This window comes from Heloderma suspectum, chromosome 5 (assembly GCF_057233095.1).
Source record: "Heloderma suspectum isolate Gila_16-S chromosome 5, 16-S_ref, whole genome shotgun sequence".
Lineage (NCBI taxonomy): Eukaryota > Metazoa > Chordata > Lepidosauria > Squamata > Helodermatidae > Heloderma > Heloderma suspectum.
The window spans coordinates 100,139,778-100,283,956 of record NC_139462.1 but is presented as its reverse complement, the minus strand read 5'-3'; the positions used below and the strand labels follow the sequence as shown (position 1 = coordinate 100,283,956).

Sequence of the window (144,179 nt, the reverse complement as noted above, 5' to 3'; positions counted from 1 at the left end):
TGCCATGGCCACTTGGGCCTCCAGCGACACTGATGGATCTAGGAGTACCCCCAGACTACAAACCTGATATTTCAGAGGAATGCAGCCCCATCAGGAACAGGCAATGAGCCTATCTCCCAGACTTGGGAACCACTCACCCACACAGCTTCTGTCTTGCCAGGATTCAGTTTCAGTTTATTGGCCCTCATCCAGCCCATTAAAGAGTTTAGCCACTGATCCAGGACTTGCACACCCTCTCCTGATTCAGATGTCACAGGGAGATATTGCTGTGTGCCATCAGCATACAAATCCTCTAATGACCACTCCCAGTGGCTTCATATAGATGTTAAACAACATTGGGGACAAGATGGTGCCCTGCAGAACCCCATAACTCAATTTCCAAGGAATCATCATCCAATGTTACTCTCTGAAATTGGCCCCGCAAGTAGGACCAGAACCTACCTGTGCCTCTGGTGCCTCTGATGCCTATCCCACGGAGTTGATCCAGGAGGGATACTATGGTCAACTGTATCAAAAGCTGAAGATTGATTGAGCAGAATTAAGAGGGTTGCACTCTCCCTGTCCCTCTCTCAGTAAAGGTCATCCATCAGGGTGACCAAGGCTGATTTCAGTCCCATAACCAGGAAGAAACCCAGACAGGCATGGGTCCAAATAATCAGTATCCTCTAAGAGTGCCTGCAGTTGTTCTGCCATGACCTTCTCTAGTACCTTCCCTAAGAAAGGGGTATTTGTGACTGGGCAGTAGTTGTCTAATACCATTGCGTCCAGAGTGGGCTTCTTCAGGAGTGGTCACACTTTGTTGTTGTTGTTGTTGTTCAGTCGTTCAGTCGTGTCCGACTCTTCGTGACCCCATGGACCATAGCACGCCAGGCCTTCCTGTCCTGCGCTCTCTCCCGGAGCGTGCTCAAGTTCATATTCATTGAATTGGTGATGCTATCTAGCCATCTCATCCTCTGCCGTCCCCTTCTCCTTTGGCCTTCAGTCTTTCCCAGCATCAGGGTCTTTTCCAGGGAGTTTTCTCTTCGCATTAGGTGGCCAAAATATTGGAGCTTCAGCTTCATTATCTGTCCTTCCAATGAGCACTCAGGGTTGATTTCCTTTAGGATGGACTGATTTGACCTCCTTGCAGTCCAGGGCACTCGTAAGAGTCTTCTCCAGCACCACAGTTTGAAAGCATCAATTCTTCGGCGCTCAGCCTTCCTTATAGTCCAGCTCTCACAGCCATACATTACTACTGGGAAAACCATAGCTTTGATTAGACGGACCTTTGTCGGCAAGGTGATGTCTCTGCTTCTTACTATGCTGTCTAGGTTGGCCATAGCTTTCCTCCCAAGGAGCAAGCGTCTTTTAATTTCATGGCTACAGTCACCGTCTGCGGTGATCTTGGAGCCCAAGAAAGTAAAATCTGTCACTGCTTCCATTTCTTCCCCTTCTATATGCCAGGAAGTGATGGGGCCAGATGCCATGATCTTCGTTTTTTTAATGTTGAGTTTCAAAAAAGCTTTTGCACTCTCCTCTTTCACCCTCAACAAGAGGCTCTTTAGATCCTCTTCGCTTTCTGCCATTAGGGTGGTATCGTCTGCATATCGGAGGTTGTTGATAATTCTCCCAGCAATCTTAATTCCGACCTCTGATTCATCCAACCCGGCATTTCTCACGATGGACTCTGCATATAAGTTAAATAAGCAGGGTGACAATATGCAGCCTTGTCGTACTCCTTTCCCAATTTTGAACCAATCGGTTGTTCCATGTCTGGTTCTTACTGTTGCTTCTTGACCCTCGTACAGGTTTCTCAGGAGACAGGTAAGGTGGTCTGGTATTCCCATCACTTTCAGAATTTGCCACAGTTTGTTGTGATCCACACAATCAAAGGCTTTAGCGTAGTCAATGAAGCAGAAATAGACGTTTTTCTGGAATTCTCTTGCTTTCTCCATGATGCAGCGAATGTTGGCGATTTGATCTCTAGTTCCTCTGCCTCTTCTAAACCCAGCTTGTACTTCCGGTAGTTCTCGGTTCGCATACTGCTGAAGCCTAGCTTGTAGGATTTTGAGCATCACCTTGCTGGCATGTGAAATGAGCGCAATTGTGCGGTAGTCTGAACACTCTTTGGCGTTGCCCTTCTTTGGAAATGGAATGTGAACTGACCTTTTCCAGTCTTATGGCCACTGTTGAGTGTTCCAGATTTGTTGGCATATTGAATGCAGCACTTTAACAGCATCATCTTTTAGGATTTTAAATAGCTCGGCTGGAATACTGTCATCTCCGCTAGCTTTGTTGTTACTAATGCTTCCTAAGGCCCACTTGACTTCACTCTCTAGGATGTCCAGCTCAAGTTCAGTGACTGCACTATCATGGCTATCAGGGACATTAAATCTTTCCTGTATATTTCTTCTGTGTATTCTTGCCACCTCTTCTTAATCTCATCTGCTTCTGTTAGGTCCCTGCCTTCTTTGTCCTTTATCATGCCCGTCTTTGCACAAAACGTTCCCTTGAGATCTCCAGTTTTCTTGAAGAGATCTCTAGTCTTTCCCATTCTGTTGTTTTCCTCAATTTCTTTGCATTGTTCATTTAAGAAGGCCTTCTTGTCTCTCCTTGCTATTCTCTGGAACTCTGCATTCAGTTGGGTATATCTTCCCCTTTCTCCCTTGCTTTTCACTTCCCTTCTTTCCTCAGCTACTTGTAAAGCCTCATCAGACAGCCACTTTGCTTTCTTGCATTTCTTTTTCTTTGGGATGGATTGAGTTGCTGCCTCCTGAACAATGTTACGGACCTCCGTCCATAGTTCCTCAGGCACTCTGTCTATCAGGTCTAATCCCTGAAATCTATTCCTCACCTCCACTGTATATTCATCAGGGATATGATTTAGGTCATACCTGAACGGTTTAGTGGTTTTCCCGACTTTCTTCAATTTAAGCCGAAATTTTGCAAGAAGCAGCTCATGATCTGAGCCACAGTCAGCTCCAGGTCTTGTTTTTACTGACTGTATGGAGCTTCTCCATCTTTGGCTGCAAAGGACATAATCAATTTGATTTCGATATTGACCATCTGGGGATGTCCATGTGTAGAGTCGCCTCTTGTGCTGTTGGAAAAGAGTGTTTGCTATGATCAGCATGTTCTCTTGGCAAAACTCTATTAGCTTTTGTCCTGCTTCATTTTGTACACCAAGGCCATGCCTGCCTGTTATCCCGGTGATTTCTTGACTTCCTACTTTAGCATTCCAATCCCCTATGATGAAGAGGACATCTTTTTTGGCTGTTAGTTCTAGAAGGTGTTGTAGGTCTTCATAGAACCGATCAACCTCAGCTTCTTTTGCCTCAGTGGTTGGGGCATAGACTTGAATTACTGTGATGTTGAATGGTTTGCCTTGGATTCGTACTGAGATCATTCTATCATTTTTAAGATTGTACCCCAGTACTGCTTTTCCCACCCTTTTGTTGACTATGAGTGCTACTCCATTTCTTCTAAGGGATTCTTGCCCACAATAGTAGATATGATGGTCACCTGAATTAAATTCGCCCATGCCTGTCCATTTTAGTTCGCTGATTCCCAAGATGTCGATGTTCAATCTTGCCATCTCATGTTTGACCACCTCCAGCTTACCTTGATTCATTGATCTGACATTCCAGGTTCCTAAACAATATTGTTCTTTACAGCATCGGATTTTCTTTTCACCACCAGACACATCCACAGCTGAGTGTCCTTTCAGCTTTGGCCCAGCCGCTTCACTCTTTCTGGCACTACTTGGAAATACCCTCTGCTCTTCCCCAGTAGCATATTGGACACCTTCTGACCTGAGGGGCTCATCTTCCGGCGTCATCTCTTTTAGCCTTGTGATATGTTCCATGGGGTTTTCTTGGCAAGAATAATGGAGTGGGTTGCCATTTCCTTCTCCAGTGGACCACATTTTGTCAGAACTCTCTGCCATGACCTGTCTGTCTTGGGTGGCCCTGCACGGCATAGCTTATGGCTTCACTGAGTTAAGCAAGCCCCTTAGCCACAACAAGGCAGTGATCCATGAAGGGGAGTGGTCACACTACTGCCTCCTTAAGGACAGCAGGGACCACCCTCTCCCATAGAGAAGCATTCACCACACCCTGAACCCACTCAGTCATACCCCCCTCAGGTAGCTTTTATTAGCCAGGAGGGGCAGGGATCAAGAGGGCAGGTAGTCGGTCACGTTGCTGCAAATACCTTGTCCCCATCATCAGGCTGCAGAAACTGAAACTGATCCCAGAAAATCGGGCAGATGGTGGTGTCGGACACCTCAACTGGAACTGCACTAACAACAGCATCACGTTGCTGTGGAGACAAGCAATTTTGTCCTTAAATTGTGATGCACGAAGGTCACAGTGGGTCCTTGAGGGGGCCAGGGCCCCATTTGCCCTGACACCAGTGGCCCTACTCTGCTGGATGGCTACTCAAGGATGCAATGGAGGCACCAAAATAAACCTTCTTTGCTCTCCACATTGCCATGCAATAGGCATGATTATGTGCTCTAGAGCGTGCTCGATCATCTTCGTTTTGAGGCCTGTGCTATTTGCACTCTAGCCGACGTCCGGCCTGTTTCATTGACAGCAGCCCCCCAGTATACTTGGGAGCAGAACAGGCTCCACAGCTCCAGAGAGGGCACTCAGGTGCAATCAAGTCAGTGGCCCTCCTCATCTCACAGTTCCACAGTGAGACTATGGCCTCAGCTGGATCACCAGCTTTGTCCACTGGAAAATCCCTCAAAGCATTCAGAAATCCATTGGATTCCATCAGTCTCCTGGGGAGGACCATCCGAAAGGGTCTCCCACCCCTGCAGGAGTGAAGTAGTGCCATGAGTTCAAATCTCACCAGGAAATGGTCTGACCACGACAATAAGCCCTTATTGTCAAAGCCCTTAACGGCTTGGGGCCAGGTTACCTGAAGGATCGCCTCCTCCCATATGTGCCTGCCCGGACCTTAAGATCATCATCAGCGGCGCTTCTCCATGAGCCCCTGCCAAAGGAAGTGAGGCGGGTGGCTACTAGGAGGAGGGCTTTTTCTGCTGTGGCACCCCGGCTCTGGAATGAGCTCCCTAGTGAGGTTCGCCTGGCGCCTACATTGTATTCCTTTCGGCGCCAGGTGAAGACCTTTTTATTTTCCCAGGCATTTTATCATTTTAGCTTTCTAAATTTTTAGCTTTGCTGTTTTAAATCTGTATTTTAAACTCCTGCACTGCTGCTAGGTTTTATTGTGGTTGTATTGTTATATTGTGGTTTTAATGTTCTATATATTTTAAATTGTTTTATTGTGTGTTGTTTGGTTTTAATTATTGTGAACCGCCCAGAGAGCTTCGGCTATTGGGCGGTATCGAAATGAAATGAATGAATGAATAAATAAATAAATAAATAAAGCCTTTTGATTTGTAGCACCAGGAGCTGTCTGTTAAGAGCAGCACACAACACACAGAACTAGTACTGAAGGAGAACAAGGAGAATGCAGAGAAGCTGAATGAATTATTTTTATCCATCTTCACTGCAGAAGGTATAGGACAGATACCTGTGCCTGAACTGATTTTTCAGGAAGGGAGTCTGAGGAACTGAGGCAAATACTGGTGACAAAAGATGAAGTTCTCAACCTTATTGATAAATTGAAAGCAAATGCATCACTGGACCCAGATGGTATCCATTCTAGAGTGTTCAAAGAACTCAAATATGAAATTGCTGATCTTCGAACAAAAATATGCAACATGTCCCTAAGATCAGCCTATATACTAGAGGTATATGGCCAATGTAACACCAATTTTCAAAAAGGGATCCGGGGGGAATCTGGGAAATTACAGGCCTATTAGCTTAACGTCTGTTCCAGGTAAATTGGTTGAAGGCATTATTAAAGATAAAATTAGTAAGCATATAGAAGGACAAGCCCTGCTGAAAAAGAATCAACTCGGCTTCTGCAAAGGTAAGTCCTGTCTCACTAACCTTTTAGAGTTCTTTGAGAGTGTCAATAAACACGTAGACAGGACATAAACCAGTAGACATTGTTTACTTGGACTTCCAAAAGGCTTTTGACAAAGTCCCTCAGCAGAGACTCCTGAGAAAACTTAGCAGTCATGGAATAAGAGAACCGGTCCACTTATGGATCAGTAACTGGTTAAAGAACAGAAAGTAGGAACAAATGGTAAATTCTCCCAATGGAGGGGAGTAAATAGTGGGGTCCCACAGGGATCTGTATTAGCAGTGAAGTGGCCAACTTTGTGGATGACGCTAAATTATTTAGGGTGGTTAAAACAAACAGGGATTGTGAAGAGCTCCAAAAGGATCTCTCCAAACTGGGAGAATGGGCATCTAAATGGCAAATGCAGTTCAATGTAAGTAAGTGTAAAGTGATGCAAGCTGGGGCAAAAAATCTGGATTTCAAGTATAGCCTGATGGGATTGGAGGTAGTGGTGACCAACCAGGAAAGAGAACTTGGGGCTGTGGTGGACAGCTCAGTTACGATGTCAACCCAGTGTCCAGCCGCTGAAAGAAAAGGCAAACTCCATGTGAGGCATAAATAGAAAAGGAATTGAGAATAAAACTGCAATATCATACTGCCCCTATTCAAGTGTGATCGCACTTGGAAGACAGTGTACAGTTCTGGTCACCACACCTAAAAAAAGATATTGTCAAGCTGGAAAAAGTGCAGAACAGGGCAACTAAAATGATCAAGGGGCTGGAGCATCTCCCCTTTGAGAGAAGGTTACAAGAGCTGGGATTGTTTAGCTTGGAAAAAAGGAGGGTAAGGGGAGACCTGATAGAAGTCTACAAAATTATGCGTGTCTGGAGAATGTGAATTGGGAGACATTTTTCTCCCTCTCTCAAAATACTAGAACCCGAGGTCATCCCATGAAGCTGATTGGTGGGAGAATCAGGACAGATAAAAGGAAGGACTTCATCACACAGCGCATAGTTAAACTATGGAATTCGCTACCACAGGATGTAGTGATGTCCATCAATTTGGATGGCTTTAAAAAAAGGGGGTTGGACAAATTCCTGGAAGAAAAGGCTATCAATGGCTACTAGTCCTAATGGCTATGTGCTACCTCCAGTACCAGAGGCAGTGAGCCTATGATGTACCCCAGTTGCTGGGGAACATGAGTGGGAGGGTGCTGTTGCGCCCACGCCCTGGTTGCCGGACTAGGTGGACCCTTGGTCTGATCCAGCATGGCTCTTATGCTCTTAGGTGGACCCTTGGTCTGATCCAGCATGGCTCTTATGTTCTTATGTTCTTAACAGTGAGTTGTTGGCCTGAGTCTTCTCTAGAAACAGATGCTTGTGAAGTTAAACTGGGTGCTGTTGTTTGAGAGACAGAGAATAGTTTTTCCCTGTGTGGCATGCTGTCTTGAGAATCACCAGTCCCAGAGTTCCTTGTGCATAGGCAGGAGACAGGGAGAGATGATGAGAGGGAAGAAGAACCACAATAATCTGGGACATTAGTCCCAGGGAGCCAGTGCTGCTGGTAGGATTTACAGGCCCGTAATATAAATGGTTTAGCAATCCTGTGACTAGGGGTGTACAGACCCCACCTACCTGGGTCCGCTGGGGGGTCCGTGGGGGGGAAGGCAATCTGGTCCTCCTCCCTGGAATCCTCCGCAGCTGGCTCTGCTCTGCGGCGAGTCCATGGAGCTGCCGGCCAGGGCCAGCCACTGCCAGACTTCCAGCCGTGTCTGGTCTACGGACGCAAATGGCGTCCAGCATAGCAGACGCCATTTGCATGCCTCCCTTTGGCCATGACAGGCTATGTAAAGATTTACGTAGCCTATCATGGCAAAAAGGGGGGCACGCAAATGGCATAGTGGATGCCATTTGTGTCCTTCCCTTTGGCCGTGATAGGCTACGTAAATCTTTACCTAGCCTATCACAGCAAAAAGGGAAGGACGCAAATGGCATCTGCTATGCCAGCTGCCATTTTGCATCTGCACGGGGCAGTGGACGGACCCAGACGGATCCAGAGCTGGCAGTGCCAGCCTGTCAGGTAGGATCCGGCTGGGTTGGACTTTGCAGGGTGGCGGGGTGGGGTGGTCCGTTCCAGATTCTAAGAATCCGGCCTCACTGGAGTCCGTGGCGGAATTCTCTGCCATCCCTACCTGTGACCCCTAGAAAACATCAGGGGGGCCATAGGATAGTTTTGATTTCTGGATCCGGGGTTGGAGGCAGTGCTCCAACCTCAGACCAAGGTGTCCAAGCTCCCTGCCTCCACCTCTGCCTCGTAGCTGGCGTGGAGAGAACCACATTGGCTTCCTCTCCAAGCTTGCAAAAGCAACCTCGGAGAGGAGGGAAAGCAGGCGTTTCTGTGGGTGGGCAGGGGACTGGGGAGGCTGGCAGGCATCCCTATAGGATTGGCCCCTTAGGCTTCAATCCTATGCACACTTAGTTGGGAGGAAGTGCCATTAAGTAGGGCTTACTTTTGAGTAGACATGTGTAGGATTGTGTCTATTTCTCACATGTCTGTCAGTAAACAGAAACCAGTCAGCCAGAAATGCAGGGAGGCCAGGCAAAGGGAACTAAAAGAAGATGAATTCTGGCAAGGGATGGTAGCATGGGTGTGCATTTTCTGGGGCCCTGAAAATGATGCTTGTGCCATGTGTCCCCTCCTCAATGCAACAAGAGGCTCAATCTCTTAGGCAGGGTTGGGAAATCCTAGTCCATAATCCCTGGTAGAGCCCATAGCCTTTCTCTGCTCCACCATGAGCAGCTCCCATTCATTCCACTGGGACTTTTTAGAGGTCTGTTCTCTCGATGAATGGCTGTGGAGTCTAAATACACTGCCAGAGGTTATTTTCTTCTGTCCCAGTTAATTTTTTTTCTGCTCAGTTTCACTAATGAGGACAGTGGCTGAATTACACAAGTAGCATTCCTACAGTCATTTGCAGCTCATTTAAGTTCACATTAACCAGCGTCTCAACCCCCTTAAATAAGTCAAAAGGAGGGAAATATTAGCAGCCCTTGGTTTAATGACATTACAATCCTATCTGATCACAGCCTTTTTACAAGGTATCGGTCTGCTTTTTGGAAGTCAATTTTACATGAAACCCCCCTGTAGAACATCAATCATAGTGTTTTAGGTTTCAGATATAGTTATTTACCATATTACTCCTCGGGGAAGTGGGGGGGAAAAAACCCATAATGTGCACAAATGAATTTAGATACACAGCCACTGATTTTTTTTTTTTCCAGTGGTGATATAATTAAGACTATAAAACATTGCCTGCAGCAAACAGCTATTGTGGGAGTCCCTAACATGCATTTCTATGCAAGACACCAGATTAAGTTTGTCTTGATTTGCTGCAACAACTACTCGCTTGTCTCCGTCAAAGAGTTGGGCACACAAGGAAGTTTACACCAGGGCAAAAACTAGCATAATTAAAGCACCCGGAATACAGTTTTCTTCCCAAGAGGGAAGCAACAAGAAGAAAAGGGACTACTGCAAAGCTGAAATAAATCAATAAATCTTGTTTTATTGAAGACAATGAATAAAATATTGTTGATGGTGACATATTTCCTTTCATTGCGTGACTTCAAAACTCTGTTGAGGATATTTTACCATCATGCATTTCAGTTCTGTTTAGCAAAAGTAAATCACCGGAGGTCTGAAGCAAGGACAGAAGATGATGGTGGCATTTCAGAGAGCTTCTAGACCAAACTCACTTGGAATGAAGAACTACACTGAATGTCTCTTCATTTCATTCCGCTGGTCATTTTGATTGCTATGGGTGGAAATTACTAAGTGATCTGTTTCTGAAAGGTTGAAATGCCTCTCCTAAGGTTTAGTTACCATCAGGAAGAGCTTTCAGCCAACATAGGATGCATTTTGCCCCACCTCCTGCCCCATTTTGCCTTCAAGCCCATTCACCACTGATGGCTCCAATTCCAGTGACGCTATGAATCCATTCTGGGTTTCAGTCAGAACTCTAAAGGAGCTATCCAAAGTTCTGAACCCTATCCCACAAAAACTAGGTTCAGAACCTTGGATAACTCCTTTAGTATTCTGGCTGGTTCTGACTGAAACTCAGAATGGAGTCACAGCTCCAAAATTGAAGCCACCCACCTCCCCTGACCACTGGCATGCAGACCTGAGAGCTTCTCTGAAACTGAATTTAGTCCTCAGATGGGAAGAGGCTAAACACCACTGGCTCATGGATTCCATTCAACTTCCCTTTTGTTCAAGCTCCTGACACAAGAAGCAAAGAAGGAGCATCACACGTTTACAACCCTAGTGGATGGTTCTGAAGTTAGGCTACAGGGGAATGTTTTGCATTTCTTATAGAATCTTGAATCACTATTTGGACAAACTTCCAGCGGTAGCAAAAGCGCTAGTCTCTGAAAGCTGATGCTGCAATAAATCTGTCCGTTTTTAAGGTGCCACAAGACACTTCCTTATTTTGCTTGGATTTACTTGGATTAAACTTGCCAACTAAAAAATAAACCCCACTGATTAAAACCAGCTTATACCTGCCAGATAACTTGATCACCTTTGAACCATATACACCACAAATCATCACTATGTCAATAAAAGTACAAACTAATTTTAAACATAAGCCTTTAGGGTGTCTTAAACTTCAGGCAGTTACACCTCCTCTTTGCAAACACAAGCACTTTGGAGCAAGGGTCTGCAGTTTCTTTCCAATCCTGCTATATTGGGTTCCTTTCCTGAAAATGTTGTGATTGCCTGACGTTAGGTCACCAATAAAACACATTTTTAAGAATAAGTTTTTTTGGAAGAAATGAAAAAGAAAATGTGCAAATATAATTAGGCATGGCGGAGAATTCCACCATGGATTTCAGTGAGGCCAAATGCACTGGCATTTGGCCCTCCGAAACCTGTGGCGGAATGGCCTCCCACCTCCCGCCACCTCGTGGAATCCCCCCCGGGATGAAGCTTACCTTGGGCGGATGTTCTGGTGGCAGTGGCGGCAGCTCTGGTGGTGGTGGCAGCAGCTGGTCACTGCGTCCTGCCAGGCTGCTGTGATAGGCTATGTAAGTATTTACGTAGCCTATCATGGCAAAGAGCAGGGGAGCAAACGGCGGCCTCTATGCCGTTTGCGTTGCTGCTCCTTCTGTGATAGGCTATGTAAGTATTTACGTAACCTATCATGGTAAAGGCAGCCACACAAATTTTCGTGGCCATTTGTGTAGCTGCCTTTACCGTGATAGGCTAGATAAATACTTACATAGCCTATCACGGAAAGAGCAGCAGCACAAACGGCGTAGAGGCTGCCGTTTGCTCCCCTGCTCTTTGCCGTGATAGGCTACTTAAATACTTACGTAGCCTATCATGGCAGCCTGGCAGGATGCAAATGGCAGCCGCTACGGCAGCCACCATTTGCGGCCGCAGCAGCCAGCTGGAGCCGGAACTCTAGCTGCAGACGGCCCTGGCTGGCAGCTCCGTGGAGCCGCTGTGGAGCAGCCGTGGAGCAGAGTCGGCCCAGGGAAGATTCCGGGGGGAGGGACGGAGTGCCTCCCCCCCCACCACGAATCCAAGCTGCGAAAAGGTAAGTGACTGTCGTACATCCCTAAAATATATATTCCCCACAATCCAGGTTAAGTTAGTCACAAACACCTTGTGGCATTGTTTCAATCGGATTGAGTCAAGCCTAACATCAGCTGGATCCTGATTTTAGTCGAACCTAAGATAGGGAGTAGGGACTGAATCCTACTGACTAAATCCTATATCTCCATAGAACTGAACCACCATGCTCAGTTCACACTTTTCTTGTTAATGTGGCCTTATATTTATGTCGAGACTGATCCTGTATATAGAGAATTCGATTGAATCATGAGTGGGGACACTTTTGGAGTGCGGCTCCAAATGACCTCTTCACCTGGCCCTTTATGGGCCAGATGATGTCAGGGTGCATGGGCCACACACACACTGCCCTCAGGATGTCATCCGGTCCCCAGCCAGCACACCAGCTAGAGTCGCGGCTGATATTTCGGCCAGGGACGAGCTTCACCGCATGCAGGTTTTCTGAGGAAAGGTTGTGCACAGCAAAGCAGCCCTGACTGAGAAGTTTCTCAGGAGAAGTTTCTCCTCAGTCTGGGAAGTGCCCCCCAATGGGGGAAAGTGCAGTGCCAGCAAACCTGGGTGTATTTTGCTGCATCCTCCTCCTTGCAGGAAGGCGCAGTGTCGGTGAAACTGCCCTGACCCAAGTGGCAGCTGAAATGCTCCAGCCACCACTTATGCTGGAGCTGCTTCACTGCTCCATCCATGCCACATCATCCCTGATGGGGCAAAGTGCAGTGCGGGTGAGTTCCCAGCTTCATGCACTGTGCATCACCCCATGGGGGAATCCAAGGAGGCTCCATGGGCCAAATGGGAAACCTCTGTAAGCCGGATTAGGCCCATGGGCCGGAGGTTCTCCATCCCTTTATTAAAGTCTTCTCTTTTGAGAACAGGAGAACATTTAGCAGATGTGACTGAGTCCTCACATTTCTTAAGCCACACTGGGAATGCTCTTCACTCATCCATTGACATCCCTTCTGTTATGTATTTATCCATTCAAAGGTATCTCCTGCTTGTGGGTAGCCAAAAAGTATGACAACCACAGTGGCCCAAGCTGATTTTGAAAGTTGGGAAATAATTGTCTAATTAAACTGATGCTTGTGTCTCACAAGTATAACTGAATGGGTGTCCCAGCAATGAGATAATTAGTTATTCCAACAAATTTTGAATAAGAGCTCTTTGGGTGAAATACTATACAGACTTACCTGGGAGTAAGTCCCATTGAGCACAGGGTTGCACTGTTAGAGAATCTAGCTATGCTTTTACCAGGCATAACTGGGACGTATTGGTCAACCAATGGCTATTAACCATGATAACTAAGTGTGACTCCTATGTTCCGAGACTGTACTTCTGAGAATCCAGTGTTAGAGACAGACAAGTGCCCTGCTTGTGCAGGTCCTAGAGACATCTGTCTCCCCAATGTCAGAAACAAAATGCTGGACTTAGGTGGGCTTTTGGTCAAATCCAGAAAGGCAGTTCTTGATTTCTGATCCATCTTCATTCATTTATCTTTTACCATTCCACAAATGAGGAAAATTCAAACAGGAGGCAGAGAAGGAAGGCCAGAAAAGGCAGGAAGAGTGAAAGTAACTTTGTCTTTGCTTTCTGAAATTTGGCAGGGGAAATGGCCAAGAGAATACCAGCTTTTCTACAGCTCTTAATCAGTTGCTAATCTGCTATGTCTACTTCCAGTTTTGTCACAGAATTGAGCTCTGAGCACTACATGAGTGTTTCCTTTCCTGCTTTTCCACTAGATAACTGCTAGGTGGCACTGTGGTATAGGGGAATAGCACAAATACACAAGAGAAAATTGCACTTTCTTCACAGTTTAGTGCTGCATTTTCCCTGCATTTTTTTTTAAAAAAAACAACTTGCCAAAAGTGCTAGTTAGACACAGAAGCAAAACTAGAGTCATGGCATCATCCAAAGAACGTGTAAACAACCATGAATAGGAAAAGATGAGTGTGCAATGTAGAAGGTGCCTACAAGTAACTTCAAACCATAATCTAAGTTATTGGGTTGTTGTTGTTTTTAAGAGGACAAATATGTACCCCATTCTCCCACCAGATGTTTTCAGAACAAGGGAAAAGGCCACAGCTCAGTGACAAAGTGTGTGCTTTGCAGGCAGAAGGTCCCAGGTTCAGTCCCCAGCATCTCCAGGTAGGGCTGGGAAAGATCCCTGTCCCACAACCTGGAAAGCCACTGCTAGGCAATACACCAGCTGTCCCCAATGCGCTGTCCTCCAGAGGTTTTGGACCACAGCTCCCAGCATTACTGGCCATTGGCCATGCTGGCTGGAAATGATGGGCATTGTAGTCCAACACATTCAAAGGGCACCCAGTTGTGAGAGGCTGGTGTGGACAATACAGAGCTAGATGGGACCAAAGAGCCGACTTGGGATAAGGCAGCTTCCTAAATGTTTCTCTTCATGGAGTATTTTTCCAGTGTTTTCAAACACCCAGGATCCTAATTTTTCATCCTATAATGCTCACCTCTTAACATCCACTGCCCCAAACAGTTGGCATATGTTATATACTAGTGAAATGCTGAGTAAGGGGGCCAAGTGGATGGAAACCTTGGATATTGCAAGGACCCTGGCAGCAATTCGAACAGATATGTGTTGCCACTTCCCTGTGAGACACCCAGTGTCAGGGTAGGGGGCAGGTTTTGCCTCCTGGGAGCATTCTGAGGCACAGCGCTTTACTTCCACCCACTGGAGGCTGATGGCTCTGATTTCGGTGGGGCTGTGAATCCACTCTGAGTTTTAGCCAGAACTCTCAAGGAGCTATCCAAGGTGCTGAACCTATGTTGGAGATGGGATTCAGCACTTTGGATAGCTCCTTTAGAGTTCTGGCTGGTTCTGACTGAAATCCAAAATGGATTCACGGCCCCAGCAAAATCTGAGCCACCACCCTGCACTGCTTCCATCCTAGGACTAAATGACAGCTATTCCTTAATGTGGGAGACAAGAGAGGAACAATTAAGAATGCAATAATTCTTAATGTCACCCGCGATTAGTGACACCACCCATTAAGTCTGCTCCTGTCAGCAGGACCCTAGAGCATATGGGAATCTTTGGGACGGGCTTTGAGATGCACAGATGTATAGGGATGTATGAAACGACTCACCATCACCTGTTTCATTTCACGACATCCGCAGTGGGGGGGAGGCGCTCCGTCCCTCCCCCCGAAATCATCGCTGGCCAGCTCCGCTCCGCAGTGACTCCGCGGAGCCACGGGCTGGCCAGGGCCGCCCACAGCGACATCCGGCTGCTGCTGAGCTGCGCAGGGACGCAAATGGCAGCCACCATAGCCGCCTCCATTTGCGTCCCTTTTTTTGGCCGTGATAGGCTACATAAATATTTACGTAGCCTATCACGGCCAAAAAAAGGGAACACAAATGGCGGAGGCTATGGCAGCCACCATTCACGTTCCCTTTTTTCCCCCCGTGATAGGCTACGTAAGTATTTATGTAGCTTATCATGGCAAAAATTGTGAAGCGAATGGCGGCTGCAGATGCCGCCGCCATTCGCAAAGCATCATGAACGGCACCAGGTAGGTGCTCTGTTTCACGCGCCTTTTGCAGGGTGGTGGGGCGGGGTGGCTTCATTATGCCACGGATTTTGGGGGGAACGAATTTGGCCTCACTGAGATCCGTGGCGGAATTCTCCGCCATCCCTACAGATGTAGCTTTTGGGATCTTCACAAGGAGGAAACAAGCTAATCTGACAATGCAATGATACTTCGCTTACAGTTGCCAGAGCCTTTGCTTCAGTTTGCTGGAAGAAAACCAGCTCATTCAAGATAACCTAATTAAAGTGCCACTTGATAGCAACTGACGGGAAAATCCTGCCTCTGCCCCGTCATGTCAGGTTGTTTGCTTTAGGGCAATCAGTGGATAATGTCACTTCTGTACTGATGGGCATTTAGAACACTTTCTTTATTGGCTACTGTGACTCTTTTCAGAATCTGTGGTCCCCAAGAAGCTGTCGATTCAGTAACAGAAATGCTTTTATGACCAATAATAGATTGAGATGCTTTTACTACTTGGCACAATCCACCAAGCGCTACTCTTGCAGAGTCCACACTCATTGGAGTGGGAAGCATTTTCAGTCATTAAGAAGCGACATAAGTGGTGACATACCCCATCGTTTATTTCTGGATTACCACCCAAGGGAATGAAACACATATCCAGCCGCCCTGAAGTAACACATACTTTGATCACAGCCGCCATTTCTATGACATATATTAGCCTTTGCTCCTCACTGTCAATCCTCGGATAACTGTATTCCAAGGGCACTAAACGCAGTTGTAGTAGGAGGCTATATGGGTGATAGCCTAATCTGTGTCCATCTAGCTCGCTATGTTGCAAGAGAGGAAATACAAATCAATGACAGCACTCCCAGTGGAAACAGATGCTCCATCTCCCTTTCCAGTGCTAATGCTCCCAGCAGAGAATCTTCTCAGGTGCCCTGACCAAATCCATCAGCTATTGACATAAGTGCATGCATGCTTTGGTTTTAACGCTCAGGATATAAAGGAGAAAAACCAGGAATTGTGTAGTGCTCATGGAAATAATGAATTTATTCCCACTCTCAACCCCGAGAAAGAATCACAGGTAACCTCTGAACATAAGAACATAAGAAGACCTATGCTGGATCAGATCAAGGGTCCACCTAGTCCAGCATTCTGTTCACACAGTGGCCAACCAGCTGTCGACCAGGAACCCACAAGCAGGGCCTGAGCACAACAGCACCCTCCCACCCATGTTCCCCAGCAACTGCGGTATATAGACTCACTGCCTCTGGTACTGGAGGTAGCACATAGCCATCAGGACTAATAGCCGTTGATAGCCTTCTCCTCCAGGAATTTGTCCAACCCCCATTTAAAGCCATCCAGGTTGGTGGCCATCAGTCACTACATCCTGTGGTGGTGAATTCCATAGTTTAACTATGTGCTGTGCGAAGTAGTACTTTCTTTTATCTGTCTGGAATCTCCCACCAATCAGCTTCATGGGATGACCCCGGGTTCTAGTATTTTGAGAGAGGGAGAAAAATGTCTCCCTACCCACATTCTCCACACCATGAATAATTTTGTACACCTCTATCCGTCTCCCCTTACCCTTCTTTTTTCCAAGCTAAACAAATCCAGCTGTTGTAACCTTCTCTCATAGATGCTCCAGCCCCTTGGTCATTTTAAAAAGGTAAAAGTGTCCCCAACCAGTCATGTCCGACTCTTGGGTGCGGTGCTCATCTCCATTTCTAAGCCGAAGAGCCAGCGCTGTCCAAAGATGCTTCCGTGGTCATGTGGCCAGCATGACTGTACACCGAGGTGCACGGAAGGCTGTTACCTTTCCCGCCGAAGCGGTGCCTATTTATCTACTTGCAATTTCTTGCTTTCGAACTGCTAGGTTGGCAGGAGCTGGGACTGAAGACGGGAGCTCACTCCGTCACGCGGCACTCGGGTCTCGAACTGCTGTCCTGCCGACCTTCCGGTCTGCAATTCAGCGCCTTAACCACTAAGCCACCGTGGCCCTAATGGTCATTTTAGTTGCCCATTTCTGACTGAGTTTGCCTCATTAATCTAAGCCCTCACATGTGTAATGGGTTTCATTATTATATTCAGCTCCCTGGCAATGTGCATATATTTGGAGTGATTAGGAACAACATCAGTATGAATGGGGCAGAAGTCATTAAACATGAGAAGCGCTCAACCTTCACATTTGTGATTCTGGAAAATAAGTCAGGAGTGCCAAGCCTCTTTCAGCCTGATGGCCAAATTCCATGTCAGAGAAGCTCCCAGGGGGCTTCCCAGGGTGGGCAAAAGGGGTGGGATCCAAAGTGCCGGCACATTTTAGCTCAAAGTTCTTACTGCCAGTCACGAAGCCTTAGGAGAGGAATTGCAAGCTTTCAGAATGGGGAGGAGGGAAACAAAAGCAAAATCCAGGAAGCCACCAAACAGTCGGCAGTCTGGGGGGGGGGAAAGGCGGTGAGGCCAGAGGAGGGTGTGTGGCTATCTGGGTAACTCTGGAGGGCTGGACTGGGACCCCAGGTGGGCCACATTTGACCCATGGGCCTAAGGTTCAACACCCCTGAAATAAGTGGTCGGGACAGGGCTGTCCGGGTCAACCAGGACGCCTCCTGGTCTGTGCCTCTGTGTGTCCCTCCCTTGTGATAAGCGGCTCAAGAAGGCAAAGTGAAAAAAGAGCCATCATGTCCTCCCTGGTCCTGCATGTGGCACCACTCCCCACAGGCACCCTGCTTCTTCTTCCTTGCTTCAGCTGGTCCACATCTCTCCCTCCCTCCTCTAGCCCACCTGTCTGCCTGCTGCCTGCATCTCCCCTGCCTTTGAATTTATTTATTTTGGGTGCAACACTATGCATGTTTAGACAGAGAAAAGGCCTACAACTCCCGGCATTCCCCAGCCAGCAGCTGGCTGGGGAATGCTGGAAATTGTAGGCCTTTTCTCCGTCTAAACATGCATAGGGTTGTGCCCTTAAAGCATTTTACACTGCCTTTGCACACTTGCTGGAGGGTGTTTACAGCATGATTCAATCAGAATTTTACAGGGGGGAGGGGTGCCTCCAGATGACATCATCTTCCATTTGTAGCCCTCCTGTGCTTTCCAAACATTTCTTGCATATTTTTTCTTACTAGCCAAAAAACTGTGAAGGAAGAAAAGATGGCATAGCGGCACAATGCCTTTTGATGTGTAAGGCTAGGAGCTGTCTGTCCGGAAGCACCCGCTGTCCATTTATCCCACCTAGCCAAATGCCTTGCAGAACAGATTCACCTCACAAAGGCATTAAACATGAGGAGTGCGCTGGTGGTCCTCTTGAGAGAAATCATCCCATCGATCCAGGACATCTGAGAAAGTCCTGTTCCTGACAACAGATGACCTCAAACCCCACCTCCTGAACAGAGAGAAGCTGGCGCAAGACTGTCAGCAAAGATCTTACAAGCAAGTGAAGCTACATGGGGCAACGTGCTTTCTAAAACAGAGAAAGGCAGAAGGTAGATCAGCATCTACAAGTAGATCTCTGAGTAATTTATCAATGGTTTCCGATTCCCATTCATTTAGCAATAGCAAATAAAATTGCAAGGAAGACACAAAATAAGCACCTTTGCCTTAGCTGGCCTTAATCACTTATCTCTCAGTCTTAAAGTAAAATTACACATTACATCAATTGTGTAGTAAGTAGGGGAGGATAATCCCTGCCTCTGTCAATCCACATACACATGCAAGGGTTAAAAAAGAAAAGAAAAAAAGCCTCCATTGATGCCAATCGAGACATTTCCTCCTTTTTTCATCCGTTTTTTAACTCCCCCCACATGTGCAAGGGAAAAATCCTCCCCACCTGGTGCCTGGTAGTTGCAAACTGAATTAGGGCTGCATGTACTTACTCTAGAGCAGAGAGAGAGAGAGAGAGAGAGAGAGAGAGAGATTATCTACAGCTACATGCTACATAATTCATGTAAAGTGTAGTTTGACACTTAAGAGTTCCTTACGAATAAAAGAGTAAAATTGATGAGGCCTCTGTGCAGTGCTCCTGGCCAGATCTGCTAGATTTCCTGACCTGTAGCAATTTAGACGTCGATGTGTACTTGCATCTTTACCCCAGTGTTTCGCTCATGACATAGATGCCGTAGATAACTGGCTATGACCCATGAGCCATTTTGTTGCCTCTATTTTGCATCTGGCTCTGGTTGGTGGATGTTGGGTTTCTTTCTAGCAAAAAAAGAAGAGTAGAACTAAGAAGCCTGAGTAAACGGGAGAGGCAGCATGGTGTAGTGGTGAGAGTGCTGGACTGGGAGCCGGGAGATCCAGTTCTAGTCCCCAGTCGGCCATGGAAGCTCACTGGGTGGCTTTGGGCCAGTCACAGACTCTCAGCCCAACCTACCTCACAGGGTTGTTGTTGTGAGGTTAAAATGAAGAGGAGGGGAGGAGAATGTAAGCCGCCCTGGGTTCCTTGCTAGAGGAAAAAAGGTGGGATATACATGCAATAAATAAATAAGCAACCAAACAAACAAACTCACAATCCCTCAAGATAGTCCAAGGCTTTAATGGCAAGATCAATGGCTTTGTCTCTGAAAGAGGCCTGGGCCATTCCAGCAGGCTCAAGCTGTTATTTTATTTTGTTCTCTGATTTTTTAATGGTTTTATTTTATTGTTTTCAATATTGCTTGATTTTGTAAGCCACTGTGGAAGTTTGGGCTGAAGAGCAGCTAACATGTTTTAAATAAATAATATACAGAATAAAATATTAACTTGATGCACTGCTTGGCGAGGAGTTTGTATAGCACAAAAACATGCATGCTCTAGATTTATAGTTGAATCTATAAAAGATGTCAATATTCAGAGGTCCCCAACCCTTTTGGGTTGGTGAGCACATCTGGAATTTTGAGTTCTCTGGGTGCGCTCACAAAATGGCTGCCATGGGGGGGCGGCTTGCCTGGTCATGAAATGGTTGCCATGGTGGGCATGGCCCATCAGAAACCAGAAGGCAAACTGGTGGAAAGTAACTTGCGCAAGAACCTAAGTACAGAAGTGGGGTCTGAGCTCGGAAACACAAAACCACTGTTTGGAACCTAAGTAAAGATGGTGCTGTAGGGCAGCACTTCACTTTGCAACAAGCCAGCCTCCCAACTAAAAAAAAAAAAAAAAGTTAGTTTAAAAAATAAAATAAAAGTCTGCAGGGGCAAGGAGATTCATGGGTACCAAGAGTAGGATGACCATGTGTCCTACTTTGGAAAGGGCAGTCCTCTATTTTAAGTCAATCTCTATTTGATGGTCTGTCCAGTCCAAGTCTTGTTTAAAGATAAAGAACCATAAGAAGAAAGAACAGGAGCCTTGGATGTGCATCCAAGCAGCAGGCTGAGCAAGCATACACGGGCCACTGGGTCAGTGTTCCCTACTATGGTGAGATGTATTTATTCTTACATTTATATCCCGCCTTTTTCCTCTTGTAAGGAACCCAAGGCAGCTTACATGATCGTACTCCTCTCCATTTTATCCTCTCAATAACCCTGTGAGGTAGGTTAAGCTGAGAATCCGTGACTGGCCCAACGTCACCCAGTGAGCTTCACGGCCAAGTGGAAACTAGAACCCGAGTCCCAGTTGAACACTCTAACCACTACACCACACTCTCTCTGCATTGTATTTCTATTTAAATTATAGTCATTGTTTCAGAATTTGAATCTCTGCATATAAATTAGCATATACAACTGTTATGAAAATGTCTGTCTTCTTTGTCCTCTTTTTCGTTGATGAATTTCCTCTTTTTTGGGCAATACGTAAGTGGCCACCTTAGCCAAGACAGCCGTCCATGGGCACATTGGTTCCCATGGCACCACACTGGAAACACTACACCATGCCAACAACATAAATATATTCCGTAAATTAATATTTTTATGTATGGCTATTCCAATTCAAGTCAGTCTTTTAAAAATGACAAATATGTAGAATGGGAAGTGACCCAGGGTTTCATCTTCTATTATGGGAAAGCCAATGGCCATAGAAAAGATGGGAGTGCCAAATCTTTTTTTAACACTGTCCTGAATTTTTCTATTTATTTTCAACTGCTCATTGAGGGGAAGAGTGGGGGGAAAATGCATCCGGAAATTGCAGGAAAAGGTGAAAAGTTTGGACAAAATCTCTGAGTGTGCAGGACGTTACAATAAGGTTAGTACTCAGACAGAAATTTATCTGAAATTCGCAAAATCCTTGCAAAAGAGACAGAAAAATGACTGATTCTTTTGCAGGGAAGCAAAGAGATTGTGAAACGACAGGTGGGGATCTGGCAGAGTGCCACTTTTTTGCTGTTGTTGTGCAACAAAAATTGCAGCATCTGCAGACTGGTACAATAAAAATAAAAGTCTAAACTAGGAAAAATGTTGTTCTTCCTTGCCCCTAAAATAAAATTGATGGCATACCAGTAAAAAGCAAAAAAAAAGCATTTTAGAAACCCCATGAATTGCTACAATCTTGCGCTGCTGGAATTAATACAACAAACACATTGATGTGACAGACATTAGGAAAACAAGGTAAAAAGGCATTATTCTTCCTTACCAAGAAATAACAGATAAATTGCAAAGAGATAATCATCCAGTTTCAGAACTTTCAAATATGGCAATTTATGTGTAATTATCAGAAAGCAAGGGAGAATTTAATCAAAGGGTTTGCTAGAATGCTTGATCTATAAAGGTTATAAAGACCTGATTTTGATATTAAATTGCATTTTTGTTTTTATTATCAGTCATTTAACATTTGCATTCTTTAGAAACTTTGTGCTGCCTCCTGGCCTAGCTGACCTGTTTATAATTTGTCAATTAACTCTAAAATGTCATCTTTTTCTCACGTCTATGAATTTAATTTACTTTAATTTACAGTACAATGCTACACATGTCCAGTCAAAAGTAAGCACCACTGATTTCAGTGGGGCCTACTCCCCAGGTAAGTGAGTACAAGATTACAGTCTTAATTATATTATTATTAATGATGATGAAGAAGAAGAAGAAGAAATTTTATTAGACACCTTTCTCTAAAAAAAGGCTCAAGGTGTCTTACAGCAGGGGTTAAAACATACAAAGAGTTAGAGGAATTTAAAATAGCTAAAAATCATTAAAAAAAAATCCCCAAACCTGGTAAAACAACTAAATTCAGAAGCTCCATCATCAAATACCTGGGAGTAGAGAAAAGTCTTAACCTAGCACCAAAAAGATGACAATGTTGGTGTCAGGCAGACCTCACTTCAGGGAATATTCCACTATTGGGGGCCACCACTGAGAAGGTCCTGTAACGTACAGCCAACCAGTTCAAGTGAGCCAGAATTAGGGATGGGTTGGGTGCCTGATTCAGTCCGGGAATCCACTGGACCCGCTCCTGCCCGCACCCCTGAGCCCCACTCGCCGATCCCCTGCTCGCTCCTTGCCCGAGAAAATGCACATTTTCTCACTCACACTAATGTGCACCTTCGTAAAATGCACATTTCTCACATGAGAATATGCACATTTGCAAATGCGTATTTTTGCGCATACAAAAACATACACATTTTTGCAATTGCCATTTTATTTTTCAAAAAATGGTGACTGCGGAACTCAACAAGGCTGCTGGGGTGAGTACGGGCTGCTCACTGAGAGTGGGACGGGTTCGAGTGCGGCCTGGGAACCGGCGAGCAGGGGCAGGGTGGGCATCTGGAGAACCCGGACAGGGGTGAGTTCTCACTTCCCTAGCCAGAATTCAGTGTTTTATGTATTCAGAACTTCTAGCCCCTGCTATCTATGAAGGTTAGATTTATTTGACATAGCTACTCAAATCCTCCTCCAAAACCAATGGTTCAGATGTGGGCCTCTCTCCAACATCTTCTGCTGTGACAGTCAATGCAAATATGTCATTCAGCAGCTTCTCTCCTAACTCCCAATCCTCCTTCGGCACTCCTTTCACCTGTCATCTCAACCCTCCCTAGCTAGTTTCCTGCTCCTGATATATTTAAAAACAACTGTGTTGGCTGTTTTTATGCCTTGAGCAAATTGCTACTCTTTCTTTGCTCACATTATCATCGACATTGTGTTTTCACTATTAGAGTAACCGAAGTATTTGATACATGACTTCTGTAGTCTGATATTTTCATTGTTCTAGCATGACAAAAGAAATTATCACTGTATTATTAACTTGTACTTTTAAAAAAAAGATAATGAAAAAGATATCATCATATTTCTCTTTATATCTTTCAATAGAATGGAAACATGTAGGCCTCTCCTATGACTCATGCCCAAACTAGACATTCACTTGATAAGTAGCATGCAGGTATGTATCAGGTTCTTCCTTACCTAATTACAGGCTTGTGGGAATCTGTATAGGGGACCCAAGATCCTTAGGTCTTCCCTCCCACTCAGGATCAGAGCCAAATCACCTCCCACCCTACTCCACACACCTCTGTCTACAGCTATAACACTTGGGGAGAAAGCCACCATTGGTGCCAAATGGCTGGCCTTTGGCTTGATGCATCACAAATTATGCAGGCCTAGCTTAAGGATGCGATCCTATGTATGTTTAGACAGAAAAAAGTCCCATAACTCCCAGCACGCCCCAGCCAGTTGTAGGACTTTTTCTGTCTTAACACGCATAGAATTGTGCCTTAAGCTGATCTATGGATTTTTTAAAGATAAAATCTTATGAAAGGAAAGCATAGCTCCCACCACTGGAACGAAAGGATGGAAGTCAATGAAATGCTAACAAACTTTGATATGAAGGAGAAACGCTGCTAAAAGGTTTTGGTTACCGGTTTCTGTAATGAAAGAAAATTAAGTCACTGGGGAAGGGAGAAAGGAGTGCATTAGTGCATCATATTAATTGACCTAGTACATTGGTGGATTTTTCAGGCATAAGAAATGGGTAAATTCGATTCCTTACATTTTATTATTGGTTCAATTCATTCTGCAACCCTTAAACATATACTAAGGGCATAATAACAGCCCTGCTGCATCAGGCCAAAGGACCATTAGTGCAGCGTCCTGTTTTCAACAATGTCTGGGAAGTGGGAAACCCACACAGCAGGCTATGAAGATAACAACTCACTGTTCATTCCTCCATAAGTGGCATTCAAAGGCATACAATGTTGCAGTGTAGAGTGCTTCTGCTCAGAGTTCGAAACACTCCATTCCATTCTCCCTCTCTCTTTTTCTCCCCCCCCCCCACCCCGCAACAGTCAGTCATCATTCTTACCCATCATCACTGGGTCATTTTCTTTTTAACTTGAGATGCCAGCATTCAACCTGGGACATGTTGCATACAAAGACATGTTGCATGCAAGTTGTATCTACCACTAATCTATGGTCCCTTCCCATTTGTGTTTTATAAAAGTTTCTTGTTTCTAAACCAAACGTGCTACAATAATGGAATCCTCCAGCCAATACAGATGAAGCTCCAGTGCTGCTTTGCACTGCCTGTGAAATAATGACTGTATTCTGTTCACAGTCCAGCCATTATAAAGATATTACACCATCATTAAATTGAATCTATTATTCCACTCTTAAAACAACTGATCAATATCCATTACCATTCACTGAAGACTGGGACCAAAATGAGATTATATAGTAAATGAGCCACAGACAATGTAATGATCCCTATACTCTGATATATTTAAAGATACCCTATCCCCCCACCCCCCGTAGATTATTTCCTTAAAGGAAACTGAAAAATATCTAGCAAGTGTCCCAGATAAGGGGGATAAAACTTTTGTTACAACATTTTTAGCTTTTACTTGGGAATAAACCTGACTGAACTCAGTGGGACATACTTCCAAATAAAGGTCTGAGGTTGTTGCACAGCTCTTTGAAACAAGTTTAGATGGGCTTACAGGTGTTTTGGACTGAACAATGTCTCATATACCACAACACCTTGATCAGGATCCAAAGAGCTACTTGAGGCATGCCCCAAATCTTGGGCATGCCCAGTGGAATTTTTGGCTTGATTTCTTTGAACAGTTAGGCCACTCTGCCACATCACAAACTGCTTGGGAAACTACCCTCCAGTAGTTTCCCAAAAGTAGTTTCCTGTGTGGAGTGTGTGTGTGTATCTTGGGGGTGGGGTGCTGCTGCTGTTCAAAAACACACAAATCCAAGGCCCCTTGGATGGGAGGAATTAGCTGCACAGTTCTTTCGATCCTCCTGACCATTGTATGGCAGTAGCTAAGGCAATACAGCCAACTAACCTTCAAGAAAGAAGGAGTATTCTTATCTATAATGACCTCTACTTTTGAAAAAGACTTTTCCTGCAGTAGGAAAAAAAAAAACCCAAATATATTCCAGGGAACAATCACTGTCCAGAAAGAAATTGAAAATTGAACTTCTCTAAATGTACAGTAAAAACAGTAATAGCACAAGGCAATGGAAACCCTTCAATTACACAGTAAAAGTGCAGTTCAATAATTTATTCAGCTCAGTGGGGAAATAAAACAGGTACACTGAAAGAATCCCAAAGTCAAGAAATATGGAATAATTACTATAATGACATTTCAGACATTTAAAAAATGTCTTAACATCTATTGAATTGATGGCTCTAAAATGTCTCTTAGGGTGCACAGCTCCCAAGCAGGAGGGATGGAATAGCGATCACGTCCCTTTAACGAGTTCCATGGCAGGAAACGTTTCAGAGGTTTGGTTTTCTTCAGTGGTCTCTACAGCTGGTCAACACAGCCCCAAAGTGCCAAGAAGCTCAACCTCCTGGGCATTTCCCATTCTTCCGGTTGTGAAGTTCTTAAAAGAACAGGAGCCTCTGCTTGGTTGGGAGTGGGCACCCTTACATAGCAGGTATGTTTTGTTCATACTTTCAGATATCATGGGTTAAAAAATCATAGATCATAATTCTATGATCTAATGTATGATCTGTGATATGATCTATGCTCTTTTTTACTCACGATATCTGCTTCACACATCTATCCTCATCACAGTGATGACTTGTGTGTGTGAATGGACGAATGTATATGTTCAATCAACCAAGAACCTTTCAGTTTAATATGTTGTGCTAAGGGCTTTCCATGTTCACTTATGCTCCAAAATGCTAGCAAATTACATCTGTTAAGGGCCACACCCTTAACAGATGCATTATGTTGGCAATGTGCATATGGGATGGTATCTTACACTGTCATTAGTTTGAGCTTCAGCACTACATTGGAGCTGGTGGATGGCTGTCAGTGGCAGAATGGTGGATCTACTTTCATGATTGGTCTGTTCCCTGGAATAGGCACATGGATTCTATGCAACTGAAGCTGTCATGCAACTGAAACTACCATTTCACATTAAAAATTTCCAACTGGCAACTGATTCCAGCAACATATAATGATAGAACTGGAAGGGCCAAATGCGCAGACTGTGGAGGAGGGTGTGTGGCCACTGCCTGGGTCAGCAGCAGGGAGCTGGGGCTGCTCTGCATGACCCCGTAGCCCCCCACACACATATTCTTTCAACCAGGATAGGCAATCAGGTGCTCTCCAGGTGTTTTGGAGTACACCTCCCATATGCCCCAGCCAGTGTGGCCAATGGTCAGGGATTCTAGGGGATGTAGTCTAAAACATCTGGAGGGCAACCAGGTTGACTCCCCTTGCTGTAGGGATTTCTACCAACTGTCCTTGCAAGGAATAGGGTAGGGGCTGTAGCTAGGGATGTACAGGTTTTGTAAAATCCATTCCTTGCCTTTCATTCTGTCATCTGCACATTGACAGAACTGGATTTTTTCCAATTTCCCACATTTTCACAAATTCACATTTGTGCAAATTCACACTTGCAAAAATATGCAAATCCCCCCAAATGTCCAAATCCCCCAAATGCACAAATCCCCCCCTCAAATGTGCAAATCCTCCCCCCCTGTTCATTTTCATGCTTTAGACTATGGGGGAAATGTGCATTTTCAGCTAGTGTTTTTTTTTATTTTATCATGTGAAATGAGCGCATTTGTGCAGTAGTTTGAACACTCTTTGGCGTTGCCCTTCTTTAGAATTGGAATGTAAACTGACCTTTTCCAGTCTTGTGGCCACTGTTGAGTGTTCCAAATGTGTTGGCATATTGAATGCAGCACTTTAACAGCACCATCTTTTAGGATTTTAAATAGCACAGCTGGAATACTGTCATCTCCACTAGCTTTGTTGTTACTAATGCTTCCTAAGGCCCACTTGACTTCACTCTCTAGGATGTCCGGCTTGAGTTCAGTGACCGCACTCTCATGGCAATCAGGGACATTAAATCTTTCCTGTATAGTTCTTCTGTGTATTCTTTCCACTTCCTCTTAATCTCATCTGCTTCTGTTAGGTCCCTGCCTTCTTTGTCCTTTATCATGCCCGTCTTTGCACAAAACATTCCCTTGAGATCTCCGATTTTCTTGAAAAGATCTCTAGTCTTTCCCATTCTATTGTTTTCCTCAGTTTCTTTGCATCGTTCATTTAAGAAGGCCTTCTTGTCTCTCCTTGCTATTCTCTGGAACTCTGCATTCAGTTGGGTATATCTTCCCCTTTCTCCCTTGCTTTTCGCTTCCCTTCTTTCCTCAGCTACTTGTAAAGCCTCCTCAGACTGCCACTTTGCTTTCTTGCATTTCCTTTTCTTTGGGATGGATTGAGTTGCTGCCTCCTGAACTGAATGTTACGGACCTCCGTCCATAGTTCGTCAGGCACTCTGTCTATCAGATCTAATCCCTTAAATCTATTCCTCACCTCCACTGTATATTCATAAGGGATATGATTTAGGTCATACCTGAATGGTTTAGTGGTTTTCCCTGCGTTCTTCAATTTAAGCCGAAATTTTGCAAGAATCAGCTCATGATCTGAGCCACAGTCAGCTCCAGGTCTTGTTTTTACTGACTGTATGGAGCTTCTCCATCTTTGGCTGCAAAGGACATAATCAATCTGATTTCGATATTGACCATCTGGGGATGTCCATGTGTAGAGTCGCCTCTTGTGCTGTTGGAAAAGAGTGTTTGCTATGATCAGCGTGTTCTCTTGGCAAAACTCTATTGGCCTTTGTCCTGCTTCATTTTGTACACCAAGGCCATGCTTGCCTGCTATCCGGGTTATTTCTTGACTTCCTACTTTAGCATTCCAATCCCCTATGATGAAGAGGACATCTTTTTTTGGTGTTAGTTCTAGAAGGTGTTGTAGGTCTTCATAGAACCGATCAACCGCAGCTTCTTCAGCCTCAGTGGTTGGGGCATAGACTTGAATTACTGTGATGTTGAATGGTTTGCCTTGGATTCGTACTGAGATCATTCTATTGTTTTTAAGATTGTACCCCAGTACTGCTTTTCCCACCCTTTTGTTGACTATGAGTGCTACTCCATTTCTTTTAAGGGATTCTTGCCCACAGTAGTAGATATGATGGTCACCTGAATTAAATTCGCCCATGCTTGTCCATTTGAGTTCGCTGATTCCCAAGATGTTGATGTTCAATCTTGCCATCTCATGTTTGACCACCTCCAGCTTACCTTGATTCATGGATCTTACATTCCAGGTTCCTAAACAATATTGTTCTTTACAGCATCAGATTTTCTTTTCACCACCAGACACATCCACAGCTGAGTGTCCTTTCGGCTTTGGCTCAGCCGCTTCACTCTTTCTGGCACTACTTGGAAATTCCCTCTGCTCTTCCCCAGTAGTATATTGGACACCTTCTGACCTGAGGGGCTCATCTTCCAGCGTCATCTCTTTTAGCCTTGTGATACGTTCCATGGGGTTTTCTTGGCAAGAATACTGGAGTGGGTTGCCATTTCCTTCTCCAGTGGACCACATTTTGTCAGAACTCTCCGCCATGACCTGTCCATTTTGGGTGGCCCTGCACAGCATAGCTTATGGCTTCACTGAGTTATGCAAGCCCCTTTGCCACAACAAGGCAGTGATCCATGAAGGGTTTTTTTATGACCCCTTTCTATGACTACATTTTTTTTTATGACTACGTTTTTATGACTACATTTGCATAAAATTCCAGAACGTTTTTAAAAAAAATGGTCCGTAAGTCTGCGGAATCCATGTGACTCAAGAAAGGCCAGTCCACTGCAAGATCCACAGGTCAGATTCATAGAAATCCAAACTCCTTTGATTCCATTCTGGATTTCTCCAGCATCCCTGGTCATAGCTCAGTGGTAGAGCATGCCGAAGGCCCCAGGTTCAAACCCAGGCATCTCAAGGTAGGGCTAGGAAGGAATCTTGTCTGAAACCCTGGCGAGCCTCTGCCAGTCATTGTCGCCAACACCAGGCTAGATGGACTAATGGACTGACTCAGTATAAGGCAATTTCCTATGTTTCTAAGTCAAGCGCTCCTTTGATTTTGTATACTAGGCCTTGCGTAGGAGCAATTTTGCTAAGAGAAACTTGCAACACCTCTTATCCTATCCAGACAGCAGTCCAGTGTGAATGGAGCCTTGCAGGGAATTCTGGGTCATATTCAGGCCTGAATTTGGGAACCCACAAGCAACAGCTCAACAGGTAAATCCATTTTGTAAGGAAGGCTGTGCTGTGTGGTGGGTGGAGGTTTTTAGCTCCCAACATCCCAGAGGTTAAGAGTGTCAGACTGGGACAGGGGAGAGCAGGGCTTGAATCCCCCTGCAGCGATGAAGCTCACTGGGTGGCTTGGGGCCAGTCACCAACTCTCAGCTTGCGGGGTGGTTGTGAGGAAAAAAATGGGATGGGGAGGACAGGCAGGATACAAATGCTAAGAAGTAAAGAAGCAAACAAGGCCTCAAAGTTGGCTACGCTTTGCTGGTGTAGTACAGTGGCTAAGAGAATGGGCTATAAATCCAGAAATCTGTGACTATTAGATCAGTCTTCCCCAATCTGCTGCCCTCCAAATGTTTTGGATGACAACTGTTGGCATTCCTAAACACTGGCATCCTGGCTGGGGCTGCTGGGAGTTGTCATCCAAAACACCTGGAGGGCCACAAACACTTAGCCCCATCCTCCCCCATTTATTTATAGAAAATACTGGCCTACCTTACACGGTTATTGTCAGAATCACAACAAGATGGCATATATGTGTGTGTGTGTGTATGTGTGTGTGTGTATATATATATATATATATATATATGTATGTATATGCTTTGAACACACTTGAATGCATTATGCAAATGCTAATTATTAGTAGTGGAGGCTGAAGATCCAGATTTCAATGCAGCTGTGAATCTGCTCTGGATTTCAGTCAGAACCAGTCAGAACTCTAAAGGAGCTATTCAAGGTACTGAACACATTTTGGGGAAAGGGTTCAGTTCCTTTAGAGTTCTGTCTGGTTCTGACTGAAACCAAGAATGGATGCACAGCCCCACTGAAATCGGAGCCACCAGCCTCCACCAGTAGGACTGACTTATTCCTGTCCAAACATGCACAGGATTATGCCCTACAAGAATGTGAGAGGGCTTGCATGGTCATGTGGGCTAGTCGCACCCCGCTGCTAATGTGCATTGCACACACACAGTGCCAGTGTGGTGTAGTGGTGCTGAACCTTATTCAGTACCTTGGATAGCTCATTTAGAGTTCTGGCTGGTTCTGACTGAAACCCAGAGCAGAATCACAGCCCTACTGAAATCAGAGCCACCAGCCGCCACTGGTAGTACCAATTTGGAATCTATAATTTGTCTAAATTGGTGACCCCTTTAATATGTGGCCTTTGCATAGGCTTTGGAGTGGGAGAAGTTAAACTGTTACCCATTCCTTGTTTACTGCATGTTTGTCTCACTAGAGGTTATGCCCTGAGGTGTGGTGTGAACTGATTGCAACGAGGACTGTTGAACACAGCCAAGATAGAATTCAAGCTTTCTGAGCCCCCTGCCTGAAATACTTTTTGCTTTCTCCAACTCTCTTATGTATCTCACTTCTTCAGGGATGGATTTAGTGAACTGAGAATATAGTGCGGGGTCAGTTATGTAGTAATGTTTTGCTGTGGTCTATTTATTTGGCTTTGGCATTAAAGAGTTGTCCTATTTTGACGCAAAAAAGAGCACAATGCCGTGTGCTCTTCTGTCAATCCAAGCAGAGCAGCAAAGGGTTAATTTAACACCCTGGGCCTTGGAGATTAGTTCAGGCTTAACAGGTGTTTAGAAGCCTTTTCTAGCTGTGCTGAATCCTAGCTTGTCGATTTCATATTGGAGGAAAAAGACTAAGCAATGTAAACATATTGGATACTAGGACAGCAACAACAGCAGCAACAACAACAGCTAGGCTTTGCATTTATATATTACTTCTTGAGCGCTCAAGGCAGGTCATAAACATTATTTCCAGGGTGGTAGCTGTGTTAAGTCTGTTACAGCAAAAACAACAAAGAGTCTAGTAGCACCTTAAAGACCAGGCCAGCACATTTATTCTGGCATAAGCTTTTGTGGAAGGCAGCCCACTTCATCTGATGCATGAGCTGTTATACTGAGTTACAAGAATATAAACATAGATGGGGTGGGGGAGGAGTCCTGTTGGCTTGGGCATGCTGGGAGTTGTAGGAGATTTTTCTGTCTAAACATGCATAGGATTGCACCTTAAATGGCACATCTGCCTTCACCCTAGTGGCTTCTTGTTTTCTACAAGCCACATATTGGCTGGGTTCACACAACATGCTAACCCACACTCAGTGATTGGGTTTGTGTGTTGTCTGAATCCAGGATGTGGCTTACTTTTCTCAAACAAGCAAACTTGAGAACACATGGTTTTTTGTTGGGTTGTTCAGGGTGGTTAACAAGCCACACTGCATGGTTAACAAGCCACTCTGTGGAAAATGTCCTGGGTTCAGACAACATGCTAACCCATAGTTCAACAAACAACCCACACTCAACCACTGAGGGTGGTTTATCGTGTTGTGTGAACCCAGGAATTGTCACTGTGCTCAGATCAGAATGGAAGAAAGCAATCACAGTCCCTTTAGAGGACTGATAAAAACTTCCAAAATGAAGTGAAACAATAATCAGATTCATCCCAAACCAAGTGTATTAATTATATATATATATATATATATATATATATATATATATATATATTCAATCAGCTGTTGAAAAGTAGGGTGCAAGAGATCTCATATTTATCTGGAACACACTTCAAGTCTAGATTATATATAGTGCAAATGAGTTGCGTATCTCATCTGAAATATAATATAAATTTCAGATCACAGCTTCTGAAAAAAAAAATCATTTGGTCTTTTACCAAAATAAATGGTTTGTGTTTTTCCTGTGTTTGTGTCATTTTCATTTTGCATTCTGATTATTGCAATACAGTGCTTGCTGGACAATCCCTGATTATTATTGTTATTGGAATCCAAAAAATAATTAATTACTTGACAGAGAAAAAGGAAATGGTCACTTTCACACAGTTCTTTGTTGCCTAACATGATAGTAAATGTGAAGCCTGATATAGTTTCCCTTGCTAAAATAATTGCATGTGTCAAAGAAAAAAACTGTCGTCAAAAACGGTTCAAAACATTAAAAAAAAACCCAACACCCTGCAGAAATGCTTTTTAATGGGGAAAAGTTATTGCTGTGTACTCTTCATTTTAATATTCACCCTGAATCCAAAAGAACCACTACTGTACAATTGTCAATGAAATGAAAACAAGTTTGCAGCCATGGAGGACTCTGACGTGCGTTTGACTCAGCTTTGGGCTATGAACACCTGAATTGTCCTACGAACAGGAACCATCGTAGATGGCCTTCTAAGTTCTAATTCTTCTTTCCTTGTAAGGGCACTGCAATCAAACTTTAATGTGACATACATCTGATGATAAAATAGACCCAAATTCTTTATTTTCATGATGCAAGGGACAAGTCTGAAATGATTTCCAAGCTTGTGCTAACTTTAAAGGGATTTGCAAAGTGACAAGCAGGAATCTTTAACCTTATTTTTGTTAAACTCCACCTCACCCAATTTACAAACACTTTGAGGAAGCCTCCACAAAAATAATGAGCAGTTTTGTTTAGGGCCATTGTGGGCTATTGGTTTCAAATCTTTACTCAGCCATGAAGGTTGCTGGCTGAACCTGGGCCAGTCACTTTCTCTCAGACTAACTAACCTATCTCACAGGTTGTTCCCTGATCTCCTTGGAAGGGTTACGAATTCAGAATTTTTACTGACCGCTGTACTGTTTCATTAACTGTTTAGTAATTAAACTAGTGGCATCCCTGGCATGGTACATTTTTAGTCTATAGCAGGCTTCTGCAACATAGTGCCCTCCAGATGTTTTAGACCCCACCTCCCATCCACCACAGCAAGCATGGCCAATAATGAGGGACAATAGGAGATGTTGACCAAAACACCAGGCTTGGGAAGGCTGGCCTATAGTATGGCATACTAGAATATAAATGCTATTCTTAAAAGTTATGTCTGTTTGTTATGCATGTTTCCCTATAGTGCTTGTAGGAGAAGATGAACTTCAGTTATTACACTGCTATGATTACATGGATAATCAGGTGTGCCTTTGTATTGTGTATACACTTTGACCTTGCTTTCACCCATATGGATATAATCCATCTTCCCATGCCCTATGAATATAGTCACCAACTATAATATGCACTGAAGCACTGGTTTCTACAATTCTCTGCAAAGAACTCTTAACACTGGTCCCAAGATTTCAAATTCAAAAGAACAAATTAAACTATTTTTCACATGATTCACTTGTCAGAATCTAAGCCATCAGAAAGTGAGATGGCTGATAATGCAGTCTGAGCTCAAAACAGTGAGAGAGAGAGAGAGAGAGGGAGAGGGTGAGGGAGAGACATGTAACCTAAAGAAACCAGAAGTCAGTCAAACTGTAGTTCTATGTAGCCGTTCACTGACACATGTGAGAAGGAAAAGGGTGGTGAGAATAAGGATGCACATCCATTCAAGCCCCAGCCTCAACATCCCCAAGTGCAGGGGTGCCTCTAAAGACCTTCATGTGTTTAGCACTAAGGTTTGCAGAGGGCCCATTAGCATGTTAAGAGGGTTAAATCCCTTCAAAGTGCTTGGAGGTTGCTCAAAACCACAATAATAGAAGCTTAGCTAGAATGTATACCACAGGTTAGGAAAGGGAGCACCAAGTCCAAGAGGTCACAGCATGAATAATGAACAGTGTTAAGGAAGCTATTAGAGAAAAAAAGGCTTCCTTCAGAAAATGGAAGTCTTGTCCAAATGAGGAAAATAAAAGGGAGCATAACCTTGAACAGAGGAGATGCAAGCAAACAATAAGAGATGCAAAAAGGCATTTTGAGGAGCATATCTCTAACAACATGAAGTGGCCAAGTTTCCTGATGACACCAAATGTCTTAGGGTGGTTAAAACAAAAAGGGATTGTGAGGAGTTCCAGAAGGATCTCTCTAAACTGGGAGGATGGGCATCAAAATGGTAAATGCGGTTCAATGTAGGCAAGTGTAAAGTGATGCACACTGGGGCAAAATATTCCAATTTCAAGTATAAGCTGATGGGATCTGAGCTAGCCATGACTGACCAAGAAAGAGATCTTGGGGTTGTGGTGGAGAACTCAATCAAAATGTCGACCCAGTGTGCAGCTGCTGTGAAAAAGGCAAATTCCATGTTAGGAATAATTAGGAAAGGAACTGAAAATAAAACTGTCAAGATCATAAGTGCCCTTATACAAATCTATGGTATGGCCACACTTAGAATACCTTGTAGAGTTCTGGTCACCACACCTAAACAAAGATATTGTAGAGTTGGAAAAAGTGCAGAAAAGGCAACTAAAATGATAAGGGACTGTAACAACTCTCCTATGATGAAAGGTTACAACAGCTGGGTTTAATTAGCTTTGAAAAAAGGCAAGTAAGGGGAGACATGATAGAGGTGTACAAAATCATGCATGGTGTGTAGTAACTGGATAGGGAGACATTTTTCTCCCTGTCTCATAATACTAGAACCCGGGGTCATCCCATGAAGTTGATTAGTGGGAGATTAAGGACAGATAAAGGGAAGTACTTTTTCACACATCACATAGTTAAACTATGAAATTCTCTTCCACAAGATGTGTGATGCCCACCAATTTGGGTGGCTTTAAAAAGGGATTAGACAAATTCATGGAGGAGAAATCTATCAATGGCTACTAGTCCTGATAGCTATATGCTGCTTCCAGTATCAGAGGCAGTATGCCTATGTACACCAACTGCTGGGGAACATGGGCAGGAGGGTTCTGTTGGACTCATTTTCTGCTTGTCGGTTTCCTGGGGGCAACTGGTTAGCCACTGTGAGAACAGAATGCTGAACTAGATGGACCCTTGGCCTGATCCACCAGGGTTCTTCTTACATTTTCTTATGTTTGGCTGAATGCATGAAAATCTTCTCCACAGTTGGGAACTGTGCCTTCCAACCCCCCTGCAGACCTTCCTGCTCAACCCACAAAGATCAATAGAAGAACCAGGTGGGTGGGGATATTGGTGGCAGGGCCTTGCCCCGCCACATGTTTAATCCTTGCATGTGCTTGTGAGGGTCTACCAATCATATGTACAGCTTGAGACATGGGATGAGGAAGAGAAAATGGAAGACAGAGGAAGAGAGAAAACTGTTCTGCTCAAGGCCCAGACAACTTATTGTAAGTATCCTATAGGGGGGATTAGAGTTGGGTGGGTGCCTTTTCTTTCTCCAGAACTGTGTTGTCTCTATCTCCAACTCGAGGCTTGGGGCTAGCTGCTTTCTAGAATGATGTAACACTGCAGGATATGATGGGGTGTGGGGAGAATGAAGTTGTTCTTTATCCCTCCCACACTCCTGAAACTTCTTTCCTTCTTTGAGAGACCTGAACAGCACTAAAGATCTCCTGCTCCATGTTGCCTGGAGCCATGAACATGAGTACTCAGCAGGCACATCTTTTTGACTGATGAGATGGTTCTTCTGTAACATGGTTCTTCTGTAAGGAATCTATCTTGTCATCAAGACTCATGCCCACAGCAGATCCTGAACTAGTTTCCTGAGAAATGCCAGGAGTGAGGGAGGCATGTAGCACCACCCAGCCAGGTCTGGATGACACAGAGGAGATCAGTCAAGGAAGCCAGCTTGCACCAGTAAGCCACAACAGGTCAAGTGATACTTCCTGACCTTATAAAAGGCAAGCTCCCTGGGTCAGGCTTTCTCACTAGTCAGGTTTCCTCATTGGTCTAAGAAATGAGGAGACCTGCTCTTGTACATTTTTCATTGCTCTCCCTCCACATCACCTGTCCCTCAAATGCTCAGCAACCAGGTCTGACACTCACTGAGTGTTGCTGACTCAAACTGGTTGTTGTTCTCCAGGCAGGAAAGTAACTTTTTTTCACGCCCCCACTTTAGAATCCTTCTAGAGGTTGGAGGGACTGAAGATGTCTTCATATGTGCAACACTGAGCCACCATGGCACTTCCTCCTCACGTAATGGGAACAAGTTTTCCAACAATGAAAATGAATGGAAATTGTACAATGGACAACTCCGCTTCATTCCTTAAACAGGAGCATGTGCAGAAGATGTTGCTGATGGACCTGAACCTATGCTACTCCAAATTTCAGCAATCCTTCCTCATGGCAAGCATTTGCTTATATAATCAATAATTGCTTATGTATTTGCTTATATAATTTGAAAACCTCTTTCAAATTGTGCAGAGCTGTGTCCAAAAGGATTTTAATGAACTTTCAACACCGAAGTGATTGGATCTTAAAGTAGACCCACTTGGTGTTTTCACATGACATATGACGGCTGGGGCTTTGCAATTTTCTTAATGTATTGACATTCCTAGTAGCAGCTTTTTCAAAAAAACATACCGCCTTAGCAAGCCGTACCTGTTAATGAACAGGCAAATGTACCACTTGGCAGTACCTCTGAAGCAGAGTGTTTGCTCATGATGATCTTATCACTACATAAATGGAATTTCAATGAATCATCCAACCTCCTTCTCTTCGCAAGCTAATTCCTCACATGGGCAAGGCCAGATAACGGTTCGGGACTCACAGACTTTAGTTGTGACAACCACCTCTGCAATCTCTGAAGCAGCTATTATTTGTTGCTTTTTTGCAGCAGACTGCCTCAAGTGCCTGCAGGCAGAAAAGAAGCAAGAAAACCACTGAAATAGATACCAGTTCAAATAGGTTAGCTGTGATTTTTCCATCTCTAATTACATGCACAAATGCAGTATGATTTTAATGCAGCCATTTTTCGACTGTGTCTCAGAGAGCACTGTGCTTCCACAAAAGCTTAGCATCCCAACGAGAAGATCAGTAACAGTGGACAAGGTTTCCCAAAAGACAGCTGGCCCGGCAGCGCTATGGATCTTTCCCTGCCACGCAGAGCCACAGGAAGTGTTAGATGCATTTCTTTTTTGAAGCAGTGAGAGTGATGTAAGATTTTGGCAAGCAAACCAGGCAACCAACCTTGTTCTCAACCTTACCAGCTTGTCCTGTAACCAATAGCACTCAAGAGGAACTATTTTTGGTTTAATATTCTCAGACAGTACAGTATGGGACTTTGCTTTGCTCTTGAGCTGGAAAAGATCCTCATGAAGGAAGGAATTTGAACAAAAACACATTGGGGACAACAAGGCCCTATGGAAGCCGACCAGGCCCAGTGGGAGCACCCTGCTTGCTCAGGCACATTACCCTCGCAGGGCTCACTGGGGCCGATGCCTACACTGCTGGAGTCCCCACCTCTCAGCATCACTGCTGGCAACCAGTGCCTTGGGCCCCCTGGAGGAGCAGGCACTGGCCCTTGCAGTGATGCAGCCATGAGTCACCCCCTTTCCCCAGATAGGCTTACTCAGTGGCAATGCAATACTGGGGCGGGCACTGTCTGTGGGGAGCTGGTGGCTCCAGAAGCCCCAGTCAGCGCTGTGTGGGTAGCACTGTGTCAAGGGCCTGCTGAAGCCTCGTGCCAGGCTTTCCTTACCATGTATTCTGGGGCCACGGGAAGGGGTAACCTTAATTGGCTTAGACTTTCCCCTCATGAGGAGGAACCTTACATGCATGCAGCGGTGTGCATTCATGGCCCCTTCACACAGCCGCTGAATAGGCAGGAAGCAGTGAATATGGCAGATGTGTGTGTTGGCAGGGCTACTGGCACAATCCCCTCATGCGTGTTTTCAGTCTGTGAGAAATAATTCCGTGAGGACAATTAATTAGGTTACACAGAAATTACAGTTCTACAGCCAGGATGTAAGCTAATCCTGATGAGAGTTATGAAAATTAAGGGGATGTCTTACTCCCACTTGTATAACAATGAAAAGTTGTAGTGTAGTCAGATCGCATCTAAGACCTCTGTTACACGTATCCTACACCTCTTCCATGGTTGCTCCCACACCAGCTCACGTAAAGGCTTCTGTTTATGTGGTTCCTCTGTGTTTATCATACACAAGCGATGTACCTTTGCTTGTATGATACGGTAAACACACTGCTAGAGAAACCATATGGGGAGACTAAGAACATTGCCAAGGGAGACACACGAGGAAGACTCTACGGGGCAATAACCTTTGCCGTTACTTCTGTAATAATAATGATAGGACATGTCTACCTGCATGGACTTGCAGTCTGTTTGGAGTACACCTGTAGTAGAGCCTTCAGTGTATTGGCTCCATCTCTATGGAAGTCCCTGCCTGCAGATATCAGGCAGGCCAATGTTGTTTTATTTTTGGCACCAGCTGAAGGTATTTTTTTATTTAAACAAGCTTTCCCTGACTAACCAGCCATGGTTTTTTTTGGTATAATTTGATTTTAAAGGTTTTAATTCTGTATTTTGATTCTCTTTCCCCCCCTCCTTTTTATTGTTCGCTGCTCAGGAATTTTATTGGCTAAGGAGTGGCTTATAATCTTGTCAATGCATAAATAATCAGTGCAGAAATGATGTGCAGAGTTGAAAACGCAAGAGTTGGTGAATAAAAGATGGCTGGTGCCCATGTTTAGCAAGACTGGGCAGTTGCTCTCATCCATTAAAGGGCCCCTCTACCAGTGGTGCCATCTTGGTTCCCACTCTGTGCAGGGTCTAGCCAGGTTGCAGCAGGTGGCACCTATAGGTGGCACCTATCACATAGGGATAGGTGAGAATTTTGTTTGAATTCGATCTTGGTAAGAATTTAATAAAATTTGCAAAGTTCTCATATTTGGGAGAAAAGGAACTTGAGACTAAAACAATTCAACTATGAGAGAAATCGAAACCGATAGATTTGTTCATCCAGGGAGAGGGCATTGAGTGCTTAGCTCTTTAAGACTCGGTTTGAAGCCTTGTCTGTTTAATCATGTTACTACTTAATTAGGGTTGCTGCCTCTTTTTTTCCTGATAGGCTCCTTATCTTTAACAGCTACATGACAGATTGGTAAAACATGGTCCTGTCTATGCTGGGAACAGCTCTACCTACTGAATTTGGCTGGCACGGGTGAGGATTTAATTTCAGTTCAGTTTTGATAAGAATTTACCAACAATTCTAAAAATGTGCATGTGGGGAAAGGGAAACGCTGCAAACACAAAAGGGACAGATTGGTTCATCGCTACTACGACCTTGCCAAGTCCTATGTAAAAGAATGCTGCCCAGGCTTCCATGTGACAGTCCAGGGGATTTTGAGACATTCTCTTGATTCATGCACTCCGCACCCTGAGACGGTTATGGAGCTTTCTTCGGCCAAAGCACCCCCAAAAGCTGCAGCTGGCCCAGAGTAAAAGCAAGGCAAGCAAAGTTGATTCTCGTGATATGCAGTATTTATTTACATGATCGATACTGTCTTTGTTCTGAGGCAGTTTCTTGGAGTACTCACTGGCCATCAGGAGGGAAAGCATTTGTTGCAGGGAGTGCAGAGACTTTGCATTCTGAGTATGCGCAATCGTTTATGCACAGCTTGGCGTTTTATGCCAGGCATGAGGCAATTGTAATGCTGCTTCGCATAAACGATGCCTTCCTTGTGGAATCTTGCAATGGGCTAAGCTACTGGAAGCCAGTGGCTATTACCATGATAATTTGAGCTGGAACAGTGACAGCAGCGCATTATGAACCAGTAACGGGAAAATAATGTTCACAGAGTATATAGTTGCCTTGCATGGTAGTATGGAAAGATAATCCTTAATTATATTGATGCTTTTCTGAATGGGATCTTATCATGCCTCTGAAAGTCGGCAAGAACCAGGCATTGCTTCTGAGCTTTTGCAGGACTTGTTAACAGACAGGCTTCTTCATCACCAGCTGCAAAAGAAGTGCTTTCACATCAAACAGCATTTGTGGGTGAGCCTTTTAATGTGAATTAAAATGGGGTTTAAAACCTCCTCATACTCTCACGGGGCAAGTTTCATCTTCAAATACAGACCAATGCTTGTAAGTGATGTCTGACTGTTTGGCAAGATCCCCAGCAGAAATGAAAAACAACAACAACAACAACACCCTAATTTTATCAGGACAGGAAAAGCGGCTGAAAGAGACACGTGTCGTGTGGCATTTGGAAGCAGTCTGCTGGCTTGTTGTTTAAAATTCCTCCATGATAATGATTGATGCCAGAGACTTCCATAAATATCCCAGAAGCATGTTAGTAAATGATTTAGGAGCAAAAGGCCATAGAGACTGCTGGAAAGCAGAGAAGATTATCAGATCAAGCATCACCACTTCAGAGGACTTGGGCTTGGCCCTTCACCAGTTGATGGGTTGCAATGCAATTTGATACAGAGACAGACTTTTCATCTGCTTTTGGGACCAAGTTCCCTCATTAGCTGTTTGAAGAGGGGTGTAATAAAGCGAACATGCATTTCTATGATATATATGGGTCAGGATCATATGTTCTAATCTGGGGGGTGGCAGAAATGGTGAATGCTTCTACATTTCACTGAATGCTGTGAATGCTCCCATAGAACATACACAGAATGTACTGGCCGCTGATTAGATTCTGGGCCCAGTTCAAGGTACGGATTAATACCTTTAAAGGCTGGGATCCTTGCCTAGGAAATGAAACTTCCTGTGCATCTTTCCTCACACTATCAGAGAAAGGCCTTGCTCCATATTCTTTCTTTCTCAGATGTGATGTGAGATTGATTTGGACACAGGCTAGGACTGTTTCCATCCATCCTCTAGAATTCCATGCCTAGGGAGATTTGACAAATCATTTGTCTGTTTTCTTTCTACTGCCAAGTGAAAATATTCATTTATACCCGTTCCTGGCTATTAAATGATCAATGTTCTGCTGACTGTTTTAGTATTGCCATTTAGAATCATAGAATAGTAGGCTTGGAAGGGGCCTATAAGACCATCAAATCCAACCCCCTGCTCAGTGCAGGAATCCAAATCAGAGCATCCCTGACAGATGGCTGTCCAGCCTCGTCTTGAATGCCTCCAGTGTGGAAGAGCCCACCACCTCCCTAGGTCATTGCTTCCATTGTCGTATTGCTCTAACAGTCAGGAAGTTTTTCCTGACATTCAGCTGGAATCTGGCTTCCTGTAACATGAGCCCATTCTTCCATGTCCTGCACTCTGGGGTGATGGAGAAGAGATCCTGGCCTTCCTCTCTGGGACAGCCTTTCAAGTACTTGAAGAGTGCTATCCTATCTCCCCTCAGTCTTCTCATCTCAAGGCTAAACATGCCCAGTTCTTTCAGTCTCTCCTCATAGGGCTTTGTTTCCAGTCCCCTGATCATCTTCGTCGACCTCCTCTGAGTCTGAACCCTAGGGATGGGGGAGAATTTCTCCCCAAAACTTTGGGGGGCCGAGTGCCAACGTATTCAGCCCCCCGAAGTAGTTTTGGGGAGAAATTCTCCGCCCCCCCCGCACCCCGACCCCCCCCAGGATGGGACTTACCTTTCCCGAATGTCCCTCCTGGCAGCAGGTCCCGGCGGCGGTTTGGCAGGTCTTCGTCAGGGGCGGGGGCAGCAGCCGGTCTTTCGACCGGCTGCCGCCGCCGCCATTCCAAGAAAAGTAAAAAAAACAAAAAACGCCCCCGTGATAGGCTACGTGACGATTAACATAGCCTATCACGGCTAGATTTGCAAAGTCAGCCGTGATAGGCTACGTAAATCGTCATGTAGCCTATCATGGGTGATTTAAAAAAAAAAAGAAAAAAAAGCGCGTACGGCTAATGGCTATTTGCGTTGCCCTTATTTTCGCCGTAGTCTACATAAAGATTTACGTAGACTACAGCGACCAAATAAGGAACGCGAATGGCGGCTCCCTATGGGGGCCGCCATTTGCGTACGCGCTTTTTTTTTTTTAAGTCACCCGTGATAGGCTACGTGACGATTAACATAGCCTATCACGGCTGACTTTGCAGATCTAGCCGTGATAGGCTATGTCCAGTCTATAGCCGTGATAGGCTATAGACTGGACATGCCAAACTAAGGAATGCAAATGGCGGCGCCCCTTGGGCGCCGCCATTTGCATAAGCGCTTTTTTTTTTTTTTCAAAGTCACCTGTGATAGGCTACGTGACGATTAACGTAGCCTATCACGGCTGACTTTGCAGATCTAGCCGTGATAGGCTATGTAAATCGTCACGTAGCCTATCACGGGGGCATTTTTTTTTTAACTTTTTATTTTGCGGCCGGGCGAGGCGAGGCACCTCCTCCCCAGCCTGAATTTCGGCCGGGCGAGGCGGGAAGCCTCCCCCCCGGCCTGAACTTCGGGGGGAGCAGCAAAGCGCCTCCCCCCCACCGCCAAGCAAGCTGCGAGACCAGGTAAGTGACTTTCGTGCACCCCTACTGAACCCTCTCCAGCTTCTCTGCATCCTTCTTAAAATACGGTGCCCAGAACTGGACACAGTACTCCAGAGGAGGCCTAACCAGTGCTGAGTAGAGGGGAACTAGTACGTCCCAGGATTTGGAAGCTATGCTTCTATTAATGCAACCCAAAATAGCATTTGCCTTTTTTGCCGGCACATCACATTGTTGGCTCATATTCAGCTTGTGATCTACAACAATTCCAAGATCCTTCTCGCTTGTAGTGTTGTTGAGCCAAGTACTCCCCATCTTGTAACTGTGCATTTGGTTTCTTTTTCCTGGGTGCAGAACTTGGCATTTATACTAGGGATGGCGGAGAATTTCTCCACGAATCTCCAGGAGGCCGAATGCCAACGCATTCGGCCCCCCGAAATTGTTGGTGAAATTCTCCGCCGGCCCCCCGCCCCCCCCCCGGGATGGGACTTACCTCGTGCGAATGTCGCTTTCCGTGGCGGGTCCCGGCAGCGTTTCGGCGGCGTTTCAGCGGGGGCGGCCGGTCTTCTGACCGGCTGCCGCTGCCGCCATTGCAAAATAAAAAAGGAAAGTAAAAAAACCCCCAAAAACACCCGTGATAGGCTACGTAACGATTTACGTAGCCTATCACGGCTAGATTTCCAAAGTCAGCCGTGATAGGCTACGTAAATCGTCACGTAGCCTATCACGGGTGACTTTGGAAAAAAAAAAGCGCGTACGCAAATGGCGGCGCCCATGGGGCACCGCCATTTGCTTTCCTTAGTTTGGCACGTCTAGTTTACGTAAAGATTTACATAGACTACGGCGAAAATAAGGGCAACGCAAATAGCGTTCCCTTATTTTCGCCGTAGTCTACGTAAATCTTTACGTAGACTGGACATGCCAAACTAAGGAATGCAAATGGCGGCGCCCCTTGGGCGCCGCCATTTGCATAAGCGCTTTTTTTTTTTTCAAAGTCACCTGTGATAGGCTACGTGACGATTTACGTAGCCTATCACGGCTGACTTTGGAAATCTAGCCATGATAGGCTACGTAAATCGTTACGTAGCCTATCACAGGTGTGGTTTGTTTGTTTTTTTACTTTACTTTTTTTTTCGCAGCCGGGTAGACGGGGCGCTCCTCCCCGGCCTGAATTTTGGCGGCGAGGGATGGGGCGCCTCCCCCCCGGCATGAATTTCGGCCAGGCGAGGCGGGGCGCCTCCCCCCCCTCCCCTGAACTTCGGGGGGAGAACCGAAGCGCCTCCCTCCCACCGCAAAGCAAGCTGCGGGACCAGGTAAGTCTCTTTCGTCCATCCCTAATTTATACCTATTACATTTCATTCTGTTGTTTTCTGCCCAGCGCTCCAGTCTATCCAGATCACTTTGAATTTTGTTTCTGTCTTCCAAGGTATTAGCTATCCCGCCCAATTTTGTGTCATCTGCAAATTTGATACGCATTTTAGTTGCATTCTTATAGCATATAAGAATTATATCATATTTTATAAGGTTCTAAACTTAAGGTTGCAAGTCACATTGAGAACCTTTTTTTTAGGGGAAAAATTACTAATATTGAGACCAAAGAAAATTAATTATATGCTTTATCCCAAGACCAGTTCTTATATTGCAAGCTCTCATGTTTTGGTCTTAGGATGACTTGAGATGCTGCTTTCCCTAATGAACAGAACAATGGTTGTATGGTCAAGCAGAAAGTTGGGAAGTGGAGTACTCTAGGAAAAAAAAATACTTACCATCATGGACATTTGGCATCATGACCATTCCCCACATCAGTCTCAACTTGACAACATCTGTCACTGTTAGCTCTTTGGACTAGCTGCAATCTGCATGGTGATCACCACTAGCTCCAAGTGGTTTGTGGGGACTGGTAGCTTTTTCAGTGTGCCCAATACCAGCAAAAATGTCTGTCTTAAAGAGGCTTGAGGAAACTTAGTGGGGCAAAAATAGAAGAAGGCACATGTCTTTATAATGAGGAAATGTCCAGGTAATGCCACTGGTGCAGATCACTGAAGCTCCTCCACCAGCTGTACCTGTCAGATTTGCATTTGTTTATTCTTACACTGCAAAATATTTTCAACATTTTGTGCCTGCTTCCTTATACACAAATAATTTAGCCATATCCATTTTCATGAATGATGAGCCTGATCTCCTTGAAGTTTCAACTTTATATAGAAAGGTGGGGTAGAAATGTCATAAACAATGGGTTGGATCCAGACTTAGTCTTCTTAGAAATCACCCACTAACATCAGTAGGGTTTAACATTGGTCATTACTAGCTTAAGTCCTATTGATATCATTGAGTGTACTCCAAGTATGATTAAGTCTGGATCCAATCCAATAAAAGCAATTGGCCAGTTCACACATCATTGTGAATTATGCTCATGTAAAGGTGCCAGTTGTGCGATTTCCAGAAGCTCTATATGGATAGGGTACTGCTTATGTGATCCTTGGAAAAATCACACAAACAATGCAGCGCCACATGCCTTTGAGGTTATCACATGCTCTGTGTACCAACCAAAATGGAAAGAGTATCTTTTTAAAGACACATATTTAGTTAAAAAAAATGAGTTACAAGATCTGAATGCCTGAAGGTTATTCTAGACCTGTGGCACCAACGATACCTTCCAAAAGTGAACTGCTTTGCTAAATTAACAACGGTGCTGGTATGCTTGTAAAGAAAAGCATGAGACAACAGAATTGAGAAGGTAAATTGTTGATATATAAACATAATGCACAGCAGTATTTCACAAGTCTCTGCAAATTCATCATTCATCCAAATACATGCCTGTTTTTATCAGAATTTTTTTTGTGTCATTATGAATAAATATTAGTTTTTGCACACTGGGAAACAGTTTTTGTATGGTATATCTTGTTAATGACATCTTAAATTTAGTATTTTGGCAGTAATTTCCCATCAATTATCAGAAGTATTATTTTCTTTGTCAACTAAAATACTCTTTGTGCACTCTGGTTGAGATTTTATCGCTACTATACTGAGTAGTAATCAATAACACTGTTCTTTTCCATCATACTGAATCTCAATTGAACATTTTAATTAAAACTCACATACCCCAAGCATTATTCATTTTCTGCTGAAACATGTTGATTTCAATTTGGTAGCAGAGTAGAAGCATAATGAGAACCCTGCAGAAATTCTCCTTAAAACCTACTTGAAGATACAAAGACTAATAATAACAGAAGAGTAATAAATCAAGAAAATCTAACAGTAGGCCCCCTTTTAACAAATACATTAAGGTCTTTTTATTTTTATTTTTCCAACTTGTTGACTAACATGAAAACAGAAAATTTTCAGACCACTTTTCACAATATGCTGATAGTTTTGCATTTTACAGAAACAGTCCTAGCAAACACTAATAGATGAATGTTGGTGCAATCATAAAACAGTATAAGGCATATTTACACCATCCTTACAAAACAAACACACAGCCACACACAAATCCTCACAAGGTTCAATTCCAAGGATATTTTACATTTATAATCTTAGTATTGAACAAAATATTTATCCAAGCAGCAGTCAAACCTCTTGTTCTTGTGTGATCTACTCATCACTATTGTGCTCATGCAAAATAGACATTTGCTTTATTGCATTAACATTTTTTCAAGTGTTCGCATTTAATGCTGTTATCATAAGCACCATTCTTCTTCACCCAGTGGAATTTTGTGTTGCTGCTATTATTGTGGACATAAAATGATGAATGATCCGATGATATATTTGTTTCACAAATGAGAAGTTTGAAAACCAAAACGTCTCGATCATGCAAATTTTAACTATTATAAAAGAATCCATGGTTTCATTTTATTATTTCCTTTAAAAAAGAAAGGAAAAAAAGGTCCTATCCAACATCCAATTCACAGAAAGAAATAAGCAGCAGGAATCTGATGAGTAGACCAGAAAGAAGTACATCAGTAGAAACTGGCAACATAATAAACATCTAATGCACCACTGACACGTCATGACATTTTGAAAAACTATACCCCATACTTTTGTAACAGTTCAGACTGCCATGGGCGTTTCCGTTCAGGAAAATAATCTGGAATGTGGATTTTTTTAAAATCCTGGATACATTTTTTCATCTCTTCTTCAACACTTAGCTTCTCACACACCTTTCTTTTACAGAGATTTGTTTCTCTGGACTTGCTAATGAGAGTCTGAAAAAGTTCACTGTTCCTGCGTTTGTCAGGTGGTGGCATCCACTGCACTGGTGCCTTCTTAGATGGCCGATCCAGTGTTAGAGTATTTGGCTGGTGCCCTGTAGACTGCTGAGTACTAGCAGCATTTTCTTGGGGGGTGCTGGCTTCAGAGTGGCTGTCACAACTAGAAGTGGACAACTCATTGCATGAAGTTCCACTCTCACTTCCTTTGTCTGTAACTTTTTCATGCTTTGTATCTTCAGCTTCGTGTTTGGGAGACACTGTTCTCTGTGGAGGTCCTAATAAAAGGAGGGGGAGAAAGTATTAGTAGTCAATGAATAAGCAAATAAAGGACCTGTAATAATTTTCATTATATAATAACAGCAACAACAACAGAAGTGAATTCCCACAAAAAGTGGAGCAGTCCACCTCAAAGAATGTGGTCACGTTGTACAGAAATCTTGAGAAGGTAACCAACTTTCCTGTCTCCTTTGTGCTCCTGGAACCTCTGCTACCTTAATTGAAAGCTGAGCAGCTATAGAGATGGCACTGCCTCAATAGAAAATCCACTAGGTATTCTTCTCACATGATTACCATTCACTTTCATATTAGACACAGTGAACAAATGTACGTCCTGGTAACTCTGCCTTAGCTAGAAAGGCAAAAGCTCCACTCTCATGAATAAGTGCCATTTCGGTCGGGTCAACCACGCCCAAAGTAATCTCATCTTATCTGTAATGTAATGTACATAATGACAGAGTCACAATTCTGCAACCTGGACACATGGGAAACAGTATGTGCTATGGCTCCCACAGACCTCTGTTATAACCCTTCCATGCTTCTTCTAGGGCAGCTTGTTCTTTCTCAGGCCACTGCATGTGTTACTGCTAGGGATGGCGGAGAATTTCTCCCCGAAACTTTGGGGGGCCGAGCGCCAATGTGTTCGGCCCCCCGAACAAGTTTCGGGGAGAAATTCTCTGCACCCCCCCACCCCCCGCACCCCCCCGGGACGGGACTTACCTTTGGCGAATGTCCCTCCCGGCGGCGAGTCCGGCCGGCGGTTCGTCGGGTCTTTGTCCGGGGCGGGAGCAGCAGCCGGTCTTTCGACCGGCTGCCGCCGCCGCCATTCCAATAAAAGAAAAAAAAAACGCCCCCGTGATAGGCTACGTGACGATTAACGTAGCCTATCACGGCTAGATTTGCAAAGTCAGCCGTGATAGGCTACGTAAATCGTCACGTAGCCTATCACAGGTGACTTAAAAAAAAAAAAGCGCGTACGGATAATGGCGGCCCCCATAGGGAGCCGCCATTCCCGTTCCTTATTTGGTCGCTGTAGTCTACGTAAAGATTACGTAGACGACGGCGAAAATAAGGGCAACGCTATTTGCGTTGCCCTTATTTTCGCCGTAGTCTATGTAAAGATTTACGTAGACTACAGCGACCAAATAAGGAACGCGAATGGCAGCTCCCTATGGGGGCCGCCATTTGTGTACGCGCTCTTTTTTTTTTTAAAGTCACCCGTGATAGGCTACGTGACGATTTACGTAGCCTATCACGTCTGACTTTGCAGATCTAGCCTTGATACACTACGTTAATCGTCACGTAGCCTATCACGGAGGCGTTTTTTTTTTTAAACTTTTAATTTAGCGGCGAGGCAAGGCGCCTCCTCCCCGGCCTGAATTTCGGCCAGGCGAGGCGGGAAGCCTCCCCCCCCGGCCTGAACTTCGCGGGGGGAGCAGCGAAGCGCCTCCCCCCACCGCGAAAAGCTGCGAGACCAGGTAAGTGACTTTCGTGCACCCCTAATTACTGCTCGTGTTTTCCTGAAGGCTGACTGCCTGCTGGGAGCCTAGACTCACAAGGTAGATGCTTCTAGACTAAAACTTACAAGGGAAGGCCTTGCTTGACCTGAATTCCCTGTGTGACAGAAACAAGCTCCCACCTTCTTGACTCTTTAAGAATTCTTATGTTCAAAGATTTCTGTAACAAAAGAAAACAGTCATGTCTTCCCAGTTATACAAAACCTTCCCAATTATACAAAGAGATCCAGGCTGGCAGGAAACCAAGAGGAAACTGCTCTCATTCACACCCCTTGGCCCATCTCACTGGGTTATCAGCAGTGCTAAAGGAAGAATCCCCTGCCTACCTGACGTTCCTCAGGTATCCCAAGGGAAGTTCAGACCTGTCCTCATTGGCTGTCCTTTTCTCTCCCATCCTTTCTACTGTACTGAACCTTGTGAGGTAAAAGAGTAAGTTTACTCAGTGCTTTTGTTTCCCCCTTGAATGTTACTATGGATTGCCTGGGATAACCCATACTGTTTTGCATATCCCATAATGTTTTGCATACTGAAGATCCTTGGTAAGTTATTAAGTCTGCCTTAGGTATCATATAATTAGTGCGTATATGTTTTCTTTCTATGCAGTCAACCTCTTGTACATATTTAAATAAAACTTTTGTTTTAATATGTCTCTGCCTCGCTATAGGATCTGGGCTTACCCACTTTTGCCTAGCTATCTACCCATATTCCCAGTTAAAATGGGGTGAATGGGAATAATAGGTTAGAATATGGCTAGCAGAGACCAGCAGGCTTGAGAACCATTATTTCCCTATAGACAAGAAGCTCAATAGCTCTGAAGTGCCACCACTGACTCCAAAGCTCATCAGGTTTTCAGTGCTGTGCATAAGGGAGCTCCTTTCTTGCACAGCACTGAAAACCGGTTACCTCCAATCAACTGTGGGGGGAAGAGGCTGAGAAATACCTCCTCCTTGTGGGCTCTTTGGGCAGAAAAGCAGAGTAAAATTAAAGAAAATTAAATAACATAGAATAAATATGCACCTTAAAATGACTTTATTACATTCTTTACCTTGGCTTTCCTCCAAGGAGCTCAGGGTAGCACACAAGATCCTCCACACACACTATTTTATCCTCACAACAACCCTGCAAAGTAGGTGAGGCTGAGAGAGTGACTGGCCCAAAGTCACCCTGTGTGCTTAGTGGCTAAGTGGGGATTTGAATCTGGGTCTCTACGGTCCTAGTCTGACACGCTAACCACCACACCACTTGCTGGCTGAGATAGGATATATATATATATATATATGTATGTATGTATGTTGTTCAGTCGTTAAGTCGTGTCCGACTCTTCATGACCCCATGGACCATAGCACGCCAGGCCTTCCTGTCCCCTGCTGTCTCCCGGAGCGTGCTCAAGTCCATATTCATTGCATCAGTGATGCTATCTAGCCATCTCATCCTCTGCTGTCCCCTTCTCCTTTTGCCTTCAATCTTTCCCATCATCAGGGTCTTTTTCAGTGAATATATATATATATATATATATATATGATTTTCTGCCATCAAAATTATATACATATTACCAACATAAAAGGTTATAATTAAGAAATAAAGACATGGTTTATTTCTGCTTCTTGTGCAAGGGTACAATGCCCATGCATGGAGGGGAGCCCACAGGGCTCAAGAGCTGTGTTTATTCCCACCTTGGCATGTGGAAGGACATGACATGGAACAGGAGGTCTATCTATACTTTCTATATCCCTATCCAGCCCTACGTCTCTGGAGGAGAGTCACTGCAAAGCAACTTAGGACCTGGATCGCAAGCAACTTGAATTGAATGGAAAGGGAATATGAATGTGGATATGGAATTTGGGACTGGATTGGGATATGGGAGGCAGGTACAGATCACCCATTACATGTAATGTGTGACTGCACCATGTGACCGGGAATGAGAAGAATCAGGGGTCCATGGAGCCCTATCAGGATTCTTCCACACAGAAGTTCTGCGTGCTTACATAGGGAAGGACTGGCTTTTCTAAACAACAGGCTTTAGCTAAATCTTTCAAACATTTCCAGCTTTGCCTAAAGACACAACAGTTTCTCACAAAAGGCACATAACTGAGCACACAGAAGGCACATGACTGAGATAGGTTTGTATATAATAACTGGGGGCTGTAACAGAAACCTCAGAGTAACCCTAACTATAATGTAGCTCACAAATCAAATGTTGTAATAATAAACATAATTAGCTTCTTAATAGGTTAGAGAACAGAAATGAAAGGAAATGGAGAGTATCAAACACAGCACTGAGACTGTCCAGACTAGCAAAGGCAGAATTTGTGTCTTGATTTATTCCATTAGGTTTTATTACAGCTAATGTTAAATGGGCAAAAAGCTGTTTCCCATAATAATTACTGTTCTCTGTTGGCATGAGCACTGGTGGTGGTATCTCAATTGCTTGAATGGAAAACATATGACTTTCATAATTAGATTTGGCTGTTTTGTATAGATGCTTAAGTTTTTCAGGCATATTATTACATTCTTGGGCTCATGGGCATTTCAAAATGAGTGGCAGTCATGTGAAGTCTTTTATTTTAAAACTGGAAGAAGATTTTTATTTTAATTTCCTTTACCTACTTTGGGATGATAAAAGGATTTTGCTGCGTAGGATTATTTTGTGGTGAGTGCAATTCCCATAAGGGAAGTTACCCTTTAATAGCACTGAGCTCAATGGCGTGTGAATGGTTATGTAGCGCCTTGAAATGAATGAAGCCATTGACTATTAAGAACGGGACCCCATGCCTCTAAAGTGATAAGCCATTTATCTAGTGCAAACTTCTGGGAACCATGGATTCTTCCTGGTTTTAAAAAAGAGAATTGGGTTAAATTGTCCTGCACAACTTTTTTGATAGGTGAGAAGGATTTCCAAGCATTTTACATGTCTATATGGACATATTACAAAGGCTCAGATCTGATGTACAACAGAACCAGGCAAAACATTGTGGGCTCCGTGGCTCTGGGGAAAATCTTCATGGCAATGAAGAAGCGCTTTGGAGTATTACCTGGATTTTCATGGAATTGGTTTTGGTCCGTCAGGGACACATGAAGCAAGATCTGCCAAGTGAACCATGCCTTTAAAATCCAGTTTTCACAGGTCACACAGACTTCAAAGGAACATACTTCTAGGTGGGGTGGGGGGAGTAAAACTGAATGTCATCAAACTGGCAGGGGCTGCTCAACCAATGAGAGAGGCTTGTTTCTCACCCATGTTCAGGCTCCCCCCCACCCCCGCTACTGCATTATTATGAATGGAGATTAACTATTTTTTCCTATATGTGCAGATTTCCCTGAAAAACCCCAAATCCCCAATTCTCAAGTGGAATATCTGAAGGCTCCCCCTGAAAGCATCCTACCCCTACCCCAATTTCACCACATTCCAGCAATCTGCTGTGGAATTATTGCTTCCAACCTCCCCCTTTTTTTTCCTTCTCCCTGCTTGCAATGAGAAGCGCCGGTAAACTCAAAAGACCGCTACTGTGATACAGGTCTTTGCACTGGAGAAGGACCTTACATAACAACAGAGAAACGACTTTGTGTCAGAGAAACTACAGAACATCAAAAAAGCACAGCATTGAAATAGTGATTTAAGAGAGCATCAGAGAAGTGAAAGAGTGCATTAGGGCAGGTGTTGGAAAGTCGGGTGAGTTACTGAAGTTAGCCTTTAACCCTTTAATGCTTCAGTGAAATACCATGGCTCCAAATGCATAGAGATATGTTAAAGATTCACTGCAGGGGAGCAAGATGTATTTCTTACTTGTGAGTAAACATGCACAGAAGGGGGGATATATTAAAGATTAAAAGCAAGCTGCCTAAGGTTAATGAGTGTCCCCACTACAGCTGTAATGTGTGGGTCACTGCTGCATTCCTGGGGATTTTCTCTATGGGGAAAACTACTTAGATTGGTAAAACAAGGGGGAATGGGGCATTCCACCCCCTTGACCACATCACTGCCAGGTCACAGAGGAGGCACCCCAGGATTTAATGTGTGTGTGTGTGTGGGGAGACATCACACACTGTGGTAAAACTGCCAGGGAGCTGCTTTCAGTCAGAGTAAAACGAGTTTCAAAAAATGCCGTTTTTCAAAAGGGAAGTGGCTGGTTGGCAGCAGATTAGTGACATCATCTGTCGCAAATGACCTCAAACTGCTCTAACTTCACACCAAATCGTTTGGGAAGACAGCCCTTCCGGAGAGCATCTGCACCACCACCGCTTTGCTGTGATGGTAGCAAATACTGTTTAAAGCACCTTAATTTAAAACAGTATTTGCTACTATCACAGCAAAGGGGCAGAGGCACAGCACTCTCTGAGGCCACCTTGCCCACAATGCCTTACCCCAAGGTGTGTGTGGGGATTTCTCTGGAAAGCTCTGCAGGCTGCTTTTTTCAGTGGCAAATGCTGCAGCAGCAAAAGTAGTAGCAGTGGCAGGCAGGCAGCAGCCGGGTTAGAGATGTAACATTTCCAGACATTTTGAAGCAATGGGAAAAAAGTTAGTTTTTTTCCAGGGTTTTTATAACTTGGTAAAACAAACACTTCCCACCCCTGGTTTAGAAGATGTCAACCTATTATTTGAAGAGTAACATTTTATTACCCTTTGTACATAATGCCCTTTAATAAATAGGGCACAAGGTGTTGCTGTTTTTAGGTATAGAGGGTTTATTTTGGTGTCAGCGGCTAAAGTTTTTATAGCTCAGGAAAAGTTCCCTAATGGTGAGGTCCAATTGGGAACTTTATTAAAAACTATGGCATTGAGTTTCATAGACCCAATTGTCAAAGGTGTTTTGTTTTTTTTAATAAAGGATAGGTGAGATAATCTACACATTTTCCCATTGTATGTGTTGGTAGTGGTGGGGTAACATAAAGTCTTTCACACTTGTGTTGACTGCTACAGCATCTGACCAGAACAAGCCTAGAAACAATATGGAATTCTACAGAGCAAAACCCAAACTGTCAAGACTGGACATTTTCTTCACATATTATGACACAGTGACTGCGAGCATCCCTAAGTGTCTATCAGTAAAAGATATATTAGACCAATAATTTTAATGAGGAATGTGAGAACTATGCTGGGAATCTTACAGAGAGGATTAAAAAATCATCCCCCCAACCCATGGCTTCGCCATTTCACATCTCTAGTCCTCATAAAAGTCTTCCTATTATATAGCTTTTAGAAATCATTTTGGGAGAGTAAATGCCTGGTAGCTACTGTATATATGAGCACCCTGTCTTAAACATTGTATTCATCATTCTAAAAGAAAATATTTCATAATCCATAATTGTTTAACGGGGGGGGGGGGCAAACAAAAAAGGGTCCTTAACAAAAAACAGAAAAAAATTCCACCACACCCACCCCACCCCAATCTTTTTCCGTTTTTCCCAGGCCTCCACATCTCTAGAGTAGGTAGCCAGTCCTCTGGGGTGATGTGGCCATGACAGGCAGGCCTGTGGATGGCAGATGGAGTGTGTGTAATTTGACACACCTCCTGATCTGCAATGTGGCTCAGCATGGCTCAGCCGGCCCTGAAGGTGTGGCATTGTGTACTTCCTCTTCGCTCTTCTTCTCCCATGTGGTACAATGGTTAGTGTGATTGTCTTAGATCTGGGCTGGGACCTGAGGTTCAAATCACCACTCAGCTTGTGATTTCACAGGCTTGTTTTGACAATAAAATGGAGGGTGGGTGAGGGAGAGGACCATGTACACTACCCTGAGCTCTTTGGACAAGCAGATAAAATGTATAAATAAATACTTATTTTTGGCATTACATGTGACCATCACCAATGAGATATGCTCCTAATTTAATTTTGAAAATCTAGCTTTAAACCAGGATTCAATCCTGCATACCATTCCAATTCCTGTACCCAAGAGTAGAACCAAGATTAGCGCAAGTTCACATTACATATGCAGGGGTTTGAATCCTTGGACCAGGGAGCAAGACTGTGAATTATAGCCCCACCTCCATATTCAGCACCAAAGGTTTGAACATGTGCATACGGTGGTTTCCTAGACTCCAGGGTAATTCAATACTGCTCTGCCAGGGAAATTTAAATGAAAAATGAAAAAGGCTCAGAGGAAATAGTTTGGAGAGACAGAGAGAAGAAATATTCTAAACTTCCATGTCTACCACTTGCCTATACTCGCCATCATTCCGAGAAACTGAGTATCTTGGCCATGGCCCTTTCTGAATGTGCCTTTATACATTTTCTTGTTAATCTTAAGCATTTCTCTTATTCGCATTCCCTCAACTGTTAGAAATTCACCCAACTTTAGTTGGAGCCATTCAGTACTGCCTTTAAGATAAAAGAATGGGATAATGCATGGAAAAGTTAAACCTCCCCCGTCCCCTGCAATGCCCCAGCACTGTGGCCCTACTCCAGACCGAATCTGCCAGTGACTGCTTTTAAAGCCTTATAAGCCGAAACTCAGGATTGTTCGTTACTTGTTCAGTCGTTCAGTCATGTCCGACTCTTCGTGACCCCATGGACCACAGCACGCCAGGCTTTCCTGTCCTGCGCTCTCTCCCAGAGCATGCTCAAGTCCATATTCATTGCATATGGGGTTTTCTTGGCAAGAATCCTGGAGTGGGTTGCCATTTCCTTCTCCAGTGGACCACATTTTGTCAGAACTCTCTGCCATGACCTGTCCGTCTTGGGTGACCCTGCACGGCATAGCTTATGGTTTCACTGAGTTATGCAAGCCCCTTCGCCACAACAAGGCAGTGATCCATGAAGGGGGAAACTCAGGATAGCTGATGACAAATGTTTTGAATCATGTGTAGCTTGACCCTGAGAGATAAGAATGAAGAGTGATTGTTGTGTACACACACACAGAGAGAAGGGATTTAGAGAGGCTAGTGGTCATGCACAAAGAGAAGAGAGTGTATGTGCTATGAAGTGCAGAGAGAAAAAGGTGGTTAATCCAGAATGGGCTACAAGGGAAACGCTGAGCTAAACTATAAAAGAAAAAAAAGCTTTTGCTAAGGTTAAAGGAGCAATTGAGTTAGCAAAAATATAAAAGGGGGCTTGAGTTAGTTGAGTTGTTCACATCTAATGGACATGACTCCCCACTCTCTCCAGTAGCTCTATCTTCACTGGTTTGTTTGAATGATCGACTTTGGGCTCAAAATGAAGGCCTAGGTACAGTTACCACAGAGAAGTTATGGCGGGGTTGACCAGATGCAGCAGCAGTTCTGAAAATTCTTTAAATAAGTGTCTGTTGTTTTTAATGCAAAGCACCTCTTTGTTGTTGTTGTTTATTCAGTCAGTCGCTTCCGACTCTTTGTGACTTCATGGACCAGCCCACGCCAGAGCTTCCTGTCAGCCGTCGCCACCCCCAGCTCCCCCAAGGTCATGTCCGTCACCTCCAGAATATCATCCATCCATCTTGCCCTTGGTCGGCCCCTCTTCCTTTTGCCTTCCACTCTCTCTAGCATCAGCATCTTCTCCAGGGTATCCTGTCTTCTCATTATGTGGCCAAAGTACTTCAGTTTTGCCTTTCATATCATTCCCTCAAGTGAGCAGTCTGGCTTTATTTCCTGGAGTATGGACTGGTTTGATCTTCTTGCAGTCCAAGGCACTCTCAGAATTTTCCTCCAGCACCACAGTTCAAAAGCATCTATCTTCCTTCGCTCAGCCTTCCTTATGGTCCAGCTCTCGCAGCCATAGGTTACTACAGGGAATACCATTGCTTTAACTATGTGGACCTTTGTTGTCAGTGTGATGTCTCTGCTCTTAACTATTTTGTCAAGATATGTCATTGCTCTCCTCCCAAGAAGTAAACGTCTTCTGATTTCCTGGCTGCAGTCAGCATCTGCAGTAATCTTAGCACCTAGAAAGACAAAGTCTGTCACTGCCTCCATGTTTCCTCCCTCTATTTGCCAGTTATCAATCAAGCTGGTTGCCATAATCTTGGTTTTGTTGAGGTTTAACTGCAACCCAGCTTTTGCACTTTCTTCTTTCACCTTCATCATGAGGTTCCTCAGCTCCTCCTCGCTTTCAGCCATCAAAGTGGTATCATCTGCATATCTGAGATTGTTAATGTTTCTTCCAGAGACTTTAACTCCAGCCTTGGCTTCATCAAGCCCAGCACGTCGCATGATGTGTTCTGCATACAGATTGAATAGGTAGGGTGAGAGTATACAACCCTGCCGTACTCCTTTCCCAATCTTAAACCAGTCCGTTGATCCGTGGTCAGTTCTTACCGTTGCTACTTGGTCATTATACAGATTCCTCAGGAGGCAGACAAGATGACTTGGTATCCCCATACCACCAAGAACTTGCCACAATTTATGCTTCCCACCCATTCTCATCTCCATATAATAGCCTGCTCCAAGGTCCCTGTGGTGCTGCTGTTGCTGAAAAGTGCCTCCCCATGGTGAATGATCACTGCCCAGGGTCATCATGTTTAGAAGCACTTACTGCACGGCAGTCAGCCATCATGTTGTGTGCCTCCGAAGTCCCACTGCACATTCCTAGCAGCAGCTCATTCATAGCAAACTGGGGTGTTTACTCAACAACAGATCTACTGGATGGAATCAGAAGAGGGCCTTGGCTTGCAACTTGAAATGGCAGGATAGAGCCCAGTGGACCAGCTCCAAAGGACATGGCCAACCTTCCTTTTGATGTCTCTTCCAATATCACAGTTTGGAAGCAAGTGCTGCTTCACTGACCCAGAATAAAACCCAGAACTGCAGCACTAATTAGGGATGTGGTGCTGACTGCATCAGCTTTCCCCAAGACATGGCCTAGAAAACACATCCTTAGACACATATTTTTGTAGAGACATTCAGGACTGGCATGTTCAGGTGAACACATTAAGCTCAAGATGTGCTGGAAAACTCTTCATATTGTGCGTGTTGCTAAACACATGGACAGATGTTGATGAGCTGGAGGAAGAAGCAGGCTTAGCCTGGAGAACATTGACTTGGAATCCAAAAAATAAAGTTGTGTAATTTATTTTTCTAAAATAGAATTTTGTGGATGTTGTTTTCTTATCTTACAAACTGGAAACATTCCCAGAACTGTGAGATATTTAATCAGGCATGACAAGCCACTGAGATATTATTTATAGCAGAAGACTGACCGAAAATAATAAGGAAAAAGAGGGAGAGTGTTTGAAATCCAACCATTAAAGAGGGTCCTAGGAAGACATGTATATGAAGATTCCAGATCTGCTACTAAAAGTGCATCTACCCTTCCCTCCCTCTCTCATAAATGCACAGTGCAATTTTGAAATGACCACATTTAATCCTTCTGCTAATTAAAATAGACTGTATCGTTATTGCTACTATTCTAATCATCTCTACAAAATTTGACCAAAGGAAACAGGCTGTAACTGCCTTTACTACAGTTTTGGATCTAATTTACTTTGCCTTATTTTCCCCTCCCAGCTTGGACAGGCACAATGGAGGTTGGGCCTGCAGAAATATATAATTACCTGGGAACATTGCCACAGAGACGCTGGCAGGGCATTACAGCAGCATTGCTCCGCTGCATATTTATAACGAGCCATTTAGAATGGAACAGACGTTCATTCAGTAAAACATTCCTACTTCTCATTAGGCTGTTAATTCCATACCGTCCGAGATAATTTTTCTACGTTTTAGCTGTATGATAACTGAAAATCTTAAAACAGGCTGAAGATGTAAAGAAACATCACTGGGGAGGGGGGGAAATCATGTGATTTTGATTTTAGAAATAATCATGCTTTATTTGTGTTGCAATGAAGCATAGGGATTCCAGGAGTAACCATAGAAACACCCCACCACCTGTGAAGAAATAGCAAATGAAGACAATCAATCTGATCTAACAAAGGGAATGAGGTTTGTTCAGTCTAGGGATGTACGAAAGTCACTTACCTGGTCTCGCAGCTTGCTTCGCGGTGGGGGGGAGGCGCTTCGCTTCTCCCCCCGAAGTTCAGGCCGGGGGGGGGGGGAGGCTTCCCGCCTTGCCCGGCTGAAATTCAGGCTGGGGGGAGGCTTCCCGCCTCGCCCAGCCGAAATTCAGGCCGGGGAGAAGCGCCCCGTCTCCCCGGCCGCGAACTTCAAAAGAAAAAAAAAAGCCCCGTGATAGGCTACGTAATGATTTACGTAGCCTATCACGGCTAGATCTGCAAAGTCAGCCGTGATAGGCTACGTTAATCGTCACGTAGCCTATCACGGGTGACTTAAAAAAAAAAAGCGCGTACGCAAATGGCGGCCCCCATAGGGAGCCTCCATTCGCTTTCCTTATTTGGTCCCTGTAGTCTACGTAAAGATTTACGCAGACTACGGCGAAAATAAGGGCAACGCTATTTGCGTTGCCCTTATTTTCGCAGTAGTCTACGTAAATCTTTACGTAGACTACAGGGACCAAATAAGGAACGCGAATGGCGGCTCCCTATGGGGGCCGCCATTAGCGTACGCGCTTTTTTTTTTTTTAAGTTACCCGTGATAGGCTACGTGACGATTAACGTAGCCTATCACGGCTGACTTTGCAAATCTAGCCGTGATAGGCTACGTTAATCGTTACATAGCCTATCACAGGGGCGTTTTTGTTTTTTTAACTTTTCTTGTAATGGCGGCAACGGCAGCCGGTCAAAAGACCGGCTGCCGCCCCTGCCCCTGACGAAGACCTGCCGAACCGCCGCTGGGACCCGCCACCGGGAGCGACATTCATGAAAGGTAAGTCCCATCCCGGGGGGGGGGGGACGGGGGATGGCGGGGTGGTGGTGGAGAATTTCTCCCCGAACCTTCGGAGGACCGAATGCGTTGGCACTTGGCCCCCCGAAGTTTCGGGGAGAAATTCTCCTCCATCCCTAGTTCAGTCCACACAAGCATAAGATGCCACTACTGCTACAGGTATGCTCTCTTCACCCATCTACTCCTATTGCGTATCCAAGGGCCAAGTCTTTGTAGAGACCCTTGTGCTTTTCTTCTGATTGGGAGGGTGATGGAAGTGTGTCTCCTTCCCAGTCCCTTCTAATGATTTGTTTATCAGATAGGAAGATGATCAAGGAGCACAACTAGGCTGAAAGATCAATGGGTTTAAAGATAATTGCTAAAGACAATAAATACAAGCAATTGAGAAAAATATCAGTGTGAAATGCCACTTGTATTAGTATCAAAATTATGGCTTCAAAATGGGATGGCATAATCTAATGGTCTAACTATATGTTGCAGCAGCACAAGCTGCATCTTAGAAGGTGGGTCATGCTGAGCACTTTAAAGTGAAAAAATAGCAGGCAGTAGAGAGTTGCTGAATCTTCTTTTGCCTGCCTCTTTGGCCCCTAAAGCCACCTCCAATTATCTGTATTTCTCCCAGCCAGGCTTAGCGACTGGAAGTAAGCCCTGCCAGCAGAAACACAGCTTGGGAAGAGGCAATTTCAAAAGCAAAAGCAGCATGTGTGTGTGTGTGTGTTGGCAGGGAATGTTCAGCATCTCTCTCCCACCTACTTTTCCTACCCTGCTTTATACCTTACCCTACTTCATAACTGTGGGGCAGAGTTGTATGCTAACATATAAGTCTGCCATGATATCTAAAATTTGTCCCTAAGTGAGGGGTCCCCAATGTTTTTGGCCTGGTGGGAACACTCAGAATATTGAGAGGGTGTCATGGGCACTCTCACAAATCGCTGCTATGGGGATTGTTGCCCATTTACAAAATGGCTCCCGTGGTGGGAATTTTGTTGTTGTTGTTCAGTTGTTCAGTCGTGTCCGACTCTTCGTGACCCCATGGACCATAGCACGCCAGGCCTTCCTGTCCTGCGCTCTCTCCCGGAGCGTACTCAAGTTCATATTCATTGCATCCGTGATGCTATCTAGCCATCTCATCCTCTGCCGTCCCCTTCTCCTTTTGCCTTCAGTCTTTCCCAGCATCAGGGTCTTTTCCAGAGAGTTTTCTCTTTGCATTAGGTGGCCAAAATATTTGAGCTTCAGCTTCAGTATCTGTCCTTCCAATGAGCACTCAGGGTTGATTTCCGTCACAAAATACCCATTTCGTAGAAAACAAAGTGGTAAGGCTAAAATAAAACTAACTTGCCAAGGAACCCAAGTACAAGGCAGAGGTAGAATCTGAGTTCCGAAACACAAAACCGCTCTTTGAACCCACGGTTTTCTGCTCCAATGCTCATTTCACCGTAGGCAAACTGGTGATGCTCAGAGAAACACAGAGCACACAGGCAAAACACCTTCCTTCTCTCCTCTCCACCCTCTCTAGTCTTCCTGGCTACAACCCCAGCTTATATTTTTCTTTTTTTCTGAGAGGCTGGGCATGGTTTAGAACAAAGCATTAGGCTGCAGCCACCCAAGATTTTTATTTTCTAAGAATGCTTTGGGGGCCAATAGAGATGGTGCTGGAGGCCAGAACTTCACTTGCAGCATGCCAGCCTCCCAGCTAAAAAAATAAATAAATCAGGAAGGTCAGGGAGCCAGGTGGGCACCATAAGATCTGTCCATGGGCACATTGGTGCCCGCAGGCACCATGATGTGGGCTCCAGCCCTAAATCATGCTTATTCAGCAGGATTGAATTTCAAGATGTAACTACATGTAACATGCAAACATGTGTAAAACAAATTTCCAGTGGCTATTTTTCCTAAGGAAAAGTAACCTCAAGTGGGAATGATTTACAGCTGAGAGGTGGCAGGGTAAGAACCCATTTCTCACTTGTGGCTTCTGCACTACAAATTGTCCCCAGAGCTGCTTTGCCTTAGGAAAAATGGCCATCTGGAGCTGTACACATTGTTTTGTAATTTATACTGTTAGGCTCTAGAGAATTGGTAAACTGTGGGCTAGTGCTAACATAGACATCCTGTTTTCTGCAGCTTTCTGGAGACTTCATAAAAAGGGTTGTGTTGTGGACACAAGATTTTTCTGTTTTTATCTTATACCATGCTCACAGATATCTGCTTAACCAAGTTCAAAAGGATTCTTTATTAGGCAGAAAGGAACAGCTCAGAAGTTTCACATCGTATATGGAGCTCACATGCACCATTTTGATTAAAATCTTTCTTTTCTTCTTTTTTACCAAAACCAGACCTTCTTCGGTATATACTTAACTCGTGTTGCATTAGCTACAGCAAAAGCCAAGTAATGTATCATGCTACCATTCTGAACCCATATAAACGAAGAAGAAGCAGTCAAACAAAAGCCATTTCAAGTTCCAATCATTGCCATACACCTTATCTACTTGAACAACTGATCACATCATAAATTATTTGGGGACTGCACACCTTGGCGCCACAAGTGGTGGACTGCATGTCTGAATATTCCCCCATTAAAAACCAACTAACCAACCCAACCCAACTGAGAAATATAGCATATCAGGGAGAAGGGCTGGCTTAAATCCTTCTCACCTATATCTAGTTTTCTATATGAAGAAGCATTTAGTAATACAATCTTTCACCTCCTACCTCAAGTGGTATAATGCAGGCACTATTTCCACATAAATTCAGGTGTTTGTGTAGCCTGGACCTTAATTGTCATGAATTCAAGTTGAGCAATGTGTGGTATTGACATAATACAAACAAATTTCTTTGTTGCAGAGTAGGGATTTATGCAGATAAAACACATTTCCTGACCAAAGGGAGATACTATCTCTTGCACTGCAGAGGAGTTCTCTTACTGCATAAGGTACCTGAAATAAAGAGTGTTGATCATTTCCTGGTCCTATATCTTAAACGGCCCATATGTCCAACATCTGATTCTAAAGTCTCTTATCCTAATTTATGCGCTCGCTCTCTCTCTCTCTCTCTCTCCCTCCTCCCCCCCCACCCATACACATACATACAATATGATTTAAAATGCAGAAGAAGAAAGCTTTCCTCATCCGATAAGGTAAAGTGATTAAGAAAGCGAAGCTAACAGGATAATGAGATGAGGAACACAGTCTAATTGGTGATAAAATGTCAATATTCCAATAAATGTGTACTAGAAGTCCATTAGATTTAATTAGGCTCTCTTTCTCCCTCCCTCCTCGCAAGCAATAAATCAAGAAAAATACAAATTGCAATAGAAATCATCTGACTTCTGTGAAACAATCATATCCTGGTTTACCAAAACTAAGGAGGAATAAGTGAATAACACATTCAGGAGAGATATAGGAAACACAATAAATATCTTGACTTGATAAAATAGTGATATTTAATACTAGCTGTACATGATATTTATTTATTTCAATTTATGAAATAAATTTATGAAATAAATGAAATGGGGCCGCGGTGGCTTAGTGGTTAAGATGCTGAACTGCAGACTGGAAGGTCGGCAGGTCAGCAGTTCAAGACCCGAGTGCTGCGTGACAGAGTGAGCTCCCGTCTTCAGTCCCAGCTTCTGCCAACCTAGCAGTTCGAAAGCAAGAAATTGCAAGTAGATAAATAGGTACCGCCTTGGCGGGAAAGGTAACAGTGTTCCGTGCACCTCGGTGTTCAGTCATGCCAGCCACATGACCACGGAAGCGTCTTCGGACAGTGCTGGCTCTTCGGCTTAGATACGGGCACCACACCCTAGAGTCGGACACGACTGGTTGGGGACACCTTTTACCTTTTTATGAAATATTTATTCCCAGAATTCATTGACAATGTGCATGACGCTTTTAGAGGTAATTTCATAGTATAAGTTAATACTGTCTCACTTCTTCTAGAAATTAATATTAATTTGCTTTTTTGAAGAGAAACTGAACTCAAAAGTGGGAAATGAGTTGATATATTGGATTAGTGATATTATTCCATGATTTCCTTCTAAATCTGGAATTAAAACAAAACAACTGGGAGCACAAGAATGAAGCAGTACTCCTAGAAAAGGCAGTGAGGCTGATTGTAAGGAATGGCATATTTGGAAGGTGGTGGGTCAGCTCTGAAGGAGTGACGCCAAAGGTGCATTCTGGGTCACATTGGTGTCTTCTGATTCTCGGGACTCCTGCCATGAAGTCACTGTCATGCAGCAGTGACCCGCATGTCACTGCAGCCTGAGGCTGCTAAAATAGTTGAGACCTGTTTAAGAGAAAAAGATCTCAGCCAGTTTGGGGGCCAACCAACCTAAAGGAAGCCAAACCTCTACTTAAAGCTCAGTCTTGATCTGCTGCTTATTGGAGCAACATAGAGACAAGCTTGTCTGGCTTCCAGACCCAGCCCAATTTGAACTCTCTGTGGGGCTGTCCTGTTCCCATTCCTCCTTCTCTGAGAAACCTGACTTGCCCCAAACCTTGGTAAACCCTTGATAGAGGAACCCTGTATCCCAGACCTCACCAGCACCCAACAATGCAAAGCCCTTGCCATGACAGATTGCATCCTCTCAGTGCCATCCAGTGGTGTTATTCTGAGTAGATCATGGTCTTTTGCAATCTGGCCTAAGAAGAGACTTAGTGGAACCTTCAGTAGAATGCTGTGACATGCTTATAAGACACTTTGGGAGAAAAATTGCTCACATCTGCCATAATCTGGACTACACAGTTAATATGGTTTTTAAGAAGGTCCTGAAAACACATTTTATTTGGCCTTCCCCTGATATGTTTGTTGTTGCTGTTTTTGTAGCTTTTGTAGCTGTTTTTTGCTGTGTTTTTTAAGACTGTATCAGTTTCTATTGTGTTTATTATTGTACGCCACCTTGGGAGGGCTTCTGACCTGAAAAGCAGCCAAGAAATATTTTAAATAAATAAAATGAAAATAATGAATAAATAAAAAAGTTGAATTAGTGGCGCACCATGAGGTCTAATTTGTAAGGATGACAATACCTGAGGATGTAAACAAGACAACTGTTTTTCGGGTCTATCTGACCACCTGTATTAATCACATCTAATAAGGAGGGAATGTCCATTTTTGTCCAGGAAATTGTTAATGCTTTCCTGAGGAGGACAGGAATGATACCAGCTTCTTTGAAGGAGGTGATGCTTCAGCCACTGTTGAAAAAACCTAATCTGGACCCAAAGAAGACAATTACTATAGGCTGATCGCTAACCTTCCTTTCCTCTGCAAGGTGCTTGAGCAAGTCGTTGCTGGGAAACTCCAGTCTCTCTTGGATGAAGCTGAATCTCTAGATCCATTTCAATTTGGATTCATGCCTGATTTTGGAACTGAAACTGCCTTGGTCACTTCTACTGAGAGAAAGACAGGGGGAATATGATCCTGTTCATTCTCCTAGACCTACAACAGTTTGGGGGTTGGAGGCACTGCTTTGCAGTGATTCTGTTCCTACTTGGATGGATGATTCCAAAAGGTGGTTCTGGGGATTTCTACTTGATGTCTTGGAACCACTGTCCTGCACAGTTCCATCTTATCCCCCATGCTGTTTAATATCTACCATTCTTACAGTGAATTTTGAACTCCAGTTATCTGTGCATATTTAAATGAATAAATATGTGATTGTTATTTTTTAAATTACTATGGCTGGAGGCAGAATTTTTTTTAAAAAAAGAACTGCAGGTAACAAGACAGTTACCTGTGGCATACCTGCTCATTTCTTTTGTCCCATTGTCAATTCTAGTCACACGAGTTTTTCAGGTCACTGAAGCATTACAAAACCCTGCAAAACCTGTGAACAGAGACAGTAGTGGATGGGGCAACAATCCTTTTACTGCACCACCTTCAACTCTCTCTTTCTAAAAAAAAATGTCCTCAGCCTATGCAAAGAGGAAACCAAGAAAAATCTATAACTGAGAGCCTCTTTCAACTCATTTTAGCTTTGGAAAATAACTTATTTTGAGATTCAAACCAAAATTAAGACATTGTTATAGTTTAGTGTGCAAATAAACTATTGGGGAATCAGTACTGCTGCGTTTGTTTTCTTCTCGTTTGCAGACCTTCCCATCACAAAAAGGACTGAAGAAAAATTAGCAGAGGTGGAAGGACTTTGACATGATTAGTCTAGAATATTATGTGGGCTGCAGCAGCCCACATGAAGATGGTCTGCTGACTGCATGAAATGGCACAATGAATTACAGCTGACCTAGAGAAAAGAAGAGGAGCAATCTAATCCTAATCATGCTCACTTGGAAAAATGTTCCCTGCCATTGTTGTTATAGCTGTGATATGAGAACAGTCTATATAGCTACAGTGAAATAATAAGCCAGGGCCTGGTTGCTACATACCATGGGGGGCTCTCAGGAAGGATGGAAAATAATGTTGTGATTAACTTTTTAAATTCCCCCTGCAACCCAGCAAGGCAGCAGAGAGTAGTATACAGGCTTTATCAATTCATCCTGGGGCCTAAAGTGTGGGCATATGTGCTCTGAGCCCATCCTTTTCCTATACGATACCCACCAAATTCCTCTGCTCAGTTCTATATTTCCTATCTCAGGCAGAGTTTGGCAGCAGCGCAGCATGCCCCTTGTATTGGTTCCTTGGAAGCATGTCTGGAGACACCTACCAAAGTCTCTCTACTTAAGCCTCCCAGGTACTTCTAAGATTGAGCAGAAGGCCTATCCCCCCAGAAAGTGTTAAGTGCGGTTAAGCACAGAGGAAAGTTAAAAGGAACAAATGTCACCTCCTCTTGCCCCTGCACCTCTTTTCTCTTTCTGCAAAATCTTATTGTGGGTTCCCACTTAGAATCATAGAACAGTAGGGTTGGAAGGGGCCTATAAGACCATTGAGTCCAACCCCCTGCTCAATGCAGGAATCTAAGTCAAAGCATCCCTGAGAAGTGGCTGTCCAGCTTCATCTTGAATGTTTCCAGTGTGGGAGAGCCCACTACCCCCCTAGGTAATTGGTTCCATTGTCGTATTGCTCTAACAGTCAGGATATTTTCCTGTCGTTCAGCTGGAATCTGGCTTCCAGTAACTTGAGCCCATTATCCTGTGTCCTGCATTCTTGGATGATTGAGAAGAGATTAGAATCATAGAATCATTGAATGGTAGGATTAGAAGGGGTCTATAAGACCATCGAGTCCAACCCCCTGCTCAGATCCTGGCCTTGCTCTCTGTGACAACCTTTCAAGTACTTGAAGAGCGCTATCATATCTCCCCCTAGTCTTCTCTTCTCAAGGCTAAACATGCCCAGTTCTTTCCGTCTCTCCTCATAGGGCTTTTTTTCCAGTCCCCTGTTCATCTTCATTGCCCTCCTCTGAACCCTCTCCAGTTTGTCTGCATCCTTCTTCAAGTGTGGTGCCCAGAACTGGACACAGTACTCAAGATGAGGCTAATCAGTGCTGAGTAGAGGGGAACTAGTACTTCCTGGGATTCAGAAGCTATACTTCTATTAATGCAGCCCCAAAGAGCCCAAATTTGCCTTTTTTGCAGCCACATCACATTGTTGGCTCATATTCAGCTTGTGGTCGACAACAATTCCAAGATCCTTCTCGCTTGTAGTATTGTTGAGCCAAGTATCCCACATCTTGTAACTGCATTTGGTTTCTTTTTCCTGGGTGCAGAACTTGGCATTTATCCCTATTACATTTCATTCTGTTGTTTTCTGCCCAGCGCTCCAGTCTATCAAGATCACTTTGAATTCTGTTTCTGTCTTCGAAGGTATTAGCAATCCCACCCAATTTTGTGTCATCTGCAAATTTGATCAGCATTCCCTGCACCTCCTCCTCCAAGTCATTAATAAAAATGTTGAAGAGCACTGGGCCCAGGACTGAGCCCTGCGGTACCCCACTCGTTACCTCTCCCCACTTTGAGAAGCTCCCATTGATAATGTGGATCCACCTGATACTTGCTTCATCTAGCCCACTTTGAACTAGTTTGCTAATCAGGATAACATGGGGCACTGTGTCGAAAGCTTTGCTGAAGTCAAGGTATATGATGTCCACAGCATTCCCACAGTCCACAAGGGAGGTTACCTGATCAAAAAATGAGATCAGGTTAGTCTGGCAGGATTTGTTCTTGACAAATCCATGTTGGCTTCGAGTAATCACTGCATTGTTTTCAAGGTGCTTACATATTGATCGCTTCATAATCTGCTCCAGAATTTTCCCAGGGATTGATGTCAGACTGACTGGTCTGTAGTTCCCAGGTTCCTCAATTTTGCCCTTTTTGAAGATAGGGACAACATTAGCCCTCCTCCAGTCATCTGGCACTTCACCCATCCTCCATGATTTCTCAAAGATGATAAACAGTGGTTCTGAGAGTTCTTCTGCCAGTTCCTTTATTACTCTAGGATGCAATTCATCTGACCCTGGAGGTTTGAACTCATTCAAAGTAATTAGGTGTTCCTTTACCATATGCCCATCAATCTCAAGCTGCAATCCTGCCCCTTCAGCCTGTACTTGGCCTTTGCCAGGGGGCTCATAGACCCTCTTTCGGGAGAAGACTGAGCCAAAGTAGGAATTGAGCACTTCTGCCTTTTCTTTGTCATCTGTCTGTTATCGTTTTGCCATCCTTATTTAATAGTTGAACCAAAATTTCTTTCCTCTGTCTTTTACTATGCACGTAGCTGAAGAAAGCCTTTTTGTTGCTTTTAGCATCCCTCGCTAACCTCAGCTCATTCTCAGCTTTAGCCTTCCTGTCGCCATCCCTGCAATTCTGTGCTACCTGCCTGTACCTTCCTTTGTAGCTTAGCCTTCCTTCCACTTCCTGTATGTGTCCTTTTTTGTTTTCAGGTCATCTCTAAGCTTGTTGTGAAGCCACATTGGCTCCTTCTGTTGTCTTCTGCCTTTTTTCATGTCAGAATTGTTTGTAATGGTGCCCTTAGAATTTCCTTTTTTAAAACTCCCACCCATCTTGGACTCCTTTTCTCATTAGAGTCGCTTGCCATGGGACCTTACTTATCATTGTTCTGAGTTTATTAAAATGGGCTTTCCTAAAGGGTACGCATTTGGTGACACTCGGCTTTTGCTTCCTTTAAAACCAAGAACTCAAGTATAACATGGTCACTTTCCCGCAGGGTTCCCGTAGCTGCTGCTTTATCCACCAAGTCATCTCTGTTGGTTAGGATCAAGTCAAGGATAGCCGATCCTCTAGTTCCTTCCTCTACTTTCTGTAGGAGGAAGTTATCAGCAACACAAGTCAGGAATCTCTTGGGGGGCCATGTTTTGCAGAATTTGTCTCCCAACAAATATCAGGGAAATTGAAGTCCCCCATTACTACTACATCATGCTTCCTTGAAACATTGGCAATTTGCTTTTCAAAACTGTCATCCTCATCTTCGCCTTGATTAGGTGGCTGGTAGCAGACTCCAACCACCATGTTCCTTTTATTCTTTGCTCCATTTATTTTAACCCAGATGCTCTCATCCTCCTGTATTTCTGTGCAGAGAGTTCCTCCTGTTCTTTTTGAACAAGTTATATCCTTCAATTGCTGTATTCTGGTCATAGATGTATAGAAGTTTTTAAAAGAACTATCAGTATTCTGCATAGAGAAATCTAAATGTTTTCTCCCCAAGTTCTAAGCAATGATGAGTCAAATCCAGTCAATAGTTTCTACTGGCTCCCATGTCTTGGAAACAGCCATGACTCTATTTTCCCAGTGCCAGGGACAAAGGGTTCCTTGCTTCAAATACTCATTGTCACTGTAGACCTTTGTCAGAACATGTACCTTTGCAGCTAGTTGATTTTTTAAATGTTTAATTTAAACATGGATCTAATTGTCATGTTAGAAGGTTGCAATGCATAGCTTTCAACATTGCATGTGCTGTTTTTCTACACTACCATTAATATGACAATTTTGGCAAAGAAGGAGTTGACTGATTTGGCATGGTGACTGACAGTATAGCTGCTCTGATGCATATGAACTGCCGGATGGCCATGTGTCCTCTTTTACAGAGGATAGTCTTCTATCTGAAGGGCTGCCAGATGACTGTCATCTATTTTGAAGGCATCCATTTGAAGGGGTGTCCAAGGGGGTATTTCCAGCAGCGTTTTACTCCTAGCTGGCTGCATGTTAAGGTTGTTAGGGATGCATGATGTCGTGGCCATCCAGCAGCCACCCCAGAGCTTATCAGGGAAAACCAGATTTCCTGAGGCTGCTTAAAGTCTGATTCTTTTCCTTATGTCGGGTTCTTCTTGATAAACTTGCTGTGTGCCTCAACACCTGCATTTACCTCGGGTATGCTAGCCCTGCCCAGGGGTGTGCCTTTCACGGTGACCCCAGTCAAGGGGTGTTTCCTGTGTGTTTCCCATCCCTGCACAAACCAACTGATGTCTCCTCAGAAGTAACTCCTATTGTGCTAAATGAGGCTTGCCCTCTGAATGCCCACATCAGAACATACAGAGATCCCCCTCAATTGACATGGCATAGTTTAAAGCCCAATTCCCTAAGTATGGTAAAGCGAGATCTCGAGACTCTGATTCTCCTTTGTTTGGTTTATTGCCTTAGGAAGTAACTTTGACCCTTTGATCCTGTGGGTTAAAATGGGGACTGATTTCCTGTCTTTGTGTTCTCACCGCTCCCTTTCCCAGCACAAGCATGTGTCTGGGTGTGTCTACTCCCAGAAGACAAAAAGTGTGTCTACTCCAAAGTAACTCCCATTGTGCTCAATGAGGCTTGCTCCTGAAATGCAGGTACATGTAGACTTTCAGGGGAAAGGAAAAAAGTGGGGAGAAGGAGGAAGCCTCTCTTATTGGTTGAGCAGCCTCTGCCAGTCAGATGACGTTCACTCCAACCCCCACCCCCACCAGGAAGTATGTTCCGTGAAGTGATTTTTACTGGTGCAGAGAACCTGCTCGTGGAGACCTGCATGGACTAAAACGCAGCAAAGCTGATTCCTTTTAAAAAATCCGGTACTCCTCCAATTGCTTCTCCTTCCATTGTTGTGGAAACACAGTCCAATTCAAGTCCAGTATAAAGCTAAAAGCCCTCAGAAGGAAGACCCAGGCCATGAAGTTGCCCATTGACAGCACCTGACAGCAGACTGAGCAAGGCTCATCGGACACCTGGCCACAGTCACACCATCGTGAGATTTTATGTAATTATTCATTATATTTTTAATCCCCGCAATAACCGATGTTCTTTGGATATATGCCAAAGATACATACAGATTACCGTGTTTCTATTTATATTATAATAATGTCTAAATTTGCATCTATACAAATTTTTATAATTTAGCACATGCATATTTTATGCAAATTGGTGTCCTTTTATTGTGGAGGGAAGAGCTAACTGTACATGTACCATTTCAATAGCAACCACACATTTAGTGCACAATCTTGAAAAAGTGGAGGGACAATCCTGATGTACTCAGTAAAGGTTACAGATATGGTATATGCATTAAATAATGTATAATATAATAAACAAAAGCTACCAATCACTGCTAGAAAGAAAAGCCATGTATTTTCTTTCTTCATACCCAATTACAGCAACACACAAGAACCAAAATAACCTCCAGAAATAAACAAGTCTACCCTTAAGTGGTAGTCCCACTGATTAAAACTAATCAGCCTTCACCTATCAGTCAATTAAATCTTTGCTTGTTTAATCTACTGATTTAAATTTGCAGCCTTATTCATACACCATTTCATTTCATAGGGGAAAATTCAATGTAATGTTAGATGTTAAGCTCATAGGGTGTGGTCTGGATGTATTTATTTGTACAACCCAGTGTTTTAAAAGACCTTTGGCTGCAGACCCAACTAATGATTACACAGTCGGTCTAATCTCTTTGGTACCATTTCTTTCCAACAGTAACTGAAGAATGGCAAGAAGGGTATAATATTACTTTGCTGAACTCTCCTGTGTCCATGATATCTCCTTGAGAACAAATTGCACTTTACAACGGAAGTCAGAAGTGATTCAAAAGTGCTCTCGCTCTCTCCTGCTAGGAAGAGAGGCACTAAAAGCATTTTAAGGAGGCTGTGTGGGATTTAGGAGGTGGTGAACTGCAAGACTAGAGATAAGAATCGCATCTGTGTGCAACAATAAATAGGAGCAAAATGGGACTTTTCACATATCTATTCTTGGGGCTGTTGAGAGCTAAAACAATGCAGGAAAAGCCTGACAACATAAGCTAACCCAAGGAGTCACCAGCATACTCTTATGACTGACCCAACTATGGGAACAGGCAAGCTTTATAAAGCTGAACCACTTCAGCTTCTTATTACACAAGGAAATTCTTATTAGACCCTTCAGTTGTTGCATCTTAAGATCTCTGAAAGAAAGGGAGAAGCTTAGAAGGGCTTGTGAAAAGAATTTGGGTTTTTAAATATATGAACATTTTCATGACTTTATGAATAGAGGGGGAAATCTGTTTAGGTAAGTAGTTACATTAACAAGTACTGGCAACATGACCACAATGGAAAACCTAGTCACCTATGTAAGAGAAGCCTTCTTAGGAGCAAAAGAAGTTGCCTTATACTGAGTCAAATCTAGTATTGTCAACACTGACTGACAGCAGCTCTCCAGGGTTTCAGGATGGAAACTTTCCTAGCTCTACCTGGACATGCCAGGGATGGAACTTGGCACCTTCTATATGCAAAACATGTTGTTGTTCAGTCGTTCAGTCATGTCCGACTCTTCATGACCCCATGGACCATAGCACGCCAGGCCTTCCTGTCCTGCGCTCTCTCCCAGAGCGTGCTCAAGTCCATATTCATTGCATCAGTGATGCTATCTAGCCATCTCATCCTCTGCCGTCCCCTTCTCCTTTTGCCTTCAGTCTTTCCCAGCATCAGGGTCTTTTCCAGAGAGTTTTCTCTTCGCATTAGGTGGCCAAAATATTTGAGCTTCAGCTTCAGTATCTGTCCTTCCAATGAGCAGTCAGGGTTGATTTCCTTTAGGATGGACTGATTTGACCTCCTTGCAGTCCAGGGGACTCGCAAGAGTCTTCTCCAGCACCACAAAACATGTGCTCTACCACTTAGGTAAGGCCCCGCCCCTTAGGGGAGCTTTCATGTCCTGGACATAGCTTTTAGCTTTAATTTTAACATATTAACATTGGGGGCTATCATCAGGAGGTTTGGGGTGCAGTGTCATCAATATGCGGATGACATGCAGCTCTACCTCTCATTCAAATCTTCACCAAGGTTGGCTGTAGAATCCCTGTCCAAATGTCTGGAGACGGTGAGTGGCTGGATGGGGAGGAATAAGCTGAGGCTGAACCCTGACAAGACCGAGGTACTTTTGGTGGGAGACAAGAGGAGGCTAGGGGATGTTGACCTGGTGTTGAATGGGGTACGGCTACCCTTGAAAGACCAGGTCCGCAGCCTGGGGGTCATTTTGGACTCCCAGCTGTCCATGGAGGCTCAGGTGTCAGCTGTGAGCCGGACAGCGCTGTATCAACTCCATCTGATACGGCGGCTGCGCCCCTTCCTTGCCGACCATCTGCTCCCATCGGTAGTACATGCCCTGGTCTCCTCTCGTTTAGACTACTGTAATGCGCTCTACGTGGGGTTACCCTTGAAGACGGTTCGGAAACTGCAGCTGGTACAGAACGCGGCGGCTCGCCTGATTAAAGGCAGCTGCCGGCGAGATCACATCACTCCAGTGCTGAAGGAGTTGCACTGGTTACCAGTTATTTTCTGGGCCAAATTCAAGGTGTTGGTTTTGACCTTTAAAACCCTATATGGTTCCGGCCCAGCCTATCTTAAGGAGCGCCTCCAGCAGCACCAGACAGGCCGCTTAACAAGTTCAGCCTCGGATGGCCTTCTCTCTGTCCCATCAGCCAGGACAGCTAGACTGGTGGGGACGAGGGAGAGGGCCTTTTCTGTGGTGGCCCCAACTCTGTGGAACTCCCTCCCTAGGGAACTCCGTCATGCCCCCTCTTTAATGAGCTTCCGTCGTGCATTAAAAACATGGTTGTTCAGGCAGGCATTTGGGGTGGGTTAGGGTATTTTAGAAAATGTTTTTAGTGTAGAATTTTATTGTTTTAAACTGTTTTATTGTATGTTGTACATCGCCCAGAGTGGCTGGGTGACCAGCCAGATGGGCGATTACTACATTTAATAATAAATAATAAATAAATAAATTGTAATTGCACGTGAAAAGCCTCTTTCCAGCAGGTTTTCTGTTCCATTAACAGCTATGTGGCAAACATTTTCTCCCTGCATGGGGGGAAAGTATCCAAGGCTAAAATTCTGTCCATACTGCAGTTATTAGAGGCATAGGACAGGATCCAATTGTGCCCTTGCATGGACAGCCAGGTCCGCTGGTACTGGTGCATGCCTGGTGCAAACACAGCCCTTACCGCTGGTAGCCACGATGTAGCACTTCTGGGGCCAAGCCACAAAACAAGCAGAAATACCCATTTCTGGAAGGGGATGACTTGTCCCTTCCAGAAACAAACATTTCCACTTGTTTGGGGGCTTGCCCCCAGAAGTGCTACATTGTGGCCACCAGCAGTAGGGGCTGCACATGACCTGGGGCTAGCAGCACACGCACTGGGACAAGTGAACCTGGCCACCCATGCAAGGGCACAATTGGATCCCCTACCCTGAGTAATTTATATGCATTAGAAGGGTAGGACACACCTTAGGATATATATTTTTGAATAAATAAAACTAAAATAAATAAATATTTCAGGGTTGAGTCCTCCTATTAGTCGTAAAACAAAGTTATGCAGTGTAATTCTACACATCTCTACTCTCAGAAGTAAACCCCATTGAGTTCAATGGGACTTATTACCAGGTAAGTGTGTATAGGAGCCTTAATATGAATAACCTTTCTCTGATTAACTACAGTAGGGGTGTCAACCTTCTTTCAACTTGAAGCCCAAATTCAATTTCAGAGAAGCTCTTAGGGGTGGGTGAGGCTGAAGGCAAAGGGGCAGAGCCAAAGGCAAAAGGGGTAGGGCCAGAAATACCAGTCTAGTTTGGCTTAAAGCTCTTACTTTCAGTAACTAAGCTTTAAGAGAGGCATTTCTACCTTTTTGAATGGGGAAAAAAACACACAAAAGCTGGAAAGCCAACAAATGATCTGTTGTCAGGGAAGAGGGGGGAGGAAAGGTGAGGGGGGCAGGGGAAGGAGGCATGGCCTTCTGGGGAGCCCTGGTGGAGGGTCAGATTGGGAACATAGGTGTGCCAGCTTTGGCCCATACGCCCAAGGTTCAACATCCCTGAACTACAGGAAGCTATAGGTGGATGGTGGTAGAAAAGCCTTACCACAAACAGAAAAACCTTCAAGCAGGTGGCCGTTCATTCCCAAATGAATAACAATCGTTCAAAGGGATTAACTACAAATGTGTGAGCAAGATAGATACAGGAATGCTTACCAATTAATGTGAGAAAGTTTTGTTAAGAACATACAATTTCACTAAAAATAGCACTTCAAGAAAAGCAGAAAAATTGGTGGAATGAATGAATTACCCTTTTTCACTTCCATGTAGGAGACTGGAGAATTTGTCACTGGCTACTTTTTGTCACCAGTACATCTTGCAAATATATTTAACTGAGAGCAAACGGGTTGGCTCCAAGTATGCAAGTGAAATTTCCAGCCATGCAACTGAAATTAAACATTTCACTTTTAAGTGCGCACTTATTTACTAAATTCTCAGAGGCTAGGGAACTTTTTCTCCAGTCTAAACAAATTCCCCATTAAATCAGTAAGCCTCACCACAAAAGTTTCCCAAATCTGAAATTAAGTACTGCTTCTGTTGGAATGTCAGCAGAGTATTTTTAGCACAGCAGATCAAGAGAAAAAGTCATTTTGATTGTAGAAACAGCTGACATATGAAAGCCCAACAGTCTGATGCTAAAGTTCCTTCAGATTTTACAAAGGAAAGTATATGAATTGCCCTTGAAAAAGCAAAATTATTTCTAGACAGACTCTGTCTTTATGTATGGAAAACAAAATTGGTTATAGAAGCCTAATTACAGGGGAAAACACAGATCTTGATATGTACAATGAAAATCAGTGAGACAAGAAGCAGATGGCCCGTAATGGAATCTCTTAATCCTTGAAAGGAAAGGAATGGAAATGAAATGAAAATGTAGTCGCCAACAGGATTCTGCCTTGGTGATGTTCTTTAAATATGATAAGCACTGATGAATGATTGCCACATCCTCTTAAATGTGAGCTATCTGCTAGTTGTTGTTTTTTTAATGACACCAATTTTACTGGCTGCAGGTCCATTTCTGAGCCCAATTGAAAATGCTGGTTTTGACCTTTAAAGCCCTTCATGGCTTGGGACCAGGTGACCTGAAGGATCACCTCTTCCTGCATGTACTTACCCATGCTTGAGTTCATCATCCAATGCCTTTCTCCAAGTGTGCCCACCCCTTAAATAAGGTATGGCAGAAAGGGCCTTTTCACCAGTGCTTCCTTCCAGTTATGGAACACCTCCCCAGAAAACTCTGGCTGGTGGTTACTTCAGTGTCTTTCCTCCACCAGGCCTCTTAAATTTATCTGGTTGATGAGTATAGATTTAGCTATGTGAAATTTTATTCCTTCCGTTTGTGTTTTTAATGTATTCTTGCATTCCTCTGCTCTCTGTTTCTAAAGTGGTTTCTCAAGTCCTTTTGGCTCTATAGTTGTGTTTTTATTTGCTGTATTTTAATGTATTTTTATTGTAATTGTGAATATTTTAACTTCTTGTTTTTCATCTTGTAAGCTACCTAGAGAAGTTCTGTGATGGGGGTCATAAATAGTATAAATAAATAAAGCTGGACATATAGTTTAGAAATATGGCAGCAAGGGACTAGAATTATTTATTACACTTACATCCAATTTTTGCTGGTATCCTTAATACAATCCTGTGAGGTTTGTACTTTACAATCAGGCTGAAAGGTAGTAACCTGGCCATGGCCAAGCAAATTCAAATCCTGTGTTTCCCACATCCAAACCCGGTGCTTTAACTACTGTATGAACACTGACATTACGAATCTCCTCTGCAACAGAAGTACCTTGTTATTTTTTCTTTGCTTCCAGTTTATTAAAAAAAAACTATCAATAATTACAAGGCCAGATGTAAGGCAAAGGCTTCTACTGTTAGTTAAGAAGTTGGGAAGAAAGTTGCCCTTCTTTTAATAATTCAGCTGCCTGCCAGGTGAACAACATGTGGAGCACCAATACAGTACACTCTGAACTAAGTAACTCAGAGCATTATCATTTTTTAAATTAACATTTCTTGCAACAGCTAGGCTAGGAGCTTCAACTACTATAGGAAAGGGTAGGTGAAAGGGATCTCAGCAACTAACACAAGAAAAACAAAGGGCTGGATCCAGACTAAGTTAGAATGCGATCCTAAGCCCTGGAGCTCAGCTTGCTGGGGGTGGTTAGGGTGGAAGTGCCCCTCCACCAGTTGAGAACTCCAGAGGTAGGAGGGGGCTTCATCCGCACTAGAGGACCAAATCCACCTGTGGAAAGCTTTGCAGGCAGTGCTCCCACCAGCAGTAACTGGCAGAAGGCTGTGAAACCTGGCATTTGGGGAGTGGTGTGCTGGTGGCTTCAGATCTGCTTGGAGCTGGCTCAGAAAAAAAGAAATACATCTTGACAGCTTCTGCCAGGACTGGTGCAAACTGGCAGGGCAACAGATTCAGCAGCAGATCTTCCTCTCCACTCCTCTGTGATTCCACTTTGGATTGCTCATCCCATCACACTTCAGTTCCATTTTTCTGTGTGGTTGATTCCCCCCAACCCCTTTGAAGTCATCATTTTGGAGGAAGGGATGTAAAGTGCACCACTTACCTCGTTATGAACCTGTCCAATTATTAGGATCTGCAGGAAAGGTCTTTCTGAGGACACCACTGCTGGCAGAGGCCCGTTTTTCAAGTATGTGGGAAAAGGCTTTCTCCTGGGTTGCTTCCAGATTGTGTAATGCACTTCCTCCAGAATTGCAAATGGCTCCCCAATCTCTTGGCTTTCAGAAAAGGTGTTAAGACACATTAATTAAGGGTGCAATCCTATTCAGATAGGTGGCCGCCTCCGAACTAGGAGGCGACCACCTATCCTATGTAGGGCAGGAGAAGCACGGAGGGGATCATTCCCTCTGTGCTTCTCATGCCCTACATTTTCGGCTAGACAGCTGATTGCAGCTGTCTAGCCGCAGGAGGGCTGAGTGGGGGAGGAGGCTGCTGTACGACACGTTGGATGCATTGTACAGGCATTTCCACCCTCCCTGCCCTGGAACGCCCCCAGACACACCCCTTTTCAGCTGCTCTGCATTCCTCTTGTAAGTGGTTCTGTTCAGCTGGATACTGTTTTTACTCTGTTGTTACATTCTTAATTGTTTTGAATTGTATTTTAATGTATTTGTTAATGTTGTTGTTCTTGGTATCATGTTTTATTAGTGATTGTAAGCCTCCTTGAGTGTCATTTTTGGTAGAAAGTGGACACCAATAGGCCACACTTCCAACTACGCCTTGGGAGTAACATGATGCTGCAAAAATATCTTACCACCTCACCTACCCCTCGAATATTTCAGTAAAATTTCAGCAAAATTTCTTTCACCACCACCCCCTGCCCAATTTCAGGGTGGACTTTGATTTACCTCCAACCACTCCATGAATATCGCCAACATTCGCTGCATCATGGAGAAAGCAAGAGAATTCCAGAAAAACGTCTATTTCTGCTTCATTGACTACGCTAAAGCCTTTGATTGTGTGGATCACAACAAACTGTGGCAAATTCTTAAAGTGATGGGAGTACCAGACCACCTTACCTGTCTCCTGAGAAACCTGTACGAGGGTCAAGAAGCAACAGTAAGAACCAGAGATGGAACAACCGATTGGTTCAAAATTGGGAAAGGAGTACGACAAGGCTGCATATTGTCACCCTGCTTATTTAACTTATATGCAGAGTACATCATGAGAAATGCCGGGTTCGATGAATCACAGGTCGGAATTAAGATTGCTGGGAGAATTATCAACAACCTCCGATATGCAGACGATACCACCCTAATGGCAGAAAGCGAAGAGGATCTCAAGAGCCTCTTGTTGAGGGTGAAAGAGGAGAGTGCAAAAGCTGGTTTGAAACTCAACATTAAAAAAACGAAGATCATGGCATCTGGCCCCATCACTTCCTGGCATATAGAAGGGGAAGAAATGGAAGCAGTGACAGATTTTACTTTCTTGGGCTCCAAGATCACCGCAGACGGTGACTGTAGCCATGAAATTAAAAGACGCTTGCTCCTTGGGAGGAAAGCTATGGCCAACCTAGACAGCATAGTAAGAAGCAGAGACATCACCTTGCCGACAAAGGTCCATCTAATCAAAGCTATGGTTTTCCCAGTAGTAATGTATGGCTGTGAGAGCTGGACTATAAGGAAGGCTGAGCGCCGAAGAATTGATGCTTTCGAACTGTGGTGCTGGAGAAGACTCTTACGAGTCCCCTGGACTGCAAGGAGGTCAAATCAGTCCATCCTAAAGGAAATCAACCCTGAGTGCTCATTGGAAGGACAGATACTGAAGCTGAAGCTCAACTATTTTGGCCACCTAATGCGAAGAGAAAACTCTCTGGAAAAGACCCTGATGCTGGGAAAGACTGAAGGCAAAAGGAGAAGGGGACGGCAGAGGATGAGATGGCTAGATAGCATCACCAATGCAATGAATATGAACTTGAGCACGCTCCGGGAGAGAGCGCAGGACAGGAAGGCCTGGCGTGCTATGGTCCATGGGGTCACGAAGAGTCGGACACGACTGAACGACTGAACAACAACAACAACTCCATGAACGGTGGGAAAAGATCTAGCCAGAGTGTTCAGCACAATTCTACAAATAGGGATTTGAGCCTCATGTGGCGTAGAGTGGTAGGCGGCAATATTGCAACCAAAACTCTCCCCATGACCGATCCCAGCAGAAGCTGGGTCCCAGGTAGCCGGCTCAGGTCGACTCAGCCTTCCATCCTTCCAAGGTCAGTAAAATGAGTACCCAGCTTGCTGGGGGAAAGGTAGTCACGACTGGAGAAGGTAACGGCAAACCACCCCGCTATTGACTGCCATGAAAACGTCAGCATAAGTGGAGTCCCTCCAGTGGTCAGTAATGATCCGGTGCTGGCACAGGAGGAACCTTTCCTTTCCTTTCATGGAACTTTAGGGATCATGTTTGTATTAAATATTCCCTAACTCTGAGCAGCAGACAGTCCAGGGAAGACTCTACAGCATCAGTTTATACTATTTTATGGTAAGTTGTATATTTACAAATTGGTATAAATACTATTGTGAACTAATAGAAACTCCTAGGGATGTCAGAGAATTCCACCATGGACTCCAGTCTCCTGGCTGGCCGTGGCTGGGCTGCTGCGGCCGCAAATGGCGGCCGTCGTAGCGGCTGCCATTTGCATGCTTGCAGGTAGCCATGATAGGCTACCTAAGTATTTACATAGCCTATCACGGCAAAGAGCAGGGGTGCAAATGGTGTAGCAGCCGCCATTTGAGTCCCTGCTCTTTGCTGTGATAAGCTACATAAATACTTATGTAGCCTATCATGGCTGCCTGCAAGGATGAAAATGGCGGCTGCTATGACGACTGCCATTTGCGGCTGCAGTAGCCCGGCTGGCGGCTCCGCAGAGCTGGCCAGGGAGGATTCCGGGGGGGAGGGACGGAGCCCCTCCCCCACACTGTGGATGCCCCGGCGCGGAATAAGGTAAGTCTTTCATACATCCCTAGAAACTCCCCAGAAAATGTAAAAGGCATCTGAAATCAATCAGCCAAAATACTGACCTAGTTCGCACATCACCCTAAGATATGGTGGGTTGTCACCATGGGTGGTGCAGGATGGCTTAGTGACCTCTGAACCCAGCATGGCTTTCCCGTTGTGGGTTACTTGCAAACAAGCCACCCTGAGAACTCATGGCGTGCAGTAGGGTTGTTTGGGGTGGCTTGTTCTCAGCGTGGCTTGTTGTGACATCTGAACCCAATAGAGTCGCTTTAGCATGGGTTGTTTAAAATGGTGAAAGAGCCACCTGGCAAGAGCCGCAAAACACCCTGCCGGCCGCTCCTCACAATCTCACTAACAATATCCCCTCTATAGTACATCTTGAAATGGCACTAGTCAATTCACTCCTCTGCTTCGTTGCCTCCCTAGACAGTGGCATCTTTTTCACCTTTGGAAAGATTTGCACAAATTTAACTTTATTTTTTACCCACCTTCAGGGAGATTTGTGCAAATTTAATGTTATTTTTCCACCTTTGGGGAAATGTGCACAAAATTATTATTATTATTATTACTACTGCTGCTGCTGCTTTTGTAGAGATTTATGCAAATCCACTGAAGTGGAGTAGTTACTGCGCTTTAGCAGGCTTGCACAAATCTCCCCAAGTGAAAAAAGAAAAAGAAAGTAAAATTTACACAAATCTCCCTGGAGGCAAAAAATAGCATTAAATATGCACAAATCTCCCTGAAGGTGGGGAAAAAAATTCTACAAAAAAACCCTCTACTCTGCCAATGAGTGCAAATGTGCTCATTAGCGGAGTAGCAGAGTAGGTTGCTGAGGCTGTGCTGCAAAGGCCCATGAGATACATGCTAGGAACGGGTGGGAGGGCAAAGGGGCAAACAAGCCACGGCAAGTCACAGAGTGCTTGATCTTCTGTCAGGAGCAACAATGGTTAGCAAGCAAACAAACAATCCACTGTACCTTATTTTCAGGGTGGTTTATTGTGACATGCAAAGGTGCCCATCGTCTTATTCATGGGTTAGCAGAAAGTAGATTGCCAGATGTTTTGAACTTCAATTCCTAACATTCATGAACACTGACCATGCTAGCAGGGGCTTCTGAGACCTGAAGTCAAACACATCTACATCTTCTGCCCATGACCAAAAAAACATATGTCACCATGAACTTAACACATAAAGCTAATTTACTCCAAGCCAGGTCCATGGTCCATCTAGCCTCATATATCTACATTACTCTGATTGGTGGTGGCTCTCCAAGATCGCAGGCACTAGTCTTTTAACTGGAAGTGTCAGGAAGTGAACTTGAGAGTTCTCCATGCAAAGCTTGTGGCTTTAAGCTCTAGCTCCCTCAATTCTCCAGCTAAAGGCTTCCTCTAAGCTAGTGGGACAGGATATTTGAGCTCAGAAATGTAGGCTCATAAACCTAAGCCCCTGAGCCACACTTCCTGAGGCTGAATTCAGTTCCTGAATTATTTACTCATGGAATACCCTTCTTAGTATTCTACTCAAGACAGCCACTTATGCAGCCTTTTTCTTCTCAGTTTATCATCAGTCTTGGCTTGGCATAGCCGTAAATGTGAAAGGAGTACTCTAATAGTTATGCTGTTGCCTTACAGATGACATCAGCCTGAAGCCTGAACATGCAAGCAGGAAACCACTGGGACTTCCTGTTCATTTAAGTATTTAATTTTTATATGCTGGAAATATTTGCACCTAAACATAAAGTAAAATGTTTTAATTTTTGTAAAAAAAAGTATTTACAAAGACAAACACATCAAATTTAAATCTAACTGTTGACAGAGGGTAGTATGTTTAACATCGTCCCACTTACTTTATAGACAAACATATAGCTGAAATCCATTGTCTGCTTGGAGATTCTCTTTATGATACTTAATAATAAAACATTATGTTTAGGGCACAGTCCTATGAAGATAGTTGCCAGCTTCCGAAGTCAGATGCTGCCGACTGTCCTATGCAGGGTGGCTGGAACATAGAGGAAATCATCTTTTGGCTAGATGGCTGGGGATCCTCTTTTGGCTAGGTGGCCAATTTCATCTGTCTAGCCTCAGCTTCATAGGAAACTGCATAACATAGCTTCCAAGGTCTTAGTGGATAAAGTAGCAGTTACAGGAACTCTGGGGGAAAGCGACCATGTTGTACTTGAGCTCTTGGTACTAAGGGAAGCAAAAGCCGAGTGCAGTCAAACGCGTACCCTGGATTTTAGGAGAGCTGATTTTAATAAGCTCAGAACAATTATCAATAAGGTCCCATGGCAAGTGACACTAACGAGAAAAGAATTCCAAGATGGGTGGGAGCTTTTAAAAAAGGAAATTCTCAAGGCACAATTACAAACAATTCCAACAAGAAAATTGCGACCACAAAGAAAAATGGTGTAGAAGTAGTGCAAGCTTCAGCATTCGGGCCTGGCAGCAGGCCCTTTGGGGAGCTGGGGTCATGACCTATTAACCTCATTCTCCTTTTCAAAGTGGCCCTTCAGCAAAACTAGTTGCTAACCAGGGGTATAGGTTGTACACACAGTGGTTATAAAACTGAGCTTTAGGCTTGGGCATTTTCCATGGCTGTGAACAGAACTAGGATGAAGTGGGGCCTGAGTTGGTAAACACGGAGTATGATATGCAGGTTGACTGCTGTATTTTGTATGAAAGTTGGTTCCACTGCCGCATCCATTAAGAGCCATTAGTTATGACACTGATTGCAATGCAAACAAGCCACAGCTGGGATGTTTGTAGACTGTGCGCTTGGTATGTATTTTTGGAATGCTGAAACTAAATAGGGCACAGTTATAAATTATGAAATTTTGTTATACAGGAACTTCTGTCAGTTTGAGAGACTAAACTCCTAATTGTATGCCTCTTCTTTAAGTCTGGTATAATAGGTAGACTTTACTCCAAGATACAGGAATCTGCAATCCAGCCAAAGTTAAGCAGTTTTAAGCTATATTTATTTAAATGAACAAGCTAAGCATGTGCGTAACTGGTTCCAGATTTGTTTAACTCTGCTTGGATTATATCTATTTATCCACCAAAATCTAATCATTTTTAGGGTGTTTGATATTTATGGACTGCCTCTTTCCTGTGTTGTATCACATAGCATGAGTTGCCTGTCTTTATTACTTGACCTCCTCACCGATTCAACAAGAGAATAGATGAAAAAAATCACTCCTGCACAAAAATGCCCAATAAGTCATGCAACCATCTCTATTTTTGCAACTTGTACTTACTGTCAGAACAAGAATGAATTTAAAATAACACATAAAACCAAAAGAAGTGTTATGGCAGTTCTTTAGATAGATACAAATTAGTATAAATTTTGGGACTCAGAAAAAAAAGTATACGGTAGTCAGCTGTTTACAATATAGAATAATGTCATCACAGAAATGATACCTATTTTAAAAATATGGGTACCATTTTTATAGTAACCAAAATACTTTAGAGCAAAGCCTCATGGATACAGTTTTCTCCTCTGTTCCATAGATGACAAACTTCTCTCATATCTCTGAGTTGGCTTATCAAAGTTAGAAATGTAATTTAATACTCTGTTAATAGATTTTCATCTTTTTACATGGTGGATCAGACTAAGGGTCCTTCCCAGTCAGCATTCTAGATGATGCCAGCCAGATGCCTCCAAGCAAGCTCAAATCAGGGCATCAAGACAGGGCCTCTGCTCTTGTTTGTCAATATCACTTGCTGCTTAATATGGAGGTTCCAAACAACCATCATGTCAAATTGCCATTGCTTGCTAGACCTATCCTCCATGAATTTGTCTGAACATTTAAAAAGTTATCAAGACTAATGTTCATGACCACAATTTGTGATAGTGCATTCCATAATTAATTATATACTGTGTGAATAAGTACTTTCTTTGGCAGTAGGTTCAGCACAGACCAATCAGTTCCATGGATTCTGGTGTTATGAGAGAGGGTGAAAAACTTCTCTCTATCCACACTCTCCACATCATTCATAGTTACATAGATCTCTATCATGTCCCCCTTAATCATCATGTTTTTAAATTAAAAAACCCAAAGTGCCAATATTTGGCTGAATAAATTCACTATACGTGTTTGGCCCTTGGTGGTTCACACATGAATTTCAAGCTGGAGTGTTTTTGGCACTTAAGACTAAATTGAAACATAAAATAGGAGGAAGGAAAGATAGATTGTGTGTGTGTGAGTTTGTTTTTATTGCAAAAGCAAGTTTTTTTAAAAAAATCATTTTGCTTAATATTCTACAATATTACTCTTGCTTTGTACTGATTGTAACTACTGGCAGGAAGTTGAAGGTCCCATTGCTTGATGTTTAGTTTGTTTTTATTGTGATGTTTAGTTTGTTTTATATGTTTGTAAACCACTTCTTGGATAGTAAGTGGTCTACACATATTTTAAAATAAATTAATAAATAGCATAAGGAAGCCTGCCCCCTAGCTTCTGCAGCAAAGCTTGCCAGAACAGGGGATTGTTGTGGGGCTGGGGACAGATGGCACCATCCACCAGTCTCCCTTAGGGGTGAGAACAGACTGCCAAAAATGTAGTTGTGTCTCACAGTATCTGGAAGGCTTCCCACTCACCACAGGACTTTAAGGTGCAGGTCTTGTAATAGTTTGGGAGCTACCAACCATCATGAGATTAGAAGAAGAGATCTTGCAATGGAAAAAGCTCATCAAGCTAAATTACCTCTGCTGCACCTCCTGCTTTGCTTTGGATACTCATAAGCCTCCGAGTTCAGAGGCTTACGAATATCAAGGGATCCGACAGGACTGCACCCTAAATGGGGCTCTGAGACTGTCTACCTGACTTACCTTTTGGTGGGCAACGAAGAGGCCGGTCCTCTCCCTTTCCACCAGCATGCCCCATTTTCTTCTTCTCTGGCTACTCTTACAAGGTGGGAGTTCACATAAATGAAAAATTAAACCCTAGCACAGTGCAAACAAGATTTACTAGGGCTTAAATAAATTCTTCTTAGAGATTTAATGAGTGAAAGCAGAATTTCAGGAATTTTGATATTTTTACTGCCAGTAGATCAAACTTCTCTTTACAGTACAATCCTGGTAAACATTGTCAGAAAAGGTTGCATTCCTTCTAGTCCATCAACCAGATCCATTAGGTAACAGAATACAGGTAAAAGACAAAAACGATCACACCTGCAAGAATTATTAAATTGTGTGTCAGGGTGGGGTGGGGTGGGGAATAATGCAGAATACATTCGATTTGCCTGAAATTTACTTTTGTTAGGGCACAATCCTATGGGGATAGTCGGTCATCTCTGAACTCGGAGGCAGCTATCCAGTGCAGGGTGGGTGGAGAGGATCTTCTCCTCCGCGCTCTGGCCGCCTTGCATTTGCAGCCAGATCGCCAATTTTGGCTAACTGGGGTGCATTGGAGCATGGGGGGGCGGGAGAGGCTGGACAGCACATAAGAAGTGTCATAACGGCGCTTCCATGGTCCCCTCACCCCCCCACCACTGGGAACACCCCCTTTTCAGCTGCTCTGTGCTGCTCTTATGAGTGCAGAGCCGAGGACAAACTGCACCGCCTATGAGGTGGTGGGGAAGGGGATGGGTAGTCAGGTTTCTGGGAACCAAGGAGCGCTGGCTCTGAGCTCGGTTCCCAGGAACCAAAAAATCCTATGGCTAGCAGCCGTAGGATTGCGCCCTTAGTTTCTTACAGTTTACTTACATTTTAAAGAAGTAACTTGTAACTAAGTTACTTCTTTAAAATGTTTGATATAATAAATAGTATACATCTTTTATGCATACAAATTAGAAGAGTTACCATGCAAAATGTGAAGTCATGTGAAATTATATTTTACTCTTGCCTGGCTTATCATTTTTTCACTTTTCAGTATTGAGACAAACTAGTACAATATGCATTATGGAAAGAACTAACCTTATATTAGTCATAATGTTCAACTGAAATGCATTGTTACGGATTTAAAATTCACATTCCCTACCTGCACTTGTGTTATCATAAATTATTTATATAATACTGCTGAAACTGAGGAATTTTAGGCATCTGATGAGTCAAATGGAAGTTTGTCACTGACATCTAAGGTTGCATTATCAAACAAATCTACCAGAAATAAGTGGTATGAATTTTTCATATGCAATGAAATTACAATTGCTAAACTTTTAGTATGGAAGGTATACTATGATAGTCTTCTGATATGGTGATGTTTTTATAAGGGTGGGGGGAACATTCATGCTTTCTATGAACAAGATATCTGCAGTGCATGTACCAAAATACACTGAATAAATATTTATCAGATTATTCCAGTTCTGCCAGTGTAAAAATCCCAGGTAATGTCATTTCCATTGCTTTCTCCAGAGAGCTCAAAGCCAAAGGATGAGGACAACAGCAACCTATGCAGCTTCCCTCTGAACTGAGAAAGAGCCTTGCTATTTGCCACTGATGCCTCTGACATGTAGCCTGGATTCCAGCCTCACATGTCCCATTTCATCAAGGAACCTCATAGGTTGAGGTGAGGCTAAAATTTACTATCATTTATGGGAAGAGGCCTATGCAACATTGACCATTGTACTTGGTCGATCCAGTGTATGAAGCCTCTAGATTGGCCAGGCCTAGCAGAACTCCTGGAAGCTTGGTTTTCTGCCCTTGTCTGATCCACAGAGATTTCCACCTGCTGCATTTCAGGCCCAATCTCAAGCCATACATTTTAGTGTATTTATTAGTGTTTTTACATTGGATATAATATTGTATTTTATGTATTCTTTATGTAAACTGCTTAGTGAACTTATGATGTCAAGTGATATATAAATAGTTTAAATAAATAAATAAATAAATAAAGTATTTCCTGAGAATGTAAATGAGTGAAGCCCTGGACCAACAGAGGAAGGCAGCCTGGACATTCTGTGGGTCAGGTGAGGCAACTTACCATCTTCCTGGCCCTGCCTGGGCACTGCCCATGTGCTTTCATGGATTATGTTGCGCCAGCAGCAGCTAAAATGCTTGTTTCTGGAATGGGACAGGTCAGCAGAATTCCCCTCTGTGAGCTCTGCTGACCTGTCCCACTCAGGAAATGAGCATTTCAGCTTGTTTCCTTTTGCTTTAGGAAGTGGTAGTTTCCTGTTGCGCTAGCAGTGGTCCAGCTGGCATACAGGCAATACTGGAGACTACCCATAATATTACCCATAAAGATTTCAGGATGAGAATACCTGTACCCTTTTTGAATTCTCTTTAAAGACAGCTCAGAAAGATCATTTGGGTAAGAGACGTTTTGGTTTAAGAAAAGAAAGCTCCTTAAGATTCCTTAGAAAGGTTTTGAAATGTGTTTTTGCTTGTTACAACTACCACTATCAACTACCAGCCACTTCTAATAATTTTGTAGAAAAAATTCTCCTAAATGTCTTCCTTTAATGAAGGCGATAATAATATTCATCCTGAGCATGGTTTGGTGGATAATCAAATCCTAGCAGAACACTGTTTATTTGTTACAGGTACTTTTAAAAAAAGGGTTAAAGCCAGTTGGATTGTATCACCATTTGTTCAACTTGAGTTTTAGCTGAGATTTTAAGGACTCCTAAGCAGAAGTTATTAACTTACTCTGAGCCTCCTAATGAGAGGGGTACTAAGAGAACCAAAGTCCTTGTGCATAAACTCTAACAAACAAATGGGTCATCTTAAATTTTGTAAACCTAAACTTGTATTGCAAATTAACAAGATATTGTTAATATTTTTCCACTTCGAGTCTGCATGACTTTCTTGGGTTCAAAACATCAAGTGTGTCAGCATCTGAGTTTTTTCCTTCAGCTCCTCCACGGCATGACGGTCTGACAACAGTTGAATCTTTGCAAAATTGTCAGTCAGTTAAAAAGATTTCTATTAATCTTTGATCCCCCTAGAATACCGCTGTTAATACACAATAATAAGAAAGTGTATAATTAAGGGATCATTCCATGTCAAGTTTTTAAAGATATCATTACTAGGGATGGGAGGATCTGTCAATTATGTTTCCTTTTCCCACCCCCAAGTCCATTCTGTGCAGGTTCCATGCAGATTTTTTTTTACTGGGAAAAAAATATGTACTTATTTTTGTATGCATTTTTCAAATGGACCTGTCAATGGATGCAAGCCACTATTGACTGAAGTGTTTGTGTTTATTTTAGAAATGCACACAATGTATTTGGCACATTTTTCAAATGTGTGCATGTTGTTGAACACATTTTTTTTTCTGTTGTGGAATGCAATGCAAACCCAGAAATGTATGGATTTCTGATCGCAAATTGCATCTGTTTCCATGTTCAGTTCCTGGAGGTGCAGCTAGGGCAAATTCGTCCCCCCCCCAAAGGAGTGAATTTCTCACCCACCCCTAATTATTATTATGCCTTTCCTGTCTGTCTGTCTGTCTGTCTGTCGGACTATCTATTTCTATACCGCCCAATAGCTGAAGCTCTCTGGGTGGTTCACAAAAATTAAAACCACAGTGTGCAGCATAAAACAATATAAAATATGAAATCTTGCAATTTAACAGTACAACCAGAAAAAAACCTAGTAGCAATGCAGAGATTTAAAATACAGATTTAAAACACCAGAGCTAAAAGCTTAAGAAGTTTAAATGCTAAAATACTGGGAGAATAAAAAGGTCTTCACCTGGCACCAGCAGGAGTACAATGTAGGTGCCAGGCGAACTTCTCTAGGGAGCTCAGCAGAAAAGGCCCTCTTCCTGGTAGCCACCCCTGCCTCACTTCCTTTGGCGGGGGCTCCTGGAGAAGGGCCCATGAGGATGATCATTGGGTCTGGGCAGGCACATATGGGAGGAGGCTATCCATCAGATATCCTGGCCTCAAGCTGTTTAGGACTTTAGATGTTAATACCAGCACTTTGAATCAGGCCCAGAAATGGACTGGCAGCCAGTGCAGCTGGAAAAGTACTGGCATAATGTGATCTCACTGGCCAGTCCCTGTTAACAATCTTGCTGCCCTATTTTGGACTAGCTGAAGTTTCCAGACCATTTTCAAAGGCAGCCCCGTGTTTAACGCCTTGCAGTAATTCAGATGAGAGGTTATCAGAGAATGGATAACTGTAGCTAGGCTATTTCTGTCCAGATAAGGGCATAGTTGGTAAATCAGCCTAAGCTGAGGAAAGGTGCTCCATGCCACTGAGTTCACCTGTGCCTCAAGTGACAGTTCTGGGTCCAAGTGCACTCCCGAACTATAAACCTGATCCTTTAGGGGGAGTGCAACCCCCCCACCCAGAACAGGTTGAGCATTGCTTAGCCAGGCAGACGAACCACCCACTAACAGTACCTCCATCTTGTCTGGATTGAGTTTCAGTTTATTGGCCTCATCCAGTCCATTACCATGTCCAGGCACTGATTCAGAGCAGCCACTGCCTCACCTGGGTTTGATGAAAAGGACAGATAGAACTGGGTGTCATCCACATATTGATGGCACCTCAGCTGGCACCTCCAGATAACCTCCCCCAGTGGTTTCATGTAGATGTTGAACAGGATAGGGGATAAAACAGATCCCTGTGGAACTCCATGGCGTAACTGCCAAAGTACAGAGCAACAGTCCCCCAGCACCGCCTTCTGGAAGAGACCATCCAAGTAGGAGCGGAACCAGTGCAGTGCGATGCCTCCAACTCCCAACCCAGACAACCTTTTTTAGGTACTAGGAACCCTCTGGTATGAAAGAAAGTTACAAATACTGTGGTATCCAATTCTCATACTCAGGATCTTACTTGTTCCAATATCTAACCCTGAACAAAAAATTTATCCATCCTCTGAATATGGGATTGATGGATTCTATACAACAGTAATCAGTTAAGCAAGTGGAGAAAGAATTCTCTCTTTTTTGGGAATATATTTTTATTTATTTTATATGAATGAAATAAACAGTACCAAAATTACCAACAACCCCATCAATGTTTCAATTTCCCAACAATACAATATTCTGATGAGGACACCATAATAACAGAAAGAGAAGAAAAAAGAAAGAGAAAAAGATGGAGGGAGGAGGGAGGAGGAAAGGAAGCGAAGAAAAAAAGAAGAAAATTCTTTCCCCTTCACTCCCCTTCCCTCTCCCTCCCCCCTAAAGAATTAAGTTTAAGCTCCAACACCCCCCAGTCTCCAATGTCATTCTATTTTAAATACTATATCTATAACCTTAACAATCTTACAATTTAATAAACAACCTTACATTTCTATATCATATCATCAATCTTATATCAAAGAAAGAGGTCTAGAATTCATTCCCCAAAGCCTAGTATTATTAGTAATAATAATAAAAATATGGAGAAAGAATTCTTAACTTTTTCAGTTTTCTCCCAGCAACAGAACAAAAGTCAATAGTGCACAGACTGGGGACCATACAAACTAAGCTGACTGAAATAAGTGGTTTAAAGGGTGTTCTTCCACAAACATTTTCAGCTATAAATGATCATAAGTCCTTGTTTAATCAGGCTTAGCTAGGCTCTAAATGTACAGATGAACCTAGTTATGATTCTTGTGTCAGAGAATATGGTTGTATGAAGCTGGCTCATAAACTAATTACCTCTCCAGAATGGACACATTGATGGTATTTGGAGCCCAATGTGTTGAATCAGGCGGGAGAACTAGAGATATTAAGTCCTGGGGAAAAACTGGAAAAATTCAGAGGAAAGTTTTTTGCTGTTTTTTTTTTTAGACCATTTTTGTTTTTTTCTGAAAAATGGGAAAATTGAACAGCTTTGAATTATGAAATAGTTTCTTCTAGAATTTAAGACAAGGTGTTTATATAGTGTTTAACCTTCAACAACCCAGAGTGCCAGGTTCTGACATCATGACTAACAACTCAGGAATGAGACATTCCTGGGTTGTTTAGCAAAGTGGAAGTGATGAGTGGGCTGAAGTCACCCTGCTCCCACACTCCTGCATGGCACTGCCAATTCATGGGTTGTTTAACCCATGAATTGGCAGTACATGTGAACCAGGTCAATGTCTCCTCCTCACTGAATGTAACTATCACTTGGCTGCCCCAATGTAATCAAATTGCTGTGGGCCTTTTGTGTATGTTCTATGCTTTCATATCATATCTTGTTATCATGTAAATATTGTCTGATATTTTGTTTTTATAAAGTTCCTCTATCTTTCAGTCTTTGACTGAAACTTTCTTTTTCATCAGTTTAGTCCTGTCAGAACCCATGGTAGAGGACAGTCAGACCTGGCTCACACATAATGCTAACCACTAGTTTATTTAACCCATGGGTTGTTGAATTCTGGGTTGCCGTGATGTGCGAACCCAGCCGTGTTAACAAACCATGGTTTGTAAACTATGAATAACCCAGAAATAGAATCCATGGTTTTTTGTTGGATTGTGAACTCTGCATTGTTTAAACCATGGGTTGCTTAGTGTAAACCCAGAACTGTGGGTTGTTCATGGGTTATTTCACCAGGCTATAAAAGTGTCAGGCAAGAGTGGTAAAGAAACCCAGCCACTCTACTACAGCTCTGCAAAGGCATTTGGGATACAGGGAGGGAGGGAGGGAGTGAAGGAGGAGGGAAATACTGTAAGTGACCCAGGGACTGAGAAAACAAACCACTTTTTTTCTATTGTCTCCCAGATAAACCCTGGGTAGGGCAACAAACCAGGGGGTTAACCATGGGTTAAGATAAACCATGGTTTAGCGTTATGTGCGAACCAGGTCATTGGCACATTTCCTTCACAGAAGGTTTTATATTGCTTAGTTAGCTGATAACTTTGTGTTATCTGAATATTGGAGGTATGAAGCTCTCTCCTAGGGGGGCAGAAATGTGACACATCGAGGTTTTCTTTCCACCCTTTCAATGAATCTGATACATATTCTTTTACAGCAATCATGCAACATTTACTAAGCCTCAGAATTACCAGAAACAGTCTTGCTTGTGGGCTTCCCATAGGCATCTAGTTGACCACTGTCGGAACAGAATGCTGGTTTACACAAGCCTTGGTCTGAATCCAGCATGGATCTTCTTGCGTATTTATGTGTCTAAGTTATGATGCTGCTGCTTTTACACATATTATTAGTCTTGTGCACAAGTGGACTGGAAACAGTGGGAGCTATTTAAAACAGGAACTTGGCTCATGTCTAGGGGAAGGCAGGTGGACACACTGTCAGGTACCTGTTAATAGCATGCTGATTCACTGCCTCCCACAATTCCAGGCAGCATCCATAGCTTTGCCAAATGCTGCAATGAACTGAAATCCCCAAGGAACTATCAGCCAACTTGGAACTGGCAGAGCAACAGTAGTGCTGCTCTTGTAATTTCTGGCACACTTTCACAACACACGGGAGGCAGGAAAACTGGACAAAGAATCAACTCTCCCACCACCAGACACAGGCTCAAACTTCCCATTAGGGAAATTATTTTTATACACTCATTAACCCATAAATAATGTATTAAAAAAAAGTTCATTCCAGACAGTGACTACAGGCCAAATATGTGGTTTATACAAGTCTTACACATTCTCTCCCCCACTCCCATATACTATAAGATGCTGAATACCTACATAATATTTGAAGAACTAATACAGAATGCTGTTGGATATTAATATTTCTCTACCTTTGATGTCTTATCAGCTACCACAAACTGCCAGTGTTTTTTTTTCAACCAGAAGGTTTTAAGCTTCAAGAAAGAAAGCTATAAATAATTGATTCACAACAGTTGATTTCCTGTTTTACCCTGGTTTTTTCCTTTCTGTCTTTTATTTGTGGGATCCCCCCCGCCCCGGTTTTGTTTTCAGGTAAATACAGCTTTGGCCTGCATTTTTGAAAGCAGTATTATTTCTGTGTTTTAGGTATGGCAAACTGATCATATGTGAAGCTATTTTTATATAGGGAAACTGGATGCAGCAGGTTGGTCTTGATTTAGGAAGCTTTTAGTGTCATGCTTTGTTTTTATGAAATCAAATTATTTATATTTGAATTTCTGCACCAGGAAGCTCAAGGTTATTTCCCACTACATTAAAGGCATTCAGAAATTAACAGAACATCCATCAGAAACAGAAACGTCTACAGCTAAGATCTAACTATGACAGCAGAAATCTTAATACCCTTCAGCTGCCAGATCACCCATTTCTAGAGTGGTCCAGCTATTACGCCCTCTATATCTGTGGATTGCAACTTCTCCATGCAGAGTTCTAAAATCACACACAGTCCAACTCCATTAAATGAGCAGGTGTGACAGCTAAAGCAGAATCATATACACAGTAAATAAGCCAAAGCCATTTTATAATTTTGCTTATTATATTTGTATTCCACCCTTCCTCCAAGGAACTCAGGGCCATGTACATGGAGCAATCTCATCCCTGCTCCAGTCCCACCACCCTCAGAACAATCCTGCAGGCTGAGAGACAATGACTGGCCCAAAATCTAAATGGGTTTCATGGATGAGTGGGGATATAATGCCCAGCCCATGTTCAGCACCCTAACAACTTCACTGCATTGTCTCTCATCCTGCTCTGACCCACCTGCAATAAACTCCCCCTGCTAAAGAGAAACTAAGGGTGAATTCAGATGATAATTTACTAACCTACCAGAATATGCTTGTAACCACTTGGTAAACTGGCCAGCTGTATTGTCCTGCTGACTGGTGTGGAATATTTTGATAGTCTCCCTTATGTCCCTGGATTTCTGATGATGGTGCAGAAGTATAGTAAGCCTGTCCTCATTACTTGGCAGGACAGTGCCGATGGCTGGCTAACCAAGTGGACATATGCACACTGGGTAAGTTGTTACCAAATGTAATGGTCATCAGTATTTGAAGAAGAGTGAGCCTAAAAGGCCATCACTAGCCCACTCTCTGCCTTGACCCAAATAAAGCATTAGGTTGCAATTCTGTCCTTACTTACTTGGGAAAAAAAACCCCACTGAACTAAATGGGGCTTACTTACATTTGAGTAGGCATGTATAGGATTGCAGTGTACAATAGGGAGGGGGCTGTAGTTCAGTGGTAGAGCACCTCCTTTACATGCAGGAAGTCCCAGGTTCAATCCCTGGCATCTCGAGGTAGGGCTAAGAAAGAATCTTGCCTGAAACCATGGAGATCCACTGCCAGTCAGTGTAAACAAGACTGAGTGGAGATGGACCAGTGTTCTGACGCAGTACAAAGCAGCTTCCTATGTTCCTATCAATTTAATTCAGCACAATGTGTTAGTCCCCCATATGCTACATACAAGGATTATGCAATTTAAGATTTTAATGAAAAAATGCCTAAAAAATAATGAATGTGAGCATAATACATCAAATGTTACAAAAATGGCAGTGTACGTTAGAAGAAAATGTATGATTCTTCTATGAATCAAAAAGAAAATATTGAAATATACAATTTTAATAATCATAACATATTTAACTCTCTAATGTAAAGGTATATATAAAATCATCATTTTTCATAAATAGGGTACTTTTTTATATTTTTCAAAAAGTCCTGGTGATGGTTAAAAGGTACACATATACTGCAAGACCGTTTAGAGTAAGGGATTTTTAATCATCAATCTCAAATGCTTATTCACAGCCTGATACTAATCAACCAGGGGCACTATTATGAAAGAACAAAAGGCTACAGTCAGATGAGACAGGCAAGTCATACGGGTATTCATTTAAAAACATTTATAATCTTATAGTATTTAAAATTTATAATAAATACTTTAATCTATACTTTGCTTAATAAGATTTCACTTACTTGTTCCGACACGAGCTCTATAGAATAGGTAGTATTATAACTAGCAAAATGCTTTTCATAATGGTAATAAGTGCAGTCACTGAGTGGGTGGGAGGAAAGGGACTTGAAAAGGGAACATTTGAATTGGTGGCTGCCCCACCCAGTGTCAGGAACAGGGAGACCAAATGCAATACTTCGCTTTTCCCCATAAGGGTCAGCCATTCTCTACAGGAGAAGACAGTATGTTGCAAGGCTAGTATTGTAAACTTTGTCCCTCAAATCAAGTCATATCTTGCTGCTTAGCCAAAATCTGTACTTGCCACAACCCTGCCTCCCCCAGGATGGATTATTTGGATATTCCAATACAGATGGTGATGATGGACACATCCATAGGCCATAGGAGGTAGGGAGTTTTGCATTGTCTTTTAGACAATTAAGTTCTTCTCACCTTTAATATAAGTCATGTGATCAATAGGCATATTTATTTACTATCCATTCAAAAGCTAACTACACGTTGACATGTGTATGGTTTATGAACTGCTATAAACATTCTAGAGCACTATATACATGCTTATTTTTTTAACTGATTTAGATCTGTAGAAGCTTGATGGTATTAATTATATGAGGACATGATGCCAAATAGCTGCCACACATCCAGTCCTGCCCCCCTCCACTGTAATACTTGATGTAACTTACTTTGTATTATGTGCCACAATGCAGGTTCTACCAAATAGTATGGAGGGAAGGGGAAAACTAAGTATACAGCAGCCAAATGTTCACTCCATTTCTTGTTTGGCTCTCAGGGGGGTTGGATCCAACTGTGGTGTTCCACTGATGGAAGCAGGTATTACCCCTCCCCCACATACCCTCAAAATCTGCTCTGGAGGGCTGGGAAACTCTCCAGAGCAATTTTTCAGGCAGCACAGAAGGCTGGGGTGGGGAAGAGAGAGAAAGAAAGTCTTGTTGCACTAGCAGACATCTGCTGGTGCAACACTGGGTTTAAGAAAGTGACTGTGGCTTAAATCCAACTGAACAAGTTGGGTACAAGTAGTTAATAAAGATGACAATTTCCATCCTGGACTGTTCTCAGATTAAGGAGAAATATAGCACCACAAAACACAGCAACTCATTGACTAAACCTATACCACATGTGGTCAAAGACTGAGTATTTGGGGTACAGGAGAAGATATTGTCTGACTCTGAAAGTGGCAAAGCAGAATGAAGTCACATAATATTTAAGCTTCCCTAATTTATGTTGAACAAAATAATATGAGCTTACCATTCAGAGCATGAATTAATAGAAGATGAAAAAGAGGTTAAGGGAGCAATCCTATGGCCACTAGACAGCAGCTAGACAGCCACAGGATATCTGGTTTTCCAGGAACCAACCTTCCCCCACTTCCACCCCCATGCTCCGTGCTCACAAGAGGAGAGTGGAGCGGCCAAAAAGGGGCATTCTGAGGGGTGTTCTGGGGCGGGGAGGGCGGAAATGCCTGTACGACACATCCAATGTGTCATACAGCAGTCTCCTCCCCCGCTCAGCCCTCTGCAGCTAGACAGCTGCAATCGTCTGTCAAGCCAAAAATGCAGGGCTGGAGAAGCACGGAAGGAACGATCCCCCCCATGCTTCTCCTGCTCTGCATTGGATAGGCAGTCCCCTCCGAGTTTGGAGGCGGCCACCTATCTGAACAGGATTGCACCCTAAGTAGGGAATGAATACTGAACTAATGCTGAATGGGAATGTAAGCAAGGAATTGATCTAGAGATGTACATAATTAAAGCTGCATGACTCCAGATAATGAGAATGAATTGAGATCTTAATTAATTAATTTTAATTAATTAAAATGCAGCTAGCCAATAAAAGTGGGAAGACGGGTGCTAAAAGGGTCAGTTGCATCAAAGCCCCATCTCTATATGAGAAATTATATTTTGATTATGGTTTAGACAAATTAATAGAGGATCCCTAAACAGAACCATGAAATGTGAAAATACAGAATTATGAAAAGCGTACATGCTAACTATTTATTTATGAACACCATGTGATTTCTGTTGTTTCAGGGCTACGTATCATTCTTTCTAGGAAGCCTAATGTGTTGAAGGCTAAGATCTGAGCTTCTAAAGATAAATTTGGTTAAAAAGTGATAGACAGCTACATATCTGAAAAAGCCCTTTGCCATAGTATTTTTCCAAGCCAAGAAAGGAAGTATGCTTCTGTTTCCTGAACATAATAGTAACTTTGATAACATATGAAGTTTATGATATGAAGAGGAGCATGAATTCAGAATTGCTCAAAACTTTTAACCTCTGTGCCAGTACCCATTAACAGTTAGCTGAGGAAGGTATCTTGTAAAAATGTGTGAAATTCGAATCTCATGCTTCTTCTTGTACTCTGCAGACTGAAGTTACTCTGCATGACATTGTGAAATACACTACCTTATCAATTTTCTGCAGAATTACTTTACAGTTATACTTTAAATTCACTTTTCTCCAAAAGCCCAAGGCAAGCAAAATTTCCAAGCTAGTAGCAAAAGTGACTTTTTGTTACTAACACACAGCCGCTGTCCTAATTCTGGAGACATATGCAGGTTAACAGCTTCTTTCAAAACTCCATTTTAGTTTTTAGTTTGTTTTTTGTTGTTGTTGTTGTTGTATCTTCGAGCAAATTCAGAAATGAGAGGAAAAGCCAAGCTTAAATGGAGAGTTCATCAAGTGTAGCAAAATTAACTTATGTATGTTTGAGGTTCAGCTCAAAGCCCTTTTCTTGGCAAGCAATAGCAAGCATAAGCTACACTCTTAGCAAAATTTTCAGTTTTTAGATTCCCCCCCCCCGTGATATATTTTTTCTTTTATTTTTAGACAAGCATACCTTGACAGCACTCTCTGTATTGAAAAACTGAGATTGTGTGTTTCTTACCTCTTATTTTTCCATATGCCCTGTCTAAAGTCTGTATGTCCTGTGAGCATATACCATCACTAATGCGTTTTACATTTTTTTAACCCAAGCTAAACCACTTACATTGACCTTCATATCTTTTTTGTATGTTCTTTATGGTAGGATCAGCAACTGGATGCCCCTGAGCCAAATCCAATCCTCTGTGGGAAGTTGCCTGCCCTTCCTCCCTGTTGTAAAAATGTGTGGAGAAGTGGCATTTGTGTTGATAGAATTTACTAGCAGGGTACTTTAAAGGATGAGCCCCAAATCCTTTGCTTACTTCTTGGAATAGCCTTCCAGCAAAACTAGTTGTTAATATTTACTACAGTGGTCACTGTCATATCAACATTTGGTTTTATTGTTTTTAATGGATCAACTGTACATCTCTTGGTTTAAGCTAAAGGAAAAAAGGTATATACATGTTTTAAATAAATAAGCAAGATGAAAAAAGCCACGAGTAAACACCACAAATGGAATAATGTCTGTGGTGATGTATATCTGATAATGGAATATGTGATATTATTACAAATAATGGTGCTGGCCTCCTTAACTGTGATCTTTGGTATGCCAACACTCTCACTTCTATCTGAGGCCATCCCTACATCTACACACATGATTCACTTTATGTAAAGTGGCATAAAGAACATTTTTCTACGTATTTTGCCTTGGTCAGTCAAGAATTTCTCTAGTTTACAAGACACAACGTGTACAAATGCATTTGTGTATAATGTACTAATCATCACATATTGGAGTGGTTGAGACAGACACCATGAAAGTTAGCAGTAGTCCCTACATTAGCCTTTTCCAACCTTCTAGACGTATTGGGCTACAACTTCCATCATTCCAAGTCAGTGTGGCAGTGCCCTCCAGTGCAACACTGGAGGGCATCAGGTTAGAGAAGACTGCACTACACATTGGGCAAATGGAAAAGCCTATTATCAGGAGATAGATGACTCCAGGATATGTGATGTGGGGCATCACTCCTGGTTTACCGTGGAGCCCCAATATAAGTAGGTAAAGCTATTGATATAATGAAAATGAGAAATATGAAAACAGACAAGAAGCTTCCATCAATGAATGCTGAAGAGGATTGGAAACAGGTTTTCCTATGAATAATAAGGAATTATTGAAATGGATTATTCAATCAGTCTCCCACTGGGATCAAACTGTGGGACTCAGTCACAGCATCTTCTGAACCTTAAGGGGATTAAGAACTTTTGAAACTTAAATAATGATCAACTAAATGCTGAAGTTGTACTTTCTTCCTGGATTGGATTCACGGGGTGTATTTTAAAATAATGGTCCAGTTCATGAGCCACAGGCTCATATGCTCACCACCTTTGCATTTGCTGGAGAGAGAAGGAATGTGAAAAAATTCTCTTTCACTTTTGATAAAACCAGTTTCCCCTTGCATACAAATGGGGCCAACGTCAAAGGTAGGCATGGTCACGCACCTGCTGAAAGCCCACAACCCAGCAGGATCCTACTGACATGAGCCCCCGGGAGCCCTCCTCTTCATCATTGCAACCTGTGTGTTCACCTGCCTCTCAGTCTGACCAGGCAACACATCCTGGTAGGATCTCTATGACAATGGAAGGAGAAACGAATGGAGGATTACTCGGATTTTTCATGGCTTTGGTGTCATGGGGACACACAAACCAAGAAAAGCTGAGTGCACTGTATTTTTATAATCCGCTTGACAGGAACATACTTCTGAGTGGGGTGGGGGAGTGGAACTGAACATCATCAGAGTGGCAGGGGCTGCTCAACCAATGAGAGAGGCCTGTCACCCTCCCCTCCACCTGCCCCATCCTGGCTCCCCTCTGCTACTATTACATTATTGCTTCTTAGCACTTTCTACCCCCCTTTCTCCTTCCCCCTGAAGCACCTGTGTTGTCAAAGGATCGAAGATTGTCCCAGCCTCCCTCCAGGCCCCCCTCTGCTACTACTACATTATTGCTTCCAACCAGCCCTATATACTCCCCTTTCTCCTTCCCCTTGAAGCACCTGTGCAGTCAAAGGATTGAAGCTGCGAAGGACAGAGTATTAACAACTTCCTAATAACAAGAAACAAAACATCAAAGAAACGCAGCATCCACATAGGCAATTTCACTGAGAAGCCTTCAGGGGAGTTACTTCAGTCAGCCTTTAACTCTTTAAATGATTGAACAATTTACTGTGGCTTTAAACCTCCCAAATGTGCTATTTTGATTGTTGGGAATCCCAAATAACCTCAGGAATGCACATTTAGGGAATAAGCTTCACTGACCAGAATGGCACTTACTTCTGAGTAGACATACATAGGTTTGTGTTGGGAAATACAGGGACAGGAAACACCCCTTTTGTATTTTCTTCTCAGTTAGGAGGATCCAGAAACAAGGTTTGGATGTAAACAGAACTTCACTTTATTTCTAAACCCTAAATTTCTATCTCTCTTTTTTCCCTCACATCTTCTTTCCTCCCCTTTCTCTCTGTCTCTCTGTCCTCCTTTCTCCCTCCTCCTGGGACCCTCAAGGAACAAACTTCTTAATAACTCAAAACAAGGAAATGCTTATAACTATTACAATACAATACATCTCTCTCCTTCAAAATAAAAGTACAATTAATAAGAGCTGGGTTCAAAAGTTAGTTATAAAATCTTCAAATTTTCTAGGCAGTTTCTTTTGTCTTGTACTTCTCACATTTGGAGAAACAGCTGAATTGCTGGAGGGCTGAATGCTCTCTGGAATCCTGTCCTGTCAGTCTTCCTCATCAATATTGTCTAGACTTTCTAATCCAAAAGAGAGGCCACTATCTTCTTCATTTGCTATCTGTTGGGCCTTAGCAAGTCTTGAGATGTTCCATTTCTTTTCATCCTCAAGAACAACCAAATCTCCTCTGATGTCAACAATCTGTAAAAGATGTTAATACTTGGAGTGTCCTTTCTTGACTCTGAAAGGGAGTTTAACTCATACGAAGTTTCTACTTTCAGGTTTATGAGCTCTAGCTCCTTTCTTTCGATCGACATGTTGTTTATATTTCTTTTGTTTATCTGAGACACATTCATAAAGTGCCACATCAGGGGGTTTGCAAGCTAGGTTGTGAGCTGGACATGTAGTTAATCTTGTGTTGACTTTGCATCCTCTAAGAGCTCAAGAGGTGATACCCCTGTTGTAGAATGTGGAGGAGGCAAACAGTGTGTCTTGTAAATGATCTTCCCATGGTACTTTTTGTTGACTGGCCAGTTGTAGACCCTCTTTTACAAGTCCGTTCTTTCTCTCAGCCAGCCCATTAGCTCTTGGATGGTATAAGGAAATGGTTTTGTGTTTGATGCCATTGCTGTGAAGATATGTCTGCATTTCTGTGGATGTTAACTGAATGCTATTGTCTGTTACAAGCTCCTTTGGGACGCCTTCTCTGGCAAATATGGATGTCATGAATTTAATCACTGTATACGTAGTTATTTTTGCAGCAATTGTAACTTCAGGCCATTTAGAATGATAGTCCACCATTACTATAGCATATCTCTGTCCTATTGGCTGATCCTCAAATGGCCCTATTATGTCCAGGGCTAATTCTGTCATGGGCAAGAAGGGTACTCTACTGGTGTTAAAGGGATGCAGTTGGTCTTCAGTGATTTGTCACTGCCTGCACATGGCACACATTCTTTAATTACCTCCTCAACTTGTTTGTCCATCCCTGGCATATTGCTGTCTTAGCAGGACAGCCTTTGAAGATTAGGAGTGGTTAAGACGCTGAACTGCAGACCGGAAGGTCGGCAGGACAGCAGTTCGAGACCCGATTGCTGCGTGACGGAGTGAGCTCCCGTCTTCAGTCCCAGTTTCTGCCAACCTAGCAGTTCGAAAGCAAGAAATTGCAAGTAGATAAATAGGTACCACTTCGGCGGGAAAGGTAACAGTGTTCCGTGCACCTCGGTGTTCAGTCATGCCGGCCACATGACCACGGAGGTGTCTTCGGACAGCACTGGCTCTTCGGCTTAGAAATGGAGATGAGCACCACACCCTAGAGTCAGACATGACTGGTTGGGGACACCTTTACCTTTTTACCTTTTTAGCACTGGTAATCAGTTTGTGGTTGCAAAGGTAAGCAGTGTGCATTTGCTTGGCTTTTTTTCTTCTTTTTCTTTTTGCTAGCTGTCTTATGTTGTATGGCATGTCGCTCACCTGGGTCTGAGTCATCTAATCTAGTGAACAATTTATCACACTGGAGGGCGCTTTCTACCCTCTGTGCAATTTCATTGTCATTAGAAACTTTGTCATTAGAAAACTTTTCACAGATATTAGGATTGTTTGTTTTCATGACAATTTGATTCCTAATCATCTCCCCTGCAAAGGTTGCAAAAGCACAAGAAGCACTCAACTCACGCAGACCAGCTACGTACTGGTCAATGGGCTCCTGAGGTAACTGAGATCGAGAACAGAACATAAAGCGTTCTGATACAACATTCAACAATGGATTAAAATGGTCAACCAGGGCAATTATGGCAGCATCATATGGAGTAGCATCTGGTGGCAAATCAGGGACCAGAGGTAGATATCGCAAGATCCTTTGGCCTTCAGGGCCTAGACAATGTAAAAGGAGAGCTTTCTTTTTTTCTGATGTAAGGGCACTACTATCTATAGCCAGGACATAATTATTGAAATATGACTTCCATTGCTCCTATGGAAGTGGTGGATCCCCAGGAAGAATGGTGAAGGTGGAATCTGTGACATGGTGAAAATTTTCTAGAGAGGCATGTACTTTATAAGCAGCACAAATGTCCTGAATGACCTCCAAATGCAGCAAATTTGCAGTAAATCGCTCGTGGAGACACCCCCCTGGTGAGGAGGAGGAGCAGCAGATGCCACTGCCTACTTGCTTTCTGCCTGTCAAGCAAACAAGCAATAGCAATGATGAGAAAGATGATGTGGAACAATAGCTGTTGGTGACAATGGCAGTGAGAATGTAAAACTCACTGAGGGAGGGGCCCCACTGAGAGTGCCTTCTACAAGGGCCTTCAGAAACCCAGAGCTGGCACTGCATACAAGCTTGGGGAACTGGGGTTTATTCCAATCCTAGTTAGTTAACTAGGAGAAACCACCACAGTTTGATCTGCATTTAGTGGAGAACTGTGATGTAGTCAAAAATGAAAGCAGAAGCTTTGACTCTCTTCCTCTCATACTCAAGGGAGGGGAGGGAGAAAGCATGAGCCCAAGGGTCAGAACCGTTTGTTCAAGATCATCTAAACTTTAACCAGGCCACTGGGTCCTTCTGTATAGTTTTCAGTTATTTATGTTGTTTTTCTGCCATTGAAGGTACAATGCTTAATATTTTTAATGAGGTAATTAATCTTTTTCAGGAAGGCTATAAACTATAAAAAAGCCTTTATTCCTTCTTTATTTTCAGATGTTAGCTATTAAAATGGAAGAATCTTACTTTAAAAAGGGCAGCATTTTGTTTAACTTCTTCATTATGAGGGGGGACCTCAAAGAGGAATTATATTAGAAGACAAAGATAAAAGAGGATTGAATTTTCCTACTTGTAGGGTGCACTCCTATGCATGGCTGGCTGCGGAAAGCTGGGACTTATAGGACTTTTTTCTGTCTAAATATGCATAAGATTGCTCCCTTAGACAATATTATCATGCCAGTTGTGCACTTTGGATTACTGAGTAAGTTAATGAATCACATAAACCATGTATTAAAACAGGGAAAGCACTTAGGCCCTTTTATGGCTAAATAACAAAACTAGCAAGACTCATTATAAGGGCACAAATCTAACAAACTCCTAAAAATATGGGATAAATCAAGGTAAATCTCCTATATCATCTGCAATATGGGACCCATAATTTAATTTAAATAATATATTAAGGTACAAGTAATGGGAACAAGCTATTTTACATATTTATAAAGCATTGTTTAGTCATGATTTTTTGTTTTTACTTTTTAGGAACTAAAATTATTGTTAGATAACATTAATCTTTCATGGTATGAATATTTGGAAATAAGAGAATACACAATCAAGCTAAAGCATCAGAGCTTTCAAATGAGAGAATACTTCTTTTGAAAAGATGTGCTTATCTAACATAAAGAAACAGTATGCGTCCAGAATTTATAACGCTTGGTAGGCCACAATCCTATGCATGTCTAGACAGAAAAATGTCTGACAACTCCCAGCATTCCCCAGCTATGTTGGCTAGGGAATGCTGGAAGTTTTATAACTTTTTCCCATCTAAATATGTATAGGTTTGCATCCTTAATGTTGTTTTGAGGAGAAAAGGTTAAGAATTACATGCTGAAATGGGGTCAAAACATAGGAAAATTTATCACATTCAATGAATGTGAATTTATATTGTCCTAATCTAATAAAGAGCTGTTTCAAATCTGTGTTTAGATATTGTATCACACCTTTAGCACCAAAGTAAATAATTTTTACAATTCTACTTGTTGAAAGTGCAAAAAAGAAGTCGAAACTTCCTTTTGTATGTAGCGGTCCTGCAACTTGATTTAGGTATACAAAAATTAAATGTTTTACCACAGAAATGGGAGTTAATTGTATATGAGACAACAGCTGAACACAAGGTACTGGAAAATGTCAAAGTACCTTCAATTAGTGAATGGGAAAATAAACTTTGTGGGTTTCCTATAACTGCTAAACGTACAAGGTATATTCTATATGGTTCCAATATGCAATACGATACTTTACACTGCCTCCCGCCCCCGTGCACAACATTGTTCCATGTTTATTAGGTAGGGAAAACTGAATTCATTCAATGATATTACACTTCTATTGAATTGTGTGTGATACTTATCAAGTCAAGTTATTTTGTATCAACTAAAAATTAATTGGATGATGGCTGCACAGATTTCCAATGCCGAATCTAAGAGTACTGTTAGACCCTAAGAAATTATGTCTCTGAATGAGAGATTGCAAGGCCCACAGGGCACAAGATCGGTTTCCACTCAAGTGCTCAAATCTCAAGTAGCAATTGCTACTTACCCCAGCCAAGCAGCAAAATTAGAAGACTGGCTAAGAAAGGCAAGAAACACCCCTTTCAAACTTTGATACTGCAAGGGGAATTCAAGACCTGCCTAGTCATAATTTTGCCCTCATTACAACTTCTATGTATTCCCATTTCCAAGTGACATTGCAGATCATGAACAAATCTATCAAATTCATATGGCTTATGTACAATTCACACTTAAATGACCAAGGTACACAATGCTTAATAATTACAGTGTTTACTTATGCATATATTCTGAGGTACCTTTATTTTCAGTTCATTATTTTGCTCTGGTGGTTATTTGTTGTCTATGTTAAAATTCAGGAATAATGAAGTGCTCTAAGAAAAGTATGTTTGAGCACTATTTCATGATTTACAGTTTGAAGAATCAGAAATATGCACAGATGCTAAAGACACATTGGTACTACTTGCAGCCATATGGATTTCTTCCTATAGTTAAAAAATAATTAATCCAATACTTTTATATAAGGAAATATGCCATTACTGTCTCAGTGGGACATAACCTTGGCCTTTAGCCTGAGCAAAAAGTCAGCAAATTATTTTCCTAATAAACAATGCAATATTAATAAGCACAGTTGGGATCCAGTGCTCTGAAAACTCACAGCAGGTACTGAAATTATTACTCCATTTAGTTTGAAATTCACTACTCTTTATAAATGGACATAACTGATTTCAAGCAACAAAAGGACAAATATAACATAGAGTATAGTCAGAAAGACTGAAAAGTAAATTAAAGGACAAAATAAAGCAGGTATCAACTTATATTATTTTTGTGATGAAAATTTAAATGGTGCATTGACAGAACAGACTCCTGCTCTCTGAATAAATAATACACATGTTCTTTTCTTCTGAAACTGTTGTAGTTCTTGTTTTAAAAATAAAGACATGAAGAAACATTTTGCAAAATTAATTGTACATATATGAATGAGATATTAGCCGAATATTTAGGCCATGCTGCATCCTCAATTTCAGAAGTAAGCATACATAGTTAGGGTGAGATCCACAACATTTCATCAAATGTTCAAAATGTTCTTAGCAAATAGGCAGCCAGTGCATATAACTGCAGTCCTGTATGATGATGATGAACATTTCTATACCACCCCATAGCTGAAACTCTCTAGGTGGTTTACAAAGATTAAAAACATTAAAAATACAATATGCAAAATTTAAAAACATAAAAAGTCCAACAGACAGTATACACAGAGACAACATATATCTAAAAACAACTTAGAACCATCAGCCAAGCCATGAAATGAATCCAGGATCAACTAAAACTCATCACGTGCTGCCAAATGCCTGGGATACAAAAAACATCTTAACCTGGCACCAAAAAGATAGTGGTGTTGGCACCAGGCAAGTAGTTGTTGGGGATTTCTAGACTCTATAAAGGCCCTACACTCACCATTCAGTATCTGAAACCCTGCTGCATGTTCCTAGCACATCGCTGTGCAGTAGACGGCCGTGCAAAACAGGGCCTTCTCAGCTGTAGTGCTGCCAACCCTCTCAAAGTGCCTTTCAAAGGGAAGTCTGCATGAATCCATTGTTATTTATTTTCTCTAGCCTGATGAAAATTTGTTGTTTATTAAACAATTTTTGTTTTTGTTGTCTTGGCCATTGTTGGCGGCTAATTGTTGGTCTGTGGTACTCCCATGTTTCCTTACTGCTTGGGATGTATGTGTGTTATGACTATTGTTATACTTTTGCTGTTGATGTTCCTGTGCTGTGTCTGCTGTGTTTGTTTTAACTAGTTTACACTTATTGTTAGCCACTTTGATATGTTTGCAAGAAAAGCAGGACTTAAATGTTTAAAAATGAACCAAACCTCCTGGATTACTTAAAAGGACACAATATAATCAGCATGTTATCAATTAGCAAATAATAGTTCATTGAGGGCACAATCTTATGGGATGTGCCCTGGGTACTTGTAAGCCTCTAAACATAGAAACAAAGGAATATCCGCATTTCAGTTAGATGGGTGATTTCGCCCATCTAGCGAAGGCTTCAGGGAGGGGGGAGGATGGGGATAGGTGGGGGTACCTTGTAGCCCCACATCTCCAGTCCCCTCCCCTCTCCCAGGATCGCCCCCTTTCAACCCCTATGAACTCGCATTTGTGAGCTTGTAGCAGCAGCCAGCACAGTTTTTTCCACGCTCAGTGTGAGGGGGCAGGGAGCACAGTTTCCTGGCTTCGAGCTTGGAGCCCTGTCTCTGAGCTCAGAGCCAGGAAACTAAAGTATCCTATGTCCCCCAGGCACTGTCTAGGAGGCACAGAACTGCTCTCTAAAGGCAACTAGAATTAATACAGCAAAGATAAAGAAAGAACCACAACGAATTCCTCCTTGTATTTAGCTTATTCAGTATACTACAAGATGGATATGAAGAAAATTACTTGCCATGGGTTGGAATATGCCTAAGAAATATAGCTTTAGTGATTTACAGAACTATTTTTGTTTGTTGAAAACTCTGACAGCCATAGGTACATTTTACTGTGTTAACATTTTTAATAAAATACTCTGCACAACATTTGATTGTTTAATAGAACAGGTGCTAACTAGATTGTGTAATTCTATTACAAGCTGTATGCTTGATCCTTGTTTTCTTTTATACTTATACATGTTTTAAAATTCAGTAAACAGAAAAATGCACAGAGAGAGAGAGAGAGAAGTCTATTAGGGGGAAAGCAACAGTGTGAAATAGTTTCACATCGTTCACAATAAGTTTCAAATTACATATACATATGTAATATAAACCAATCAATTAGAGAGTTAAAAAGGAGCACAGACTGGAAGAACAGAGTAAGCAAAATAAACATTCTGCAGACATTTATGAGCAGAGACTGAGAAACCCTTCAAGTATAAACTGATGGCACCTGGTGTGTGCCAGGACTGGTCATGTGGGATATTTTTCCAGTTTATGGCAGACACTGGATTAAAAATGCCATCTGAGAAACCTGGTAACTAATTGCCAAGACAGCAAGGGATTCAATCCAGAATTATGTAAGGTACTTTGCCAACAAAGATTATAAGGCTACCCAGAGTCCAAAATAAACGTGAGACCAAGTTTCACGCCTTCTGTAATGTTGTTGTTTTTAACTGAAAATTAGCTTGGGAAGGCTACAATCAGGAACAGAACAGAAGTGGGTGGAAGGGCTGTTTGGCCTTTCCCTTCCTGCCGTTTTCCAACTAAAAATCACAATAACCCAACTGCTTTGCTGCCTTGGCAAGGGGAGGGGGTATATGGGGACCCTGCATCTTCTCTCCCATGGGGAGAAAAGCAGCTTGGCCTCTGCGGGTGTGTGTGAATTAGGGATGTCAGAGAATTTCTCCACGAATCTCGGAGAGGCCGAATGCCAGCGCATTCAGCCCCCCGAAATTGGTGGAGAAACGGTCTGCCCCCCCGCCCCCCCCGGGACGGGACTTACCTTGGTTGAATGTCCCTAGCGGCGGCGGCGGCTCCGGTGGCGGTGCAGCGGTGGCAGCGGCCGGTCTTCTGACCGGCTGCCGCCGCCGCCACCATTTCCAAGTAAAACAAAAAACAAAAAAACAAGCAAACGTGATAGGCTACGTAAAGATTTACGTAGCCTATCACGGCTACATTTTTAAAAAACACCGTGATAGGCTACGTAAATGTTTATGTAGCCTATCATGGCTGACTTTGGGGGAAAAAAAAGCGCGTATGCAAATGGCGGCGCCCAAGGGCGCCGCCATTTGCATTCCTTATTTTGGCACGTGTAGTCTACGTAAACATTTACGTAGACTACGGCAAAAATAAGGGCAACACAAATAGCATTGCCCTTATTTTCGCCATAGTCTACGTAAATGTTTATGTAGACTACACGTGCCAAAATAAGGAATGCAAATGGCGGCGCCCTTGGGCGCCGCCATTTGCGTACGCGCTTTTTTTTTTTTTTAAGTCAGCCGTGATAGGCTACGTAAACATTTACGTAGCCTATCACGGCTGACTGCAGGGACGCAAACGGCGGCGGCTACGGCTGCCGCCATTTGCGTCCCGGCAGGAGACCAGATTTCACGGCTGGAGGGACGGGGCGCCTCCCCCCCGGCCAGAATTTCAGCGGGGAGGGATGGGGCGCCTCCCCCCACCAGAATTTTGGGGGGAGGGACGGAGCGCCTCCCCCCCACCACGAAGCAAGCTTCGGGATCAGGTAAGTGACTTTCGTCCATCCCTAGTGTGAATGAGAGTGCGAAGGAAGAAAATAGGAAGGAAAAGCTTTAAAAGCCATCTTCGGTATTCTTCTGTTCCTCACAGAAGCTTTTCCCAGGCTGAGTTTCATTTCAATACTTGGCCTTATGGCGTAAGAATTAAACCCCTATTTGCTTTTTAAGGAACACGGAAAGTAGTGTGAACTGGCAGCCAGTATATAAAAACTTGGTTTTGATTCAGGAAGTCCCTTCAAGTTGTTCTCCCTCAGTAACATGGCAAGATAAGAGATTCCTGGTGTTCCCCTTTCAAGAACTTCTAAGGGCTGATTCAACCATTAGCACAGCCACATGGAAACTTCTGGAAATATTTTGTTTGCAGGCTGTTAGCTCTATGAATCAGGATGATCACATGGAGAGTCCAAACATCAGCACTGCACATTCTTGGCAGCCATTTGTGCAGAGACTCTCCACATGATCAAGTTAATTCACTTTGTGAGCAGCTTGCATACATTTCTCTGTCCTCTCTCTCTCTCTCTCACACACACACACACACACACACACTAAAGTATGCTAAAGTAGTAATACACTAAAGTATTTCTGTTGGCCTCCATGTGGTGACTGTAATATTTGAATCCATTCTAAGTTCATACTTTTACACATACTATGGTAAGTAGCTTTCAAGATTTAGAACTGCATCTAATGAATAATAACTTCCAGAGCAGAGAGGATTTCAGACATTTTGTTAATCTTAAAGTAAAGCACATGGTGTTCTTCCAAATCCTTTCAGTAAAGATAAGCTGGCTTAGATGCAATACCACCTATGCAGTAAACCACTGCTGCCATTTACTTTATTACTTGTTAAAAGAGAGGAGTAAATTGTACAGGCTATCTGCCACACACTGGAGTGGTCCTAGCCTCTGAGATGGAGGAGAGAAGGTCAGGACATTTTCAGCAAGATGGTCATTCTGAGGCATCTGACCCAGGGGCAAGGTAACCATAGGTCAGAGTGGCAAGCTGAGATAAATTCCAAAAGGCAATCCATGCTGATAAGACAGCATGAAGCATAACGTGAAGCAGGGCTGGGAAACCAGGGAAATCCTGGCATGGTGAGGGAGTAAGGAAGGAATGGGTTGGGGAAAGGCAAGGAGTGGAACGTGTGAGATGCACATCGCTGATGTTTTGTTACGAAGAGCTAAGGAGAGATTCACAATTTCAAGAGAGCTCAAGGGGAAGGCTGACATCTTCATGTCCTGATTCTGTGCTTCCTAGAAGAATCTAGTTGGCCACTGTTGGAAAATGATGCAAGACTAGATGGTAAGGATGGGAGGGAAATTCATTCAGTTTGTACTTCAATGTGAATTTCGAGCCAATTTTGAAATTCTAATTTCAAACAAATACGCGAACTGGCACTCAGTTATCCCTTGAAATTCATACTTATCTGAATTTTGCAGTGGAGTTCTCCAACAGAAAAATGCATACAAAAATGTGCATATTAGGGGAAAGTGCATACAAAAATGTGTACATTAGTGAAAATAACATTCAAAAATGCATTATATTCTTAAAATTGCTTTTAAAATGTGTTTATTAAGCAAAACTGCATCTAAAAATGCATGTATTAGGAGAAATGTACACAAAAATGTGTATTCATTTTCATGCAAAGTTCTTCCTTAAAAAAAAGAAAAAATCTCAGCATTCAAGATGAACCAAACTTAAGACTGGAAAAAAGAGAAGCAGAAAGATATGAAAATTGACAGATTCATCCATCCCTACTAGATGGAAACCTGTTCTGATCCAGCAGGATTCTTATGTTGGCTGGGAAGACAAAGCATCAGAAATGCACCACTCTAATGCCCATAACTGGTGCACGACAACAAAGACCAAGGATTCTATGAAGCTGTTCAAGGTACCTGAACCCCACTTAGAGCCTAGTAGTGCTACCTTTTAGAATGAGCTACATTGTACAATGGGAATCTGACTAGTCCATAAACAAAATGCATGAGAGGGGGAGAGGGAGAGAGAGATTGAGATCTTTTGCAGCTTATTTCTGGCTTATTTGGTTTCATTATAGTGAAGCCCAAACTGCAGTTCTTTAATTCCCTGTATGCAATGGGAAATAATGAGATTATTTCTTCCTACCCCTGAGAAAGAAGATCATTAAACCATTCTACTGCACACATACTGGCATACTGCCATCTAGTGTAGACCAAAACCATTATCTAAAATCACATTTTTAAAAAAGAAAAGACTGAAAAGAACAGCCTGGGCTGGAAAGTAGCAACATGGCAGCTCTACCACTTCTATTAATTGTGTTTATTACTCTTCAGGCACATTCCAAAACTAGTGGAATTTCCATGCAAGCCCCTACTGAAATATAAGGAAGCAGAATCAGAGCTATGAGCTTACACAAGAGATGTTTTAGGCAGATTCTGTTTCATCCTCCAGTTCTCTAAGGATATGTCTCATTTAGTGGATAGGCCACAGATAAAAGAATATAATAGCTTTTTAGTCATCAGAATGTATCATGCCACTGTAGGTTTGGGAGAGTTTTATTATTTATAACTTCACACAAATACTCATTCTGCCAGGTTTCTTCATGAAAGCAGTTCCCATTCAGAAATTCTGCTTTCAGTAATTAAGACAACATATAGTCTAGTTGTATACTATAAACTATTTAAACTATGTAGTATAGTTTAAATATATAACCACAAAGGTTTATTTGATAATAAACTCTGTATGGTTAAGAAAAAATATAAGAGAGGACTAGAGTCGGTAAGAAATGTATAGAAATGTAATAAATAAATAAAATAAACTCACAAAGTCCAGTCCAACCTTCATAATTATTTATTTTGTAAGCTAACTCAAGCCACCTCTTAGGCAAGCTAACTTAATCCTTCCTCTTCTGCTGCCTTAAAATAGTGGTTTTCAAACTGTTCTGAGAAATCCTGGGGTTCCTCAGTGAGACGATCAATAACAACAGACAAGTTAGCTGAATGACAGCTTCCCCACTGCTACTGATATTTCCCACCAGTACATTTTACATATATTATTTTATTTATTATTACCTTATATTGTTAACCCAAACTTCCTCCAAGAAGGTCAGGCAGCACACCAATAGTGACTCCTTTTATCTCCACAACAACCCCATGAAGTAAGTTAGACTGAGAGAAAGTCTGGCCCATGGTCACCCAGTGAGCTTTGTACCTGAGCAGGGATTTTATCCCAGGTGTCTCCAGTCATAGTCCAATACTCTAGCCATTAGAAAATGAGTTCTCATCAATGTGTCCTTACAAAGCAAGCTACAACACAACACATTTTCTGGATGGGACTTTATTTTTTCTAAGTGCTATTTCATAATTAGAATAATGGCACATATGAATTCCTTCACATATCTATGAATGACATAGAGCTAGTCACATAATTCTTTAAATTTGGCATGACCTTGTCTTCTTACAGACCATGAAAAAATGTCCATATCTTTCTCTTCAATGGAACTGGAGCAAAAAGCTAATCAACACATTCAGAATTCTCACATGGTACAGTCTTCACAAGGCTGTATCATTTAACTGCAGATGGGAGAATATATACTGAAAATTCTTGTCAATGAAAAAACACAATTTAGAAACTTTCTAGCTTTTCCCCCTCCCTGATGCGCTAGTTTTCTAGGTTCACTGAATGTTTAACATGGATGAGGTTTCAACAATCAAGCTGTTTAAAATCAAAGGGCTTAAGTGATGCAATCTAAACAAAGCTTTACCACATGATTGCTCTGAATATATGGACTGAAAAACCATAGCTTCTTTTGCTTTAGGAACAGAATTTAATAGGACAGGATTCAGCTAATAACAAATTCAGAGTTTAAAGGACAATAAAATGTTGGTGGGTGGAATGGAAGAGTGGAAACCAGCATGTTATTATTTGTTATCTCTGGTGTTGATTCCTATGGTATTTTTCCATTGTTGTTTTAGTTTTGAAGGTTGTATTTAATCTGTTTGAAGGCAAAAGGAGAAGGGGACAGCAGAGGATGCGATGGTTAGATAGCATCACTGATGCAATGAATATGAACTTGAGCACACTCCAGGAGAGAGAGGAGGACAGGAAGGCCTGGCGTGCTATGGTTCATGGGGTCATGAAAAGTTGGACACGACTTAACGACTGAACAACAACAACAATTTAATCTGTATTTCATGATTATATAGTTGTTTTTACTATGTTGTTTAAGCCACTATGATAATTTTTTTAAGGATGTTGAAGAATTGTTGTTGATTATTAAGCAGTGTCCAAATCAGTGGTTATCCCTACATACATGCAAAGTACTTAGTACCATTTCTTATTTATCATAGAATATTAGGGTTGGAAGGGGCCTATAAGACCATCAAGTCCAACCCCAATCCTTTTCTCACTGGATGCAGCCCCCCAAAATAAGTCTTTAGATGTGATGTCAACTACTGTGAACTTCCTAGAGAGCTTCAGCTTTGGGTGGTATAGAAATTTAATAAATAAAGCTACTGTATACATGTCTCAGGTGTCAAAAAATCAAGCCTAAATTGAATCAAATAAATTACAATCAATTAGAATGACTGAATTCACTAACACATTTGTTTTTATGGCTAGATGAGTTCTCACTATATGTACAAGTTTTTAGAAAATTACAATTGGAAAGAAAATCCTAGAAAAATTAAGCTTGCTTTAATTTGTCCCATATCTAATATTTTAGACAGTCCAAAAATCCAATTACCATTCCCTCTAATACCAAACTTGGCTGGTCAAGTGGTACACCCAAAAATTAGATAGTAGTTTCTAGTTCTATATTCTTGGAAGATTTCCTAGGTATGTAAGTTTGTAAATTAAAGTTTTGGAAACAAAACAAAAATGCCCTGACAAAGATCTATGACTTTATAGGACCTATGGAATACTGAAAGCATAGGAAAGTAGGAAGTTGCCTTATACCAAATCAGACTATGGTCCATCTAGCTCAGTATTGTCTACAATGACTGCCAGTGGCTGTCTAGGTTTTCAGACAGCAGTCTTTCCCATCCATACATGGGGATACCAGGGAATGAACCTGGTGCCTTTTGCATGCAAAGCATGCACTCTACCACTGATCTACAACCAGTTGCACCATGGAATAACAGGGTGTCAATTGGAGAAGAAAAGGAAAATGGGAGAAGAAAGAGAGAAGGAAATGAGCTGTTGATAGCCCTAACAGCTTATAAGGAGTATCCTGGAGTTGTGGGATTAGGGCTGGGGGAGATGTGTGCCATAATACTAACCACTCCTCTTCCTTTCTTCAATCTCATTTGACACTTATTTCTAATAACCAAGCTCCGTAAAGTCTGACAAAGTATCAAAATACTTCTGAACTAGCATTGCCACCTCAGGATCAGTATTCACACAGAGAGATATCCTTTGTCATGTGGAAATTCTGTCTTCACTTGCCTGCTACACCATGTTGTAATACCATTTCCACATTTCAAATATCTTTATCATACCAACCAAGTCAATGCATCTTCTTATCAACGTATTCCCCATGATGCGAGCAACAAAAATTCCTCTAATGGGCTAGAAGGTAAGAGTATAGTATCAGCTGCTGACTTTCCAACAATGAAAACTCATTACTATGTATGATGATGTTTACTATGCAGCATCTGCTTCTTGTTGAGCAAAGACCTCTCTTACAATGAATAAGCCCTGTAGCTTTTCCACTAAAGGAACCATCATTGCATAAATTCAGAACTCATTATACAGCAGTATCAATAATTGTATTCCATCTATTCAGAACATTCTAAAAAGCTCATTACCGTGATACTAAAACCTTCTTCTAGTCCTCTAGCTTCTCTTATGGCAGTAGTGTATATAGTTAAGTACAAAACCAAAAAAGAATTCTACATGATTTAAGTCCAGTTATTTTTGTTGTTGTTTCATCCTGAAAGCCTGTAGGCTAAGTAAAGGATACAGAATAGGTGGCAGAATATTATATAAAGGGAATGTCACAAAATCAAAAGATATGTAGTGTAATTAGATGCATGTTTACTTCAAATCAAGTTCCGCTGAGTTAAGTGGCACTTATTCCATAACATGTGTACTGCACTGACTGGACACCACCATTTTGAACTGCAAATCGGTCCCACCTGCAGTCTCTCTAGCATCTCGGAAGGAAGGAAGGAAGGAAGGAAGGAGTGATGGCAGAGAATTCCGCCACGGACTCCAATGAGGCCGGATTCTAAAGAATCCGGACCCCGGAGTCCGTGGCGGAATGGACCACTCACCTCCGCCTCCCTGTGGGATCCATACGGGTTGGATCCCTGTCCACATTGAACCTGCGGAGCTGGCTGCCAGCTCCGCAGGGCTGGAGAAAGTCGATATGGCTGGCAGCCATTGCCGTGCCATATCTCTGTCTAAGTCAGTCCCCCAGATGCAAATGGCATAGTAGGCGCCATTTGCGGCTGTAAAGCTGGTTAGTTAGCTTAAATGCAGCCATTTACAGCTGCGTTTAGGCTAATTAACCAGCTTTACAGCCGCAAATGGCATCCGCTACACCATTTGCATCCCTGTTTTTGGCCGTGATAGCAAAATACGCAAATATTTGCATAGCCTATCGCATGAACAGGAGGACTTGCTAGATCTCAGGCAGGTATCAGAAGAAGCTCTGCAGCAGGTTCCTACCTCCAGGGCCATCCATTTCAAAATGTGTGCAGGAGAGCTCTAAGTGATTAACACCATCACGCCAGCTCTCCTCTCACACAGTATGGTCAGGCAGGCTGTTTCTAAGAGGGGTAAGCAGCATGAAGAAGGGTGGTTCTGACACCCTTTTCACTCCATCATGAATTATGCTTATAGCACTGACCAGAGTACAGAGAGCTCACAGAGCTGTTGCTGCACACTCTGCCTGTTTAGCTTGCTCCTTCCTTGAAGAAGCAGCCAAGATAAAGACACAAGCTCACACACTTTTGCTGATTAAAAGTAAGTTTCGGTCAATGCACTATCTCTTTCTTTCCTAAGAGATGGAAACTTTGCCAGATAAAGAATTCAGCACCACCACCACCCTTCCTGATCTGTGGTGTGTGAGCAGTTTTTGTAAGCCTGGAATAAAATAAAATGCCTATGATCTCTTGAAAACTGAAAGATCTCTTTCCATTTTCACAATTATGTAAAGGGTGCTGATTTGGCAATGTATTTGTGAAGGAGAAATCACCTGATGTTATTTAAGAGAATTAGTGGTTATTTCAATTTGGACCATGCTTGTAATAATAGTTTACATATAAATCATTTACATGTGGTGTGTTCTTATAAGCTTGCACTAAAATAAAATATTCTGTAACTCCTGAAAATTAGAAATGTCTCTTCCTTCCAAAAAGGTATGGCTTTGCCAAATACAGTCAGGGCCAGAAATATTGGAACAAGGATAACTGTTTTGGCAGTTGGCCTCTGTACACCACCACATTGAAGTTGAAAGGAAACACACCAAGATGGCAGCAAAGTCAGGACTTGCAGCTGTAATTCAAGGGGTTTGACAAAAGTGGGGCACTAACCATTCAGGAAGGACAGCCAGTGGCATACACACACACCCATCATTGGTGGCTCATAAGTAATGGAACAAACCAACATCATTTCAAACTTAAAGATCACCTTTAATACCTGGATGAAAATCCTTTGCAGTCAATGACTGCCTGAAGTCTGGAACCCATGGACATGACCCAATGCTGAGTTTCCTCCCTCAAGATGCTTTGCCAGGCCTTTACTGCAGCTGCCTTCAGCTGCTGCTTGTTTCTGGGTCTTTCTTCTTCGGTCTTGTCTTCAGTAAGTGAGAAGCATGTTCTATTGGGTTGAGATCAGGTGACTGACTTGGCCATTGAAGAACATCCCACTTCTTTGCCTTGAGAAACTCTTGGGTAGCTTTTGCTGTATGTTTTGGGTCATTTATCCATCTGCAATATGAAGTGGCATCCTATCAGTTTGGCAGCATTCGGCTGAATCTGAGCAGAAAGCATAGCCCTATACACTTCAGAATTTGTCCCGCTGCTTTTATCAGCAGTCAGGTCATCAATAAACACCAGTGACCCAGTTCCATTGGCAGCCATACTGTACATGCCCATGCCATAACACTGCCTCCACTATGTTTGACAGATGATGTGGTATGCTTTGGATCATGAGCTGTTCCTTTCCTTCTCCATACTTTTCTCTTCCCACCATTCTGGTACAAGTTAATCTTGGTTTCATCAGTCCAAACAATCTTATTCCAGAACTGGGCAGGCTTTTTTAGGTGTTTGCTGGCAAAGGCTAATCTGGCCTGTCTGTTCTTGAATGGTACCAGTGGTTTGCACCTTGTTGTGAAGCCTCTGTATTTACATTCATAAAGCCATCTCTTGACTGTAGATGTTGACAATGACATGCCTACCTCCGCAAGAGCGTTCTTGACCTGACTAGATGTTGTGAAAGGGTTCCTCTTCACCATGAGCAGAATTCTGCAGTTATCCACTTTGGTTGTCTTCCGTGGTCTTCCAGGCCTTTTGCTGCTGCTGAGCTTGCCAGTTAATTCCTTCATTTTCAGGATGTTCCAAACTGTTGTATTGGCCACTCCCACTGTTTTTGCGATCTCTCTGATGGGTTTATTTTGTTTCCTCAGCCTAATGATGGCCTCCTTCACTTGCATGGACACCTCTTTGGACCTCATGTTGGGAGTTCCAGTGAACAGCTACCAAATGCAAATGTAACACTCAGAACCACCTCCAAGCCTTTTATTTGCTTGATTGGTCATGGGCTACCCAGGAAACAGGCCATACTTGGTCATGCAGCTGCTTGTCAGCCATTCATTCCGTTACTTATGAGCCACCAATGATGGGTGTGTGTGTATGCCACTGGCTGTCCTTCCTGAATGGTTAGTGCCCCACTTTTGTCAAGCCCCTTGAATTACAGCTGCAAGTCCTGACTTCGCTCCCATCTGGGTGTGTTTCCTTTCAACTTCAATGTGGTGGTATACAGAGGCCAACTGCCAAAACAGTTATCCTTGTTCCAATATTTCTGGCCCTGACTGTAGATCATGGGGATTTTCTCACAAAATAGTAGTGAAACATAGGAACAACTCATGCTTGAAGCCTTTTCCCCCCTTTAGGTCTGAAGTGCCCATTTGAATTTTTAAGATGCAGGACATTAGCTATTTTCAGAAAGAAAGAAAGAAAGAAAGAAGTGCTTCAAGTATATGTTGTAGTCTAGGGGCAAAAAAATACATATTTGGGTTTTAACTGTAAAAGAAAATAATTTAAATAATATGTCCAACTTATGTTTTAATTTAACTAAGCAGTATGTCTAATACTCAACATTAACTCATTATTAATCCATACCTTTTTTGTTCTTTTCAGAGATTAATTTGAGCAAGGGCTCAACTCTGGAAGATGTGAAATTAAAGTAGAGTGCATCTGAATATGTGCAGAGTGTATTTCGCCATAAAAACCATCACACCCAGCCATGCAGTTAAGATGAATTAAATATGGTTTCCACATTAGTGGCTGTGGTTTCCAGCCAGTTTTAAATAGGCCAGTGATGGTCTCCTGCAGGGGCCCACAGAAACCTGGACCAGTCTTGCTTTTGTGTTATCAAAATGGCTCAATTCATACCAAATAATATGATATGGTACCTAATATACTGCCAAGAGTAATACTGGGCAGAATCTAACCACATTTAGGTACTTTCAAATTCCATTGATTTCATCAGGATTGATCAGCATTTGAAATCAAGGGGAGCTTACAGGTGCTTAATTTTAGCTAGCTGATTGTCATTCTTTTCTTTTTTAATAATAGTTATACATAATTTCTACAAGGATCATGGTCATATTAAATAGAAACTTCTGTCAGGTTAGTTCTCTGTGGAATAAAAGCCAAATGATTTTACATAATGTATGGAATCCTTTTTTGGCTTGCTTTACTGAAATCTTCTTCACTGACCAGACTGATCAATTCAATTACAACTTTTATGCTTGTGCTAATCTCTGCCACAAAATTCTTCATAACAATTCATTTTGTTTATGAATTCTTATGAACCAGATTAACTGGTAAACTGTGTGCATGCTGTATATTTGTATGTTTGCAAACTATGAGCATAAAAAGAAATAATGGACCAATGCCAAAATTAATAATGGCTGCAACACAGTAGCAATTTCTTGGAGAAACTACCAAGGTACAAAGAAATGTTAATATATTTACATTATTCTATAGTTTTAAAGGTGTCCTCCTTTCTATTATTAATATAGTGACACTTTACAGAATAATATAAGTATACTAGCCAGATCCCTGCTGCAAGGAGTGTACACATCTATATTATGTTACTGGGGAACACAAAAGAAACCAGTATATGGATTTTCACCCAAAAGGCAAATCAACTTTATCTGAAAAAGTGTATATTTTTAATTAGGTTTCTCATTGAATTGGAAATCAATATTATGAATTTTAGGCCCTCCTGCAATATCGACAAAGATCTGTGGACAAAATTTAGAAACACCCCAAGACAGTAAATCAGATATATAGACATGCTTTTTCACTTGATCCCGACTTCCTCTGCAATGGGATATAGGTGACACTATCACCAGGTCTTTTAAAACTCCCCTCAAATGGATGGCCAAATGTTTAATTGAAAACATTATATATATATTTGGTGCCACAACCAAAGATCTCTTGAAAATGATGTAAAATATTTTAAAGTTTTAATGACTTCATTTAATTGCTCTTAAAAAATGTTCTTAAATCAGAGAAAGATGCTTTGTACTATAGCATAAGCTGTGCCTAGACAGACTACTACAATTTCAATATAAAACTACTATTCAGAACTTTTAAAGTTAGTGAATTTGCTTGATAAATTTGTTTTGAGAATTTGTATATAATTCTTTAACAGAACAGTGAGCAGGTAATATTTCATGACTTGCTTCCAACTACTAAGCTCCTCTCACAGGCCCATCGCCCTAATCCAGATTTCTGGGGGAACCTTGGCTTATTTATGAGCAGAGTTCTCGTTCTTCCCATGGAATGTGCTGACCCCACAGAGAAGACCTGTGCTGCACAAAGCCATGGACTCAGCCAGTGCTGGGAGGAGCAGCCATGCGAGGCATCCCCAATGGGAGGCATGCAAAGAAGGTGCCTGACTTGGCCGGTACTAGGAGCAGTGTTCCTTCCACTGCCGGCTGAGACCCTTTCGCCATGCTGGGAGAGGCACAGAACTCCACGACTCTCCCAGTACGGAGAAAGGAAAAATGGCCCAGTAGCATTGCAGTGATCAGCAGGCATGGTTATGTGCACTTCGAACAGCCAGCCTGTTCGAACAGCCCAGTGGGGCCCTATTTGGCCCCCAACCCTCTTACAGTTCCACACCCTTGTCCTAAACAAACCATGGACAGAAAGTCCATAGTATGTTTAGTGCTCCTGCTTGCAGCTGTAATTGTCACATACAAAAGCACATACATAAGAACTATAATTGTCATATACATAAACACATACTGTAGCACACTTGTTTGCAGGCCTGAAAAAAGGGGTACCAACACCTAGGGAAAAAATTGGGGGGGGAAGGGGGGTCTACAGCCATAATATAAAAGAGATTTTCTTCTGAAAAACAGTTTGTGAACAGATGCAGTCACACTATGAAAAAGGTTTACTTTGTTTTCAACACTTAACAGCGAAAAAGAAAAAGAAAAAGAAAAAATGTATACATATTCAAGAGGATAGTTTGATTCCTTCTGTGGAACAAGCCCATGAAATGTTTTGGCTGCCAGAAAGTATCCAACCTTGTAACTTTTATTGGCAGTAGGAGAGTCATCAGGAGGTCAACATTTTCATAATTCTCACCGTGGCAAATGTTTCATCACCCTCTGGCATCACTGATGGGAGGAGACCCATCCTTACTCTCTAGCTTGTAGATGAGGTACGTGGAGTTTATCACAACAAAAATCAGTTTTTGTAGTGATAAACTGTTGCTTCAGTTACACTTTTGGTATGTGGAATGTTTTTGTCTTATCAAGAAGAACCAATACTGAATTTTAAGCTATATTTGCTAATAACTGGTAGCTGTTAATACCGAAGACTAGGGGCAGATGGAGGCATTAGCCATCAGCTTAGGAAGCATCATGCCATTAAAAATAAGGCAAAACTGCCTTGCTGCCCCCCCCCACACTAGCATAGTGAACTCACATGGAAAAATCCAGTTATGCATGGTAGAGAAAAACACCCCCACACACACTGTGGTATACAGTTGACAATATTCCGAAGTTTTTTAAAAGCAATATTTGAAAACAAGTTCTCCACAAAAAGAAAGCTAAATGTTTTACTGAAAATATTATATATATTTATTTGGAAACCAATAAGTTACCAGTTTGAACTGACTTTTGACATAGTAAGAACAGAATAAACAATGTATTTCTATAATGCACATACACCAGCAGATATGCCACAAAACGTCTGATAGTTCTTTTTACAACAATGAAAAAAACACTTTGTAAAAAGCTGAAATAATCCACTAGTAATAAATCCACTAGTAAATACACTAAAGAAATTTTTTTAAACCTTGAGAATTTCATTTTTTTATCCCCGTCCTTCCCCTATCTTCCATATTAGCCTTCCTCTTTGGAGCTGCTACCCACAAATCAGTAACCACAATGCTAAGAATGGAGGAGGAAGAATGTGTGTGCCAATGAATGTCTGCTCATATGAAAAAGAAGAGTGCATAATTTCATGTTTGCAGAGAATCCTCTGTATGTACCCCTGTGGATAACAAGGCAAGGGAACAGGCCAGATGCAAAGCCAGAAAGCAGCCCAGGACCCAACAGGGATATCAATTAGGGGGAAACAGAACCATGGTGGGCCTTAAGTAAGGAGAGTGAAACAGCCCAGAAAAGGTTAAAGGCAGAAACGAGCCATACCTAGTTGGCCCCAAGGGAAAAGGCAGTGGATGTGTGAACAATGGTGCCTACAACAATACCCAGTCAGATAAGTATAGGCAAAACAAAAAGCCACAGAGTGACAGCTAATAGGCAGCAGAGAGGGGTTACAAGACTCAAGGGGGGGGTTACAATTAAGGGCTTCACAGGGAGCTTTTATCCTGCTATTGAGATTGCTCACTCATGGAAGTTTGTAGGTCCTTTAGATGACATCGTTAACCTCCAGGGCATCTTCTGCACTAACAGAGCAATCCTATGGCTGCTAGACACTGTCTAGAGGGCCATATGATATGCTCATTTCTGGGAACTGAACTCGGAGCCCGCGCTCCAAGGTCGGTTCCTGGAAAACCAACCTCCCCCCGTCCTCCACACTCACAAGAGGAACACAGAGAGACTGAAAGGGGGAATTCCAGGGTGAGGAGAGCAGAGCTGTGTGTATGACACATCCAATGTGTTGTATGGCAACTTCCTCTCCCGGTTGCCCCCCCCCCCAAGCCAGATGGCCAAAAATGGCTATCTAGTGAAAAATAGCAAGGCAAGGGCGCGTGGAGGGAATGATCCCCCCCATCTCTCTCCTGCCTTGCTTTGAATAGACGGTCACCTCCAAGGTCAGAGGCAGCCACTTATCTAGTTAGGATTGTGCCCTAAGTGACCTTTATCCCGTTTTTTAAAAGATCGGAGATAATGAGCTATCAAATTACAGCACTTGAGTTCCACTTGAGTTCCCTCTGTGGAAAAGGAAAAGCAGAAGCTGCAATAAGAGGAGTTAGACCAATGAAACATATGGAAGACTCAGATAAGGGGGGGAAAGGGGCGGGGAAGGTTGGAGGAAGCACATGTCAAGGGAGTCCATCATGATCCTGCATTTAAAATGGAAGTGGAAAGCCCTGTTTTAAATGCGGGATTCTAGGCTGGTGTAGGCTTTAAGAATCCTGAAGGATAATATAGGGACTGTGAAGGCTGAAGTTCACCTGAACCAAAGTGTATGTTGACAACAATAAGGTAAATTGTATTTGAATGTCTATTTAGGTGTTATTTATTTATTTATTACATAAAGCATTTTTACCCTTCTCTTTTCTGAAAAAGCCCCTAGAGCTGTGTTCATACAATCAATACAACAAGACAATCCCTGCCCGCAGGCTTACAATCCAAGGCACGGCACCAAAGGAAAAAGAGATGGGGATGGAAGATGGGAAAAAGCAAACTCAGGCAAATGTTCTTAAAGTTAAAAGGTAGTTCTTATAATGAGCACCTGGAATAGAAACAGTTCAGGGAGAGGAGGAGCCAAATGGAGCTAGTCTTTTGGCAGAGCTGTTGGAATGGCCCTGTTTCCCTTCTGTCCCTCTGCTGCAGCTTGAGAGAATGGCTACTGGCAGGTGACCATTAAGGGAGGAGCCTGATGGACCTGGAACTAAGCAACATGATGCACAATCCTTGCCAAGGGTGGGTTTTCACACTGGAGCCCTGTGATGTGGAACTGCCTCTAGCCATCCCAAAGGGCACAACCCCTTAAAACAGGGGTGTTAAACTCAGGCTCATTCTGGACCATATCCAGTCCACCAGGGGTTCCAATCTGTCCCTTTGGGGTTTCCCAGATGGCCATGCCCCTTTCTGCTGGCCTCACCTCCTTTCCCCTAATCATTTGAAGGTTTCCTGGCTTCTGTGTGGGGTTTTTTGCCATTCTAAATGGTTGAAAGGTCTTTCCAGAGCCTTAGTTACGGACAATAAGAGGTATAAACAAATATATGCTGGTGATTTTGGCCCCACCCACTTTTGCGTTCAGCCACTATAATGTGGCTTGGGCTGAAAGAGGTTCAAAATCTCTGCCTTAAAATGTAACAAATGTATGTGTAAGTTTTGGATACTGGACATCTTAAAATAGACAATATTGTCCCCTGGGCAACAAAACAAACAAAAAGGGTTCTTGTACTTCTGTTTGAAAAAAATATTCTTATCTTGCTGCAGAAGCAAACTTCACCTATTAAACCAATGCACAGCATATTTTTCATAAGTATTTTGGGGAACAAACTAGCATGGGGCTGAAGTTTTCAGCCCAATTATTTTCACTGGTGTTGTGGAGTAGGGTCAGACAAAAGCAGTCCCTGAAGACTGGAATAATATTTGCGGAGTTGGAGCAATTTAAAAATGTTTGGGGTGACTTTACCTTTACAGACAAGGTAGCAGAAGGTTACTTGCTCCTCTCTTTTAGTTTGGTCAAAATAATTTTACACCTGCTTCAAGCAGTATGGGGTGTTCAAGCCAAAAGAGGCTTCCCTCCCAATGCCAAAAGCAGCTGTGGGGTGCTGAATTTTCATTGGGACCACAGAAGGAGGAAAGGATTAAACTCCTCCACTCCCTGCAGCCCTTCACCAAGGCTTAAATAAATTAATCACATATTTTGTTGTCTGTTAATCACTTTCAAACAATTAACTTTACATCTAGTTTGGCCCTCAGAGTCAATGTGCATGCCCACCCAGGTCAAGTTTTAAATTACTGTATGACTCAGGGCAAAACAGATATTACTTTATAAAAGTGTGTCTAGCAGCCACATCTTTCCATTTTTACTCTAGTGTAGGTACATCTCCCATCTGGATTGGGCCCCTAGCATGGGGGGGATCCAGATCCAGATCAGGCCTCGTGCACCTACTGTAGAGTAAAAAAGAAGACATAGCTTCTAGACACATTTAAAGTAATGTCTGTTTCGGCTCTCAGTTACCACAATACCCAAATGGCCTATAAAGGGTTTATTCTGTACATGGTAGTGGCTATGGCCACTGGTTGGCAGCCCATGAGTCAGATGGGTGCACAAGCTGTCCTCAGTTATTGCTTAACATGCCAGTTTGTGAAAATCCATTGTATTTCCCTTACATTTACTTGGCTTTTTAAAATGAAAAATTGCAGCCACCTCCTAGTCACATAATCATTGTACTAAAGTGCTCCAATTTTCTCCATCCCCACTTCCCTCCAACTGTGAAAGAATGAACACACATACATGCACACTCCTCCATAGGAAGCAAGTGAACAGGAAAAAAATTTCTCGTAATGGGCTTAACTCAAACCTAAATGTGTTCCAAACACATGTAAAAATGTTTTAATGCTTTCTGAATCATGGAAACAACAACCTCTACCAAATGATGTCCTCATTTTGAACCCAGCTGTGCTTTCATTAGTCTGAATCATGTTTTACCTATCGTCCAACACAGCATGTATTTGTGAGATTTAAGGATGTTGTGTAGCAACACACATCTACAGTTTATTTTTCCATTTGCGTATGATGTGAAATCTCTATATTTATGTACACCTAACTTAAAAGAGAGTTACTTAAGGTACTTCACCTACTATTAAGCTTTTCCCCTTCTTTTTGGAGGGACAATTCTTTTCAATAGTCATTGGGAAACTAAGATTGTTCGTATTGTTCTGTCTTCCACTGAAATGTATCCAGATGGAGTCTGTTTACTTTGTAGTTAATGGAAATGGAAGGAAACAAAGTGATAAAATATTGAAAAGCTTTCCCTCTAGCATTGCCTACTTTAATCTTGTGCAAACCTTCAATTCAACAAAACCTGTGAAACCCTCAAAGTCAAACAGTATCACTCTATAAACCTTTAAACAGCAGAGTTTCAAGCAGAAGCTGTGGTTGCTAGTGCTTACAATTGTTCTGGTGGGGAGAAAGCCTCACATTTTTCACACAGAAAAATAGTAAAGACATCAGTAGCAAAATCAGTTCTCCACTTTCACAATCATGCAATAGGGAGATCACAATAGTGGTTAGGCCCTTCATGATATCACATAAGTTTCTACTTATTCCTCTTGATGACTTAAATTATTGATAAAAAAACAAAAAATAGACAAGAATGCTACACCACCTTAAAGTTTTTGGTACACAAGATACACAGGTTGAGTGCCAGTTCACACATACATATTCACACACTCTTTGACCAAGTAATGATTTACATCACCACAGAAAGAACTTCCATTTCACCGAATGCAAAGTCAAACAATACTTTTCCATGGAAGCAGTTCACAAATTTGGTTCACAAAATTAGTGATCAAGATTGGTGAGAGGACAAGTGATAAACATGCATGTGTGAATCAGCCCTGGGATAAGAAGGAAGAAAACTGATCTGGGAACAAAAAAAAATCCCAGAAAAAGTCAAATTTCCCCTCCCACAGGTATGTCATCACCCAGATCCAAAAAACAAGCAAACACATAAATTGTAAGTAAATCTCATGCATTTGCCTAGAACTTATTTCCAAGGAATTTGTTTAAAAACAGTTGAATGTTTGGAAAGAACTCTGTTCTGTTTGAACCTGGAAGAGATTATACATTAGTAATGGATGATTTGGGAACTCTTATTTTGTTCCCCCACACAGTTACATTTAAAGGAAGCCAAGTGGCTTACTTGGCACAGTGGCAATAGGTGGGTAAATTATAACTTGCTTACTCCTTTCTACACTGAGAAGTTGCCAGATTTCTCTTCATCTGCAGTGTACATATGTGTAAGTGGATTTTAAAAGATATATATCCATTTGCAGTGAATCATTTATACACAGAAGTACCTGCAGCCCTGGACCCCATTAATGCAGAACTCTAAAAGAGACTAAGGGCGCAATCCTTGGTATAAATTCAATAAATTTTTGAAGACGTAAAATAAAGAAGAGCTACCTAGCTCTATAACTCCAGATACAAAGGTTCAAATCCTTGCTCAGACATGAAGCTCACTGGGTGAACTTGGGCTAGCCACTACCTCTCAGTGTTACTTACCTCACAGGGTCATTGGGAGAGTAAAAGGGTGCCTTGTATGCCACTCTAAGCTCCTTGGAGGAATGCAAACAACAACTACTACTACTGCTACTAAATTTAGCACTGGTGGGGTCGAACCTGCCTAGATCATACCCTGATTTAGAGGATTCCGGGTGGCATCTGGTTAGTCACGGTATCAAACAAAATACTGGACTAGATGGAGGGTTGCAAGGCTCTTACAATCTTACATCCTTGCCCTAGAAGAAGCCTTTCTACTAATCCTAGATGGAGGTTTAGTGGTAAAGGAAAAGCACCCTGCAGATGTTTAAGCTTTCATGAACAGTGTCCACACAAGCTCATGCCAGAATAAACTTCTTTAAGGCGGCACAAGACTCTTGGTTGCTTTTCCTGCAACAGACTAACACGGTCCCCGCTCCGGACTTTGCATATATTTAGAGGTGCTTTCTTCTAAATTATTTTCAAGTCGCTGCTGAGTCTTTGAAAAAGAGTTCAGATCCCCCATGTGCCCGAGCAGAGAGTAAGCCCGTGCCCTCCTCTTTCCACCCACCCGGGCTAAGAGCGCGGAGCAGAGGAGCGCGGGGACTTACTGTAGAAGATGTACTCCGTGTAGCTGCTCCAGATCTTGTCCTCCCTGTACTGGTTAATGAAGGCTGCGGTACCGGTGGAGTTGCAAGCCACCATGTGGAAGCCGGCTTCGGAGAGGCGGTCGAAGGCCTGCTCCAGGTAAGTGAACTTCAGGTAGAAGCGGGAAGTGTATTTCTCGGGGGGGCGGTCCGGGTCGCGGCTCTCGTTGAGCGTCTCGCCGAAGATCTCCTTCGCCAGGGCGATCCGGCCGCACACCATGATGCGGGCCACCCGGCGGAACTTGGCGTCGGTCTGGTTATCCCGCACCGTGGTATAGGAGCCCCGGTAGCCGACGGTGATGAAGCCGGCGCGCTTCTCGCCGGCGCGCTGGTGGGGCGGGAGGAGCTCGCCGCTGCCCGGCGAGTTGCCGTCCTCCAGATCGCTCTGGCAGCCCTCGTCGTTGAGCGAGCTCTGCTTGGCGACCTTGGGCGACAGCAGCTTGACCAGCTCGGCCAGCTGGAAGTGCTCGGCCTCGCGCAGCAGGCGCTCCTTCTCCGGGAAGTGCTCGGGCAGCGCCAGCTGCTTGTCCCGCAGATAATCCAGCACGTACCTGAAGAGGAAGCCGTCGCGGTCGATGAAAAAGCGCGCCCGGCTGTCCCGGGGCAGCTCCCGCGGGGCGCTCCGGCGGGGCGAGAACATGTGCGCCAAGGTGCTGTCCGGCACGCTCAGCAGAGTCGAGTGCTTGGTCACGTACACCTGCCCGCCCACGTTCAGCTCCACCACCTCCGGGAAGGCGCAGCCCCCGGCCGCCGCCGCCACAGCCGGCGAAGCGCAAGAAGACACCATGTCGCTAATGGGGAGGATCGTGGCGGTGCCGCCGCCGCCGCCGCCGCTGTCCTTCAAGGCCATGGCTGCCGCGGCAGCTGCCGACGGCGGCCCCAGGCCACTCTGCCTCAGCATGGCGCACGAACGCGACGGGACAGCGGCCGCCGCCGCCGCCGCCGCCTCGCGCAGCGCTCCGCAAGTGTCTTCGGACTCCGCCGGCGCAGCCGCCGCCGCCGCCCACTCACTTTCGGCCCCTCTCGCCACGTGCGCGCGCTCCTCGGCGGCCCCCCTTGGCCGGTTCGGCTGCTTTCGTCTCGGGGCACCGTGTCGAGGGGGCTCGCGGTCGCTGCGCCCCCACGCAGGCGCTCCTCCCGCGCGCGCTCTGCGCCTCACGCCGTTCTTCTCGAGAGCGGCGTTCCCAGAGCGCCCCTCCGCTTCTCCCGCCTTTTCCGCCCCGCGGGTTTTCTCCTTTCGTTTTTCCTGAGCGAGTCTCTCGCCTTGCGCCGCGCGACTCTCTTCGAGACGGGGCTTTCTCCTCAAGACAGGCTCCGTCTCACTGCGCACCTATGGAGGGGCCGCCCCCCCTTGCGCCCCCCCTCCGTGGGCTCTTTCTCCGATACCCGTTTCCCCTCGGCGCCTCAGCTGCAGCTCGGCCGCTTTCCAAAGTCTTCCCCCGAAGGCTGCGCTTCAGTCGCACGAGCAGGACGCGAGCCCCGTTCCGCGGCCCTCTGCCGTTTCCTAACCGCACTACCCGTCAGGCTGTGTGGCGCAGCGGCGTGCCAGAAACGGCACGTTCCGGATCGCGCCGCGGTAGCAGCAGCCCATGAAAAGGCGGCGGCTGGTGCGTGCGGCAACAGCCTCGCTTTGCCTCAGCCCCACCAACCACAAACGGAGGCAGCAACTCGGGGAACCCGCGCCGACGTCAAGCCCAGGCAGCAAAAGGAAGAGGAGCGGCTGGCGCCTTGCGAGCAGCTGACATGTGGGGTTCTTTTTAACGGGGGTGGGGGTGTGGCGGGGACGGGGCAGGAGCTGTTCAGTCCTGCGATCGGAAGCGGGCGGCTGCGTGTTTGTTTTGCAAGTGCGGCCACCTGATGGATACATGGGGTGGGGCGGGAGGCTAGTGGCTTCAATTTAGTTTGGGCTGTGAATCCATTCTGGCTTTCAGTCAGAACCAGCCGGAACTCTACAGGAGCTATCCAAGGTGTTGAACCCTAACCTAAATCTTAAAGGTAAAGGTGTCCCCAACCAGTCGTGTCCGACTCTAGGGTGCGGTGCTCATCCCCATTTCTAAGCTGAAGAGCCAGCGCTGTCCGAAGACGCTTCCGTGGTCATGTGGCCGGCATGACTGAACACCGAGGTGCACGGAACGCTGTTACCTTTCCCGCCGAAGCGGTACCTATTTATCTCCTTGCAATTTCTTGCTTTTGAACTGCTAGGTTGGCAGGAGCTGGGACTGAAGACGGGAGCTCACTCCGTCACGCAGCACTCGGGTCTCGAACTGCTGTCCTGCCGACCTTCCAGTCTGCAGTTCAGCGTCTTAACCACTAAGCCACCGCGGCCCCCATCCTAAACCTTAGCGGCTAGAAAATCCTAAACCGTTAGGTTCAGCACCTTGAATAGCTCCTTTAGCGTTCTGGCTGGTTCTGACTGAAAGCCAGAATGGATTCACAGCCCCACTGAAATCGGACCCACCAGCTTCCACTGGGAGGGGGGAAGGCAGGGAGGACATTTTTTTTTTCATTACAGAGAACTACTGTAGGAGTCTGAACGAGGTTGCTTTCTGCTTGATCTAAACGAATCAGTATATAAATGGAAGAATCAGGATCAACGAGTGCATGAGAAGTGATTTAAGATGAACACACTGCATTCAAGAAGCTCAGTAACGGAGCTGCGCAAAAATTACAACAAGAAACCAAGCAGGATTTATATGTAGCTAACTGTAATTTGTGTAATAATAATTAAGGCATAGGCAAAATCTAATAAAACGGTCACAGTTGGTCACAGCTGTGAAATATTTTTAATTTTTTACTATGGTGTCATATACCCTGAACCACATTCACCCAAGGCATGAGAATTCACCCTCTCTGTCATCACATTCCCCCCATTCCTGGTTAAGTGCACACAATTTATCTCATTGTACCACAAGAAGAATCTTCACCTGCTGAACTTTTCTCAACCATAACCTTAGTAGTAAATCACATTTGAGAAGCCTCATTTTACAATAAATAATTTCTGAGAAAAATGGTTGCAGGGTTTAGTTGGTGTTTGAACTTGTGGGGAATGGTGTTTGGAATGGGTACAGCAACTTTCATTCCAATATCTGCCTTCAAGAGAGAGGTATCATATTACAGTGTATGTTATATCTTTTCTCCCCACTTAAAAACTTTTAGGGGTTGGCGATGAGCTTAATTATGCTTAATTATGTTGCAATTGTATCATAAATATGCATACCAAGTTTTATCTCAGTGCTCAGGGTATTCAGTAGTATTCAGACTTGAACTGGTATTCAGACTTGAAATGAAGAGTCCTGAGCTTGCACCACAACTTTCATTCTGATATCTTGTTCACTGAGGCAGACATCACATTGGAGCATATTTTGCATTCTCCTTCCCTAAAAATGGGTGTGGAGTGAGGTCCAGATGGTGATGGAACTTCAAACAGAGAATTGTGCTATAAATGTGCATATCAAATTCCATGGTGATATCTCAATTCTCTAGGGATATATTGCATTACAGTGTGATTTTCAACTTTTCTAGCCGCTTTGAAAAACACTGCCAGGCTGGTGTTCAAACTTAAAATGTAGAACCTACCAATTGCTTTTAGTAGTGTAATAATTGCTAATTTATTTTGATTTTTCACATAACAGATAGCTAGGAGAAACTTGGTTCTTTTCAAGAGTCTTTTGCAAATTGTCATCTACAAAACCTGCACTCTTTAGCTCTCCCTGCCATCTGTAAGCCTTCACTGGATGTAGGGACCAAGCATGGGGGATGGGAGAAGGGGGTGGGTACACTCTATTTGGAGCCAGGAGATCCAGGGGTCTGGCCCAGGCTGCAACCCCATTATGAGAGAAAAAATGGAGGCTAAATCATGCTTGAGGATATTTATTGAAACTTATTTCCATGCATCAATGTGCCTATTGTCCAGATCTGATGAGATTTGCTGGAGTCAATGAAAAGCAGTGTTAGAGCAGAACACGCAACATTCTGAACAGTGAATTGTTGGCTCAGGCCCTTCTCTGCAGCAAAGAGAGTGTGCTGCTTGTGCAGTTAAAGTAGACGTATAATTGGAGAAAGAGAGAGAGAGAGAGAGAGAGAGAGAGAGAGAGAAAGAGTTGAGCTACCTCTGTGTCATGTTCTCTCAAGTCCCAGGGTCCCTTGCCTATAAGCAGGTGGGAGGGGCAGCTGCTAGGAGGAACAAAGCACCATAATAGGGACATTCATCCCAGGGACAGTGGGAGCCAGTGAACCCAGACTGGTAATATTTTCAGGCCCCAAATATATTTGAGTAAATTTCTAGTTTACAGTGAAAAAGATGAACTAAAACAAGATGAAAATGATTTCAATACAGAGACTGGTTCTGTGGCAATAGATGATGAAGAAAAGCTGCCAGATACATTATGAGACTCCAATGTAATGTTTTCAAAAGATGTCAGTGACTTTGGGGAGATAATTAATTATTTTGCTTGGGCCCTGCCTAGGTGTATTGCATTAAAACTATGCTATCAAACAACAGTAGTTTGTTCCATCGGTAAAGTCCTTGTCTTCTGTACTGCTCACACTTGTAGTGCAACGGTGTGTAAATTATTCTTGTTTACTTCTGTGCAAGATGAAGGACCTGACTGCTGAAGTAAACTATTTCTGTTTAAGATGGTAGGCAAAACTGTACCCTCTGCCATCAATTGTATGTTGTCTGTGAATATCAAGCCTTCAAAAACCATAGCAGTTGAATACAGTGGTGTCTATCCAATGTTAGTCTAACTTAAGCCCCATTCATTTTAATGGGTCTACTTTAACATTGCTTACAACAGTGCATGTGTATCTGCTAGTTTATAACAGAGGCTGAAGTGCCAGCAGAATTAGCTCTGCCCACTTATACAATCTTGTGTATGGCACAGGATAAAGGTTCTTCAAAGTCCACTTTCCCCCAGCAGGAAAGTTTTGGTGGAGCACTCCTTTTATTCATCTCACCTGCTCACTTGCATTTGACTGCATCTTGGTTCACACAGGAGTGAGCAGCTGAGGTATACAAAGGGAGGGCTCTGACAGTAAAATCTGCCCGCTTCAACACACTCCTTCATAGTGAAAGGTTAAGTGCTACTGGTGGGAAAAGCCTATGGACACCATTGTTACAAATGATATGTAAAATTGTCCTGTAGAATTATGTGTGTGAGTGTGCATGTGTGTGCACAGACAAAAATTGTTGGTAGAAAACAGATACACACGCACACACACACATATTATACACACACCCACACATACATACTTGGGCAAAGTATGTATGTATGTATGTACTTTGCCCCGGGGTATGTGTGTGTATTATTTTATTTATATATATATATATATATATATATATATATATATATATATATGTGTGTGTGTGTGTGTCTGTGTCTGTGTCTGTTTATATATATATATATACACACACACACACACACACTCACATATATATATATATATATATATATATATATATATATATATATATATGTTTTGCCCAAGTACATTCACATATGAAAAGGGAGAGTAAGCAATGACTTTTCTCCCCATCATCATACTGCAGTGAAGCAATGTAATCAAAATGTAAAACTAGTACATCACCTTGCAAGGTGCTTCATTTAAAAGCAGCAGTCTCCCAAATGCATCGTAAGGATAAATTAATGATAGCGTCGCAATACATGAGTAAGGTTAAAGGTGACAAGCTCTACAGAGCAGTCTAATAACCTAACATATGTAAATGCAATATTCAGTGGCGTCTTCCTCATAATAATGTAAATATAGATGAATTATCAGCTACATGATTACCAAGGAGGAAATTGTGGTATTAGAAAATATGGAAGGGAAAAGGTGATTCAGAGCAATTTGCAATACTGGATTTGCCCTAGAGCAGGGGCAGACAGACTTCAGATTTCTTTTTTTCTTAACTAGAATTCTCAGATCCACCGAAGAACCTGGTGCAAAAGACAATACAATTAGAATTAAAGAACTTTGAGCCCAGGAATTTGTTTGGAGTGCCAGAACTGAATGCAGCTCACAGTCCTTCCATACAAAAATCCAACCTGGTTCCCCCAAGGTTTCTTCATTTCAGCAGTATAATTTGGGATGGGAACAAGGGGAGTAATGATGTTGCTGCTGCTGTCAAAAACTGGAAGTCAGAAATCCTTGCTGATCTACTGCAAGTTCACAGAGATACCAATAGATCCATACCTACCTTCTGCCCACCCCCGCCCTAGAGTCTTATAGACACATGCCATTCAGAATGATACCAGGGATTAAAACTGGGACCTTAAGAACATAAGAAGATCCATGCTGGGTCAGGCCAAGGCCCATCTAGTCCAGCATGCTGTTCACACAGTGGCCAGCTATGAGTACAATAGCATCCTCCTGCTCAGGTTCCAGCAACTGGTATTTAGAGGCATACTGCTTCTGATATAGGAGGCAAGATAGAGCTATCATGACTAGTACCCTTATCCCCCATAATTTTCTGCATGGAAACAATGCAGAAGTAGTGAGAGGAGGCAGGTTTGTCTTTCAGGTTCATAGGTTCGCAACTGAAGTCCGTGACAGAGCACAAGCCTGATTTGAAGGATCAACAGGTGGCATCTCCATTTCAAAGGTAGCAGATGAGGTAGCAGATGCTGGGAAAGACCCTTGCCTGAGATCCCAGAGAGATCCTGCCAGTCAGAGTAAGTCATCCTTCCCCAACATGGTGTCAGGGATGAATCTGGGCATGTGGAGATATCTAGCAGCTCAGATTCAGAATGGGAACAGCCAGAACAGGGGGAGGCTCCCTCCCTAGTGAGCTCAGATATGGCAAGGCCCTCTTCCCAAGACCTTGGTGCACAGATGGCTCAGCCTGAAGCCCCCCCCCCTTTCCTCTTCCATGAGAACCCAGGTTTCGGGGTAGGAGGAGGGTGAGGGGTGTGACTTGAGGGATGCTAGGGTCCGTCGCAGAGCAAAGCGGGAAATGTTAGCGGCGGAGCTCAGACGTTCCACCAAGTTGGCTATGCATGATAGCCTATATAGGAGGGAGCCACTGTAAAGGAGGGGCAACCCCCGTAAGCTAGTCTGGCCAAGAAGTTCTTGTTCACACTTATGGCAACTTCTCTAACTTCCACTTCTGCACCTTTATTGATATTCATAATTGTGTGGAGTAGCTGTTTCCTTTCTAGCCTGAGAATTTCCTAGAATTTGCATTTGTAAGGAACCTGGTCCTTAACTAATAAAGTCGTGAGCCTGAAGCCTGGTATCCTGGAGTGTGTTGATTGCGAAGGGGGAGGATGAAGGAACGTGACACCTGGTACCATCCATGATGTTTTGGACTACAATTCCCAGGATTCTTGACCATTGGCTATGCTGGCTGGGGTGGATGGGAGTTGAAGTCCAAAACATTGGGAGGACACCCAGTTGGGGAACATTGGAGTCAGCAGACAATACTGGGTGAGACGGAGAAATACCAGGTATATACCTGACCAGGTATATAAGGCAGATTCCATAATCCTGTATGATCCTTGGGCAAAATCCACAATCACGATTTTCTCTGATTGGTTCCCCTTTTTGTACTCCCATAGAAAATAAAAGCTGTGAACTGTGGCCCAAAGTGCACATGGTGGGGATGGATTATGACCACAGCAGCAGGCCCCACTTCTTCTGTATGCTTGACTTCAACATGTGCAGGTTGAAGGGCGCATCTACACATTGTCCTAGACAAATAGGCTCTTCAGCCACATGATCAGAAAAATGGTTGAATGGAAGGAACCTATGTGCATAGAGTACATGCAGATACTGTGATCAGCGTGTGGGATGGGATGTGGAACACATGGAAGTGGGCAAGGCCTGCTGCCACGGTCATAGTACTTCCATCCATCCATGTATGCACAGGTCCAATGACTGACACATAAGCAAAAGATACCACTACATTATCTAGAAGAAGATGAATCCCAGAAAATGCTAATACATGGTTCAGAAGAAATGCAGATAATTAGAGATGTTTGTTTGTTTTTGAAATTTCAAATGGCATTTGTCATTAACCTCTATAATGATGTGACTAAGTTTCACAAAAAAATTAATGAGGACCAAAAATATGCTAGAAACATTGACATTCACCCAACAACATTCTGTGTGTGGTGAATAACTACTTTGATTCTTGCCAGCCCTTCAAGGTTTGACATATTTACTGGGGGGAAATGTATTTTTAGAATCTACATCAATCAATGAGCAACTCAGCATTTTTCTGCACTATGAGATCACTTCATTTTTAGAAAGCTAACTCGTTTCATGATAAACAAGGCAGTTTACCTATGTATTGGCACAGTGAGACTTTTCAAGGATCCCCAAGTTTTTATGGAGAGGTATCTCCATAAATATATACATAAAAATAATGAAAATGTAACAGATCATGTGAAGAAGACATTAAAGGGAAATGCAATCTTAAAGTGAAAATGTTCCATATTATGGATTAATATGGAATTTATAGACATTAATATCCAAAAATCTATGCTCTATAACAGAAGGCTGTTAAAATGTCTACATAAAAATGGTTAGAAGTAAGAAGGAGTCAGAAAGGCTTGTTATAAAAAGAAAAGTAAGGGATTATGGTTATGACTTAAAACTTGCTGGAAGATTTACAAACTGGGTTACTAAACAATAAAGGATTTAGATTAGGTCAAATTACAGACAGAAAAATAGAATGAGACTTTAGGCACAAGGAGTAACTAGTAATTGGATTGGGTGGACCAAACCAGCCATGATAACAACAACATTATTTCATTTTCTGAATTATTATTATTAATAATATTTCTAGAGTGTGCAAAGCTATTCACATTGCTTTCAAGGTGGCAATAATGTTATGAATGAGGTAGATAGATTTTTATTTTTAGAAACTGGCGTGGGAAGGTAGGAATGACAAAAAACAAAGCCTTGGTGGCAAAAGATATAGGTAACAATGGAAATGAAATATGACAAGTGGTAAAGATGACCCTGTAGTGTCATTTGATAATAGGTCTCAGGGAAAGGCCAGATAAATTTAGTAAACTAAAAAAGAAAGGAGAGTCATGGTGTAGATGGATAACATTTGAAACTGGATGAAGAATTGCAATGAAAGTATCGTAGGAAAACATATTAAAGGAAACATGGTCTATTTGAGACATCAGAATAATTGCTTGATGGATGGGAAGGCAGACAATGTACTTTTTTTTGTCACACGTGACCCTAAAGACAACCACAGTATTGTGCATAAATTAAGATGATGGAAATTATGAAAACATTCTTGGCTGGTGAAGTAAGAAAGCAGTCATTGTGTGATTCATACATGCAAGTCTATTTGATGACTAATGAGGACCTCACAACTTATATATGAATGTGTGAACTGGGTCCATTAGAAAAAATTGTGTTCACAATGAAAATTCTACAGAATTTAAAATGCTCATTTCCAGATCAGGACAGGTCAGCAGAGGTTTTGCGGGATTATTATGTTTAGAAGCGCAAATGCCCCATTGCGCAAGCACAAGGGCTTTTTACCTTTATCATATCAGGCCAAAGTCTGTGGGCACATAGAAGTCTTGTGTAGGGATAGGTTTTTCTTTCATCACTAGATAAGGTCCAGAGTCTGGGCTAGGATTTGCTCGAGTCACTTCAGAGCAAATGAGCTGATCTGAAGAAGGGCAGTGACCAGCTGGCATCCTGCTTTCTCCTTCGGCCACCTACATGGGTAAGCCCTCTCTTGTCCAACATTGGGACCGATGGGTCACCTCTCTCTGGCTCCTATTCCAAGTGCCACTTGGAATTGGAGGGGAGGGAGTCGAGACAAGGCTCTCGACTCCCTCCCCTCCATTCCTTTGTGCACTGCTCTTCTGCCTCTTATTGGGGGCCAGTTGCTGACACTATTGAATCACCTCTTGCCCATCCATGTTCATTCCCAGCCAGGATAGTCACGAGGCAAAGCAACAATCAGCCCCTCTCTTTGTAGTTCTTGACATACCAGTAGACAGACACTTGATACTGCCTCCTGCTCCCAACTTCCCCTGCTGTGACCATCAGAAGAAGAGAAAGGAACAGCCCTTCCATTGTGTATAAATCCAACTCCATGACCTGCTGAAATTTGCAACAAAGAATCTAGTGCTTTAGTTTGCCTTTTTTGTCCTCCCTCCCAATCCCCTTTCCTTTTATGTAGTATCTTTTTTTATTATACGCCTGCAGGCAGGAACTGTCTTTTTTCTGATCTTCATAAGCTGCTCTGGGAGCCTTGGCTGAAGAGCAGGATAAAAATGCTTTAATAAACAACAACAATAATAATAGTGTGGTAAAGGCAGGCTGGTTCGCACATGCATGGACATCACTCAGTTTCTCTACATTTTAATTGCTGAACAACTGCTGACAGGCAGATGAGTGTGTGAATGGTCTCCACTGATAAACATTGCACTGTATGGTAACTTGCTTTAATGAAAACAAATGCATCGGGTATGCTTATGAAGAGGTTTGGCCAACATTCACCGGATGCTGACATTATCAAGCATTGTGGGAACCAGCCTTAAATATAGCCAATCAACTAGAGCTATTCAGGACACCGCTAGAGACCTGTGAAGTGCCACAAGCAGTCCCTACTGAATGTGACGGCATTTGAACTCCAAGTTTCATTATATCTGGGGACCTAACCTTGCGGGTAAACACTGACTTGCTCACTTTCTGCTAGAGAAGAGTGGGGATGCTGGGGGGGGGGGGAGAAAGTGGTAATCGCTCATGCTGTAATGGGGCAAATTTGAAATGGGTGTCTTTGCGTGGAACTCCTTTTTTGTATCCCACTTTCTTGAAAGAAAAAGAAAAAGAGCAGCTTAACTATGAAATGAGTGCATAAATGAAAAAGGCATATGAAAAGGTCAGAGGTGTCACAGCGATAATGGGAGCATTTCTTAACCTGGTGATGGATGTGTAAGCATTAAGTGGCAGGAATGAAGCTGTCACTGTGTGTGGCTGCACACAGATATGGCACTGAACTGCATTTCAGCTCGGGGTTTCATTTTCATAATAATCTGAGCATGAATAATTGTCAAGAGAGGGACAAATCCCACTGACTAAACATATGCACAGCAGGCAGAATATAGAGATTGGTTTGGTCTAAGGTTTAGAGCTGGAAATACCAAAAAAAAAAAAAACACCCACCCCCAAAAGCAAGATGAAAGATTCACAATTAAAAGGCAACCTGACAGACATGCTGATCAAATGGGAAATTGGACTTGAATATGATAAGATTTTGCAAGCTATAAATGTAAATGGCTGTAGTTAAGGCCCAAACTACACATTACATAAAAATGATTGTCACTGTGGTGTGACAGCCCATGTGGAATAAAAGCAACTTCTAACAGGTGTGATCGGTAGCAGAGAGGTGGATGAACCTGTGTGGTGTAATGGTTAGAGTACTGGAGAGAACAACCAACACTAAAACAGAGAGAAAAACAGACAGCCCCATAAGATACAGTTGCACCGCTTGTTTATTTATTGTATATATGGTGCCATCCATATGGTAGGGTGGCCAGGTGTCCTACTTTATATCGGACAGCCCTCTGTTTGAAGGTCTGTCACAGGACAGTCCCCTATTTGAAGTCATCTTCTATATGAAGGCCAGTAGAAAGGACCATAAGAAACAGTAGGAAGGGAACACCCATTCTTGAAGTTGTCCATCAACAGTTAGCACCTGGTCAGCAATGGGAACAGGCACAAAGATTACCTGGATCACTGTCTTCCCCAGAGACACATTGTAAGATTAGCATCTTTTCTGGCAAAGTGTGGCCTTCCCCCCACCCCAGCTCACAATGTGTTATGGCCATCCTATGTGCAATGAGCTTTATAAAGAACTGTTTTGACCAATTCCTAACCCAAGGGTCAGTGAGGTCTGTATGTGTTACAATCTAAAATCAGACAGAGAGAAACAACAGAGAGCAGAGGAGGGAAATGGAGGCAAGGGGAAATACTAGAGAAAAAAATACACAATGATTTTTGTTGCATGTATTTCGACGTTAGTTACAGTAGCATGGGGGACTGGAAATTTGGGCCAAAGACTTCACAGAAAAGGGGGGGGGTGCGTGTGCGCGTGTGTTTTGAGGAGGGATTTGAAAGAAGAGAAGAATGTGTGTGTAACATTCAGGTAATCTTGAAGGGAGTTCCAAGCATACAAGGCAACAAGGGAGAAAGGACATGGCTGTTTCATGGAGTTGGAGAACCTCAGATATCTGAGGGTGGTGGAGCTGCTCAGCTGGTTGAGTGAAGATCATGCAGGAAGGGGTATGTTTGGATCTAAGAGCGGGGGTGGGGGAGAGAGGAGGGAGGGAAGGAGGATAATTGAAATTTAATAAATAGTTCCCAACACTTTTCAGTATCTTCACCAGGGGAAATTGTAAAACCACACACATATAATGAATGGCTTCATAAGGGCTCATGCAAACACTACCACTTATGCAAAAGAAGGAGATACCAACAGGCTTAGCGGAGACCCTAAGTTTGCAGTGGTACAGGTTTTTTAAGGACAAAAACCCTAAGGGGGCTGGGTGATCACAGAATGCAAACTTTGGGGATGGGGAATGGGATCAAGTATTGTGGAGGAGGGCTTGGCTGTCTGGAACAGTGAATGGGGCACTCCACACTGCAACAGTTTGTTGTGGGTTCCTCTTGTCCTTATTGTAATGCCTACTCCTGCAAGGGCATAGACTGTTAGATTAGGAAAGGAAAAGGCATGGAATGGAGAGAGAGGGGAAAATGTTGATTGGGGTGAGAGGAGTTGAGAAGGAGCAGATGTGATATGGGAGATTTTTGATTCGATTTTCCATTTATTAAAACTTTAAAACAGACACACACACACTCACATACAAAACAGCCATACACACACATGACCAAAATAACACACACATACACACACACACACACACACACAACAACTATACCCACACATGACACAAAATAACACACACACACACAGCAGCCATACACACACATGATCATACACACAGCCATACACACACACACACACACACACAATAATGCATGCTCGCACACCCTCCTTTTTATATGCTGTATAAATTACATTTTTATTCTTTCATTAGATATTAAAGTCCTACTTAGGCTGTTCTACTGTGGATGTTCCGTAAGCAAATTGGTTATAGACTAAGAATGATAACTAGTGAATTCCTTTGTTTCTTTAGTGATCTTGATTTATTATGCATGCTCTTTTTCTTTTCATTGCCTTAATTTTGCTAACTTTATTTAGAAATAAAATAAAATTTTCACAGAGGCTCCTGATTTGACTGGAACAGGAATGCTGGAGAAAGGACAATTAACACTCCCCAGTGCCAACGTGCTACCACCCTTGAGGGGAACATATACACAGATATAGCATCTCTGCCTGTATTCCACTTCCTATTCCCATGGTGCTGATAAAAGCTTGGGGAGGGTGGGATTAAATTGGGGAAACTACCTGGGGCAGGGAGTTAAATATCCTCTCTCCCAGTGCTGCTGTTCTAATCAAATTGGACACCCCACCCCACCACTGGCCTAACATTTAAACATGAGTTCCAATCACCGATCTTCTACCTTACATGTGGTTTGGCCCTTGGTGTGGTTTTGTTTTAATGTCAAACATCTCACCACTGAGGTGTCTATCTCCACACATCTGTGAAGAGTGGTAGGTTGAAGAGAGAGATTTACCCCCTCCATATTACTTTTCTTTTCAGTTCAGTAACATTAGACCTAAACAGATTCCTGAAAGATTACAATACACACAGAATGTGTGTGTGTGTGTGTGTGTGTGTGTGTGTAGATAAATGCATGTTTCATTGCCTCAAATTATCAGTGATCTGCAGTAGAATGCTTCTTTAGCCAAAGCTATGCCCTCTTGGGAAAAAAAAGTACATAAGGAATGTTGGAAAAAAAAGTATTTCAAACCATATAAAACCATATAAAAAAGGTGCTGCAGAAACATAAAGGATGCAGATATAGAAGGGAACAGAGTGAAAGAGAAAGCAGCTTTTCAGAGTCTTCTGATTACTGGGCTGTCACATGTTGACTGAAATACAAAAGAAATACTCAGAAAAGAAAGTGGAGTGCGTTCACAACAGACACACAAATGAAAATCTCACCTGCAAAAGCATTCCAGCTTTGTACAAATCAACTCTGCTGGAAAGAGTTTGAAATAATCCATCCTGCATATCTCCCTTGGTAAAAGGGGGATGGTTGACTGATCTCCCAAGTGAAATATAATCCCTGTGTGATGAAAAGTGGAAACAAGCTTTGGGTTTTAAGTTGCTCTCAAGTACAAAAAGCAGAGTTAAATGGGACCATGTGTAAAATTCATTTCATTTATTACATTTCTATACTGCCCAATAGCCAAAGCTCTCTGGGTGGTTTACCTTAAAAATACAATATTGTACATAATATATATATATTTTTTAAAAAACATTTACATACAAACTTATAAACAGACAACACATAAACACAATTTTAACAAACAACAATAAGAAAATTCGGGACCCAATTAAAAACCTTATCATATGCTGGCAAATGCCTGAGAGTAGAGGAAGGCCTTAACTTGGCACTGAAAAGATAACAATATTGACACCAGGCAGGCCCCACTAGGGAGATCATTCCACAGTCAGGGGGCCACCACTGAGAAGGCCCTCTCCCTTGTTGCCACCTTCTGAGCCTCCCTCAGAGGAAGCACATGGAGTATAGGTTATGGGTAGGTTCATGCTGGGAGAGAGTGGCTCCCCCTGCATGAACCTACCTATATACTACACTCTAAGTACTGCAGTCCTGAGGCAGTTACTGTGGTCCTGAGCCATGCAAGGCTTTATAGGTCAAAATCAGCATCTTGAATCAGGGTCAGAAATGCTCTGATATTATGTAAATCCTTTAGTATTATTGTGAAACAGACCAAAAATGCTGTCTTGGATTTTTATCATGTCAGGAATGAAAAGTACCGTTAATGGCAAGTTTTAGCTGTGAAGTAAAATGTTTTTCAAGTGCAATCATAAGAATATTAGATAAACCACTTAGGGATTATATTAAGTGGCATAAAAGTATTACTAAAAAATAAAAATAAAAGGTCCTTTTCCGGGAGTCCCTCCCAAAGGAAGTGAGGCAGGTGGCTACCAGAAAGAGGGCCTTTTCTGCTGTGGCACCCTGGCTGTGGAATCAGCTCCCTAGAGAGGTTCTCCTGGTGCTTATGTTGTACTCTTTTTTGCACCAGGTGAAGATTTTTTTAAAATTTTACCAGCATTTTAGCATTCTAGTCTTTTAGCTCCACTGTTTTAAATTTGTATTAAATCTCTGCATTGCTGCTAGGTTTTTTGTTGTTGTACTTCTATATTGTAGTTTTAAGCTTTCATAGTTTATGTTGCACTTTCTGGTTTTAATTTTTGTGAACTACCCAGAGCACTTCGGCTATTGGTTGGTATTTGTTGTTGTTGTTCAGTCGTTCAGTCATGTACGACTCTTCGTGACCCCATGGACCATAGCACGCCAGGCCTTCCTGTCCTGCGCTCTCTCCCAGAGCATGCTCAAGTTCATATTCATTGCATCGGTGATGCTATCTAGCCATCTCATCCTCTGCCGTCCCCTTCTCCTTTTGCCTTCAGTCTTTCCCAGCATCAGGGTCTTTTCCAGAGAGTTTTCTCTTCGCATTAGGTGGCCAAAATATTTGAGCTTCAGCTTCAGTATCTGTCCTTCCAATGAGCACTCAGGGTTGATTTCCTTTAGGATTGACTGATTTGACCTCCTTGCAGTCCAGGGGACTCGTAAGAGTCTTCTCCAGAACCACAGTTCGAAAGCATCAATTCTTCGGCGCTCAGCCTTCCTTATAGTCCAGCTCTCACAGCCATAAATTACTACTGGGAAAACCATAGCTTTGATTAGACGGACCTTTGTCGGCAAGGTGATGTCTCTGCTTCTTACTATGCTGTCTAGGTTTGCCACAGCTTTCCTCCCAAGGAGCAAGCGTCTTTTAATTTTATTTATTTATTTATTTATTTATTTATTTCATTTCTATACCGCCCAATAGCCGAAGCTCTCTGGGCGGTTCACAAAAATTAAAACCAAACAACACACAATAAAACAATTTAAAATATATAGAACATTAAAACCACAATATAACAATACAACCACAATAAAACCTAGCAGCAGTACAGGAGTTTAAAATACAGATTTAAAACAGCAAAGATAAAAATTTAGAAAGCTAAAATGCCTGGGAAAATAAAAAGGTCTTCACCTGGCGCCGAAAGGAGTACAATGTAGGCGCCAGGCGAACCTCACTAGGGAGCTCATTCCAGAGCCGGGGTGCCACAACAGAAAAAGCCCTCCTCCTAGTAGCCACCCTTTGGCAGGGGCTCACGGAGAAGGGCCGCTGATGATGATCTTAAGGTCCGGGCAGGCACATATGGGAGGAGGCGATCCTTCAGGTAACCTGGCCCCAAGCCGTTAAGGGCTTTGAATGTTAACACCAGCACTTTGAATCGGGCCCGGAAATGGACTGGCAGCCAGTGCAGCTGGAAAAGTACTGGCATAATATGAGCTCGCAGGCCAGTCCCTGTTAACAATCTTGCTGCCCTATTTTGGACCAGCTGAAGTTTCCGGACCGTTTTCAAAGGCAGCCCCACGTATAACGCATTGCAGTAATCCAGACGAGAAGTTATCAGAGCATGGATAACTGTAGCTAGGCTATCTCTGTCCAGATAAGGGCGTAGTTGGTATACCAGCCTAAGCTGATAAAAAGTGTTCCGTGCCACTGAGTTCACCTGTGCCTCAAGTGACAGTTCTGGATCCAAGAGCACCCCCAAACTACGAACCTGATCCTTTAGGGGGAGTGCAACCCCCTCCAGAACAGGTTGAATATCACCTAGCCGGGCAGACGAACCACCCACTAACAGTACCTCTGTCTTGTCTGGATTGAGTTTCAGTTTATTAGCCCTCATCCAGTCCATTACCGTGCCCAGGCACTGGTTCAGAACAGCCACTGCCTCACCTGGTTTTGATGAGAAAGAGAGGTAGAGCTGGGTGTCATCCGCATATTGATGGCACCTCAGCCCACACCTCCGGATAACCTCCCCCAGTGGTTTCATGTAGATGTTAAACAGCATGGGGGATAAAATAGAGCCCTGTGGAACCCCATGGCACAATTGCCATGGCACAGAGCAATAATCCCC

The 144,179-nt window shown here is 43.1% G+C and overlaps 1 protein-coding gene across 1 annotated transcript; it reads right to left on the bottom strand.

Annotated features, from left to right (window-relative positions):
- Positions 1-45,293: 45,293 nt before the first annotated feature.
- KCTD8 (potassium channel tetramerization domain containing 8) lies at positions 45,294-128,503 on the bottom strand. The gene is made up of 2 exons (XM_084860324.1): positions 126,976-128,503; positions 45,294-47,045 (listed from the first exon to the last, which is right to left on the bottom strand). Exons 1-2 carry the CDS (start codon positions 127,910-127,912, stop codon positions 46,585-46,587), a joined length of 1,398 nt encoding a protein of 465 aa, XP_084716450.1. The 5' UTR covers positions 127,913-128,503; the 3' UTR covers positions 45,294-46,584.
- Between the last annotated feature and the right edge of the window lie 15,676 nt (positions 128,504-144,179).

Excerpts from the sequence above, each read along its gene's own strand:
- KCTD8 (XM_084860324.1), bottom strand. The coding sequence starts at position 127,912 with ATGCTGAGGCAGAGTGGCCTGGGGCCGCCGTCGGCAGCTGCCGCGGCA. Across the intron at positions 47,046-126,975 it reads CACGGAGTACATCTTCTACA|GACCTCCACAGAGAACAGTG; the intron begins GTAAGTCCCCGC and ends TCCTTTTATTAG.